Genomic DNA, 122,698 nt, shown 5'->3' with positions numbered 1-122,698 from the left:
ACCACCACATACTACCTCTATCTGTCTGTTTACCTAACTATCTCTACCACTGTTCACCCCTCGATCTCTATACCCATAGGCCTTATCTATTTATTTTTGTACACCCCTCTGTCTGTCTGTCTATCTATCTATTTCTCTATCTGTACATCCATCCCATGTAACCCTTCTATTTCTCTCCATCCCTCCATTGCCATGTAGTCCTCCTCCTTTATCTCTTTCTACCCCTTTATCCATCCACCCACCCACCTCCCTCCTGGCCCAGCTGCTGCAGGTCTTGGGTGGCCTTGGTGGTTCCTCCACCCAGGGACTCCACATGCCTCAGGTCTGAAGGTGTTTAGCCACCTTCCAACCTGGTGAGGTAAAACCCAACCCCCTGCACTGTCTGCATCCCCATGTAGATACATGTCCATGTTCTCTATCTATCTATCTATCTATCTATCTATCTATCCCCATGTACCCCTATTTATCTAGCTATCCATCCTTCCCCATACACCCATCCTCTATATGCCCATGCTCAATTCTTCCTCATGCAGCTGCCTCACAAAAAGGGATGACAGCAGGCAATGCTGGGCAGTAGAACAGAGGGTACTGCACAGCAGGGTGGGGAGGGGGATCACTGCAGTGGGGGGTGCTGGGTGTGGGGAGCAGGATGAGGGTAGTGAACCAGGGAACATCAGGTAGCTCTGCATGTCCCAGGCCTCTGCTCCTATTCAGCTACAGCCTCAGGTCAGACTGGGGGCATCTTGGCATCCATGGCTCAAAGCCAGTGGTCTCTGCTTCCACCTCCAGCCCCAGGTCTGGGATGAGGCCCCAGTTCCATTGAAGTCAGTGCCTGCAAGGCACCCTAGTGACTGGGGCACTGCCAGCAAACATGGCCCAGCTGGGATCATTACCCTCCCCCCTGGTTCACAGTGCCCTGCCAGCCTAGGCCTCTCAGCCTTGCTGGTCCCCCTCACTCTTGATCCACAGCCCACTGCTATCCCAGCCTGGCCCTCGGCTCCACAGGTGACACAGGGACATGAAAGCTGGGCTCCATGTTTCTAGGAAGTGTCTTGATCCCAGCGTTGGATTGCAGGGGATTGCTGCTATAAAAAGCTGCCCTGGGCCCAGCTGGCCTATTGTGACACACAGACACCGGTGGGCTTGGCCAGCTCAGAACTATAAGTCCTTCTCTTTTTTTGGATTTGACCTTTGGCTCAACATCTACTAGCAAGGTGTCCAGAGGTAAGAATGAAGTATCGAATATTATTTTCTTGAATACTCAGTGTCTCCAACTGTACAGGCTCTCTGTTCTTCAGTGTCATTTTCACAGCTTTAAGATGTGTATTCATACTGACATCCACTCCTGTGATGGTGCCATGCACCTGCGTGCCATTCTTCAGCTCAGTGGTGACTGTCTCATGGCTCAGCTTCATCAGAAACCTCACGAGCTTCATGGCGACCGTGGGATGACCTCCCTGCACGCGGGGAAAGCAAACGGCTGGAGAAAAAAGACAAAAAAAATTGAGCCCAGTGTGGAGGCCTCAGACCAGGCCGCACCGGGAGCTTGCACCAAGGAAGCGGCAAAAGAACTATAAGCCCCTCTCTGAGCCAGACAGGGTGGGGCATGGGCTGTCACAGGCTGGCTCGGGCCAAGGGGCTTTGCCACTCCAAAGGGGTGCCAGCTCCCAGGTGAGGGTGTAACAAGTGATTCCTTGGGACAGCTAAAGAGAAACCAGGGATGGGAGTGATGGTCCTGGGTTTATAACAAGGGTTCTGAAAGGGACACAGGCCAGTGCTCACTTCTCCCTGAACAAGTCCAAGGAGGCTGTAGATGTCGCCCAGTGAAACTGCCTGGAGACATGTGTGGATGAGGGACAGCTGGGATGGTCCCATAGCTGTCGGGGTTCATCCCCAGCCCAGCCTCCTTCCTGGTCTGGTAGATGGCCAGCTTAGCTACAGCCAGGAGGAGGATGACCAGGCGGTCCCAGGGCTTGGTGGGGCCACATATGGGTAATGCGTAAAAGAACTGGTGGAGGGAGAAGAGCGGCCAGACTCTCAGCAGGAGGTTCTTAAAGTGGGGAAGGAGCTGTGGCCTCGTGCCGTCAAGGTTGGTGTGTGCCAGGATTTCCCTCTGCTGAGAGAAGGGCCAGGTGTTGGGGGTGTCTGTGAGGCACAGCAGATACACGCCTGTGGAGACAGCTCCAACGCTGTGATCCTCTGGCTCATGGGATGAGGGTGGAGCACAGGCTGGTCCCCTGGGTGGGATGTGAGGATGGGCACTGGGCCAGGCAGGGGTTCCAGCGGTTGAAGATGCCCATCCCAGGGTGGGCACTGGCTGGCTTAGGGAGTGTGGGGGTGAGGCAGGGGCCTTTCTCCTCTAGGGGTTGCCAGCCCCAGGGTGGTATTAGAGGGGTAGGAATGGGGCAGGGGACTTTGCCCCTCCATGGGGAGGCCGGTCCCCCAGGTGTGATTTCTTCCCCCTATGCAAAGGATCAAGCCCTGAGTGTTAGGAGAGGAGCTTGGTTTGGGGGTGGCTGGTAGCAGCAGGCCATGGAAGGGAGAGGCTGGGGGTGAGAGCTGGCACGTGGGCTGTCAGATACTGTGAGATTAGAGCAGGGGACAGATGGCCTGGGGATTAGCTAGGCAGGGGTGGAAGGCTGAGATGGAGGAAGGATATAGGGCCTGGGGTGATGGGAATTGCCAGACCTGGGCTCCCCCAGCCCTGCTGATGGCCCGGACCCACAGCCACCTGTCCCCCACAACCCTGCTGGTGCACCTCACTCCTGATCCACAGCCTCCTGTCCCCCTCAGCCTTGCTGGTGACCCTCACTCCGAACCCACAACACCCTGCCCCCACCTAGCCCTGCTGGTGCCCCTTACTCCAGATCCACAGTCCCTTGTCCCCCCACAGACAGCCGACTTACCAATGTCCCTCCCTTCCCTGCCCCTGCAGTCCCAGGTGCAGTGCTGAGGTAGCTACTGATGCTGGTAGTGCTGATGCCACTACAGCCCTCCCAGCTGCAAAGCATAGGGCTTGGAGCCAAAGGTGGGGGGGGGTAGCTTGGGGATGGGGGCTGGGCCCCACACTTCATCTTTCCCCTCCCCAGCACAAGCTTTAGTGGGTAATGCACCTGGCAGCATCACCCTCTGGGGCTGAGGCCTGGAAGCTCAGGAGGTGTGAGCATAACTAGCTCTGGGGGAAGGGGGTGGGGGGTTAGAGCAGGGGGCCTGGGAATAGGACTCCTGGGTCCTCTCCTAGCTCTGGGAGGAAAGCGGGGCTGGGGAGGGTCACAGGGTATGATGGGTTAGAGCAGGGAAACTTGGAGCCAGGATCCCTGGGTTCTATCCCAGCTCTGGGGTGGGGGCGGGTCTAGTGGGTTACAGCAGGGGCTTGGGAGCCAGGACACCTGGATTCTGTGTTTAGCACTCTGTTCCTGGAAGGTGACTATAACCCTGAGGATTAAGAAACCTGAGTCTCAGTAGAGCTGGCCTCACCTCCTTCTCCCATCGATCCCCCTGCTTCTGAGAGCTGAGTCAGGGCAACATGAGCTCCTTCTCCCTGCCTGGAAGGGGACAGGCTGTTCCTATTGACAGCACTCCCTGCCCCAGCTAGCCCCCAAGCACCAGGGGTGGGGATAAATACCCTCCCGCTCCCCCCAGGAGCAGAAAATTGTGGGGGTGGGGACCCACCCCCTGTCCTGTCCCAGAGCTGGGAGAGAACCCAGGCATCCGGGCTCCCTGCCCCCTCTCCCCACAGAGCTAGGACAAAACCCAGGTATTCTGCTCCTGGCTCCCCCTGCTCTACTCAGTCACACCCCATGCCCCTTTCCAACCTCCCCACAACACACACACACACCCTGGGATAGAAGAAACCAGGAGTCCGGACTCCAGCCCCTGTGCTCTAAGCCACCAGCCCCGCCAGCTTGGAGAGAACCCAGGTGTCCTGGGTGCTGCCAGGAGGACCACAGGCCACCTCTGGTAGTGCCTGCCCCCTGGTGGCTGGTGTGGGGGAAGCTGGGGCAGGGGGCTGAGCTTTCACCGCTCATCTGGGGCCCCTGTTTCTGCCTTCCACTCCCAGCCCCACTCCCAGCCATGGCCACACACTGTTGCATCTGCCCTGTGGGCAGAATCAGCCAAGACTTCCTCGTTGCTCTGAAGACCTTCCTGGCCCAGAAGCACACAGTGTGGTTGGGAGGCATGATTTTGTGGGTCCCTGGGGGTTGGGGGCATTTTGGGGGGCCCTGTTGGTTGAGAGAAGGAACTGGGGAGGACAGAGGGGCAGGGGAGGCTGGGAGGGGTATGGGGCTCAGGCTAAGGGGCATGGGGGATCTAGGGGTGTGGAGGAATACATTTGGGGAGCAGTGCATTTTGGGGGACCCAGAGGTGCTGGGAGCTTGCAGGGGGCTGAGGGATTCCAGGTGCCAAGAGATTTGGAGGGAATAGATCTGTGTATGCAGGGGACCAGGAGAGTTGTAGAGAATTTGGGGGGCAAAAGGCAAGGGGAGTCTGGGGGTGATCAGGGGTGAGAGCAGGGTGCCGGGGTTGGGGTGATCAGGGGCAAGACTGGGGTTTAGGGGGGCAAGACCAGAGGTCTTGGGAGTGAGGTGATCAGGCTTGACAGTGGGGTGGTATTGGGGGGTGTTCATGGTGACAGAGAGTGCCCTCTGGTGGGGTGACCAGGGGTGACAGGGTGCTACCAGGGGTGGAGGGGGCATTGATTGGGATGATAGCAAGGTGTCATGGGGGTGATCAGGGCTGACAGCGGGGTGGCATCGGGGGGTGGGATGTGATTAGAGGTGATAATGGGGCTCAGGGTGAGGTGATCAGGGCATTTCTAGGGGTGCTAGGATTGGCACTATGGGTGGGGCCAGGCAGGTGGTGAGGTCTTAGAGGGCAGCTGTCACTTGAAGGGCTCAGGGTTTTAGGGAGCACGGGGCTCTAAGGGGACAGGAGTTGGCAAAGGGTGGGAGGGGACAGTCATCCAGGGCAGATTTAGGTTGAGTTGGGTTAGTTTTGTTTTGTTTTGTTTTGTTTTTGGGGGGGGGCCTGTGGAACCAGGTAGCCAGGGGTAATGGGCGGGGATGGAGTGTGGGGGTCTCTTTGATCCTCTGGGGGTGGCCATATTGGGGTATAAGACCAGAGAATTTGGGGATAGGGGATTATGGGGGCACAGGGAGATTTGCAGGTGCAGGTACAAGTTTGGTACAATGGTCTGTGGGGGGGGGGGCAGGATTCTGGTGTGCAGCAGTAATAAGGGAGCCAGAGGTAATTTCTGGGGGGACAGCAGGATGTGGGGGACAGGGGAGTACTTCTGGGGCTGGGGTGCAGCTGATCTGGGGGTACACGGCAGTCTCTGGGTTCTGGATAGGCTGAGGCACCCAGCAGATGTGGGGTATTGGGGGGGCTGCTGGCATGTTTGGAGTTAATTCCAGGGTGGAATTAACCCCTTACACCCCCCTGAATTAACCCCAAACATGCCAGGACACCCCAGGGACCCCTCTGGTACTCAAATGTGCACCCCAGAAATACTGCTGGGTCCCCCCACCTGTCTACCACTTCCCTGTGGGCCCCAGTATCAGCTGTACCCCAGGCCAAGAAGTACCCCCTGCCCCCACATCCTGTTGTCTCCCCAGAAATTACCTCTGCTACACCCCAGATTCCCTTCTGCACTTACACAGACTTGGGGTGCCAGGAGCTGGGGGGTCAGGGGTTTTGGGTGAGTGCAGGAAAAAGTCTGGGGTACAGTAGGTTTTGGGGCCAACCAGTAAGAATGGAGGTTCAGGGGGAGTGATGCTAAGGACAGAGGGGACCTTGTAGGGGCAGGAACAGTTTGGGGGCAGGAGGTATCTGGAGGGGGCAGGAGGGGCTGGGGGTGAAGGAGGCATTTGGGAAGCAGAGAAGAAATGCAGGGAGGCAGCTGCAGGGCAGGTTTCAAGGCTCCTGTGGGGAGATCAGTCCCAGGGGGGCATAGGGGGACTCACAGGGGGCAGAAGAGCAGGCTTGGGGCCCAAGGGTGCTGGGGTTCTCTCCTCGCTTTAGCAGGGGAGTGGGATTCTGGCAGAGTAGAGCATAGTTTCATAGTTAGCAGGGTCAGAAGGGACCTGAGCAGATCATCAAGTCTGACACCCTGCCATGGCAGGAAAGAGTACTGGGGTCAAACAACCCCAGCAAGGTATACATCTAGCCTTGTCTTAAAGACCCCCAGGTTAGAAGCCAGCACAACTTTGCTTGGAAGTTGGTTCCAGATCCTAGTCGGCCTGACAGTGAAGTAGCGCCTCCTGATGTCTAATCTGAATTTACCCTCTGCCAGCTTGTGACCGTTATTCCTGGTCACTCCTGGTAGTGCTCGGGGGAACAGGGACTCCCCCAATGCCTGCTGATCCCCTCTGACTAGTTTGTAACAGGCCACTAGATCCCGCCTCAGCCTTCTCTTGTGGAGGCTGAACAGGTTCAGGTCCCGTAGCCTCTTCTCGTAGGGCCTGCCCTGCTGCCCCTTGATCATGCAAGTGGCCTCTTCTGGACCCTCTCCATGTTGTCCACATTGCTCCTGAAGTGTGGTGCCCAGAACTAGACACAATACTCCAGCTGCGGCCTTACCAGTGCCTCATAGAGGGGGAGAATCACCTTCCTGGACCTGCTTGAGCTGCATCTGTGGATGCATGACAAGGTGTGGTTGGCTTCCTGACTGCATCCCCACACTGCCGGCCCATGTTCATCTTGGCATCAATGATGACTCCAAGATCCTTTTCTGCCTCTGCGCTGACGAGAAGGGAGTTCCCCAGCCTGTAGGTCTGCTGCTGGTTCTTCCTCCCCAGGTGCATCACCTTGCACTTGTCAGCGTTCAAACCCATCCTATTCTCATCCGCCCACCCCTGTAACCTGTCTAGGTCCTATTGCAGCCTATTGCTCCCTTCTAGTGTGCCCACATCCCCACACATCTTAGTGTCATCAGCAAATTTGAACAGGGTGCTTTTTACCCCCTTGTCCAAGTCACTGATGAAGATGTTGAATAGTGCAGGCCTGAGGACCGAGCTGTGGGGGACCCCACTGCCCACATCCCTCCAGGTCAAAAATGACCCACCCACCACCACTCTCTGTGTGCAGCCCTCCAGTCAGTTGGGGACCCAACTGACTGTGTGGGTGTCAACACCTCAGTCCCCCAGTTTCTTAATGAGAACGGGGTGAGAAACAGTGTCGATGGCCTTCTGAAAGTCCAGGAAGACTATGTCCACTGCTACCCCTGTATCTAAGGATTTGGTGCCTTGGTTGTAAAAGGCCACCAGGTTGGTCTGACAAGATCTGCCTCTAACAAACCCATGTTGGTTGCCCCTAAGCATAATCTTCCCCGCTGGCTCCTCGTGGACATGTGCCAGAATAATTCTCTCAAAAACCTTACCCAGGATCGAGGTAAGAGTAACTGGCCTATAGTTCCCCAGGTCCTCCTTCCTCCCTTTTTTGAAGAGGAGAACCACATTGGCCCTCTTCCAGTCCTCTGGCACCACACCAGAGCACCATGAGTGCTTGTAAAGCCATGCCAGGGGTCCCGCAATGATCTCAGCTAATTCCCTCAGCACTCGGGGGTGGAGATCGTCCAGACCAGCTGATTTAAATACATCCAGACCCTCCAGAAGTTCCCTGACTAGATCCTCACTGACCCTTGGTCTAGGTGCACCTCCCCTGGGGCCTGAGTAGGGCCCAGTGTGGGGGCTGATCCAGTCCCTGCTCAGGAAAATGGAGGCAGAGAAGTCGTTAAATAGGTTAGCTTTGTTGTCTGGTGTGACGACCAAATTTCCCAGCGTGTCCTGCAGGGGCCCCACGTTACCCGGTACCTTATTTTTGCCCCCTATGTATTTAAAAAAGGACTTCTTGTAGCGTCTCCTAATGTCTAATCTGAATTTACCCTCTGCCAGCTTGTGACCAGTATTTCTAGTCACTCCTGGTAGTGCTCGGTGGAACAGGGTAATACCGGGGGCTAGGAGCCCAGGACACCTGGGTTGTATCCCCACTCGGGGAAGGGAGGGGGGTCTGGTGGGTTGGGGGGGGCTGTAAGCTCATGTGCTTGGGTTCTACCTCAGCTCTGGGAGAGGAGTGGGATTTGGGGATCTGGGAGCTAGGACACCTGGGTTCTCTGTCTGGAAAGCAGAGGGTTTCTCTTGCTCTCTGCTGGGGTCCATGTTACTGCTCTCCCCTTCTCCCCCCCCCCCCCCCGAAGCAGCCATCATCTCCCGTGAACTATGTCATGCCCAGCAATATGCCCAGAAACACAGGATCCTGCCTATGGCAGCTGTGAGGAGCTGGCCAAGGACCCTGACGTAGGTGAGCATTGGGATGGTGGGGGAGAAGGGAGATCCTTTGGGCCAAGGCAGATCCAGCCCATCTAGGGGGCAAGGACCCTATGGCAGAGAGGGGTGGTTGGGGCACTGTGTGGGGATTGGGCTTTGTAAAGTCACAGGGATTTGGAGGGTAAATTAGGTTCTCTCCCAGCTCTGGGTGGGAAATAGGGCCTGGTTGGTCACAGCTGAGGGTGCAGGGGCAGGAACTAGGATGCCTCGATTTTCTCTCAGCCTGGGAGGGAAGTGGGGGCTAGTGGGATACTACAGGGAGGGAAGGAAAAGCCAGGACACTTGGGTTCTCTCCCAACCCTGGAGGGAAGTGGGGTTGGTGGGTTGGGAAGGTTGGGGGGCTGAGATTCAGGGTTCTGTCCCAGCTCTGGGCAATGGGTTGGGGGTCCCAGCTGGGTCCCAGCTGACTGCACTGTTGCAGATGTGGTGTATGTGGGGGTAGTGAATCCCATCCACCTGCCTGCAGGGCAGCTGTTTCTGCGGGCTGGCAAGCCTGTGCTGCTGGAGAAGCCTACGGCCATGAATGCAGCTGAGGTACAGGAGGTGGCCCAGGAGGCCTGGAAGAGCGGGGTCTTCCTTGTGGAGGTGAGACAAGGCACCCCATGCAGGATCGCCCTGCAGTGCAGCTCCCCCTCCCAACCCCTCTGCAATATGGCACAGCAGCCCCCTCAGTTGCCCCTATCCTCCCCCCACCTTAGGTGCTCTGGACCCGCTTCTTCCCAGCCTCCCAGCAGATCCTGTCACTCTTGTCTTCAGATGGGGTCAGGGAAGAGAAGCTGCTAAGGGCAGAGTTTGGGGCTCCCATCACAGGGGTCCTGCGCATTGTGGAGAAGGAGTTGGGTGGCAGCGCGGTGCTGGACATTGGCTGCTGTCGTCCATTTCGCCTACATGGCCTTCCGTGGTGAGAAGCCTGAGGCCATCACTGCCTTGGGTTTCCTGTGCCCCACGGGTAATGAGGCTGTGGGGGCAGGAGTAAGGGGCACCCATAAGGTTTGGGATGAGCTGGGGGCTGCAGGTCAGAAGTAAGGGGCACAGCAGGGCTGGAGGGATAGAGGGTCCCATTGGAGCTGCCTCCCCTTCTAGGTGTGGATGAAACCACTTCCATCATCCTGAACTAGTCAGGGAAGCGTCAGGCTGGGCTCACATGCTCCAAGGTGGTGAAGCTGCTTAACCAGGCAGAGGCTGGCTGCACCAATGGCATCCTCCAGGTATCAGGCTAGGAGGGGAAACTAAGGCAAGAAGGGAAGGAGAAATTCAATGGCACAGCCTAGACCCAGGCATGCTGGCTCCCAGCAGGCCCCATTCCCCTCCCAGTGATGGGGGTGGAAACTGGGCATCCTGGATCCCAAGCTGTGCCCCTGTGCTGAGCCCTGGGGTGCTGTGTCTCCCCCACAATAGGTCCTGGATCACTTGTGGTGCCCCATGGAGCTGGCAGTGAATGGGAACTGGAGGAGTTCCTGCTGCTACTCCGCTCTCAGCCCAACTTCCTGAACAGCACAGGGCTGCACTATGAGGCCAAGCATGTATGCCAGTGTGTGCTGAAAGGTGATGAGCAAGGGCACTGTTTGGCAAAGCCTGCAGCACTGGCTGGTAGATCCCAGGTTTAGGCATTGCAGGGGGGGAAGACAGCTCTGATGCCCTCCACATTGACACCCGTCCCGCTGTCTCCCACAGGCCTGAAGGAGAGCCCCATCCTGCCACTGGCCGAGAGCAAGCTGGCCGCTTTCATCATGAATGAGGTGCGGCAGCAGCTGGGGGTGACGTACACTGAAGAGCGGGTCTGACCCCCCAGCCCCGCTAGAAACCCCAGTAAAGATATGTGTGGAGACCCCCTATGTGTGTATATGTGACAGGTGGCCGGGGTGGGTGTCTGGGGTGATGCTTCCCTGTGCAGTGGGCCACAGTGTGGGTGGGTGCGTGCTGGGGTCTCTGTCCCATTGGGGCATCAGGGTGGGGGTGGGGCTGTGATGTCACAGGGGGCTGGTGGGGTTTCTTGGGAGGGTTGGTTTGGCTGTGACCTTTGGGTCACAGGTGGAGGTTCCTCGGGGGTTTCTGATGTGGGGCTGTGACAGTCAGGGTAGGGCACAGGTTGGGCCCAAAAGAAATGACTGTGATGTCAGAGGGGCTGGATATGACATCAGAGTGGAGATGGGCCTGGGGTTTGGAGGGCTAGGAGATGGTGACATGGCTGGGGCAAAAGGTGGGCCTGTGACATCACAGAGGAGGTTTTTGGGTATGATGTGAGGGTGGGCTGAAGGCTGCGGGTCTGCCAGTGGGCCTTGGGAGGAGGCTATGATGATGGGGGGGTCCTTGGGGCTTGTGGAGGGTGGCTGTGATGTCAGGGGGCAGTGGGGAGGGGTGATGAGGCCTCCTGCTGTTGGGAGAAGGGGAGTGGGTTCCCCATGGAGAAGGCCTCCCTGCCACTTTGAGGCCCCACTCCGGCACCCCATCCTGACTGCGGTCTCTGTGCGTGGAGGCGCGCTTATTTACATATCTGAATAAACACGAGGTGGGCGTGGGCTTACTTCCACCCCATCCCGCCTTCTACACAGGCACTTGCGGGGCGCGTGCTCTAATAGTGCCCCCCACAGGCGGTCACTTCCGCCCGGACTTAGGACGACGCTGCCCTCGCCCGACAAAGCTGTCCTTCCGCCCTATCGGTCCCAACCCCTTTCTCTTTTGCCCATGATGGCGGCTCCCGCCGCCACTCACTTCCGCCCTGGCCCCATCCAACCTCTTGGCTACAAAGTGCGGCTCCTCAGGCTTCGCTACTTCCGCCCGGCTGCTTAGCTCACTTCCGCCCCTGTGCACAGCCCTGGCCGGAAGGGGAGACCCCGTGGCGGGCGCAGGGCTGGGCCTCTTTCCCGTGCGGCCGGCGAGGATGGCGGAGCTTAAGGTTTGCGCGGGGCTGCGGTCGTCCCCCGCCACCCCCAGCCGCGGGGTCATGCGTGGAGTGTCGGCAGTCCCGTGTGGCTCTGCGGGGTCCTGGGTGGGCCCACGTGGCCGGGCCGTGCGGGGGTTGCCGCGTGGGGCACTGCCTGGGGGGCTGGTTTCAGGCGGGTCTTGTGCAGGAGGGGGCTCCCCTGCGGTCTGCAGGGGTAGGGCTTAGGGCCTCCTGCGGCCTGCGCCAAGCTGGGCTCCATCTCCAGTTGTGGAAACGAGGGGCTGCTGGGCTCCATCTCTCTGCCAGGTTCTTCACTTAGCCCCCAATAACATCCACCTCTTTCCCCCCCGCTCTCCTGCCAGGTTCTGGTCATTGACGGCCGTGGCCACCTCTTAGGTCGCCTCGCAGCCATAGTCGCTAAGCAGGTCCTGCTGGGTAAGTGTTTGGGGGTGGGGAAAGAAGGCATCAAAGCTCATGGGCTAATAAAAGATATTACCTCTTCCAACTAGAGACTTGCAAACAAATTATTTTACTTATTTTAAGCTTTTGGTCACACTTGCCCTTTGTCGGGCAGGGATTGTAAAACTTCTCCTAGGTAGAAATGAAAATTGATTTTTGTCAGGAGACCTGAAGGTGTGGTAAAGTTTCTTGTTTGGAGTAGTTTGTTTTGTCCAGGTTAGCTCATTTTTGGAGTGGGGGAGAAACTCTCCCCCCTCATAGGGCCAGGGGGAGCCCCTGTCTGTGCCCAACAGGGAAGTCTGTGATGATGCTAACTCGGTGTTTGAGTCTCATGGCCATGAGAACACCTCTTCCATGCACTACCATCTGAGACCGCTTCTGGCAGCCCAGGCATCTGGGTTCTCTCTGAGAGGGGAGCAGGGTTGAATGGGTCAGAGCAAGGGGGGGGCCTGGGAGCCAAGACACCTGGGTTCTGTCCTAGCTGGGTGGTGTCTGGTGGGTCAGTGTGGAGCAGCTAGGGGTTGCGGGCCAGGACTCCTGGGTTCCATTGCTGTAGGTTAGGTCATCAGAGCTGAAGTCTGTGCTGTTGGTGAGGTTTGAGGCTTCATGTTACCTCAGCTCTTTTCCCCCAGACCTGAGGCAAGGATGATGGGTACCAGGCAGGACCCTTCTCTGCTGTCTGCCAAATCCATTGCTTTTTGCAAACTGGCCCAGTTATGGCCTGCTGATTGCACCCCTAGCCAAACTGTTAGCCCCTGGAGGAGCACCAGGCAGGTCTGACTCCATCCTTCTGGGCGTTCAGAGTAGAGTTTTGGGCCTTGTGCCTTTCTGTAGTCATTTGATTGGGCTAGGAATTTTACCTGACATGTTCAACCCCCCCCCCCCCCCCCCCCCCCCCGGTATGGCCTGAGTCTGCCCAGAGACACTGTTACCATCTCTCTTTGCCTTCTCCTAGGACGCAAGGTGGTGGTAGTGAGATGTGAGGGCATCAACATCTCTGGAAATTTTTACCGGAACAAACGTAAGTACCTCTTCAAGCAGGGGTGGGAGCTGAGATGTCTGGAATCTGACCTGGCTCTGGTGGGAAGCAGGGGACTTTGGAGCCAGGACTCCTGGGTCCTTCTTCAGCCTAACATTTCCCCTCCTACCACAATCGGGACACAGCATTTCATGGTGCTGATTCTTTGCCCTCCTGCAGCTGTTGGGTTGAGAGACTTCTTCTTGGAGTTGAGGCCTGTGTGCAGGAAGCTGGTGGCCCTTGTGACAGGACATGGGGACTCTGTATATAGCCCTGAACTAGCATTAGGTGTCTTCTATTTGGCTGGCTGCTTCCTTTCTCCAGTCTGTGGAATCTAGTCAGGGCTGTGCCTATGTCCTGCAGAAGGCTTGTAGCAAAGCTAAGAATGGGACCTAGGTGTCCTTCTACCCTGTAAAGGTATAGATTAATCCTTAACCCCTGCCCTGGGCACTGCTCTCATTCCAGTCAAGTACCTGGCCTTCCTCCGCAAGAGGATGAACACTAATCCTTCCCGTGGGCCATACCATTTCCGTGCCCCCAGCCGCATCTTTTGGAGGACTGTCCGAGGTAACATCCCCAGGGGTGGATGCGTCCACCTTTAAAGGGCCAGTTGGGGTGGTTCTTTGTTTAGTGAGCTTCCCCAGCTCCGGGAGAGGAGTAGGTTTGGGTGGATTTGGAGCAGGGTGGCTGGGAGCTCAGTGTCTGGGACCTGGGTTCTGTTCCAGCTCTGAGGGCTGTGGGGTCTGGTGGGTCAGAAGATGGAGGAGGGTGGTGGTGGGGAGTTAGAGGAGATGCTGGGGGTGTGATTACTAACTTTGGGGTAGTGAGTGTAAATGCAGTGACCTCTGGCATTGCAGGGGTTAGAGCAAGGTCACTGTGTGGCCTGGGAAGCATAACTGCCCGTCTCATGCCTCCCTCAGGGAGGGGCAGAGAACAGCCTTGGTACAACATGCCCTGGCTGTGCTCCCTGCAGCTGTCCCTTCCTGGCCTGGGGAGTAGAGGCATGCCTATAAATCCCCCCCACCCCCCCATTGAAGGGCAGGGGTGAGGAAGAGGGTGAGAACTGCCCCAGCCATGGCCCTTTTTTTGCCCCTGGTGGAAAATGGAGCAGAAGGCAGCCCCAGCACAGGCCCTCTGTGACCCCATCCTGCCCTTTTGCTAACCAGGTCTCCTCTCCATGCAGGGATGCTGCCCCACAAAACCAAGCGGGGGCAGGCTGCGTTGGAAAGGCTGAAGGTGTTTGATGGCATCCCCCCCCCTTATGACAAGGTGAGGCATGGTGCCCCCTGCTGGGTGGGTGGGAGGGACAGAATCACTCCCACCGTGCGTCTGTGATGCTCTAATTTACCTACATTGTTTGATGGCTTATGAGAAAAAAATCCTTCAAACACTGAGACGCCACCTTCTCCACCTCCTGCTTCCTATTCCTGCTCCCCCGTCCTTGATGTGATGCTCTTCTTCCCCTACCCTGCACAGAGGAAGCGCATGGTGGTGCCTGCAGCTCTGAAGATTGTTCGCCTCAAACCGACCCGCAAGGTATGTATGCCCCACTGCCACCCCCAAAGCTCTTCCTTCCTTTGGGTAGGACATTGTGCCAGGGTGTTGTCATGAAGCAGGGAGTTTCCCTGCTCTTAGTCCTGCAGGTCTCTGGGAAAAGAATTCCACAGACCTTTGAGGGCAAGGGACTCTGGTGGGAGCCTATCAAGGTTTCCTGACTGGCCTAGGGAGCTGCTAGCTGTGCAGTGGTTTTGTCTGGCTTCCCTGGTGGCCTGTAATGGTTAGACTGGATAGCTGGGGCACATTGGGAGTTGATGTCCAGTCATCATGCCAGGAGCTGGCCCCTGAGGTCTGTGATGATGCTAACACCACTTCTTTTCGAGTTTCACGACTGTGAGACAACCTTATTACATGCACTACCATCTGAGACCACCCTGGGGTGTGCTACAGGCTCTGGGTGCTATTTAGAATGGGTGTGGGGGAGACATTAGATTCTTAGGTTCTCTTTCTGCTCTGGAAAGGGAGTGGGGGTAGGTTGCGGGGGTGGGGTGGGGGGGTGGCATGGGAGCCAGGATGCCTGGGTTCTATCCTGGTCTCTTTTCCCCTTCCAGTTTGCTTACCTAGGACGCTTGGCCCATGAGGTTGGTTGGAAATACCAAGCCATCACCGCCACGTTGGAGGAGAAACGCAAGGAGAAAGCCAAGCTCCATTATAACAAAAAGAAGAAACTGATGGTGAGTGTTGCAAGTGGCTCTCCGGTCCCAGCCTCTGCCACTCAGCTGTGTATCTCTAAGCCACAGAAACTGCATCTCTTCCTCCTTAAGGAATGCTGCATCTCTGGCCTGTGATCTTATGCAAGGAATTTTAGCCAAAGAAGCTCAGTGTCTGTCTGGGAGCCTGTTTGCATCTACACTGCCCTACTGTCACTGCTGTATATGCTTACATCAAGGCAGATGATTTCACTCAAAGGAATTGAACACCTAGTGTCACTCTTTTTTTTCCCCTTGCAGTAAGCTGTGTCGCTCAGGGCTGAGGGTTGCTCAACACACACACGGCGTGACTGGCTTATACCAGCCTAAGGATTCAGCTGTGAACTCTGGCCCATCCACGGGGAACTGATTTATACTCCTCTATCAAAACCAGTGTAGCTGGGCCAAAGTTATGTGGGTTGGGGAGGAGGTTATGTGGGTTGGGGAGGAGGGGGTTAGACATCCCCATACTGCTGAGCACTAGTTGTGTGGACAAAACTCAGCTATAAGGTGCTTGTTACCCTACTATCTCTGAGGGATCATACCAGCTTTCCCAAAGAAATAGTCAGCCCCTCAGGGAAGCAAGGTGGAGGGAAGATGGGGGTACACAGCCCTTTCTTGTAAGCTAGGGATGTCAAACTCTTCCCTTGGCCTGGTCTAGACCCCAGGGCTCCAAAGTGGTGTAGGGATGGTGGGATCAGTGGTATTAGGGCAAGCAGAGCTATTGGGTTCTGTGACAGGCCACACTCCCCAACTTCTGGTAGCCCAGCAGGCTGGATGAAGAGACTCTAGACTGTATGTGTGACATCCTTGTTGTAAGCCTCAAGGAATAGGATGCCTTACTTGCTGGCTTGTCTAAGGGAACAGACATGTGATGCTCAACCATATAGTAATTTGATTTCTGTAACAAAAGTAGAGCAGACCTGGCTTTAAAGCTGTGCCTCATATAAAAATCATCAAGAAGTCAGGCTGGAAGGGACCTCCAAAGGTCATCTAGCCCAACCCCTTGCCTTAGGCAGGATCATCTTGAAGTTGCTGTGCTCTGGAGTGTGGCCCATGAGAGAGGAGAGGTTGCTATGTGCCAGTGTGCATGTTATACCAGGTACTGGCTGTGTCCAGTCCCTTTTAAATCAGGATATATACGGCCATCTAGTCTCTTCTTATGTCTTTAATATACCTGACTTATAGCCTATGCCCAGTGATTCCCAAAATCTGACAGATTTGTTCACCAGCAATTTAAAGCTATATAACCTTAACACCAGCAAACTTTTGTCATATAAAGTAATTATAATATGTCGACGTGTACCACTGGTGGTACGTGTACTACAGACTGGGGGCTATCCACAGGGACAGAAATTTGCTGGTGGGATGAGCAGTGATATTAACTGCTGTTGTGGTAACTAACTAATACCACTTCTGTTGGTTGCACCACCAAACTTCTGGCCCTGTGGGCTGGATATGGAACGTGCGGCTGGTGTGTGGGGCCAGAAATCTGGCAGGGGGTTTTGGCCAGGAGATTGCCTTGACTCTGAAAGCTGATGCTAGTGGAGATGGGAAAGCAGCTGTTAGGACCCGCTGCCAACTCAAGCTGGGCCTCCCAGCCCATGGCCTGAAAAGGTCGCTGACCACTGCCCTAGACCAGGCTGGATCTGGCCTGCAGAGCTTTGTTGGCTCTGGGCCTGCAAACATGGTGCTTTGGGATGGGGGAGGGCTGCGTGCGTGCTCTGTTTGTGAGGAGAAAAGCTTGAGGCAGGGAGATTCCTAGCACCTGCCTACCTGTGCCCCAGGTGGAGAAGGCTACAGACAGCTGTCCCAAGTGATAGTTTGCTCTGTAAACCAGCTTCCCCCTGCACCCCTCTAGTGGCCAACCCTGCAATACCACCCACTGCAGGCAGCCATCTTGAGACTGCTGCAGGTCTGCTCCTAACACCAGAGCTAAAGCTTAGGGTATGCAACCTGTGTAGTAGCAGTGAGGTCGGGCATGCTCCCTCTAAAGATCCCTCCCTGTTCTTCCGATCACTAAATCTTACACACCCTTCATGTAAAAAAAAAAAAAACAAAAAAAACAACCTGTGATCAGATCAGAGCCCCACACACAAGGAAATCGGGCTGAAAGGAACCTCATGAAATCGCATCATCTCTGACTAAGCCATCCCAGCCATGTGTCTGTCCCATCTGCTCTTGAAGACTTCCAAGAGTAGAGATGCCACTGTTTCTCTAGGTAGCCTGTCCCAATGCTTGACCACCCTTAGAGTCAGAAAGATCCTCCAAATCTCCAACCTCAGTTCCCCCTGCTGCAGTTTGAGGCTGTTTTTCCTTCTGAGGAGGAGGCCTGGATAAGGTACAGAGCCCAGCATGAGATCATAGTTATTGAGAAGTGAGGCTGGAAGGGACCTCCAGATGTCTGGTCCAACCCCCTGCCTGAGAATCATCTCTCTTCAGATTTAAACTATTCCATAAACATTTATAACCTGCTAGCAAAGCTATCATCACCCCTGACACAACACAAGACTTATACCCAAACCTGCCATGGGTAAAGCAGGGAGGCCATGGCAGCCAAGGTCCTTGTGCTGTGAAAAGTTTGTTAATGCTCAAGAGATCCCAGGTGAAGGCCACACTTCCTACTATAGAGGATGGCTAACCCCCACAATCTGTACCCATCTAAGGTAAAACTTCTTCCTGACCCCAGGTCTGGCAATTGGTCTGACCCTGAACAGGGGAATGGGAAGGAGGTTGGGGGCAACCCTCTAGCTAGGAACCTCCCAGTTTGCAGTCCCAGCAGAAGCATTGGCACAACAGAGTCCTAATCCCCAGCCTTGGCTGCACCCAACACCCAGTGCCTCTGAGGGAGGCTTAACAACACCCCCCACCCCCCGCCGTCAGACAGCAGAAAGCATGGGGAAATGAAATTCCCTCCCCGCCTGGTGTAGCAACCAGCAAAGTCCAGAAACACAGGAAATAAACATGGTAAAACATAGGCAGGGAGCAAAAAGCTATGCCTGAAAAACACCCCTAACATGTCTTTTTTTTTTTTTTTTCCCCATTTTCCCTCCATGTAGAAACTCAGGAAGCAAGCAGAGAAGAATGTCGAAGGCAAGATTGCTAAGTACACAGATGTGCTAAAACAGTATGGTATCTTGATCTAAACCCTGGTCAATAAAACAAACCACCCTTCCTCTTCTGTCTTTCCCTTGAGTGGGCTGGGTATTGGACACCTCTGCACAGAGGTTGAACTCCAGAAGCTAAAAGCTGGGGCAGGATTCTAGATTGGTGGCGGGATCTCTGGGCTCTTTCATGGTGTGGATATCTTACCCAGTGGCATAGCTAACTGAGGGGTGGGGGCCGTCACTGGCCTCTTTTGAAAACCAGGGTTGAATTGGATCAGGCCATCCAGGTGGCAGCCCCCAGAGTTGGCAGAACCCAAGAGTTCTGGGTCTGGGTGGTGTCCATCCTCCCACGCCTATACCAAGCAGCAATTGGGAGGGGTACAGCATGTGGCCCACACTGTGTATGGCAAGGATGGAAGTAATAGAGTAGTGGGGCTGGAAAGGACCTCTGTAAGTCATTTAGTCCAACCTACTTCAGTGGCAGCATACTTGTGCCCTCTTCCCCCAGGACAGTGGCACGGGGCAAGTCTGTAGACTGGATCCCATGTGTCAGATCAGTCTTTAGGCTTGATCCAGGATGGGGATGGCCTGGTGTACCACTGGCTGGATTTAGCCCACAGGCCATAAGTTAAGTACCACTGACTTAGACTGGGGGTGGCCAGCCTGTAGTGCTTGTGTACCCTAAGTGGTGTTGGCAGTGGCTGTGTGACCTGAGCCCTGAGTGGGCAGGGGTGAGAGCTGGTGTCAGGCACGGCTGCCAAGAGGTGAGTTAATCTTTCCCTGCCCCGTGCCAGATTCAAGGCTGTGTCCTCACTTGGCTGGGGAATGGTCTGTTCTCAAGCCCCCACCTTCCACCTCCATCCCAGCACCTATGGGCACAGGCTGTTAAGTCTCTGTCAGGTGGTGATCAGAATAGTATGGGGTGGGGGACTTTATTTCTTGGTGTGCCTGCTAAAAGCAGTCACTGCTAGGTTAGATGCTTCTTTAGAATGGGTCAGGAAGCCCCCTGTCTCTGGGGAGGGGCTGGCTGTTGCCTGCAGCTAAGTGGCCCTATAGAGATGGGCGGAGAGGTAGGGTGGTCATTAGCAGTAGCAAGGGTCTGTAATACAGAGCTGGCCTCATGATCTTGGGAGTCTTCAGCACTGTGGGGTCGGGTGAGATGGTCTGAAGAAACCTAGGGCCACCTTGCCCCACCCCTAGTAGTGAGCAAACCCAGGAGCTGGAAATAGGGATATGGGGGGGAGGGGGCAAGCTGGTGTACACCCCTTGCTTAGATGGGGGGTGGGGAGGGCACTGCTGATCACTGATTGGGAGGGGCTGCTTTTTTTTGTGTGTGCTCCAGGGAAGAATCCAGGTATCCTGGCCCTCCCTCCCCTCACAGGGAGTCACGGGGACAGACAGCTTGGCTTTGCTAGGTTTATTTTATGGGTTGGGAAGTCTCCCCATCACATTCCAAAGGTCCCTGCCCCTCTTCCTCACCAGCCTGGGGTGATCTTAGTTGCACTGATCCTGGGTATACTTCACCCCTAGCTGCTTCCGTGCCTCATCCAGGATGGAGGCCACCAGCTCACTGTCGGCCAGGGACATGATAGGGCTCTCCTTCAGGCCTGGGGGAGGAGAGGGAAGAGTTGTGCTGGGAGTTGCTGTGAGAATAGCAAGCTGTGCTCCAACAGCAGAGGGGAGAACCCCAGGTGTCCTGGCTCCCTACTCTAACCCACTAATTAGACCCGAGGACCCCCCCAGACTTGGAATAGAACCCAGGTCTGCTCCACTCTATTTCCCTATCCCAGCTGGGGCAGAACTCGGGTGTCCATGGCCCCTCACCTTGCAGTAAGCACTCGCGTACATGTTGGGCCTCATAGCGCAGTCCTGTGCCCCTTTCGAAGTTGAGGGGCTGGGAGGGGGGTGGCAAGGGGCACTCCCAGCGCTCCCCATTGAACAGCATGGCCGTAGGCTTCGACATGTAGTCAGGGATCTGAGCAGGATGCAATGTGGAGGGAAGGAGGCATTAAAGGGAGGCTTCCCCCTGAGTGATACAGCCGCTCTGAGCTGGAGAGAACCCAGTCCTGGCTTCCTACTACAGTCCTTGCCCCAGGGGGACGGGGCGTACCTCAATAAGGCCCTGGGTGCCTGCTATGGTTGCCTGGTTGGGCAGATTCACCACAAAGGAGCATGTGAGCACGGCCTGGCGGTTCCTGGAGTAGTTCAGGATGATAGAGGTGGTTTCATCCACGCCTGCAAAGGGGAGGGGGCAGCTGTGATGCAGGGCAGTGGGGGGGACCCTGCCAGTGTCCCTTACTCCTGATCTACCGTCCCCAGTCCTTCCAATTCCCCCCTCCCTGGCCATTTACCTGTCTCATGTAGGAAGCCTGAGGCCAGGATGCTCTGGGGCTTCTCTCCACCAAAGACCATGCAGGCAAACTGGATGCAGTAGCAGCCTAGGTCAAGCAGGGCACCACCACCCAGGTCCTTCTCCACCAGCCGTGGCACATTGCTCATGTGGAAGGCCACTGCTGCCCGTACCACCTTCACCTGCCCCAGAGCCCCCTGGGCCAGCAGTGTCTGGATCCGCCCCGACACTGGGAAGAACCGCGTCCAGAAAGCCTGTGGACAGTGGGAGCAGAAGAGGGGTGCTGTGCTGTGGGGTGTGGCTCTGGGACATGCTGTGGGGGGTGGGACCTAGGGGGCACTGTTCTGTGGGGGGGCACTAGAAGGTGCTGCATTATGGGGTGGGTGTGCTGTGCTGTGGAGAATGGGGGTTGCTGTGGGAACTGCTGTAGGGCTGGGGGCAGTGGAGGGTGTGTGGCTTTGGGGGATGCTGTGCTGTGGGGGCGCTAAGGGGGCAGCAACTGTGGGGGGGCACTAGAAAGTGTGTTATGGGGTGGGTGCACTGTGCTATGGGGAGTGGGGCATCCTGGGGGTACTGTCTGTGGGGCTGGTGGCAGCTCTGGGTGATGCTGTGCTGGGGGGACACTAGGGGGGCACCATGCCTTTGGGAGGGCACTAGTAGGTGCCACATCATGGGGTGGGTCTGCTGTGCTGGGGTCATGGGGGACTCTGGGGGCACTGTGTTGTAGGGTTGGGGGTAGTGGGGGTCACCAGGATGGGGGCTCTTGGGCCCCCCTGGTAGTAGTGGGACTGGGGCAGGCAGGTCCAGAGGGGGACAGGAAGGAAAAGTGGGGTCCGGGTGGGTCTCACCTCCATGAGGAAGACGTTGCTGGCCCGCGCCTCTTGCACCAGCTCTTGCACCTCTGCTGCATTCATACCCATGGGCTTCTCCAGCAGCACGGGCTTGCCAGCCCTCAGGAACAGCCGCCCCACGGGCAGGTGCTGTGGGTTGATCACCCCCACGTACACCACGTCTGCAATAGTGCCAAGCTGGGACCCAAGCATTTGCGCTCCCCCTGCCTTGACCCCCCCCATCAGAACTAGGATGGGAACCCAGGAGTCCAGGCTGTACCCCCTGCTGCACCCCATCGGACCCTGCCCCCTCCCACAGTAGGCAAAGAACCCAGGAATCCTAGCTCCACCCCCACCCCTACCCCCCACTTATGCCACCAGCTGCCACTCCCCTCCCAGAGCTGGAGGAGACCCCAGGCATCCAGGCCCCACACTTGTCCTGACCCACCAGATCCTCCTTCTTCCCCCCACCCCTAGCACTAGGAGAGAACCTGGGAGTCGTCTCCACCCCCACCCACTTTGACCCACCAGCCTCCACCCCCCTCCCAGAGCTGGGGGAGAACCTGGGCATCCAAGTATCGCTTTATGTTCTAGGGCCGTTGACCCCCAGCCCTCCCCACATCCAGTCTGACCCAGCACTGGCTGTGCCACCCCCGGGTGCCTGGTACTTGCCTATGTCGGGGTCCTTGGCCAGCTCCTCGTAGCTGCTGTAGGCACGGGGGATCCCATTTTTCCGGGCATATTCCTGGGCGTGGGCGAGTTCACGGGAGGCAATGGCCAGCACCTGAGGTGGGGGTGGGGGTGAGATGGACCCCAGTGCAGAGAGAGAAATCCCCCTGCTTCAAAAGTAGAGGACCCAGGCATCCTAAATCCCACACCCTGAATCCTGACACCCCTCCTAGAGCTGGGGATGCAAGCTGGGCTCTGTGCCCCTCATTTCTAGCCCCACACCCCCTGCAGACCCCACTCCTCTCCCAGAACCAGGAAAGGACCCAGAAGTCCTGGCTCCTAGCTCCCCCCTCCCCCCCACCACATCCCTCCCCCCACCTGGGTCCCACCGTGTGCTCCTGGGCTGAGAGGGTCTTCAGAGCAATGATAAAGTCGTGGCTGATCTTGCCAGCCGAGCAGATGCCCCAGCGTGTGGGCCCGGCCCAGGGGGGCATAGGCTGGGGGACACTGTGGCAGGGCTCGGTGCTGCGTCCAGGATGCATGTCTGATCTGGTGCACAGGGGGCGGGGCCCTGCTGGGTGCTGCCACAATGCCTGGGGCAAAGCGTGGTACACGCCCCGTCACATGGTGATGGTATCATGGGGTGTGGGGCCTGCCTCCACCACAGGGCAGGGTGCGAGGGAGTCCAGGTCCTCCCTGGTGGCTGGGGTATGGGGGTTGTGTCTCCCTCTTAGGGCAGGCGCTGATCACGGTGGGGGGAGATTGGTGGGGGTGGATAGCAGATGGGGTTGGGGATCAGTGCCCACTGCGGGGAGGCAGGCAGAGGGATGAGGTGGGGGCATCACCCCCTAGGTGCCTCCTATTGGGGTTAACTTCCTCTTCCCCTACCCCTGCATCCCCACTCCCCAGCCCCCTGCCCTCCTCCTCTCTCCGTTTCTCTCCCTTTCTCTTCCCTTCCCTCTCTCCAGTCCACCTCCCCTTCTCTGTCTCTTCTCATCCCACTTTCCCAGCAATGCCCCCACATCCAGTGCCTGGTGGGACCCAGAGCTCCCCCTTCCTTCCCACTCTCTGCTGCTTTCTTCCCTCCAAGCCCTTTCCCGCACTCTTTTTCCAGCCTTCTCCCCAGCAAGATCAGAGAGGGGAAAGGGGAGGGTCTGTGCTACTTTCAAGCCCCTTGCCCCCCACCCCAACACCAGGCTGAGGCCAAGCCTCCCTGGGAGTTTTGAAGCCTGAGGAGACCAGATGGGTCCTGGGGGAGGGGCGGGGGGCGGTGGTCATGTTCGGGCCAAGTAAGCCCAGCTCCTCTGACATTTGGGGGGTCCCTGTAGTGCAGGAAGTAGGGCCAGTGCTGGACACCCCCTCATCTGCCCCCCATACTGGTTTAGCCTGTTAGGGGGTCTCCCCCACTTTTCTTGGGTGTCCTGTTCCTAGACCACCCTCAAAGACTGGTTCTGGTTGTGAGCCCCTGCAAGTCCTTCAAGGGTCTTGGCTGAGGGGTGAAGATGTATGTCGGGGTGTTATGCAGGGCAGCTCTTGCCAAGTGTCGGGAAGCTTGTATTTACCCCTTAGGTGAGACTTGGAGTTGCCCCTAGGCAGGCTAGGCAGATCCCCAGTGACCAGCCCCCGGCGTAGGGGGAAACACTAGGGCCATGGAGTGATTGGGTCTGGGGGGTCATGGGTTGGAGGGACAGGTGACAGTGGCATGGGGTACCTGAAGGGGTGTGATTTGGGGGCTCTTTGTAGGGGGTCACAGATGGTGGGTGGTGTGTGTTGGGGGACAGTGGGGTTGGGGGAATGCTTGACTGGGGAGCATCGAGGGGGGAAGGGGGCTGGAGGCATGAAGCCACTGTACGGGGTGACTGGGGACGAGGGTGAAGGTGATGGGGGTGGTGGGCTGGGGTGATGAGTCAGTGTGGGGGGATCACAAGGGGGTGGCAGATGTGAGGTCACAGGATATCACCACTACGCTACCCCCTGCCTTCCAGCATGCCCCGCCCTTGCGATCCCCAAGGCAGTGTCATCCCCCTCTCCCACTGCCCAAATCCCTGGGGTTGCTGATCCAAGATGGAAGCTATTTAACCCTTTTTCTGCCAAGAGAGGGCTCAGAATTTTGTTGCCCCTCCCCCAACCCAGGTTCTCCTTAATGTATGTAGGGGGCAGGGTGACACTGCAATATCACCCAAAATGTCTAGCCCCCTCCCCTCCCTCAGTGTCATCCTTGTCCTTTCCAGGTAGATTTTATTTCACTCAAGAGCCTGCTACAATCCCAGGGGTTCTCTGTAGTCCATGGGTAGGGCCCCCCAACCTATATGGCCCCTACTTTGGAGGGGGAAAGGGAAACTGAGTCAATCAGAATGGTAACTGTTGTCATGGCAATGGTATCCACATCTTCAGCAGAGATGAGTGAGACATTTTGGTGGTGGTGGAGGGGAGAGGCCGAGAGGCAATGCCATTGGCCCAAAGAGAGTCGGATGTCAAATGGGGGAGACCAGGGCAAAGATCAGAGTCGAGTTTGAGAAGCAGGATCAACAGTCAAGGGGGATGAGGTCAGAGGTCATACTGAGAAGGGACTATGGGAAGAGATGTGAGGTCACATGATTAGCTGGTGAGAAAAGTCAGAGCTCAGTGGTGATGCAGAATGACCAGTTAAGGCTGGACAAGAGGTCAGAACTGAAGTGAGGCTAGAGGTTAAAGATGACCTGAGAAGTCCAAGAGGTCACTTGGGAGAGAGCTCTGAGGTCAAAGGTGACCTGGGAGGTCCAAGTCACAGTTGGGGGAGAGGTCAGAGGTCAAGGGTAAACTGGCTCATGGTGAGAGTCAGGGGTCAAGATTGGTGGAGGCCTGAGGTTGGAGGTCAGCGGCAATCCCCTAGTCACAGGCAAGCTTCCCATCGAAGCTGGACAGGCAGATGGCGAAGGCCTGCAGGGCGCAGAGTGGGAAGCAGTAGTCCATGGTGAAGACGTCAGGAGCCACCCGCCCGAACTGCAGCACGATATACTCAGCTGGGGGGAGATGGGGGTCAACATGGGGGTGCTGCTCACCCCAATCCTCCCCAGCACTCCAGTCCACCCAGCATTCCACATTCCTGGTACCCCCTGAATCTACCTCAGGGATATGATATTCCCTAGCACCCCCCAATCCATCCCAAAAGCCCCCCTATATTCCTGGGACCCCCATATCCTTGGCACCTCCCAAGCCCATCAAAGTACTTCCCAATCCACCCCCAGCCCCCACATATCCTGGGCCCTCCCCAACTCTGCCTGGAACCTCCAATCCATCCCAGCATGCTCTGACTGCTCCTGGCACCACCCAAACTACACCACAGTGGAGGGGATCGGGTGTTAGCAGGAGGCACCAGTCACCCTGATATCCCTTGGTACCCTCTGGACCCACCAAGTAACCCTGACCTACAGTTACCTGGAAGGGGGGGCAGAAAGGCCAGACTGGCAATGCCGCCTTCCTCCCCCTCTGACCCCATCCCTGGTCCCTGGAAGCCCTACAATACACACACTCACAGTCGTGGTCAGGCACAATCTGGAAGTTCTTGACGGAGGCCTGGGTGACGCGGCCGTGGAAGTTGAGCACGTAGGACTGGGTCTCTGCATTCCAGGCTGGCACCTTGTTCTGGAGAACCAGCAGGTTCTGCAGGTTCCGGTTCTGGTACCGGCTCAGCAGCGTCTCGTGTTCCTGCCCCAGGGGAGAGGCTGTCATGTGGCGACCAGAGGGGAAGTATGGGGGTCATGTGGAAGTAGGCTCAGGGACGGGGAACTTTCCCACTGCTGCTACTGTCTCTGGCTGAGCCCTGCTGGAGCAGAGCTTGAGTGGCTCTGGAGTTCCCTGTCATCCCCGGGAGAGCCAGCAGCAGTAGAGGGTGGGGGAGTGGAGGTGCCACTAAGCATGGAGGGGACAATTCTTACCTGATTCAGGGACTTAAAATAAGTCCTTGGGTTGCTGCTCCCACAGCATGAACTGCCTAGCCTCAGACGGTTGGGAGTAGGGGATGCAGCCACCCCCAGAACTCCAGCCAGGACTCTCTTTACAAAAGATCTGCCCATGCCTACACCTAAAGGGACACCCCGTGCTGTGCCCCACAGCCAGGGGCAGCTCAATGCTGTGAGCTTCCCTACAGCAGTGCCAAAAGACAGGGTTCACTGTCACACTCACGTTTTTGGGCTGGATGCTGATCCTCTCGTTGTCCATGTCCATGCCTGGAATTATCACTGTCATCCTCCGGGGACCCCTGAACCCCAAAACATTGGTCTCCTGATGTGGGAAGCAGGCATGTGGGGCGGGGGAGGGAAGGGAGAGAGAGCATGTATGAGAGTACATTAACCCTTTGTTTCCAAGGCCAAACCCACCTCTGCATAGCTGGAGTGCCTGTTGCTGTGAGCTTCCCCACAGCAGTGCCTTCAGCTGGTGATTCCCCCCAGTGCTGCAAGCCCCCCTCAACAATGCCCCAATTTGGGGACCCCCCCAGAGCTGCAAGCTTCCCTTCAACAGTGCCCTTTCTCTTCCTCACATAGCAAATAGCTCCCAGCTCCTGGCGTATCTGCGCCGTTTCGGGGATGAAGGGCTTCTTGTCAGGATTGATGCCATTATCGAACACTGTGAACCGTGTGCCCAGCACGTTGGATCTACAGCCATAAGATATGGGGCTGGTGAACCAGGGGTGGCAGCCAATTCTGGGAGGGAATGGGGAGGGTGGGGAGAGCATGGAGGCCTCACCTGACTTTGCCGATGAAGCTGTCCCCATTGCGGGACAGGTCGATGGGGTCAAGGGATATGAGGTAATTGGAGGTTTTGCTCTTCTTCCTCTTTCTCCCAGCCATCAGGAACAGCTGTAGGAGTGTGTGTGTGTGGGGTGGGGGCAGGCAAGATGAGAAGGGGTGAGGCCCTCCCAGATGCCTTTCTGCCACTGGACCCCCACCAGCCAGCCTCCCCCACACCACTGCCAGGACTTCTATAGGACCCCCCAACACTGCAGGGACTTCTTTGAACTGCCCCCCCTTGCTGACTGGACTTCCTGTTGAGCTCCTTTATCCATCCCTCAAAATCCCCTTCCTCACTCCCTGTCCCCTACTGCTGGGGCCCTCCCTTAGCCCCAACCAAGCTGTGCTCATGGCCAGGTGAGGGGTCCCCTCCTTCACTGTGCAGCCTCTACGCCCCCACCCCTGTACCTTCTTGCCATCCTCACGCTCAAGGTGCAGGTAGTAGAAGGGGAAGACACCTCTGTCGATGCCTTTGCGGTCCCGCGTGATGCGGCACCGCACCGTGAGCCCCTGGGGTGCAGGGTGCAGCACAAACTCTGCCACATCATCCACTTGCAGTGGGGGCAGGGGGGTCCCCGCTTCATCCTCTGTCAGCTGCTGGGAGAGCCGGGGGGAGGGAGGCACAGGTGTGAAGCACCAGGAAGAGATTTGCACAAGAGGGTTGGCTGTGTGAGAGGTTGGCGCCCATGCGAGGGGCATGAGATAGGCACTTGGACTGGTGCAAAAAGGGGCACAGGAGCAGGCAAGAGGCTGGCACTTGTGAATAATGCTGGATGGTAGTGCCAAGGACATGTGAGGGAGATGGGCTGTGGGCAAAGGGGCACACGTACAAGCAAGAGGTTGGAGTGTGCAAAGGAGGTAGTTGCGTGTGAATTAGGTGCTTCCATCAGGGGTGTGCTGGTGCAAAGGATTAGGGACCCATGAGCGGGACAGCTATGCAAGAGGGGGTTATTCCCGTGCATGGCGTGAGAAGAGCATTTCTGCCAAACGACTGTGGGGGGGAAGGTGTTTCATACATAGAGACATGTCTCAGTGCGAGGGGTCAAGTGCAAGAGAGGTAGTTGTGCAAGATGCGAGTACTATTGGTCGGGGGGGTACAGACATGAGAAGGGCCTTTCTGTTGACTGGGGGATGCAGATAAGGCCTCGTGCAAAGGGACAAGGCATGCAACACACAGGTGTACTTGTGCAAGCCTCGTGCATGCACAAGGGAGCCCCTCATGTGAGAGCTGTGTGAAAGGGGCGCGCCAGGGCCACCTGTCAGGCTTACAGTGGGGGAGTCGGTATCATCCGCAGGGCACAGGACCCGGGAAAGGAAGTCTTCCTCCTCCTCATCATCACTCAGGCTCTGTTGGCGGTTGGTGAGAGACCCTGGGGGAAGGGGCAGAGATGAGGGAGTGTTAGTGGCTATCATACATAGGTTGAGCTCTCACATGCCAGGCGGGGGGTATAACAGGGCTCTCATTTGCTAATGAGTTCACGTGGGCTGTGTTGCCTCTTGGTTGGTGCCCAGTGCCAGTGCCTTGTACTCGCACCCTTAATTAGGCCATTGAAAGGTATTGCACTCGCAGGACTTCTTGCACGCTTGTGACCCTATGCCCAAAATGCACTCTTACACCATGAGTCTTGTGAATGTGACCTCTTTCCAGCTCAGTGCATTTGTGCCCTACAGTCCGTGGGTCTCATGCAAACTCTTGTAGACCCATGGAGGCTTGCACACTGCAAGCCCTTGAACACTAGTAAGACTTATGCATACAGTGAGCTGTCATGCCCAGAGGGTGTCACACATCCCTGGCACACTCATGTATCACACCCCTGCCCAGGGTCCTCCAACTAAAGTCCCGGAATCCTTTGCTCTGAGCCAAATTACAGACCGTGTCTGCAGAGAGGGGCCCATGTACCCCTCCCACCTTTGCCCCCTTAGGGGTGGATCCAGGGGGGATGCAGTGATGCAGTTGCACCCTGCTTCAATTCTTGCCCCACCCAAACTTTAAAACCAACTGCCTGGGAGGGGAAGTGCATTTCTTTTCAGGCAGCACTAAGGGCATCAATTGACTTCATGGTTCATTATCATCTCCCTGATTTCTGCTAGTCTCGCCACTCCACAGGTGTTACCACCCCTCTTTTCTTTTTAATGGTCTTTATGTTCCACTAGTGTATCCATTCTTTCTTCTGCAATATTAATGCCTGTTCACCATTCCTAGTAATATCTCTCCCTGCAGATTGTTTTTTTTAGCTCTAGCTAAAAACCTTAGCTCAGGTGCGGTTGTATTAATTTGTGTGTGGAAGTGGCTGGCAGTGAAACATTGAAGGTGTTGTCAAGATGCTCAGGAAGGCTAGATTTTGTTTTATGAATGCATGTTCAGACAAGAGACTTGCATTTAACTCTAATGACTACAGGACTCATGACCCAATGTCTTTGGACCACTGACTATTTTTTGCCTAGTTTTGTTGTGTTTTCTTAACTTGAGATAGAATCTAGCAAATCCATGCACATTCCAGTTGTTATATTTGTTTTTGCTTTGACTTTAAACTGAATAATATAGTGCTGGCCTCCTTGCATATTCACAGGATGATAAAGAAGTAGGGCTGGAAGGGACCAACCCTCTGTCTGAGGCAGGATCATTTCTATCCAAACCATCCTATACAAATACATTTTCTAACCTCTTAGTAAAAGTACTGTCAACCCTGACACAAGACAAGACATCACACTTGAACTTGCCACAGGTAAAGCAGGAGGATAATGGCAGCCAACATCTTGCTGCTGTAAAGGGTTGTTAATATATGGTCAAGATATCCCAGGTAGAGGCCGTGCCCCTGCTACAGAGGAAGGCAAAAACCCCACAGTCTGCACCAGTCTGACCAGGGAGTAAAATTCCTTTCTGACCCCAGATACAGCGATTGGTCTGACCCTGAGTGGAAGGGCAAGACCTTCTAGCCAGAAACCTCTGGGTTTAAGTCCCAGCGGGACTTAAACCAGCAGCCCAGGTCAGTCCCAATCCTCAGCTTTGGCTGCAGCCAACACCCAATGGCTCTAAGAAAGGATTAAAAACACCCTGATACTGTAGTGCAAAGGCAGGAAGGGAAGGAGGCAACCAGCAAAGCTCAGAACCCTGAGAAAGCCCTATAACACAGGGGTTTTCAACCTTTTTTGGTTAGTGTACCCCCAGGAGTCCATCGATGAGCAGGGGAGGGGGCAGCCCCCCAGCAGCTGCTCACTGAGCAAAACTGGAAGTGTTGGTGGCTTCTCCATGCTGCTTCTGCGTACCCCCTGGGGCCCTCCAAAGTGTACACCCAGGGGTATGCATACCTCTGGTTGACAATCCCTGCTCTAGTAGAACACAGGCAGAGCTACACCTAGATCAACCCTGACCACTGGCTGTCCAACCTCTTCTTGAACCCCTCCAGGGATGGAGAGTGCACAGCTTCCCTAGGCAGTTTGTTCCATTCGTAAAGCATCTAGTTTCTTTTTAACTGGAAAAAATATGTGATAATGCCCCACATCATCTGCACCCTACTTTTCAAAATCTGATATGAGCCTCCAATGTGATGCTGTGGCTAGTAAAGTGACCAAAACGCTGGCTTTCATCCACAGATGCTTCTCGAGCAAATCCCGGGACATCATTCTCCCCTTGTACTCGGCCTTGGTGAGGCCGCAGCTGGAGTACTGCATCCAGTTTTGGGCTCCACAATTCAAAAATGATGTGGAGAAGCTTGAGAGAGTCCAGAGGAGAGCCACACGCATGATCAGAGGTCAGGAAAACAGATCTTACGATGGCAAGCTGAGAGCCATGGGACTCTTTAGCCTGGAAAAGCGTAGGCTCAGGGGTGATCTGATGGCCACCTATAAGTTTATCGGGGTGACCACCAGGATCTGGGAGAACGTTTGTTCACCAGAGCGCCCCAAGGGATGACGAGGTCGAACGGTCACAAACTCCTGCAAGACCATTTCAGGCTGGACATAAGGAAGAATTTCTTTACTGTCCGAGCCTCCAAGGTCTGGAACAGTCTGCCAGCAGAGGTGGTTCAAGCAGCTACACTGAACACCTTCAAGAGTAAATTGGATGCTTATCTTGCTGGGATCCTATGACCCCAGCTGACTTCCTGCCCTTTGGGCAGGGGGCTGGACTTGATGATCTCCTGAGGTCCCTTCCAGCCCTAATGTCTATGAAATCTATGAAATCTATGAAAATCTATGAAATCCACCCATGTCTCCCACCCTACCCCACCGAACCCCACCCCACCCCACCCATCACCGCCTACCCCTAGGCAGGCAGCCCCTCACCTCCGCGGAGAAGTGTCCTTTCCCGTCTCTTCTTGACAGGAGCAGGGGGTACCTGTGGATGCTGGGATGGCTCCTCTGCCCCTCCCTCCCCTTCTTCCTTTGAGTCCCACTCCTCAGGACACCCACTACCCATGGCTCCAGCTTCATCCAGGGGCTCTGGGTTGCTGCCATTCTGGGAGTCTAAGGGGAAAGGAGGGGAGTCAGTACAGTACACCCCCTACCCTCATCTAAGCTGGTCCCTTGCACATAACCCCTCCTTGTGTGAATCTGCACACCCTTCTTCCCCCTTCAGTCTGTGCACATACCCGTGTGCTTCATGGTCAGTGGCCTTGCATGCCTATATGGGCCTTGTGCAACTGCACACTTGTTGCTCTCATGGAATGATCTGGCTGGAATGTGGCCAGATGCAGCCTCATGCAAATGCAAGCTCGTACCTTTCATGGAGTCACATGGTGAGCCCAGTATGCACAAGCCCCACCCTGTGTGGATGCTGGAACCTGGGTGCACACATCCAGTGGGCAGCATGATCTGCACACATGCATTTGCACACATGGGCTACCCAGAGAAAAGGTTCTCTCCCGTGAAGTGTGAGAAGGGTGCAATTTTGCACACATGCCTCCTTCCACAACACCCCCTCCAAAAAACAAGCTTTGCACAAGTGCGTACACTTTGTACACACACTTGTTACCCAGAAGGCAGGATTTCCATCCACACGTGCTGTATGAGGCATGTGCATCCTGCACATGCTTTGCACATGCATCCCCTTGCACCCCTCCTCCCCTACCAAAACATGGTCCTCTCACCTCGAAAATCCACAATGACAGATGGGACTGGCTCTTGCTCCTTGAGGGATGCAGGTTTCTTCCTGGAGCCCTGAGGGCATCGAGCCTCAGAATGGGGGGCTGCAGGGCAGAGAGGGGAGTAGGCACAACAGCGAGGGGTAGGGGAAGCCTGGTGGGTTCCTGGGCTTGTAGGGCACACATATATTTCATGTCTGGTGGGGAGGCATTCATGTGCAAATGGGTGTGCAGGGAAGTGTGAGCATGACAACGTGAATGCACAAGGATGGGGCAAGGAACCTGTGTCTGGGAGGACCAGTGAGCCAGGACCTGTGTCCATAGAAGAGTAAGTATACAACAGATGTGAAAGGGAGCATGGGGGGCTGATGTATGTGAACAAGTGCAGCATGTGGGAGGAGTGCAATGAGAGAGCACCAGCTGGGTAATGGGGCTGGGAGTATGTCCTCAACAATGGCAGTCACGCAGGAGCTGAGTTGTGCCCAGGGTATGAGAAGCCTGCACAAGAGGTGGGTCTGTATGCAAGAGGCAATAGTGAGATGTATTTCATGGTGTGGCAACAGTTGCATGGCACAGGACAATGGCATGGCAATGGTCGCATGGCACCGGGTAATGGTTGTGGCACTGGTTGAATGGCAATGGGGTTATGGGTCTGGCAATGGTTGCATGGCAACTGGATGATGCTTGTATCAAGGTGTGCACAAAATTGCCGAGCAACAGGGTGTGCATACAGTTGCGTAGCAACATGGTAACAATGCAGGGGTAGCCATGTACTGCTTTCTGTGTACACATGTACACATTTACGAGTATGCAAGGAGGCTAGCAATGGTTGTCCAGCAACACAGCCCCCCTGTGCCCACTTCCCCCTCTCACCCTTTCTCTGCTTGGCCTGCCAGCCTTTCCGGGTGGCACCTGGTCCCTCTTTGGTTTTGTTGATGGGCTGGGTGTCTTCCAGGATGGCCAGTTCCAGCTCTGCATCAGAGATATCTGAAAGGGGAGAGGAGACACAGCAGTGCGCTGGGGGGGGTAGTTACACCACCCTGAAGTGCAGCTACTTATTGGGTGGGGTCTATTGGGGAAGGCTGGTTATGCAGGTGCTGGGAATTCACTGCACCTCAGGGCTAGGCATGTCACTACCTTCCTCCTCCCAGCCAGGCTGATCCCAAAAATTCAGTCTGAATCACGGGGATTTGCGTGGGAGAAAAGCTGGGCAGGGAGTGACAGCTTCAGTGAGCTGAGACACACAGGCCTGTGTCCCTCTACTCTCAGACACCAAACAGACAATAAGGTAAGAACAAGGGTCACAGGTCATGACTCAGTTTTCTTCCTAAATTGGCCGCAAGAGCCATATCTCAGGGATCAGGGTGGGGATCCCAAGACTGGAATTTGAGCTGTATCAACCCCCCTGAACCCCAACACACACACACACACACACACACACACACACACACACAACAGGTGTGGGAGTCTGGAGGTTGCCTTAATTAACTGTGAAGGGCTTCAGACCTCATCCCAGGTTGACAGTACATTGGTTATCTTTGCTGTAGGTAGCAACAGTTGGTAGTTTTGTCTGACTGCTGGTATCCCATTAGGCCGGAGGAACTAGATTTGACTTGTCCCATACTTTTCCAGTTAAAGTAAAAGATCCCAACATCATCCTGGGTGGTTACACAGTAGTTACAGAGATCCCCTCAACCAGTGCTGGCCAGGTGGGCACTGCCTGGGTACCTGAAATCACTGGGGCTTCTCCTTGGGCATCGGGCCCCTGGTTCTTGTTCACCCTGGCGTTAGCAGCAGGGTGATCCTCAGGAACCGACTCCAAGTTAGGGTTACTGGTCCCTGCAGAGAGACAGGGAGAATCACTGACAGCAGAAAGGGGCTGGGGCTGAGACCCCACCTCTCAAAGGCAAGCCTCACCTCTTCAAGAACTCCCATTGGCAGAGAGAGGGTGGGGCCTAAGGCTGAGAAGCTCCGCCCCCAACACTAGCTCTACCCCTGGCACTGTCCATTTCTGCCCTTGGGGTGGAGCAAGCTGGGATCCTGCCCTCTGATGGGGTGGGGCTTTATGGTTAGTAGCCCCTCCTGTACCTGGTAGGACATGCACCTTTCCATTTGCCCCACCCCATTTGGCTAAGGTGTCAAGCTAGATGTCCCCTATAGAAGTCATCTTATAGCGGGTGTGGCCTAATCACTAGGAGCCACACCTACCAACACAGGCGCCACATCATTCAGCCACTTTCCTGTGTGCAGACTACTGAGCAAGGTGGGCGTGGCATCAGGCTCCTCCTCCTGGATCAATAGCTCCACTTTGGTATGTTCAATATGCGACTAGAAGCCCTGCCCCAATGGCTAAGCCACACCCCTTCACTTGCAAGATGCAGCCTGTCATTCATGCCCTGAGTGTGGCTGCAAGTGGAAGGAGTGGGGCTAATTCTCTCCTCCTAAAGCATAAGCCATACCCTCTTTCCCCTTGTTTCTTTTATGGGGTGATGGGGTTGGGCCAGGGCAATGTCATTCCTGCCACTAGTATCACTTGACTGGTCAGCATTACACCCACCACAGAAGTGTGGAGCCAATGGAAAGAGGCTGGGATTACTCTCTGAGCCCCACTCACTCCAAGATGGGCTGAGGCCGGGGAGAACTCATCACATTGGTGGGTGCTGTGTTTGGGAGTTGTCTCTAACCCACCATTGCAGAAGCTGTGCTCACTGTAGGACTCCACGAGGGGGGTGCGCTCCTCAGGCTGGCGCCCCCGGCGCTGTTTGACCTTCGAGTCGGGGTTGGCCCGGACCATGAGGGGCTCCTGGCGTTTCCATCGCTGCTTCTTCTCAAAGAGGCGGCGCTGGGTGTGGGGAGGAAGGAGTGAGCAAGGGCAGGGAAGGGAGGGACTGCCCTCTCTACCCTAGCACCAAGATCCTACCCTGGGACCTGTGCTGCCCTAACCCATAATGCCCTGGGGCAAGGAGGGTTGCTCCATCTGAGCTGCTCAGTCCCAGAATCCTCTGGGGCAGGATGGACCGACAGCTCTCAGCCCCAAGCCCTTCATTCCCAGAATCCCCCTGTGGCAGGGAGGGATGACCAGTGGGATCTATCCCAGAATCCCCTGGGGCACACAGGGTGACTGCTGTTTTCTGCAAACCCTTCGTTTCCAGAATTCTCTGGGGCAGGACAGACTGACCACCCCCAGCCCTGAACCCTTCAGTCCCAGAATGCCCTGGGGCACGGAAGGATGACCAATAGGATCTATCCCAGAGTCTCCTGAGTAGACAGGGTGACTGCTCTCTACCCCAAGCCGCTCCTGGCCAGAATCTCATAGGGCACGGAGGGAGACCACACCAGGGCTGGTCCACCATCCTACCTGCTGCTCCAGCTTCTGCTGCCTCAAGGAGGTGGCCTCCTCAGCGAGGCTGCAGGAAGACAAGAGGGTCAGAGTGTCAGGGGGGGAGTTGGGACAGGGGGGCAGGCGGCGGTAGCAGCCCTGGTGCATCCTCACACCAGCCAGGTACCTACTATGGCCTCCTAGAGCTGGCTACGCTGGGGGCTGTCACAGCAAGAGCATTCTGATTGCCATGACAATGGCTTTGTGACTTCATCAGCATCCACTGATGGGAGGGGATCTCAGGTATGGTTGGTCCCTGCCCTGGCACTGGGATGTTCATACAGGGCCCCTAGGGGCGGATCCCACTGATGTGAGGATGGGATCCTAGGATGGTTGGTCCATGACTGGGATGCAGCTGCCTCTGGGGTGAGGCACTCTGTGCATAGGGAGGCTGTTCATAGAGGAATCCCAGGAACAAATCCAGGTGCCATGTTACAGTTGCACCCCCATTTTGATTCCTGTTCCATCCAAACTTTAAAACCAGCTGCTAGGAGGGGCAACCGAATTTCTGTTCAGGCACTGAGGGAGTCAATTGACTTCATGGATCTTTAGCTCCCTGATTCCTGTTAATCTCTCCACTCCATGGGTGTTAAACAACCCTCTCTCCTTTTCAGTGGTCTTGATGTTCCACTATTCAGTCTCTCTCTTCTGCAATTTTGCTGTCTGTTTGCCATTTTTGGTAATGTCTCTCTTCCATTTCACAGCCTTGTAGATTGTTTTTTGCTCTAGCTAAACACTGTAACTTAGATGTGGTCATAATAACTCAGGTGTGGAAGTGACTGACAGTGAAGCATTGGAGGTGCTGTCAAGATGCTTCAGAAAGCTAGAATTTTGTTTTACAAATCTGAATAATAGACATATATTTAACTCTAATGACTATAGGATTTATGATACAATATCTTTGACTATTTTTTGCCTAATCACTCCACTGGTGTTACTCTCTCTCTCCTTTTCAATGGTTTTGGTATTCCACAATTCAAACTACCCTTTCTCTTGCAGTTTTGCTCCAATATCTTTGGAATATTTTTCCTATTTTTGCCTAGTTTGTTCTGGGTTTTTTAAGATTTATATATAATCTAGCATATCAGTGTACATTCCAGTAGTACTTTTCCAGTAGTGCTTTTGCTTTGTTCTTAAACTGAATAATATAGTGTTAACCCCTCCTGCCAGCATATTCATAAAATATCTAGTTTCTCTTTAACTGGTGAAAAATACCTGACAATATGCCACACCATCTGCTCTCCACTTTTCAAAATCCTAGATCCACCTGTCTAAGATTTTGAAAAGAGGGGTGGAGGCAGTGAGGTTCATCATCCCATATAACACAATATACATTTTTCTCCCCTTAAAAAGAAACTAGAAGCTTTGCTAATATGCGGATGGCCCAGAGTTGTACTATGCAGTCTGATATCAGGAACAGCTTCTTCACAGTAAGGGTCACCAAAATTTTGAATGGGCTTCCAAGGGAGGTGGTGCTCTCCCCTACCTTGGGGGTCTTTAAGAGAAGGCTGGATAGGCATCTGGCTGGGATCATCTGACCCCAGCACTCTCTGCTGCCTAGGTAGGGGGTCGGACTCAATGATCTGTTGAGGTCCCTTCCAACCCTAGCATCTATGAATCTATGAATATGGAAGCAAAAACAAATAGAACTTAATTGAAATGAATGAATAACAATCTGCATGGCTTTGAGACAGGAGCTTCATTACCAGAAGCAGGAAACAGACAGCAGTATTGCAGAAGGAAGGTTAGTGTGATTAGTGGAACATCAAGACTGCTAGACAGGAGAGAAGGTCCTTAACACCTGTGAAACTCTTCAGGGATCAAGGAGATGATAATGAGCTATGGAGAGAATGGACTCACTCCCTCAGAGCTACCTAACGAGAAAAACTGCTGCCACTGCCAGGCAGTTGGTTTTAAGTATTGGGTGGAGCAGGAATCTAAGGAAGGTGCCGGTACACCAGGGCACCCCCCTGGATCCACCCATCAGGACCCCTCACCCATAATGAAATGCAGCCTCCTTTGGGGTGGGACATTTCCCATCCCCACCACATAAAAGTTGAGGACAGGACATGATGGATCAGCACTGACTGTAGGGGGGAGGCATCCTCACTCCCTACAGGGTTGAATCATCCTTACCTTATGTCAGGGGGGCAGTAGGCTGCATCCACTGGGCTGTGGGGGAGCAGGGGCAGACAGTGAGAGGAAACACTTGGTCAGAGTTGTGGGGGATCTTTAGGGTACCCCCTTCTGAGTCTGTGGGTGGATCTCTGCAGGGAAGTGGGCTCACAGCAGGGAGACCCACAGCTGCTAAGGAGAGACTCGGATGCAGGTGACTGGGGGGACAGGTCAGAACAGTGGCGGTCTGCTTTTGTCCCCTGTAGAAGGGATTGGAGGGTGCAGCGAAGGGAGACCTGAACCAGGAAACCCAGCCCCTCCCCCAGCCCTGGGAGGTGCCAGGGATCAGTGAAATGAAAACAGCTAATCAGAGTGCCCCTGGGTCACCCAAGCAGATAAAGGGGATTAGTTCCTCATTAGGGATTAACATGGGGGAGGGAGCTGGGCATGTGCAAGTGCAAGCATGAGGGGCCCTGCTGTAGGTGTGCACACAGAAGGGCACACACAGGACACACATCCATGTGCCTGCATGATTAAGTCAACCTCCTGCTACACACACACACACACATTGGTACACAAACACAGCCCCAACATGAGCACATACACCAGCACAGGTACACATGCAGCACACACGTGACCTACTCCCTACACACTCACATACACAAAGATCCGCCTGTGTAGACCCCCCCACAATCACACACACACTACCCCTGAACACACATCAACATCTACATAGCCACATAGACACCCCTTGCACACATCCCCAACATAGGTACATACCCAGTGTGCATGCATGCACCCCGCCAGTATATGCACACACAAATCAGCATGTGCACACCAACAGAAACACTTCCACCCTTTCACACAGAACCTTAACACACACCTGCCCATGTATACACACTCCCCAATGTGCAAACTTGTTCCTTATATATACATATAGCAAATGTGCCCCAGATATGTGCACACACAAATCAGCGCACACACAAACTGCTCTCACATGCCAGCACACAGAATCTCAACACACACAGAGCCCTAAGTACACAACTACACATAAAGACCCCCAAAGTGTGTGTGTGTCTGTATATCCATACGTATGTATATGTGTGTGCATATATCTATATGGATATGTGTGTGACTGTGTATGTATACCATACATATGCACATATGGTGTGTGTGTATATGTATGTGTGTGTGTGTGTGTGTGTGTGTATGTGGGTGTGGGTGTGTACATACTTAAGTATGTATGTGTGTTTACATGTGTGCATACATATGCATGTGTATACCTCCTGTGTGTCTGTATGTATACACACACACGCATAATAATATACGTGTAGGTATATGTGAAAACACATGCATACGCACACAGAACCTGTCCCAACACAACTCACTGTACATGCACATGGCCCATCCCAGGATACCTGTCCCCAGCACATACCCCGCATCAATGTGAGTCCCCCTCACACTCTTAACACAGTCCCACTTCATCTCACCCCTTGTATATATCCTCCCAAGCCCCGCCACCCCAACAGTCCTTCCCCATGCCCTAGCCCACCCTGCCACAACCAGCAGGTTCTACCTCTGAGCCATGTTCAGAGTCGGGGGGGGGTCTCTCCCAGCAGCTGGCTCTGCAGGGTGAAAAGACTCACTGAGTATTACAGTTTTCTCTGCCCCACTGCCTGCTGTGCTGCCTTTCCCAGCTGGCAAAAAGGGAAGCCTGAGACACAGGGGGAACCTAGTTATAACTTTCCTGCACATACGCAGAACCCAGGCATCCCAGCCCCACCCCCAGCTCAGTCCCCCCAGATCCTATTTCCTTCCCAGAGCTGAGCTAGAACCCAAGCATCCTGGCTCCCCTCCCCATCATCTCTCATGCCATTGGCCCCCAAATGCCCTCCCAGAGTTGGGATAGAACCCAGGCATCCTGGCTCCCAGCCCCTGGGGCTCTAGCTCCCCCTCATATAGATTTTTGACATCACTTGCAAGGGACAGCAGGGCCCCTCTTTCCATAGAGCCCTCAGTTTGTGGGGAGGGAGGCAGGGATCAGAGGGCTTGACTATCCCACCTGCTGCCATACCTGGGTCAGTTGTGGAGTGGGGGGTGGAGGATCCTGGCCCTGAATCCTGCTCTGTTTTCTCCTCTGGTAGGATTAAGCTCAAGTTGGGGGGTGGGGAGGCTTTGACACATTCCCCCACCCCCAGGTCACTCCCCACCCAATGGGGGATCTTGTCTGTGCTAATCAGCTTGGGTGGCTTAAGGCCCAGCCCCAGGACAGGACTTAAAGGTGCAGCACGTTGCAGAGTGCCAGGTGGGGTGTGTGTGTGTGTGCATAATAGTGAGTGCATGGATATTTTCACAAGCACGTGTGCAGAGAGGAGCATGCGTGTGCCTGTGTGCTCATGAGGGGTTAGGCCACATGCTAGGGTGTGTGTACAAGCATGCTTGGAGTCACAGGTGCACCATAGAGTGAATGCACCCATGTAGGCAAGTGCACAAGTGTACATGTGCATCCTTGTGTGAGTATGGGGGAGTTACCCAGGATCCTCCTGCTTCCCTTGGGGATTGTGTGCATGCATGTAATAGTAACCACACATGTGTTTTCACAAGCATGGGCACACAAGGGATCATGTGCATGCCTGTGTGCTTACAAGGGCCTAGGCCACATGCTAGGGTGTGCGCACAAGCATGCTCAGAGTCACAGGTGCACAATGCAGGCACACACAACACATGTGCGGGCAGATGCACAAGAGTACATGTGCATCTTTGTGTGAGCATTGGGGGTTATCCAAGACCCCACTCCCCCTGGGGAGTGTGTAATGGTGAGCCTATGCACGTGTGTGTGCAGGTGTGCACAGGAGAATGCGTGTGTGCCTGTGCGCTCACGAGGGGCTAGGCTACATGCTCAGAAGCATGCTGTGCATCCTGGTGTGAGCATAGGGGTTACCCAGGACACTCTCCTCTCTGCTCCTCTTGCGGGGGGGCACTGTCATCCCCTCCAGAGGGAATTTGGACCCCCCCCCCTCCCCGCCCTCCTAAGGCACCCCCCCCCGACGGTGCTGCCTCCTGATTGGATGCTGGTCACCATGGCAGCACTAGGTAACAAAGTGGGGGGGTCCTTGTCCCTTAAAGCGCTGTACAGGATCGCCTGGAGGAAAGGGGGCAGGGGTCTTTCCCCTTATGAGGTGGGAATGGGGCAGGAGAGCCTATAATTGCCCCCTTCCGGTCCTATCTTTCCTCTCCCCTCCCTCTTCTACCCCGACCCCTTCCCTCTCCTCCTGCCTGGGGAGCTGGGGAGAACGTGGGGCGCGTTCAGCGTGTAGATGTACGGTTGGAGGCGGAGGATTGGACGTGCCGGCATCGGAGGGGGCGTGGCCACTATGCAGATAACAACGGGGGTGGCGGGACGCAAGCGTGCAGATAAGGGGGTGGGGCTTTTAAGGGCAGGAAGTGGAAGTGTCGCTTCCGCAGTGGTTGTAGCGTTCGGTGACGTTGGGTGGCGTGGTGAGTTGTGGGTTTCCCGGGGATTCCTCCCCTCTCGGGGGTTCCTCCCGCTACTAAGGGGCCCCTAGGGACCCCCTGCCTCTCCCCACTGCTAGGCGGGTCCATTCCTGTCCCCAGCCTGGGGGTCCCCACCGTCCCCTCCCCCTCTGGCCTGGGATCCACCTCGGACCCCCTGCTCTAGCTTCCTCCCCTGTTTCCCTTGGCCCCCTTGCAAACCCCTGGGATCCACTGCCCCAGCATCTGAGTTCCCTCTGCCCTGCTACCCCTGCAGCCCTGGGATCCACTTGGAGACCCCTGTCCTAGCCCCCCAGTTCCCCCAACCACCCCCTGCAACCCCTGGGATCCACTTGGGACCCCTGGCCCTCTTGCAATCCCTGGGATCCACTGCCCCAACCCCATTCCCAGTTTCCTCCTGCCCTCATCTTATCTTGCCCTTCCCTCCCTGAAATGGCTTGATTCCTCTTCAGGGGTCTCCCATCTGCCTTAGATGCTCAGCCGTCACAATACTATGGAGGAGTGCAAAGTTTTCCCCCTGAGATCACCCCTTTAGGGTCTGACCAAGTGCCAAGATCACTTTAGAGTCCCTGCTCTCCCAAGCCCCCCCAGCTCCCCTTCTCGGAGAGGTGATGACTTCCCCCCCCTTTTCTCCCCAGCTCTTTGACACCCATTGTCCCCAGGTTTATGCCCCCCCCCCCAAAATCCCTTTTGGATTTCCTCCCCCACTGGATTTCCCACCTCCTCTAACCCTCCCCTGTTTGTCTTCCTTCCTCCTCTTGCTTCTCCGCAGGTGACACCCCTGAATGATGAAGCTCTCTTGGCTCTTGCTCACCAGCCTCCTGGGCCTTGTGGCATCTGTGCCCATTGACCGGTCGAAGGAGAAGAAGACAGAGGAGGCACCCCCGGAACCACCGGTAAGAGCCCTGAGGGAGTCTGGGCTATGGGGGGCAGAGTTGAGTGGTTTTCCTCTAGCAAGGAGTTCCCCAGGTTAATGCCAGGCTAGGCCAGCCATGGGAGCCTAGCATCATCTGCAGGTGTCTGCCAGGTCTAACAATGCATTGCTTATACTTGAAGAGCTGTCATTAAAGAGAAGGGAAAGCACCTTTTCTCTCTTGCTGCAGAGAGGTGGGTGCAGACCAGTGGCTTGAAGTCGCAGTAAAGTAAGTTTATACTGGATATCAGGAAAAACATCTTCACTGGTAGAGCAGGGAGGCAGTGGACTAGACTGCCTGGGGGAGCTGTGGACTCTGTCATTGGAGGGGGTTCAAAAACAGCTTGGACAGACATTGATCGGGGATGATCTAGGCATAATTCTGCTTATATTCTTCTCTAGGTATGTCCAAGGCTTCTGGGCTTTAGTTTCCATTGTCCCTCCGTCCTTTCTGCTATAGGTGTCTGGGTGTTTTTAAGCCTTCCTCGTAGGCATTGGGTATTGGCTGCAGCCGAGGCTGAGAATTGGGACTGGACTGTGCCAGTGCTTCTGCTGGGACTCAAAGCTGGAGGCTCCTGGCTAGAAGGTCTTGCCCCTCTGCTCAGGGTCAGCCTGATTGCTGTGTTTGGGATCAGGAAGGAATTTTGCCCTGTGATCAGGTCGGTGCTGACTGAGGGATTTCTTCCTCTGTAGTGGGGGCATGGCCCCTATCTGGGATCTCATGAACATATATGAACAACCTTTTATAGAAGCAGGATGTTGACTGCCGTGGCCCCTCTGCTTTACCTGTAGTAGGTTCAGCTGTGATGTCTTGTGATGCGTCAGGGTTGATGGTAGTTTTGCTAAGAGATCAGACAATGGGTTTGTATGGGATGGTTTGGATAGGGCTGACCCTGCCTCTGGCAGAGGCTTAGACTACTTGTCCTCTGGAAGTTCCTTCCAGCCCTGTTTCTCTGATTCAGTGGTGATGCACAGGGGGTGCGTGGGCCACTTAAGCGATGGGCAGACAGGAGCACTGGTACCCCTACCCTGCAAGCACTGGCTGGGGTGTGGGGGCACCAAGTGAAGGACCGCTGCCACTTCCGGGAGCCTTGTGCTTCCCAGTTGGCAAGACTGCCTACTACCCCCATGGCCAATCTGCAATCCCCACCCCATCAGCAAGATTGGCCGCAGGGGAGGGGCACATGCCCACCCCTACTCAAGTGGCAGCAGTTGCCTATGCTCTGATTCTATTTTACCTTGTGGAACTCCCTTCCCCAAGATACTGGCAGGGCCCTGAGACCTTTCCCTGGCCTTTATTCTCTTTTATCTTGTGGCAAGGAGTTCTACAAGGTATCATGGCACTTTCCCAGCCACTGGTTCCAGTGATATTTTGCCCTGAAAGGAATCAGCACTGAGGAGAGGGCAGGCCTTTTTATTGTTCCATGGCATGGTGGGCCTGAGGCCCACCAGGAAAACTTTAAGGTTCCCTTAATTGGGGAGGTGAGTGAGTGCACAACAGCTGATTCCAGGGGACAACTTATGAGAGAACAGGCATGGGAGTGGCGGTCAAAGGTTAATAACAAGTGCTCCAAGAGGGAACAGTGAGCAGAGTGCACTGGCCAGCCCCCATTGCTCTTCAGATGAGTCCAAGGAGCCAGTGGGATGCTGCCCAGTGAAACTCTGTCCAGAGATGTGAGCAGATAAAGGACAGGAAAGTGGCTTTACAGTTGCCAATGTTCCCTCCAGTCAGCTTCCTCCTTTGTCTGGTAGATGGCTAGCTGAGCTAGAGCCAGGAGGAGGGTGACCAGGAGGTCCTGGGGCTTGGTGGGGAGTGTATAAAAGAACAGATGCAGGAAGAAATGCAGCCAAGAACCTATTGCTGAGGTTCTGGGAAGGTAATGAAGGGGCTGCAGCCTGGTGCCTTCGAGATAAGTGTGTCCCAGAATCTCCCTCTGAGAGAAGGGTAAGGTGTTGGGGGTGTCCGTGAAGTGTACCAGATATGTGCCTGTAGAGATGGCTTCATGAAGGAGCTGCTAGCTGAGGTCCCCCGAGGCTTGTGAAATGAGGATTTTGCCCGAGCCAGTCCCTCGGAGACCCCTGGTACTTGACGTTTAGGACTGGAGGACAGAATGGTGGAGAGTACGTGTAGAGCTGGTGTCAACAGGCTGTGTGGAAGCAAACCTGTTTGTATCCTCCAGCTTGTTGAGGTGGTGTGCTGGAACATGCTATGGGGCTTGCCTGAGGCATACACAATGAGCTCTGGGGGGTTGGGGTATACCAAGGGGCAGAGACTGTCTGTGCTCAGGACCTATTGGATGTAAGCAAGGGCAGTGTCTGGGACGGTGGCCTTGACTTCTTGCCCTAAGGAGCAAGACGCATGCAACGTGGGCAGTGCCATGTACCAGACCAGTGCTAAGGGATCTGCCTGCCCCTGCCTGGCATAGCATGAGTGGGGCAGAAAGCGGGGATTCTTTACCTCTTGGAGTGGTGTCGGGGGGTGGGGGTCAGATCCTGCCTGGGTTCCTTCCCAGAAGGGTTGTGGTAGCCAAGCCCAAGTCATGGGGTTTGGGATGCTGGGATGGAGAAACTGGAGGGGTTTGGTGGGGTTGGGGCTTAGCTGGGAGGTCAGGAGTGGGTGTTACTGTCTTGTTCTATGTGTTGGAATGAAAACCAGTGCAGGTATCTTGGGTGAGTCCAGGGGAGGTGAGGCCACTTCTGGGGGGCTGGAGTACTAAGCTGGGTGGGCCTGTGGGGGTGTGAGGGCAGGGAAGGAGGTAGGAGGCTGGGTTAGATGGGCAGGGCTTGACTGTCTCCTTCCCTGGGCAGGACACGGGGCTCTATTACCATCGCTACCTGCAGGAGGTGATTAATGTGTTGGAGACGGACAGTCACTTCCGGGAGAAACTACAGGCAGCCAATGCCGAGGACATCAAGGTGAGAGAGCCAGGACATGGGGTCTATCCTCTCTAGGGGGTACTAACCCTGATCCAACCCCAGGGCAGGGAGAGGGGACACTGGCTGGCTCATGGCAGGGGGAGAGGGGATGATGGGGCAAAGGGGTGTCCCAGCTCTAGGAGGCCCCAGCCTCGATCTGGCCCAGGCAGTGGGGCATGGGGGAGGAAGGGGGTGTATCCTCATAGAGGCTCCTCCCCCATTGGGCCAGAGCGGTAAACTGAGCAAGGAGCTGGACTTTGTAAGCCACCACGTGCGAACAAAGCTGGATGAACTGAAGCGCCAGGAGGTGTCACGGCTGCGCATGCTCATCAAAGCCAAGATGGATGCCACCATGGAGCAGAGTAAGTGCTTGGAAGCCTGCATTCCACCCTGGCCCAGAGAGGTGGACCAGGGTCTGGTGGGTCAGAGCAGAAGGGGCAAAGTCAGGACTCCTGGGCTCTATCCCAGCTCTGGGAGGAGAAAGGGTGTCCTGGTGGGTTAGATGCCAAGGGGTAGGCTGGGAGCTGAGAGGCTTGGGTTCAGTCCCAGCTCTGGAAGGGGAGAGAAGCCTGGGGGTCAGATCAGCAGGATGCCTAGGTTCTGTCCCATCTCTGCTGGAGAGATGGGCTGGTGAGTTAGAGCAGGAAGGTTGGGAGCCAAGACGTCTCTGTTCATTTCCTAGCTCATCCACTATGACCCTAAAAGAGCTTGGCTTGTTGTGCCTCAGTTTCCCCTATCTTACATGTAGGATTCCTCATCACCTGGGGTCTCCTGCCCTGGGATTGGTGTCCCCTGCAAATGAAAAGCCCCTTTCTCATTCTCTCCTTTTCCTCCCGCAGATGTCCAGATTGACCACCTCGGGCTACTGAAGCAGTTTGAGCATTTGGACCCCCAGAACCAGCACACCTTCGAGGCCCGGGACCTGGAGCTGCTCATCCAGGCGGTATGTGGCAGGTGGTGGGAGTACGAAACTGGGTTCTCTCCCAGCTCTGGGAAGTGGGGGGTCTAGTGGGCCTAGAGCAGGAGGAGTGAGGAGCCAGCTCAGTGCAGGGGTTGTTTGGAGCCCAGACACCTGGGTTCTCTTCCCAGCATGGAGAGGGAGTGGGGTCTGGCTGGTTAGAGGAGGGGAATGCCTGGGTTCTTTCGCATTTCGTGGGGGGTCATGGGCTGTAGTGCGTTAGGGAAGTGGGGGGGATCTAGGAGCCAGGACACCTGTTCTATCCCAGCTTTGGGAAGAGAAGTGGGGGTTGGAACTGGGAGCCAGGACTCGTGGGTTCTGTTCCTGCTGTTGGAGTGGGGGGCAGCAGACTAGATAAATGGGAGTTGGAGGGGAAGTGGACCTGAGGTCCTGGACATGCTTGGATTCCCTGTTGACATCCCCACCCCTCTTCTGCAGGCCACCAAGGACCTGGAGAACTATGATGCTGCGCACCATGAGGAGTTCAAACGCTATGAGATGCTGAAGGAGCACGAGCGGCGTGAGTACCTGCGCTCCCTGGATGAGGAGAAGCGGCGCGAGGAGGAGGCCCGCTTCCAGGAGCTGCGGCGCCGGCACCGCGAACATCCCAAGGTCAACGTCCCGGTGAGGACCCCCAGCCCAGCTGCCTCTGCTCCTCCCCTCCCCCCATGAGAGGGGATGGGGGCTATGATATGTGCTTTCCTTTCCTTTCTGGAGGATCAGCTTGGGTCATGGGTTGAGCTGGGGGCTTTGTCCAGCTGGGCAGGGAGGCATTGGAGGTGTGGAGGCAGTGAAAATTGAGGCTTGAGGGGGATTCCTCCCTATGGGGAGATCAGTGGAGCCATATGTATCATGTTTCCAGTGGGTTGGGAGCCATAGGCAGCTGTGCCCCAGGTCACAGCTATAGGGGGGAATTAGATGCTCAGTTCTGGGAAATGTGGAGCATGGGGGCTGGGAGGCAGGACACCTGGGTTCTGTTCTCCCCATTCTCCTAACCATCTGCTTGAACTCTCTGGACAGGGGAGCCGGGATCAGCTGAAAGAGGTTTGGGAGGAGACCGATGGGCTGGACCCCAATGAATTCAACCCCAAGACCTTCTTTAAACTGCACGGTGAGGAGTCCCATTTCCCCCAACCCCTCCAGTGCTATCAGCACCCCCTGGGGCTTCCTCTGCTCAAGGGGTAGATCCCTCCTGTGGGGTGTTTTGGAGGAGTGGGCTAATAGCCACCCCCCCAGCTGCTCTCTGCCCCTTCTTTCTTGAGGGACAGAAGCGGGGAGATTTTTAGCTGTCTGTAGTCTGAGCTAACCCAGGTGTCCTAACTCCCAGCATGCCCTGTCGTGGTCTTTGTTCTTATAACAGGGCCCCTGGCCTAAAGCTGAGACCTGGAAAGTCATTGCATAGCACAGGCTTTGTGGGGAGCCAGACTGGATCCACTCTGAGGTGGAGAGACTGAATTGAAGCTCGTACTTCCTAGAAGGGGAAAGCCCCTGAGCCAGTAGGTACCCCTGCTCCATGCCCTGTTGGTCTTATGCCCCCTACCCCTCTTTCTTCCAGACACCAACAGTGACGGGGTCTTGGATGAGCAGGAGCTGGAGGCCTTGTTCACCAAGGAGGTGAGCACCTGGTGTTGGGGTGAGAAGTCCAGAGTGGGGCTGAGCCTGTTCACCCTTCTCTGAACCTCAAGGGATGTCCAGGGGTACTGGCAGAGTGTGGGCACCAGGGTGATTGGGGACATGGAGTTTGTGGGGGAAGGCAGTGGGGGGTGTATTGGGGTGGGGGTAAGTGCTGAGGGGGAAGATGTGAGGGGAAATGAGGGCAGGGGTGAGCTCTGCGGTGGAGCTATGGGATGGTAGGGGTGGGGCTGAGCTGTGGGGTGGAGCTATGGGATTGGAAGGGGTAGGGCTAAACAATAGTGGGGAAAGTAGGTGGGGCTGAGGCCTGAATGGGATGCCCAGGTTGGGGCCTAGCTGTCATAGGGGCGAAGTTTCAAGCCATGGGGGTGGGTGCTTATGCCCTGCCTTCCCACATCCTGCACCCCAGCTGGAGAAAGTCTATGATCCCCGGAACGAGGAGGATGATATGCTGGAGATGGAGGAGGAGCGTCTGCGCATGCGGGAGCACGTCATGAAGAATGTGAGTGTTCCTCTGGTGGTCCCACAGTGCCCCCATGGGGTGGGGAGAGGTCTCTGGGCATTGCCTACTGCTGGGAGCCCAGGATGGTGCGGGGGGTGGGGACCTAGAAAGGCGTTGCACAGGCTGTGTAGATTTTTTTGAAGGGGTCATCACCCCTGATGTTTGGCCTTCCCCCTCGTCTGCCCCCCTTCTCCCAGGTGGACATGAACAAAGACCGGCTAGTGACACTGGAGGAGTTTCTGAAGTCCACTGAGAAGAAGGAATTCAGTGAAGCTGGGGGCTGGGAGGTGAGTGGGGGTGGGCGGTGGAGGGAGGCAGAAGCAGAGATCAGATGGTGAGACAGGACACTTGGGTTCTATCCCCAGCTCTGGGAGGGGTGTGGAGGCTGGTGAGGTAGGGCAGGGAGAGACAGGAGCAAGGATGCCTGGATTCTATCCCAGCTCTGAGAACAGAGGAGTTTCGTTGGGCACTGTAAAGAGTCAGTCTGGGCCTGGCTTTTGGGGGTTAGGGCTCCAATCTGGACTCTCTCTCCACTCCATCCAGACGGTAGATGAGACCCAGGTGTACTCCGAAGCAGAGCTCAAGCGCTTTGAGGCAGAGCTTGCAGCCCAGGAGGCTGAGCTGAGCCGGCGGGCAGAGCAGCTGCGGCGTCAGCACCAGGACCTGGCTGAACGGCAGGTCCAGCTTGATGCGCAGAAGAAGGAGTACCAGAATGTAAGCTGGGAGTCCTCTCACCCTTGTCTTCCCCATTCTGGGGTCCCCTGCCCCTTGGGCTCCTGTCAGCTTCTGCCTACCCCTCCCCTCTTTGGAAGATGGGAACTGTTTTTTTGTTTGTTTGTTTGTTTGTTTGTTTTTGGTGGGTGGGGAGGACTTCTCTCCTTTGGTAGGAGGGGGATCAGCAGGGGGTGTGCATTGAGAGGTAGATCCCTATGAAGATAATGATGGGGGAGAAGTGTGAGGAAGCAGGGCTGAGTTGTGGAATAGAACTGTGATGGAAGGGGCAGGGCTGAGATGTCAGGTGGAGCTATGGGATAGAAGGGGTGGGGCCAAGTTGTGGGAGGTGGAGAGGCTTAGCCCTGGGGGAATCTCCCTGAGATTTTGGTGGACAGGCTCACAGCCACATGGACCCTTCTGTGGAGAGAGAGAATCTCACTCGCCCTCTCTACAGTGAGGAGAAGCTGTAGGATGGACAAGTGGAGCTATGGTATAGGCAGGTTAGAACTATGGGCTGAGCTGTGGGGTGGGGCTATGGGATGCTCTGTCACCCCTGTTGTGAGGAAAGGAAGCTCGTACATCTCTTCTGTCTGCAATGGGTGTTTGCCTCTAGGGGGGTAACTTTAGGAATAGTATGGGCAGATGCTGCTCCTACATACCTACACCTGTGATTCTGGGGTCTTGGCCTTCTCACTCCCCTCCCCACCCTGGGAGCAGGGCCAGGTGCTGGACAGGGTGTTGGCTTGGAATTAACACCTGCCCCGCTCCCCTTTTTTTTTTTTTTTCTACCTCTTCTCCCCAGGCTGTGTTGCAGATGGAGCAGAGGAAAAACCAGCAAGCAGCGGTACCGATGCCTGCTGGGGCAGGAGGAGAGCTGAAATTCCAGCCCCAGCCCCCACAGGTTGCTCAAGCTGGTAAGATGGGGCTTAGGATGCCTGGGTTTTCCCAGCTCTGGGAGGAGAGCAGGTTTTGATAGATTAGAGTGAGTGGGAGCCAGGACACCCAAGTTCTCTCCCAGCTCTGGGAGAGTAGTGAAGTCTGGTGGCATAGAGCTGGCTGACTTAGAACTGGGATGTCTGGGTTTTTTCCCAGGCTCTGGGAAGGGAGGTGTGTGTACCAGGGGTTGGGAGCAAGGAGGAGGGACACTAGCTAGGTCTAGTCAGTCTGAGCCACTATCACCTACCTGCCTCTGGTTCCCTATCCAGATCCACCTCTGCCTGCCCAGTCTGCAGTTCCAGCTGACACCCTGGCCCACGCCCCTGAACAGAACCAGGTGGAGCCTGCCCAGAACCAGCCACAGCAGCCGCCTCAGCCTGAAGTCCAGATCCAGTAAACAGCACCCTCTGTGGGAGTCAGAAATGGAAGAAGCTGCCTCTGGCCCTGCCCCCTTTCCCTGCAGTGGGGCACATCTGTGAACTGAACCCTACTGAGGCAGCAACCCCATTAGAGAATCCAGAGCAGGGTTATGGCTCTTGCAGTCCCCTTTTTTCATCCTGGGGGGGTGACATTTGAGTCATGGCTTCCCTTTTTAAGGGGGTACTTTAAACTGGCCCTGGGGATTTGCTTTGTAATGCGGAGGGAGGGGGCACTGGTATTAAGGTTCCCCCACCTTCCTGCCCCTTGTTGCTGCAGTGCATTCTGGGTAGTCCCATCCCTTCTTCAACTCCCCATCCTGGGAGCTAGCCTGGCTGCAGGAGTGTGGGTGCACTGCATTTTGGAATTCTTAGGGGCCAGTGCTCTTCTCCTGTCTCCTCCTTTTGGAGACATTTGCATTGCAAATTGACTATGGGGGGGAGTTGCAGTACATTGTGGGTAAGCATAGACTTTCCCTCCTCCCCCCAATATCTGCAAGCTAGTGGTAAGAGTTGGCTTGGTAGTGGTTGGGGTGTCCTGCAGTGCATTATGGGTACCTCATCCACCTACTGTACCCCTTCTTTCTCCTGCATTTCTTGGCACAGGGCTAGTCTGTTTGACTGACCCCCAAGACGTACTTCCTTTGTGTTGCTGCAGTGGGGCAATGTTGGCTCCTAATAATAGACTATGGGAGGCAGTCCTGGGGTCTAGCAAGGAAGGGGAGGGGGTATCTTGGCCTTGACCTGTCTATCTGAAGCTGGGTCCCCTACATATATTTCAGAGGCACTAGTTACTGTGACCAGCCCAGGGCTGGCTCTTCTACCAAGGGGCCCAACACTGCCCCCTTCCTCCCTCACCAAGGTGTCTCTTCATTTCCCCCTGCATTTTCGCTCCTGCCACTCAGTCCCCTAGAGGCCTGGATCTCTGCTGCCCAAGGTGATGAAATCCAGAGCCCTCCAAAATGGGGTAGGGTGGGTCTCTTGAGTGTCTAGCACCCCTTTGAAATCAGGGCTGATCTTTTAATTGGGGGTTGAATCTTTGCCCCCCCCTCTATCTTCCCCACAAACCCTTGGGCCCCTCTCTCATCTTCATTGTCACCCCAGGGGCTGTGTCCCACCCATTCTCCCCACTCAAAACTCTGTCCCATTCTTCCTACAGTCTGTGGTGAGTTTGGGGTCTCTTCTGAGCCCCCCATTCCATCCAAAGTGCAGTATTAAGCCCAGTGAAAAAGAGTTCTACAGGGGGAGGTTCTTTGCTTGCAAGGGGGGGATGCACAGGATTTTGGGGTTGGGGGCTCAGTGGTGAAAAGCAGGTTGCATCATGGGAGTTTTTCAAGGGTGGGAGGAGAAGAGCCTCAGCCCTGGGGGAGTCTTGGTTCAGTTTTGGGGTACAGGCTCACACCTACATGGGCCCTTTGTGGAGAGGGAGAGAGAGAATCCCATCCACACTTTGTACAAGCCAGGAAGGTTAATGACTTTGAATGGATTGCCAGCTTCTGACCCTACTTCCCCCCCCCCCCCCCGGGAATCTCAGCTGTGCCCCATCTCAGCCCCAAACGTAATAGAAAGTTAAATTAAGGCCTCAGCCTGTCTCTGCCTCTTATTTTTGGCTCTCCAGGGCGTGGATGGGAACAGGTCTGGCTTCAGCCTACTGAGGCTCCTATGCTTGACAGCTGTGTTTGTTTATTTTGTGGGGTGGGGGAGGCCCTTGGGAGCAAGGGGAGCTGGGGAGCTGTGTGAGGGATTTTAGGGTGTGAAAATAAAGGCTTGTTGGGTGCAGGACTCTTGGAAAGGTTGGAAGGGGACTTAGTTCAACAGGGCCAGCCTGTGGGGCAACTGTACCAGTCCACTGTGGCCCTTGGCATCCAGGGGAAAAGTTTCACAGTGAGACCCAACACCCAGGGGTCTGAACCACCCTGAATTCAGAGGAGAAACCAGGCCTGGGAGGGAGTTTTGCCCCCACCCTTGGTAAGGGGCATTAAGTACTGGAATAATGTTCCCCCACCAAATCGTGGATTTTTAGTTTTCCTGATAGCTTTGTGTTCAAGGGGAAGCAGCCCCTAATCCCTCTTGAGGGACACCTGGGGTCCATCCCTGCTCAGGCAGGGGTGGGAATGGGGGTTAGAGGGGGGTGCTGGGAGCCAGGACTCCTGGGTTCCATTTTGGATCTAGGAGGGGCTAGGTGAAATGCAGGGACTAGGACTGGTTGGCAGGAAGTTGTGGTGCTAAAGTAAGGGTGCAGGAGGGTTTGTGAGAGGATACTGGGGTGTTTATGGGGCCAGGGAGGCCAACCCCAGGGTCAGGAAGAGTTGGGTACCTGACTTGGGCGATGGGGATGGAGAGGGAGGGATCAGCACAGTTCCCCCAGGGCAAGCCAGAGCAACCCCCAATGGGATCAGGCTATCCCAGGATCCCTGAAGTCACCCCTCCCCTACCACCACCCCTTCCCCCCCTACCCACACCCACACACCCTGCAGGGAGGTGAAAGAAAAGGGGGATCAATAATGAGCACCCCAACTCAGTCACTGGGCATTCTGCCAAGCACCACCCAGCATAGGGGACAGCTAATGCCCCAAAGAACATTCATGCTACAGATGTTTTGCCCCCAACATTGGTGCGGAGTCTGAGGCCCAAGGCCCAAGAAGCAATAAACAAGGAGTGTGAAAAAACCCAGGTGTCCTGGCTCCCAGCCCCTCTGCTCTAACCCCTGAGCCCCTGCTCCCACCCAGACCTGGGATACAACCTAGTCATCCTGGCTCTTAGCCACCAAATCCCACTGCTGGGGCTTCTACCTCTTCCCCTAATACTTTCTTGCGTTACTCAGATGAAGGGATATGCTGTCCTGCCTGCCTGGGGCCTACTTCAAATGTGTCAGGCCAGTCCCTCCACCACCCCCTGAGGTTCTGACTGCATTTCTCCCTGCACCATTTCTTTTACACACTCCCATCCATAGCCTCACCAAGCAGGGGTGACTGGTGCCTCCCAAGTCTGGTGAGGGCACAATTTGTGGGTGGGCTAAAAGCCCCATATCCACTCCTATGCTTCTGTGCTGTGGCTTAGTGTCGTCCCACCCACAACATGTCACTGGCCCGCATAGTAAAAAAAATGCCTCACTTTGGCCAATCTGGCAGTGGGGAGGGGCATGTGCCCCCCATGACCCCTCTACCATTTGCCTGTGCCACCAAGACATGGCATGTCCTGGTCACCTTCCTTCTGGCTCTGGCCAAACTCTCCACCTACCAGCTAGAAAGGAGGCTCTGGCTGGGAGAAGAACCTGGGCTGCTGTGGGGTCATCTTCTTCCCACCCTTCCACTCACACCCCTAGGCAGAGTTTCACTGGGTGACATCCACAGGTCCCTTGGACTTGTTTAAGGGGCAGTGGGTGCTGGCTGGTGTACTCTGCTCAGTGTCTTTCATCCCCTACAAAGTGCTTGTTATCAACCTTTACTCCCGTTCCCATCCCTGTTTTCTCACGTTGTCCACTGGATTCACTTGTTATATATCTGGGCATTGGGGATGATCTAGGCATAGCTCTGCCTACGTTCTGCTATGGGGATTTGCTGGCTGTTCCCCTTGCCTTCCTCCTCTGCTACAGGTGTCTGGGAATTTTTAAGCCTTCCTCAGAGGCATTGGATGTTGGCTACAGCCAAGGCTGGAGATTATGACTGGGCTGTGCCAATGCTTCTGCTGGGATTTCAAACTGGAGGTTCCTGGCTATAGGGTCTTGCCCCTCTGCTCAGGGCCAAACAAATCACTGTAATTGGGGTTGGGGGGGAATTGTACTGTGTGGTTGGATTGGTGCAGACTAGGAGGGGAGGGGGTATTTGGCCTCCTTCTACCTGGGGTCCCTGGAGCATGTGCATTAACTGTTCTACAGAAACAGGATGTTGGCTGCTGTGGTCCCTGCTTAATTTGTGGCAGGTTAGGGTGTTATGTTTTGTGTTATGTCAGGGTCGATGGTAGCTTTAAGGTTATTTGTATAGGAAGGTTTGGATAGGGATGATCCTGCCTCAAGGAGGGGTTGGACTAGATAACCTCTAGAGGCCCCTTCCAGGTCTGCTTCTCTCTGATCCTATGATTCCAGTGACATCCATAACTGAGGGAGGCTTTTAGTCTTCCTTGATTTCCATCGGCCCACTACTGCTTTGCATAACAAATAGGCCTGTTTGGCTATGAACCTGTGGTTCTCAAGCTTTTTTAGACTCAAGGTACTCCTCCAGAAATGCCAGCTCTTAGTTTTCACTTGTTGTTTGACTACAGCAATGAAAAAAATACTACAGCAGTTCTCCTGTAAAGAACTCAGAAAGACCACAACAGGTTAGCCTCTTTGTGACATGAGATTCCTGTTTGAAATCTTTGGCTTTATCTTGTGAATGAGATGTGGGTGTTTTCTCATCTAACAGTGCTCCATATGGTGCATCACCCTTAGATGGATTATACAGCACTGTAGTTGAGAATCATCTCTCATAAACAGTCTCACTGCCTCCCTAGTTTTCTTTAGACCCAGGAATATTCATGGCAGATATAATTCAATGTGGTAGATTATCCCAGGCTCTGGGATGTGGGACTCTGAAGTAGTTACAAGAACCAGAACAATTGAAAAAGGAGCTTTTTATTCAACAGGTCTGGAGCAGTAAAAACATGATATATCAATATCTAAGCAGCAGGTCAGTGCTTTGGGCAAATTAATACAAGTAAAAAAACAACCCTTTAAAGTGGGTCATTTTCACACATTTATCAAAATTGTTTTTGTCCAGTTCCCTCGGGGGGTGAGCAGCTGGGATGAACCCAAGGGCTCAGAAATATCTTCACACATACACATGCATGCACAATTGGAGCTTATCTAGTTCAGCTGCAAGTGCAGCTGGGCAGTGCCACTGAGAACAGCTGTTTATAATGCCCACTGGATCCAACTCAGTATTCTGTCTTGCAGCTATCTGCTCTGTTGAGGTAGGTGTCCGGATCCTGCTTTGTGTATTGGAGGGGTGAGGCAGGAGATGGGGTCAGTTGTGGAAAGGTTGGGTTGGAGAGTCAGTTGCTAGGGGAATGGACCCCACAAGGTGGGGAGGGGAATGTGTGTCCTATCCCAGTCTACTGTTCCGGATGCCTGGGTCCTCTTCTCCAGATGCGAGGGATGGGTACCTCCCTGTTCTCCCCTCCTGAATATCTGGGTTCTCTGTTCCTGTGGAGCAGAGGGGAAGGGACATGGCCTGCTTGTCCCACATGCTTGGATTCTCTGTTGCAGTGGAACAGGATGTAGCTTGGTTCTCCTGGATGCCTGGGTTCTCAGTGGCCCTATTGATCCTCCTCCAGGCTTTGGCACGGTGTCCTGGCTCCAGGCAGGGCCCTAAGACAGCTTGTGCCTGCTCGATGCGTCGGTGGAAGCGGCACCGATCCCGGGCCAGCTGTTCCCAGGGCCCACAGCGGGCGGCACGGCTAGCGAAGTCCCAGACTATCAGAGGGTGAACCGTAACCACAGGGGAGAAATGAACCTGAGAGGAGAAACAAAGGAGATGAGATGGATGCAGAGACCCTGCTGCTCCCCTTCCCTCAGCCTGGGACTAGTGCCTCCTAGTGGGGAAGTGCCCATGCTCTATTCCCCACCCCCCACCCTTGAGCCAGATATGGCCAGAGTTTCAGGGGAGGATGAGACTCTCCCTCTTCCTTTCACAACCTAGCAATAGAACCCAGGGAGTCCTGGCTCCCAGCCCCCCCTGCTCTGACCCACGTGACCCCACTCCCCCCACCCCTCCAAAACTGGACTAGAACCCAGGCATCTGGTTCCTGCCCCACCCCACCTGCTTTAAGCCAAAGCTCGTTCCTACATGCTTCTGCTGGAACCAGTTCAGGCCAGAAGACAGGACGCCTGGGTTCTGGGTTCCTCCTCTGCGCAGGCTCCACTGGGAGGGGAGGGGAGGGGATGGTAGAGGGAAAGAGTGACTCATCCGCTGAGGTCACAATCAAGTGTTGCATGGAAATTGCCAGCTATTTCTAGCCCCAGGCATGGGGGTGGGGCTGGTAGGGGACCTGCAGGTGGGGAGTGAGGGACACTAGTGGGGCTAGGGGAGCCCAGGGCTGGGGGGCTATGGGTCAGGAGTGAAAAAGCACTGGGAGAGCTGGGGGAGGGGGGACTGCATGCTATGACTGAATTGTGTGTGGGGATGGGGGTGCAGCTTTCAGGGGGAAGACCCTGCAGATTGAGCTATGCAGGGGCTGCCCCAGGGGCTGAATTTTTTGCATTTCACTCCATTGCACTTGCCCTCTCCTGGGGAAAGTCAGGGGCATCGATGTCATCTCCTGAAACTGCCCAGTGGCAACAGGGCCTGCAGCTCGGGATGAAAAAGAACCCAGGAATCCTGGCTCCCAAACAGCCCCCACAAGTCACTAGATCAGGGATGGAACCCAGGTGTCCTGGCTCCCAACTCACCTTCTTGGCAGCTCGGTTGCCCTCCTGGTCACATGCTGTCTCAGTCATCACTGGGTCCTCAGCTCTCCTGGATCCCGGCTCACAATAGTGAAGGGCCACCCTATGGGGGCTCTCCCATCTCCTCATAGGCCAGGGGCTCTGGGAGGCATGGGCTGTCCCAGCCTCCAAGCTGTGTGCCATGCCTAGGCAGGAGACCTGGTCCTGGTTCTGTGGCAAGCAAGAGTCTGAAGCTGCCTTCTGGCCCCTGCTGCTTGTGGAACAGCAGAGAGGGTTGGAGGGGTCATGCCCACAGCTCAGAGATCTCCACAGCTCCTCATTTTCTAAGTCAGTTTCCTCTTCCTCCTCTGTGTCGCTCCAACCCGAGTCACTCCCTCCATCTTCCTCCTTGCTGGACCAATCCTCTCCCTCCCCATCCTCCTCCTCCGAGGGGCAGTAGAACAAGGAGAGGACCAGTGAGCTCTTGGTGATGGGTTCGTTATCTTTTGTTCCATTCAGCAAGGAGATGGTGGCATCTCTTTCACCACCCTTGGGGGCCTCTTTGGATGCCCCACCCATCCCAGGATGTTCCTTCTCTTCCTGGGAATGCTGGGGATTTTCCATAAGTTGTTTCTGGACTTCTCTAGAATCTTCCAACCTCTCCAGATGTTTGTCTGTCTCCTGGAAGCCAGTGGCTTCTTCTCTGGACAGCATAGTGCCTTCTCTGGCATCTTCCAGATATGTATTCATCTCCTGGAAGCTGGTGGCTTCTTCTCTGCCAGACACAGTGCCTTCTCCACTGTCCTCCAGATGTTTGTCTGTCTCCTGGCAGCTAAGGGCAGCTCCCAGAGTATCATCACCTTTCTCCAGGGCTTCCCAGAGCTTCTGTCCTTTTCCAGAGGTGGGATCCAGAGCAGGGGGCCTGTGTAACCTCCCTTCCCTGCCTGTTGGCCCAGAGCAGGCAGGGAGGAAGCTCTCCGTCATCTTCCTCATCATCCTCATGGTTGCAGGGAACGGATGCCAGGCACTCGACCACCTTTTCAGCAGGCACAGGAGGACTTTAGCTGTCATGGTGAGCCTGCCAGCCATGGTGGGCCTGCACGAGAGGCTACCTGGGTCTGGGAAGGTGCCGTGGACCATCTGGGCACAGTGAGTCACCGTGGGGCAGTGGTTGACTAACAGAAGGGTTGTGTTGTGAGTCATGACAGTTGCGTTGGGGATCATGACAGCTCTCTTGGTCTGGAATGGATGAAGGAGGGGTGAGAAGTTAGGTCATTGGGCTCCATCCTAGGAAGTGGGGAGTGCCCCATTGTGAGGGGCATGGGGGAAGGGGTACTAGGCCTTGTCCCATAGAAGAGCAGGAAAATCAACCCAGACCCTACTCCCCTCCCAGAGCTGGGGAGCGAATCCAGGTGTCGTGGCTGCCAGCCTGCCCGTCCCTGTACTTGGTACCATCCTGTTGGCTCTCTCGAACCCCTCCTTTCCCCCTCCTCCACACACACTCATCCTTTCCATCAGTTCACAACATGACAAGGAGAGACATGGAAGGTGGGGAGTGGGGGGCCTGGACACCTGGGTTCTATCCCAGCTTGGACAGGAGCAGAATCTGGGGGTGGGGGGGGAATGGGGGATTAGGAGCTAGGATACCTGGGCTCCCTTCCAGCTTGGGGAGGGGAGTAGTGTCTGGTGGGCTCAAGCAGGGGGCTGGGAGCCAGGACGCCTGGGTTCTCTCTCGCCATCCCAGTTCTAGAAAGAGGGGTGGGGACTGGAGGTGGGGGTGCTGGGATGGCTGAGGTGTCTCAGGTCTGGAAGTGGGGGGTTAGAACAAGATGGCTGGGAGCCAGGATGCCTGGGTTGTTTCCCACTTTGTCTCTCAAAGTTTCCTATTATGGCCTGGCAAGGCGGTCGGGGCCTGGGGCGTCCCCGCCCTGGCAAGACTACACAAGTCCCTCTGGAATGCCGGCTACACCCCACTCCGGAAGTGGGGGGCTCCCACACACACCCCCTAGTGCACCGCTGCAGCCAGGCTCCCACGAGAAGCCGGGGGGCAGGAAGAGACAGGCTTTCCTGACAGGTTTGAGCCATCCTGGGGGGGGGGATGCAGGGGTATATTTTGGGGGTGCTGCACCCCCATTCTGGGGTGATGGGAGGGGTGACCCCAGGTGGTGGGAGGGGGTAGTCCAGCTGTAATGCTTACTGGGGAAACCCCACCCAGGCTAGGAGGCAACCCCTTAAATGGTGGGGTCCCCAGAAGCATGGGGAAAAGCATCATGAGTTTCTACACCCCTCCACTGCCCGTAAAACCCTCAATATGGGGCCGATCCGGAGGGAGGGGGTCACTATAGAGGTGCAGAAAGAGGTAGGGAGTGGGGCACCCCACTGGCTACAGGGGGCAAACTATAGGGGAACAGCCTCAGATCAGGGCAAATATGGAGCAAAAAGGAGGGGCTGGGGGCCGCTTTGGGGGCGGGGTGTTGCGCAGGGAGACGCTTACCGGGGGCTCAGCCGGTGGCCACAGCACTCCAGCAGCGGGCGGCGGGGCGAGGGCGCGGGCCGGGCTCGAGGTGCTCCATGCTGTATCTGTGCTCGGTGCCTGCAGCAGGGTCGCTGCCCGCCGCCCCGGCCCGGCCTGCATATATAGAGCCGGGTGACGTCAGGCTCGACGTCACGAAAGGAGTCACACACGGCCCCGGGGGGAGGGGGGGGGGACAATAGCGCGGTTTCCACGGCAACGGCCCAGCCCCGGCCCCGCCTCACGGCAGCGCGCCGCACGTAACCCTGACAACCCCACCCCACAAGACAATATACCACCCACTACACCGCACAACACCAGCACATACACAGCCCCATACAACACCCTCCACACAGACCCACACAGCATGGCACAACTCCACAACAACAACACACAACTCTGACAGGTATACAGCCCCAATCGCACAGCCCAAGCCCAGGGTAACACCACATAATGCACACTTACAGCAACACGATCTCACCACATATGCACTCCACACAACGCCCACAATGCAGCACCATATGGCACAGCACAATGCAATGCAACCCCACAACACAATGGGATACAACCTCACAACAACACCATGCAACCCACATAGAACAATGCACAGCACAGCACAACCTTACAGCAGCCCAGCATCCACAACAGCACCACGCAATCCCAGCACATACAGTGCCATAGAGTAGCACAACGCCTATATGAACACACACACAGCTCTAGATAGTGCAACACACACAGCAGAGTACACATAACACACACAAAACAACACTGGCATATAACCACACACTAGTACCACACACCTCTTGACACCCATACGCATACGGCTCTGCACCCCTCAACACAACCCTGCAGTAACAACCCCAGCATGTACACAATCCTACATGGTAAATTACAGCTCCACAGGAGCATGCACAACACAGTGCTGGCACACATACGATTGGCCAGCAACACCTTACACAGCACAGCACAGCACAACTCCACAGCAGTTCCCCACACAGCACAACACCAACACATATGTAGTTCCCCACACAGCCCAACACATGCATGCCAGCAGCCTGAAAGTACAGTCCAACTATACAACCCAAAACAACATCCATCATGTAATAACACAGGCGTCACACCGCCCTGCAATGATGCACTCCCACAAAATGCAGAATAAACACAATCTTTCACAACGAGACTGCAACCTCACATGGAATGAACTCATGCCCAATGGAGCACATCCACAACCCAAGTCTCACATGCACACTGATGTGAATCATCATCCTGCCCCATTCCAGAGAGCAGAAACACAACACCACAAATTACACAACAGTATTCAAGCAGGTCCTGGAATACAGTACAAAGTGCCATGTGGGATTGACACAAATGCACTGCAAGGCAGAGCACAATGCAACAGGCAGTAATCCCATGATACACAACACATCATGAGGCTACATACGCAGCACTGTGTATATGAGCCAGGATGCCTGGGTTCTCTCCCAGCCCTGGGAGGGGAGTAGAAACCCAATGGGTTGGATAGGGGGCTGGAAGCCAGGATGCTGGGGTCCAATCTAGTTTTGGGAGCCCAGATTGAGGCCAGTGGGGAGTTCCCAAAGGGCTTTCCCAGCCAGGGGGTGAAGGGTCCAGGACTTCCCCTGATCCCCCCCGCATCTGTCTCAGTTTTAGTCCCAGTTGTACTTTCACTTTTCAGTGGTGTTTTCTTTTACACCCACATTTTCACGTATCTAGCTTCTCTTTTGCTTCCTCATGCTACAGCCTGTGACGTAGCAGGCTGGGTGGGACCGGAAGCCAGGACTCCTGGGGTCTATCCCCAGGTCTGCAGTACTGCCAACCTCATCATGTCAATAATCATGAGAACTCTTAAAAATTAAGACATTTTGAATCTAAATCATGAGATGCTATTTTTAAACTGTGTATGTGTGGGAAGGGTGTGATTTGTGAAGGGTGGGGGGGGCTGTCAGTGTGTATGGGGTTTGGAGCCCTGGCAGGATGTGCAGTACTGTGGGTCAGGAGTGAGAGGCAGCAGCAGGACTGGGGGGATCTGTGGCTTGGAAGTGAAGGGCAGATGCACAGACACGCATGGATGGACAGCTGCCCACAGCTCTGTTGTATGATTCACCCTGGCCCTGGGGCCCCATTCACCCCAGCCCCTGCCGGGCCTGCTCCACTCCCTCCCATTGATCTGCCCCCCCACCCTGCCCTTCCCTCTCCCCCTGCTCCTTCCCTTTCCCCTCCATGGAATTACCAGCTTGGTACTCTCTACATGTCAGAAGAAAAATCCCAAGAGTTGATCTCTCTATCAGGAGATCATGAGTCAATTTGACTTGGAAATCAGGACTCTTGTAATTTTTTCATGAAAGTTGGCATTACTGACTCAGGGAGAGCAGTGGGGGCAGCAGTGAGTTAATGGCAGAGCGGCAGGGGCAGGACACGGGGTTCTATGTAGGAGTTGCTTCCTGCTCTGTGAAATCAGGCAACCTCAGTCTTCCTCATCACTGACCTATAGCAGGAACCTCCAGGCCAGGGATGCTGTCCCTGAATCTCAATGTGATGGGGGGTCCCTGAGGTCCAGAGGCATAGCACCACCCTCTCCTTCTCCCCTCAAAGCCTGGCTGGAGAGTGCAAGGGCTGGAAAACCCTGAAGGCATTCAGCCACTGGGAGGCACCAGCTGTGCAGGGTTTGAGATGAGAAGGGGCAGTCACTGGGGAAGATGGGACTGCACCAGCTGGACAGCTCATCACCGCCACTCTGGAGACAACCCAGGCATCTGGGCTCCCAGCCCCTGCCCTGCTCTAGCCCACCAGCCTCCCTCCCCTCCCAGAGCTGGGATGGAACCTAGGAGTCCCAACTCCCAGCCCTCTTTGCTCTGACCCATAACCCCTACTCCCCTCCCAGAGCTGGGGTCCCAGCTCCCAGCCTCCATTGCTCTAACCATTAGCCTCCACTCCCTACTCGAGCCCTCCGCCCATCTTGGTGTATGTGTCTGTGGGAGGAGACAGAGCTGAAATTCAATCTCTCAGCTCAGGCCTTGCCCCGGAGATCTGGGTACTGGCTCCTGGCCGGGGTGGGGGGCACAGCTGAGAGAGAGTGCGCCTGGGGTGGAAAGACAGAGGGGTGTGCATGAGGTTGGAAAGACAGATAGAGGAGGTGGATGGAGACAGAGTTAGATAGAGGGGTTCATGGGGAAGGATGGATGGAGACAGAGAGAGAGAGGAGGTATATGGCAATAAATACAGGGAGTGTGGCAGAGAGATAGAGCTAAAGAGAGATCAGTAAGGGGGGAGGTCTGTGGGGATGGATGGATAAACAGACAGACGCAGGGAGGCGTGTGTGGAAAGGAGCTGGGCCGGGCCAGGGTGCATTCACGGGGACAGACGGACAGACTTTGTTCAGTGCAGGGGAGGGAGACGGGGAGTCAAGGGGACGTGGAAAGAAGAAGACAGCAGGTGGGACAGAGGCAGAGGGGGCAGAGGTGGTGGGGATCAGTGGTACCCATGGGGCGGCACTGAGAATCATCCCCCTGCCCCACTCCTACCCCCAGCTCTGGCCAGAGCGGCCCCAGGACACCAGGTAAGAGCCAGACCTATCAGGGTCCCTGCATACCCCCTGGGGCTTCTGGGGTGGGTTTTCGCTCCTGGTATATTGCCAACTTCCTGGGGTGGTGGGGGCAGTGTGCATGAGGAGAAAAAAACCCAGGTGTCCAGGTTCCCTGTCCTTCCGTCATGCTCTGACCCCCCAGACCCTACTCCCCTCCCCAAGCTGGGAAAAAAACTCAAGAGTCCTGGCTGCCAGCCCCCATCCCAATTCTAACCCACCAGATCCCACTCCCTCCTTAGAGCTGAGACAGAACCCAGAGGTCCTGGCTCCTAGCCCCCCACCTTGCTCCCCCATTAGACCCCAGTTCAGTTTCAGAGCTAGATGGGGGCTGCCTGGCCCTCCTGCCCCAGTAAAGTTGGCAGTGGGGGGAGGAGGCTGTTGCTGGGAGGGAGAGAGGGGAGAGTGGGGGAGCAGGAACTGAGGGAGGCAGAAACTGATTTGCACTTTGCAGAGTAGCAGTGAAGCCAGCTGGGAGTAGCCAGCGGGGAAGAGGAATGGGACAGGGGAACTGTGGGGTGTGGGGAGAAAGGAACCCAGGCATCTTGGCTCTCAGTCCTTCCCCCAACCATACTATAACACCCTTCCTGTAGTGGGAGAGAACCCAGGAGTCCTGGCTCTCTGCCCCGGCTGCTAAAACCCAACAGATGCCACTATCCTCCTGAAGCTGAGATAAGGACTCAGGTGTCCAGGCCTCCAGCCCGTTGCTGTAACCCACCATGCCCCAGACCCCTCTTAGAGCTGTGGGGGGTGGTGCCTAGGTTGTGGGCAAGGGTCTGGGTAGGGCTGCAGCTGCCCCTGGGAGAGGCTGGGGAGTTTCTCATGCCCTGGATTCCTTCTGTGCATCTAAATAGACCAAGGCTGCAAGCTTCCCCATAACAGTGCCCCCAGCCAGGATTCCCCCAGTGCTGTGAGCCCCCCCACACACAATAGAGACCCCCACTTAGAACCCTGCTGCTGTGTTCTTCCCCTCCAGCAGTGCCCACCCCCATCTGCTGCTGTGAGCTTTTTCACAGCAGTGCAACCACATCAGGGAAGGAGTTAAGTCCAGACCCTTGGTGGGTCCCTGACCGGGTGGGTCTGTGACAGATGAGGAATGCCTGGCTCCATGCTCGCCCCCGCAGGCAGCTGGCCTCGGGGTCACAGCTGGCGTGCCTGAATGCCAGCCTGCCCTGGAACAAAGACAGAGGCTCTCTTGTTGCCTCTCCCCTCCCCAAGCCTAACTCCATACCCACCCACCTCCACCACACCCTGGTGGTTACAGGGCCCTTCCCTGGCATGCACTGAGTTGAGCAGCCTCAGCTCCCTGCCTGAGTGAATGAGCTTTGTAGTAAGGGAGGGAGAGGGGGCATCTTGAGATGCTGGGATATACTGGGGGACAGGGCCATGGCTCAGTGCTGGATCCCAGGGCTGGGATATAGGGGAGGTGGGGCTGTGTCTTGCTACTGGGGTCCCACAGTTGGGATATAGCAGGGTATGGGACTGTGTCTCAGTGCTGGGTGTCAGAGCTGGGATATAGCGAGGGATAGCACCATGGTTTGGTGCTGGGTCCCAGGCCTGCAATATAGTGGAGGATGGGGCTGTGTCTTGGTGCTGGGTCCCAGGGCTGGGATATAGCAGGGACAAGGGCCATGTCTTAGTGCTGGGGACCCTGGGGTAGATCCGGGTTTGTCAAGGAGCCTGCTGGGCCCCTCTCTGCCCCTGGCACATGATCCCCACCCCTCCCCCCATTTGCATTCCACACCCCCCATGGTGCCCTGGGGTGCCCGCTTCCTCCACCCCCTACAAGTCACACTGCACAGATGAATGGGCCATTGAGGCCCTATCGCCCTCGGGGGTGGCAGGAACACTGTGCCCTGCCCTGTGCCTGCCTTGTTCCCTGCCCACACACAATCCTGACCTCTGCCCCGCGTCAGGATAGATACCAGGCGCTTCAAGTTTCCCTACAGCAGTGCCCCCGGCTGGAGACTCCACCAGTGCTGTGAGCTTCACTACATCAGTGCCCCTAGCTGGGGAAGCCAATGTGGTGAGCTTGCTTGCAGTAGTGCCCTGATCCCTCTCCCTGCCCGGTGCTGTCTTCCAGGGTCAAGCCAGCTGGGCACCATGTCTGACGGGGAGCGGCCTCGGAGTGGTCTCAGTCAGGCCAGCAGTGTCCTCACCATCTCCTCTGTTACCCTGAGTGCCAAGGTGCGTGGGGCAGGGCAAGGGGCACCTTGCACTTTCCCAGGCTGGGGGCATAGTTGAGGTGGTGGGATGGGGGGGGTCTGCAGCCTCTGGAGCCCAAGAGGGGACTGTTACCCCTCGCAAGCCGGAGATGCCCAACTCATGTCCCCTTCCTCAGGTCTTTCCTTTCCCCTATAGTGGGGTAAAAAGCCCCTGCTCTATTTGCACCCCCTGTGCCAGCCCATGCCCTGCTCTGGGGCTGGGGGTGAGGCTGGTGCCTCCTAGTGAGAGGTGCACACATGTGTGTGCACACACAGATAGTGGTGTGTGTATACACACATATGCGCCTCCTAGTAGTGTGTGAATGTGTGTATGTGTGTGTCCTCTAGTAGTGTGTATGTGTGTCTGTGTGTGCACACACATGTGTACATGCCCCCTAGTGGTGTGTGTGCTGCCTAATTGGGTCTGTGTATACCTCCTAGTGCTTGTGTGTGTGTGTGCGTGTGTCCTAGTGGTGTGTGCGCCCTCTGATGGGATCTGTATACACCTCCTAGTGCTTGTGTGTGTGTGTCCCCTAATGGTGGGCGGGGGTGTGTGTGTGTGATTCACCTATTAACCCCTTGTTGCCCACCTCCTAGCCAATCCGCTCTGTGCGAAGGGTCCACACCTTTGGGAAGAGGGGGAACTCCATCAAGAGGGACCCTAACTCTCCTGTGGTCATTCGGGGCTGGTTGTACAAGCAGGTATGTGTGGGGGGAGTGACTGGGGGGGGAAGTGGGAGATGGGGGTGGTAGTTTAAGGGGGCTGGTGAGTCAGAGGGCTTTATGGGTGCAAGTAGGGCAGGAGGAATGAGTAGGTGGGGCCAGGGGTAGGAAGGGAAAGGAGGCTGGGGGGGCATAGGCATCTCCTGAAGGGGTTGGTGAGGGACAAAGGAGAGGCAAAGGCATTTCTCCTGGGGGGTTCCCCAGGCCTGCCCCTCACCCAGGCATCGCGGCTGCTTCTTCCAGGACAGCTCTGGCCTCAAGCTTTGGAAGCGCCGTTGGTTTGTCCTGTCAAATTACTGCCTCTTCTATTACCGAGGTAATGTGTCCCCCACCAGGAGGGAGGGCACCCCCAAGCAGGGGGCACTGTGGGGGCAGGGATGGGGGTGCTGTATCCCCAGCAAGGGGTGCTGTGGGGGGGGGCTGTGGGACAGTGCATCACATCCTACTTAGGCATCTCCTTTGGGGTCCCCCAGACAGCAGGGAGGAGATGGTCTTGGGCAGCATCCCCCTGCCCAGCTATGAGATCCGGATTCTCCCGAAGGAGGCCAAAAACCGGCACTTCACTTTCAAGGTCAGTTTAATTGGGTGGGGGGGCGAGTCCTGTCCTGAGCCCCAGCTTGAGGATGCCCCTGAGGGTCCCCAGCTTTAAGAGACCTGGACACCTGGGCTCTTTCCCAGATCTGGAAAGGACAGTGGCATTTTCTGGGCAGAGCAGGGTGGGGCCAGAAGCCAGGACTCCTGGGTTCTTTCCCAGATCTGGGAAGGGAATGAGGCCTGGTGGGTTAGGGTGGAGCTGGGGGCCAGGATGCCTGGGTTCTTTCCCAGCTCTGGGAGGAGAGCTGGGGCTGGTGGATTTGCAGCAGTTGTGAGGATGGGAGCCAGGACACCTGGGTTCTTTCCAGGGCTGGGATGGCAGTGGGGTCTGCTGGATTAGGGTGTTGGGGTAGGAGCCCTGCCCCAGGGGTCTGGCTAGCACAGGCCCTGTTAACCAACCTGCTCCCCTCACATTGTATTCCAGGCAGAGCACCCTGGCATGCGGACATACTACTTCAGCGCTGACACCCAGGAGGACATGAACGGCTGGGTCCGTGCCATGAGCCAGTCAGCAGCAGCAGAGAGCGACTCCAGCACCTTGTAGGGCAGGGAGGCCTGGGGGGGTAGAGCAGGGGGCTGGGAGCCAGGACACGTGGGTTCTCTCTCCAGCTCTGGGAGGGGAGTGAGGTCCAGTGGGTTAGAGTGGATGTGGGGTTTGTGGACGCCTGCGTTGTCTGTTGAACATTCCCTCCTTCTGGCAGGAGCCGGGCCCCTGATCTGCCCATGCCTGTGCCCCCCCAGGACGGGCTGTATGCCAGCTTCGAGGACATCACGCGGGCCGTGCCACCTCAGGCCCTGGCACCTACCCCAAGCGCAGAGTCCCTGGAGATCGCCCAGCTGGCGGAGCCCCATGATGGGGCCCACTTGTCCTCAGAGAGCCTGCCCCCCAATGGCCGCGGGGGCAATGGTGATGGGGGGTCTGTGCACAGTGCTACGGCCCAGCCCCCCAGCCCCACCAATGGGGAATGGGGCAGAGGGGAGGCAGCTGGGCGGAGGTGAGAGACACCAGCCCTGGCCTGGGCCTCCAGAGGTGGGGGACAGGGAGCATTGTGCTGAGGGGCTATGGGTCAGGCTCTGGCTGGGGAGGGGGCTCCTGGCTGCTCCAGCAAGGGGCACTGTGGGGAGTGGGAGACACTTTTTACCCCCATTAAGCCTTTCCTTTCTCTTTCTCCTCTCCCCAGCTCGCTCTGCTCCCAGACCCCCCCAGGCCAGGCACCCTCTGAAACCAAATCACCTTCTGGAGAGCCCCACAGACCCCCCCCACTGCAACGGCCCCCTTCCCCTGCCCTGCCTCCATCTGTCCCACCCCCCTACACCCCAGCCTGGGATCCCCAGCACCCACCCACAGTCCCATCCCCCTTTCTCTCGGCCCATGCCTCCCGTTCCTACTCCCTTCCCCCAACCCCCGTCGAGCTCTCCAAGGCCCCGGGGGCTCCCCCTGATCCCTCCACCCCTCCCCAGACCCGGCGCAGGGCTCAAGCAGCCCCCCTGGCTGTCTCCTGTGAAGAGCTCCCCCTCCTGACCCACCCGTGGCACAGCCGTGCCCTGGTGCGGCCCCACACCCCTGTGGGTCGGGTGGACATTGCCCCAGGCTCCAAGACCTTGGGAGAGCCCCAGGCTGGGGGTGGGACCAGGGGCAGGTCCACCCTGGGGCGCCCCCAGACCCCCTCGGAGCGCTACGACATCCTGCCCTACGAAGACCCCTATGCCCGGCCTCTTGGGCGCTACCCCCGCAGCCCCCACCCCACCCGGGTGCGGCCGGGCACCCCAGCAGAAGAGCTCCAGGGGGACACGGGCACACTGGGCCTCAGCCTGGGGAGGTCGCACCGGGGCCGGGTAATGTGGGGTGCTTGGGGAGGGCTGGGGGGGCAGGGTCTGAAGTGTTGTGCTGTGGAGGATTGGAGTGGGGGGTTGTACAACAGGGAACAGGGCTGGGGCTGGGTGTTGGTCAGGGGCTGTGTGTCAGGGTAGGGAGCTGTGTTGGGGGTCTGGTTTGGTGGTTGTTACCCAGGGCAGGAGCCTGTGTCAGAGGCATTGGTAGGAGATGCTGCAGCTTGGGGAGCACTGGAGGGCTGTGGCATGGGACGGGGGGAGGGGTCTCAAGGAAGGGGTGTTCCTGGGAGCCCTCCTGACTTCCCCCCTTCTCCCCCTCCCCACAGATCTCTGACCGGGCTTTCCTCTCCCCAGGGGGTGGCCCCCCTCATGCCCGCCCCCATGGCCAACTGGTGAGTCCCCCTGCCCACTTCCCTATGTCCCCCTGCCCCCTCTCTTGCCACTAACCCTGTGCCCCCCACTCTTTCCCCAGGTCACCCCTCATTCCGCCTCCTCCAGCCTCCTCCACCTCCCGCCACTGCCCCCACCCCCCAGCCGCCCCTCCCTCCATGGGAAGAGATCTTCGCTGACTCACACGGTAGGTACCCCTCCCCGGCTTGCGGGAACCCCACCTGCCCCTGCTACTGCTCTTTCCTGTCTCAGTTTCCCCTTTCCATGCAGCCCCCCCTGTTTTGCCCTTTAAGGGAGCCTGGACCCCAGCTCTGTGGAAGGAGCTAGGTGAGGGCTGGATACCTGGGTTCTCTGCTGCTCAATCCCTTACTCTCTCTCTCTCTCTAGCCCCGGAGTCTGGCCCCACCACCCCGGGATAGGAGCCACTTCCTGTCCCCTCCTGGCTCTGAAGGTGACACGGATGTGAGTGTGTTGGCTTCCTCCTGTTACAAAAGAAGCCTGTAGCATACTGGGTGGTATTATAAAAAAGCTAACCTTTGGGTTGTATTAACAGTAGTATCATTTGCAAATCAAGTGATTCTCCTACTCTGTTCAGTACTGGGGAGATCTCCCCTGGAGCACCGTGTCCAGTTCTGACCCTGTGCTTCAAGAAAGATTTGGATAGATTGGAAACAGTCCAGTGCAGGGCAGCAAAAATGATGAGGGACCTGGGAGGCAAGACTGCTGAAGAAAAGCTGGAAGAACTAGGGTTGTTTATTTTTGAGAAGCAAAGACAGAATAGGGATTTGGTCACAGTCTTCAAATACCTGAAGGGCAATTATGGAAAGGATAGAGATGAACTTTTCTCAGTGGCCACAGGGGACAGGACTATGATAAATGGCCTCAAGCTGCAGCAGGGGGAACTGAGGTTGGAAAAGAGGAGAAACTTTCTGACTCTAAGGGTGGTCAAGCTGCCTAGAGAAGCTGAAATCTCTGTTTCTGGAAGCTCTCAAGAGCAGGGTGGACAGACATGTGGCTGGGATGGTTTAGCCAGGGATGATCCTTCTTTGAGCAAAGGGCTGGACTAGCTGTGACCTCTTAGATTTCATAGACATTAGGGGCTGGAAAGGACCTCATGAAATCATCAAGTCCAGTCCCCTTGCCATAGGCACGAAGGCTGCCAGGATCAAATGATCCCAGCAAGATAAACATCCAAACAGCTTTTGAATGAGTCCAGAGTAGGTGCTTGTACCACATCCAGGAGGAGTCTGTTCCAGACCCTGGACACTCAGACTTAGGGTGGCCATAGAGGTACCTCAAGAATAGAGGACAGTCTCCACCCCCCAACCTCCTGAGGCTGGGAGGGGCACGGCGAGCTCCTGCAGGTGATGACGGCAGTGTTGGCAGTGGGGCCATGGTGGTGGCAAGCAGGGAGCTCTCATATGTGGCCATGGCAATGTTGGTGGGGGAGGAGGATGCCACCAAGCACTGAAAAATAGAGGACATAAAGGCATCTGGTAGAGGACAGAGGACCAGAAAACTGGACTGTCCTCTATAAAACCAGACAAATGGCTACCTACTCAGAATGTGAAGAAGTTTTTCCTTGTTCAATCTAAATCAACCTTCTGGAGTTTGTGGCCATTGGACCTTGTTATTCTTTGGAGAGCTTTGGTGAACAACTGTTCTCCCAGATCCTGATGCACTCCTCTTATGTACTTATAGGCTGCCACCAAGTCACCCCTGAGCCTTCTCTTCTCCAGGCTGAAGAGTCCCATGGCCCTCAGCCTCTCCTCATAAGGTTTGCTCTTTTGGCCTTTGATCACATGGGTGGCTCTCCTCTGGACTCTCTCAAGTATATCCACGTCCCTTCTGAGTGGAGGGCCCAAAACTGGATGCAGTACTCCAGTTGCAGCCTCACCAAGGTTGAGTAAAGCGGGAGGGTGATGTCCCTGGTTTTGCTAGATCTATTTGAATTAAAAAGGCTGTGGGCCCAGCCCACTAAAAATCAGGTGCTGCCACTGGTTGGGTGGCCAGAGCCTTTTAAAAATTCAACTGATTATGGGGGACAAATCATAAGAAAACAGGGTGTGCACGTGCAGGGTCAAAGGGCCAAAACAAGTGCTCCCTGGGGGGACACCAAGCAGAGCATGCCAGACAGTGCCCACCGGCCCTCGAACTCAACTAGAGTGCTGGTAGCTACCACCCAGTGATGCTCCATGCAAAGACGTGCGTGCAGGACACTGAGGAAAAATGCCCCAAGGTCTCCAGGGACCTTCCCAACCAGAGCATCCCGCCTGGACAGCCAAATGGTGAGCTTGGTCAGAGCCAGAAGGAGGTTGACCAGGAGGTCCCGGGCTCCTGGTTTTGCTAGAGATGCATCGATGGATGCATGCCAGAGTTTAGTTAGCTATGCTAGCCACAGCATTGCACTGGTGGCTCATGTTCATTTTGTGGTCAATCAGGACCTCCAAGTCTCTTTCAGCCACAGTATGATGCTGGTTGTTCATTCCAAGGTGGAGCACCCTGCAGTTCTCTATGGTAAATGCTATCAGCTTTTGGTCTCCCCACTTTACAAAGGTGTCCAGGCTGGTCTGTGTCCTCAGACCTTGTGAGGTCCCTTCCAGCCCAACTTTCCTATGATCCTATGACAGGGAACCAAGTGACGCTTCCATCCTATTCAGCACTGGGGAAAGCTCTTTTGGAGCCCTGGGTGCAGTTTGGGGCCCTGCACTTCAAAAAAGATGTGGACAGATTAGGAAGAGCCCATCAGGGAGCCAAAAATAATCAGAGGCCTGGAAAGCAGGACTTAAAAGGCTGAAAGAGTTGGGACTGTTTAGTATGGAGCAGAGAAAACTGAAGGGGGTTTGAGAACAGTCTCTAAAATCTGAAAGATGGTTATATGGAAGATGGAGAGTGGCTTTTCTCTGTGGCTGTAGGGGACAAGACAAGGAACAATGGTCTTAAATTATATCAGGGGGAATTTAGGTTGAAAATGAGGAAGACCTTGCTCACTCTGAGGGCAGTCTTGCATGGGAACAGGCTGCATAGAGAGGCCATGGCTTCTCCATCCCTGGAAGTTTTCAAGAGCAGGTTGGACAGGCACTTGGCTGGGATGGTCTAGTCAGGGATGATCCTACCATGAGCAGGGGTCCAGACTAGATGTGACTTCCTGAGGTCCCTTCCAACCCAACTTTTCTATGATTCTCCACACAATACGCTCTCTCTCAAGCTCTCTCTCTCTCTCATTCTCTGATACACACACACACACACACACACACACACACACACACGCAGGTGTTCAGACCCTAAACATGGATGCACACATGCTCACAAGTGTACCCCAAGCGCACACATGTACATGCTTGTATACTGTCATGTGCACAAGCTTGCACAAACACATACAGCTGCCCAGACAAACACACAGCACCCCCACAATGCCAAAGAAGTACACACACCCTAACACAACAATCCTCAGTCAGAAGGCCATGGCACCCTGGGTGGATTGAGATCCTGTCAAGGGTGCCATGGAATGCCACACAGTGTTAGCATTGCTAGATGTGCAAACATGATTCACAAGATAAACCCAGAGATGTCCAATAGGAATCCATAGTGTCAAAAATATTCTGACATGCTGTGGGCTGCCTGAGTTCTTTGCCACAGAAGAGATGCTCTTTTATTTTTCTAAAGTAAAAAATTGGGAAAAATTAAGAGCTGACAATTTCCAAGTGGTATCTGGAGCCTAAAAAAGTTAAGACTCATTGCCTTAACCCACATGTCTACTTACGCTGTAGAAAAAGCTCTGGTGATCCACCCCAGATACAGCTGCATCTCTGTGTTGGACAAGGGGCCCCTGTCAGTTTTCTGCTCAGGGCAGTGCAATGGTGTAGGGAAGCAGTTCCTAGATCTGCCCCCAACCCTGCACCCCAGCCTGTGATTATATAGGAAGTCTGACGTGGGGCACAGGAAAAGTGAAACAGACATCCCACTGCTTGCAACAGCACCTTGGCAAAGGGGTATACATCACATCAGCCGCAGGGCTGGGGCAGCTCCTCTGGGAATGAGTGGTGTCAGCCACAGTGCCATCTAGAGGCTGCAGATGGATTTGCATGTAATTCCCATGTGACCTTCCTTGTTCTCCCCTCAATGTAGGTCCTTCTGACCAAACTCTGTGGCCAAGACAAACTGCTCCGGAGCCTGGAGGAGGAGACAGGCCATCTGCAGGCTGAGAAGGTAATTTAATGCCTGTGTCATCTCAGCATCTGGCAAGCGGGCCCATATAAACAGCCCCTCAATGCATTACACCCCAGAGATGGCTGCATCTCAGTGCCCTACACCTCCCCCATGACAGGCAAGCTTTTATCCAGTGGTGGTGTATTTCATTACTACACGGACCTGCTTCCAGTGGATGGAGTGTGGTGAATGCAACCTGCCCAGGGCATGAAGAGCAAAGTGTGTGTGTGGGGTATGGACCCCTTGATTGCTGGGTGGTTCTTAAAGGGGAGTGGAATTAGACTTAGGAGACTAGGTTTAGAGTTTTAGACTGTAGGTTTATATTGGATATCAGGAAAAACCTCTTCACTGTTAGAGCAGTGAGGCAGTGGACTAGACGGCCTAGGGGAACTGTGCGCTGTCCATCACTGGAGGGGTTCAAGGAGAGGTTGGACAGGCACTGGTCAGGGATGATTTAGGTGTAGCTCTGCCTGTGTTCTGCTCTGGGGATTTCCCAGGCTTCTGGGCTTTGCTGGTTGCCCTTGCCCTGCTTTTCTGCTACATGTGTCAGGGTGTTTTTAAGCCTCTTTCAGAGGCACTGGGTGTTGGCTGCAGCCAAGGCTGGGAATTGGGACTGGGCTATGCCAGTGTGCCTGCTGCGACTTCAAGCTGTTGGCTAAAGGGTCAGCCTGATTGCTGTATTTGGGGTCAGGAAGGAATTTTGCCCCGTGGTCAGATTGGTGTGGATTTGGTGGGAAGCATATATTAACAACGTTTTACAGCAGCAGCATGTTGGCTGCCATGATCCCCCTGCTTTACCTGTGCCTGGTTAGGGTGTGATATCTTGTGTTGTGTCAGGGTTGATAGCAGTTTTACAAAGAGCTTAGGTTATGGATTTGTACAGAGTGGTTTAGATAGGGATGATCTTGCCTCAGGCAGGGATTGGACTAGATCAGCATTTCTAAACATGTGGGTCATTACCCAAAAGTGGGTTGCAAGAATATATGAAAGGGTCATGAACAAATTTAAAAAATGGATTCTCCTTTAAAGGAGAAAAACCATGGGAAACCATGGCTTTTTCCTTGTAGGCTTGCAGAGTTCCACCCTCTCTCCCCCACATACCCACTCCCTGCCCCACGCATTGGGGGGCAGGAGCCTGGGAGCAGGGGGCAGGAGGTCGGGAGTGAGAGGCACTGGGTTGGACTGACCATTAATGTTTACAAATGGGTCCTGATACAGAAAAGGGTGAGAACCACTGGACTAGATGCATCGGGAGGGGGGGGTCCCTTCCATCCCTGCTTCTCTGTGATTTCTATGCAAGTCCTCTCAGTTGCTTGTGTCGCCTTGTCTCAGAGGTTAAACCAGCCTTGATCCCTTCCAGGAGAGGCTGGAGAAAGCCCTGGAAGTGACCCGCCATCAACTGGAGGACTTCAAAGGGCATGACCTGGCCACCGAAAAGATCTGGTACCAGCAGAGGCAGTTGCAAGACGAGCTGGTCCAAGTGAGAGCCCAGCTCAACGACCTGGCACTGGTGAGTGTGTGTGTATGTTGGGAGGGGAGGCTAGGCATGTTCCACCCCAGAGATGGCTGCATCGGTGCCAGGCTTAGGGTCCTTATATGGGCAGCGCTCAAAATGCACCCCCCAAAAGCAGCTGCATCTGAGGCAAAGGAGGGATTCCCTGCACAAACAGCCCTCACCATGCTTTGCCCCAGAGGTGGCTGCATGTCAGGCTGCACAAACAGCTTCTGTTTGCCCTCCAGGACAGCGAAAGGGCCTGGGCAGACTATGTTGCCTTTGAAAATGAGCTACAGATGCTGAGAGAAACCCTGGCACAAATCCGGCACCTCGGCCACCCCCACGTGAGTCAGCCCCATATCTGAAGGGGTTAGGTTGCAGGACCCCCTGCCTCATGGGCCCTCTGAGCAATCAGTGCTGAGAGCTGGGGACCTGGAGGAAGCAGAGCAGAGGAGACCACTGGGGTGTCTGGGCCCAGCAGCACTAACACTGGAAGAGGCCTGATACCGGAGTAGATGGACACAGGGTCTGCACCAGGGGAGAGGGTTATGGGCTGGATGGGCCCACTGGTCTGCTTGGAGGGCAGGAAATACCAAGCTGGATGGAACCATTGCTGGGGGTGGGGCCACTGCTGTGTGGGGCTAGATGGGACTCTTGCTGTGATACTGGGTCCTGGGCTGGATGAGACCATTGCTGTGATAGGGGAAGGTTATTGATCTGGATGGACCATTGTTGTAATGGAGTGGGGGTGGTACTGGGGTGGATGGACCTATTGCTGTGAAAAGGGGAGGGTTATTAGGCTGGATGGGACCAGTGCTTTGATGGGAGGTACAGAGTTCATAGATTCATAGATGTTAGGGTCAGAAGGGACCTCTGTTGGTTATTGAGTCTGGCCCCCTGCCTTGGGCAGGAAAGAGCGCTGGGGTCAGATGACCCCAGCTAGGTGCTTACCCAGTCTTCTCTTGAAGACCCTGAGGTAGGGGAGAGCACCACTTCCCTTGGGAGCCCATTCCAGATTCTGGCAACCCTTACTGTGAAGAAGTTCTTTCTAAAGTCCAGCCTAAAGTGGGACAGGATCAACCATTGTTGTGATGGGTGGGGGGATGCACTGGGTTGGATGGGACAGTTTCTTTGATGGTGGGGGTGGTGCTAGGCTGGGTGGACCATTGCTATGATAGTGAGGGGTACTGGGCTGGATGGGAGCATTACTCTGTTGAAGGAGGGGAGTACTAGGCTAACTGAGCCCACTGTTGCAACGTAGAAGGCGGGTAGATACCAGGCCAGCTTTACCCTTCTACCCTTTGTCTTCAGGAGCAGAAGGCTGCACAGCAGGAGCTGTGGATGATCGAGGACATCCTGGCAGGGTTGAAAGCCCATGGTCCCCCCTGCCCCATGCCAGACACCAGGAGATGCCCAGGTGCCAGAGCCCTCCCCAGGGGCCTGCAAGGGCACTGTGCTGTGGGGGACAGGAGCTGGGTCGGGGAGGGTGCCATGCTGCACAGTGGGGTGGGGGGAAGGCTGGGGACAAAGGGGGATGCTGACACTGGGTGGTCTTGTTTGCAGGGCTCTCCCCAGCCACCTCCCCGGTCCTGGAGCATCGGGTCAGGTCATCTCCCAGCTCCCTCCCCTTCCCAGGGCTGGAAGGTCCCAGAGATCCCCAAGAGCTACTGCTAATGGTGAGGGGTCTGTTGTCCTGGAGCCTTGGGGTGGGTTGTGGGGGACAGGGGTCACACAGGGGATCTCCTGTATCCTAGGTTCACTGTGGGAGTGGGGGGAACAGCCCCCAACACACTCCACCCCAGAGGCAGCTGCATCGCAGTGCCAGGTGAGGGAGCCCTGTAGGACCAGCTCTCAATGTGCCACACACCAGAGGCTGCCACACCTCAGAGTGTCACCAAGCTGTTTCTGCTCCTTTTCCTGGGGAAACTGTAGGATCCCAGAGTCACTCCCCACAGACCGCCTCTCCCTCTGCCCCAATCCACGCCTGACCGTGAGCCTACGCTGGAGCCCACCAGGCAGATAGACCAACCAGCAGCTGGGCATGTAAGTAGCAGCAGGGTGGGGCTGGAACAACCCCAGCCCTGATGTGCCAGTCTCTCTCGACCTGCACTCTCCAACCCTCACACCCTTGGTGCCGGTGTTCTTCACTCCCAAATCACAGCCCCCTGCACCCCCACCACACCTTGCAGCCCTACAGGTGCCCCTCATGCTCAGCCCCCTGCTCTCCCCCAATGCTGCTGGTGCCCCTCACTCCCAATCCATAGCTCCTTGCTGTCTCTATAGCCCTGGGTTCACCTTTCTGTTCCCCTGCAGAGCCCACCTGTCCCTGCAGTGTTTGGGGGTGCAACCTTGGGCTCAAGGCCCCCCCAGAGTCCTCCCAGAGGAGGGGCCAGATCGCCACAGCCAGAGAGAGGGAGCCCTGACCTCACTGTATCAGGTGGGTCTTTCACTTTTGCTGTTAAACCGGGTTGGCATTAACCTCTTGTGCCCCAGCCCCTTTAACCACTTCTGCTCTTCTCCTTCCATAGGTTTTGGCTCCCAAACTGCTGCCCTCCACCTTCCATGGACCCCCAGCCCAGCATCTTATGAGCCGTGGGAACAGAGACCAGCAGAGCTGCCTGCCAAGGTATATGAGATGCCTGGGTTCTAGCTGAGCTTTGGGAGAGGAGTGGGGTCAGGTGGGTTCGAGCAGAAGGGGCTGGGAGTCCAGACTCCTGGATTCCAGCCCAGCTCAGGGTGGGCTGTGAGGTCAAGTGGGTTAAATCCAGGAGAGGGTGGGGGCTGGGGGTCTGAACATCTGGATTTTGTCCCAGGAGAAGGGGTCTAGCAAATCTGAGCAGGGGGCTGGGAGCCGGGTCACCTGGGTTCTAGCCTGACTATGGGCAGGGAGTGGGGTCCAGTGGGTTAGACCTGGGGAGGAGCTGGGAACCTGGATGCCTGGGTCCCCTGCAGCACACTGATCCCCTGATGGCTGTCTCCTTGTGCCCCCCACAGGCAAGTGCCCCTGTCCCCTCCACCCCGCACCGGGCACGGATGAGTGCCCAGGAGCAGTTGGAGCGGATGCAGCGCCACCAGGAAGCCCAGCGGTCACAGGATAGAGGCAGGCCCAGCCCCCCGGGGCCCCGGCGCAGCTCCCACCGGGGCAGTGCCAGCAGGGTGGGTATGCAGGCAGTCTTGGCAGGGAGAGGGGATTCCATGCAGACAGGAGGCAGGGCTGCCTGGGGCCAACCCACTTCCCTTTAGGGCGGACCAGGCCCCCTTATTCTGGAAGTGGGGCTGTCTCCTGGGTCCTCTACCCAGGACACTCCAGCTTCCCCCCACCCAGTCCAGACAGCCCAGGGGCCCTAGGTCAGCTGTAGGAGACTAGTGGTGTCCAGTGGGCATGGAGCTGTGAGTTAGGACACCTGGGTTCTCTCGCTAGCCCTGGGAGGGCAGTACGGCTGTTGGGTTTAGGGGCTCAGGCTAAGCTGAGTTCAGGTCCTGGCGAGGGGGGATGCTCCTTATTCTTGTGCCTCTCAGATGAAGCAGAACCAAAGGGACCTCCCCAGGCCCTTTCTCTCTGCAATGCCTCGTCCCCTTCCTTCCTGCCCCAAGAAATGGGCCTGGCCTCACTGCACCCCACGGATTAAGGGAGCCCCAACCCTCCTGTCTGCCTGTGGGACCTCTTAAATTACCAGCCTCCCCTGCCCAGTCCAGCCCTGCCCACCCTTCCACAAGAGCTGAAGCAGGGGAGACCCTGAAAGAGAGAGAGAAAGACTGGGGAGAGGATCTGGGATGGGAACTGAGGGGGGCAGGGTGAGACCATGTGTGGGGGAGGGGCTATAGGGATGCAAGGAACTCTGGGCATGGGGGGAGATGATGTGGGGGTAAAGCATATGGGGTGCATAAGGCTCTGGGCATGGGGGCAGGGGAACTGTGGTGTGTGAGGGGTGGGTTATGGGATACGTGGACCCCTGGCATGAGTGTGGGGGGACCATGGTGTATGTGGGGGGCAGAATAAGCAGGGGCAGAGAGCCCTGGGCATGGTGGGGCACGGCGTCCGGGGCATGGAGGCAGGGGACCTGTACAGTGGAGAGAGAGGATACAGAATCCATGGAGGTTGGAGCATGGGGGTTGGAGGGACCATGGTGTAGGGGAAGGGTAATGAGGCTACATAGACCCATGGGCATGATGCGGGGCAGTGAGGGGAAGGGTTTTATGGGCAGAGAGAGGCCTAGGGAATTGGGAGAGGGCCCATCAGGGTATCATGACTTGTCCCTCCCCTCTAAAATTTCCCCACCCCCACCAGCTACCCCTCCTGGTCCCACCCCCCAACCCAGGCCCAGAGCCAGCCCAGCCTTGCAGGGGGGGTGTGAATGGGGGGCCCCAGGGTCCCTGCGTCCCGGGGGCCAAGGGAGACCGGCAGCGGATTGTCAGCCTGTCCTACATCCTGGCAAGTGAGGCCTCTCAACGCAGCAAACTCATCACAGGTAACAGGCTAAGCCTCTGAGACATTGGGGTTCCAGCCCAGCTCTGGGAGGGGAGAGTGGGGCCTGGTGGGTTGAAGCTGGGGGGGCGGGTTGGGAGCCAGGACATCAGGGTTCCAGTGAACACTGGGACGGGAGAGTGGGGCCTGGTGGGCTGGAGCAGGGGGTGGGGGAGAAGCTGGGACTTAGGGTGCCTGGGTTCCAGCTCCTCTCACCTCTCCCAGTGGCCTCCCTTTCCCCCTCAGTGCTGCCCCCCTCTATCAGGGCTGTGAAAACAGCCAGGCAAGTGAAGCAAAAAATGCCTGGAATGTGTTTCAGCTGTCAGGGAAATTCCTGACTCCTGACAGCAGCTCCCAAGGGGGAAGAGACAGGTGGAGACGATAGGGGCAGCAGGGCAGATAAAGGGGCCTTTTTCCTCTCTGTGTATTCCCAGCTCCCGACAGGCCCCACCCCAGAGCCAGCTGCATCTCAGCCCTGGGCAAGGGGGTGTTTTATAACCAGTCCTTGGTGTACCCTACCCCAGAAGTGGCCACATGCCAGGCTCCAGACAGGAAGGGTGACCCTGCCTTGTTTCTCTCTGCAGGGAGGACCCCATCAGAGCCCCAGCTTGGGGGACCCAAGCCCCACTCAGAGCCCCACCAAGAGCAACTAGATGCACTGACCAATCAGCATCTCATGCTTTCTGCCACGCCCATCCATGGGGACCACCAGGCCAATCACATTGTGGCTGAGAGAGACTGCTCCCCCAGTCAGTGTGCAGTGTTTCCCATCAGCACAGGGCTACAGTCAGGAGCAGCCAATCGGGGCTCACCTCTGTCTTGGAACTCTGATTGGGCATTGCCCATTCTTGAGGTGTCCAGTCAGATATCAGCTTTGTCTGAGATGCCCAATCAGGTGTCACCATCTTGGACAGAGGCAACCAATCAGGCTTCATCCATGCCCGATACATCCTATGGGACATCCTCACTGCCTGAACCAACCAATCAGGTGTCAGTTTCGTCTGAGGTATCCAATCAGATGTACTCTCCTGCACCATCCAATCCTGCCACCCCAAAGGATTATGGGGAGCAAAAGATTGTAGGAAATGAGGGTTTGGTTAATGGCGGGTATCAGGGGCAGAGTGGGGGCCCCAAACCCAGTCAGGTGAGGGTGCACTTGAGTGAAGTCAGCCAGCCAATCAGAATCACACTGCTCCAGTCTAGCTTCTAGCCCATTGGCTGTGGAGTGGGGTTAAGTCCTGCCCTCAGGGCACCCCCAGAGGAGGATGCGGTGCTGAAGTCTTAGCTGGGACTTTCCCAAGTCCACTGGGGATTTGAGGGGGAGAGGGAAGACAGGCTGGGGGGTGGGGTTGGGGGCCTCGATATCCCCAACCAAGGAGGCAGGGTGGGGAGACACTCCATGTGGGATCTTGTTGCCCTCTCCCCAGTTCTGCATTGAATAAGGGCACCCTTCTGTGGTCAGACAGGGAAACAGCCCCCTCCACCTTGGAGCTGAGGGTCACTCTATTTGCCAGGAAGAGAAGGCCACTGGGGACCCCCAAATATTCCCCTGCTTGGCTGGTGCCCCTCAACACCTTCCCTTCAGCTCCTGACAGGCAGCCCTGCCCTCCTGGCAGTGCCCCTCACTCTTCACCTGCCGCCCCCTTCCCCCCCCCACCGCCCTGCTGGTGTCCCTCGCTCCTAACTCACAGCTCCCTGGCATCCCAGCCCTGCCTCCATCTCCTGCTGACTGTGCTAGCCAGAGAGCTGAGATCAGCATCTAGAAGGAAGAGGAAGTTCATGGGACCTGTCATCCTCCCTAGTTCCCACCCTCTACATTTGCAGACCTGGGGCTTGGAGCCAGACAGATTTGTCCAAACATGTCTGGGGGTCATGAAAACAAACCCCACGCTCCAATTGGAGACCTGTGGGTGTGATGAAAAGGTGCGGTGGAGCATGAGGTGCTGAGGAAGCTTTTCTAATATAGGCAGCTCCTGCGGCATCTCAATGCTAGAAGAGGTGCCCTGTATAACCAGCTCCCAACATGCCCCACCCAGAACCAGCTGCACCTCAACCCTGGGTGAGGGCATTCCTGGATAAACAGATGCCTCCTCACCCCAGAGGTACTGGGAGCCCAACCCAGCCTTAGCAGGCAAATGTATTCAATAAAGTTTGTGCTGTTCAGCTCTGTGTCCTGATCTTCTTTCCCAAAGCAAATCCCTACCCAAAAAGCCCTGTATCCCAGGGGTGCTCAATCCCTGGCCCATAGACCAGATTTGCCCATGGAGCTGTGTCATTTGGCTGCAGGGCTCCTCAATGGGTCTGGAAGTCTGGCCAGCAGGGAGCGGTGTGGCTACATTAAACACTGCTCCCCTGACTAGCCCTGTGTACTAGATAGGGCACACATAGTTGATCTGGATGGTATTGGGGCCAATCTGGGCAGTACAGGGCTGATCAGGGCAGTGTAGGGCCCTAGTCCTGGCATGTGGTGCCCAATCCAGCTCCACGCCAGTCACCCAGCCCAGGGGGCCACAAGGTAGAGCATAGAATCAGAGAAATTGGGCTGGAAGGGACCTGCACAGCCAGCTCCTGCCAACTGCCTCGTCCTCCATGCTGTCCCTTGCTGGGGTTGGAGTAGGGGAGCACTTCCTCCTACACTACTCCCCACAGAGCCCCACCTCAGGAGAGACCAGATCTGGGTATCATAGAATTGTAGAGAAGCAGGGCTGGAAGGGACCTCTGGAGGTCCTCTAGTCCAATTCCCGCCTGATCCCAGCCATCCTATGCAAATCCACAGTCTAACCAATTGATAAAACTACTTTTTTTTTTAATGGAAAATTTTCACGTTCCAAGCCAAATCAATTCCAAATCTGTGACTCATTCAAGAACTATATATGGCCCTACTACCAGCAAACATCTTCTACCCGAACCTGGGGCTTCAGATATTTCCAAATCATTTGGCAGGTGTCCTACGTGCAGGCCCACGAAGGTTTGTATATCCCAGGTTTTGCTTGCCCTCAGCCATATGGCTGCAGGAGCAAGCTGAGGACGAGTCTCTGTACCATAAGGTGGGCATAAAGCCAAGATCTTCCCCCTGGAAATGAAAGTGGGAGGGTAACTATACATTACCTCCACCCAGGTACTACCCCTGTCCTTGGGAAAACCACCATGGTGATCATGGTATTTCCCCGGTCAGACTATTGTCAGCTCGGACCAAAACAAGACATCACGCCCAAACCTGCTGCAGGTAAAGAAGAAGGACCACAGCAGCCAACTTCCTGCTGCTATAAAGGGTTAATGTATGCTCTCCTCAGGAAAAGGGCCACGCCTCCTGCTACAGCAGAAGGCAACAACCCCCACAGTCCTCACCAATCTGACCCTGAGGTAAAATTCCTTTCTGACCTCAAATACAGCAGTCAGTCTGACCCTGAGTGGAAGAGCAAGACCCTTTAGTCAGAAGCCTCTGGCTTTAAGTCCCAGCAGGAGCACTGGCACAGCTCAGTCCCAATCCCCAGCCTTGGCTGCAGCCAACACCCAGTGCCTCTGAGGAAGGCTTTTTAAAAACACCTTGACACCTGTAGCAGAAAGGTGGGAGCAACCAGCAAAGCCTGGGAAACCCCCAGAGCAGAACACAGGCAGAGCTACAGCTAGATCATCCCTGACCAGTGCCTGTCCAACCTCTCCTTGAACCCCTCCAGTGATGGACAGCACACAGCTCCCCTAAGCTGTCTAGTCCACAGCCTCACTGCTCTAGCAGTTAAGAGGTTTTTCCTGATATCCAAGTGAAACCTAAGTCTGCATCTCTCTGAGTCCAATTCCACCCCCTATAAGAACCAGCCCAGCAATCAAGGGGTTCATCCCCCTCCCCATCCCCCAGGCCAGTTGCATTCCTCCCACTCCCTTTGCTGGAAGCAGGGCTGTGTAGCAACAAAATGCATCACCATGGGGTGAAAGCGCTAGTTTTGGTCTCAGCAGGAGTATTGGCACAGCCCAATCCGAATCCCTAAGCAGCCAACACCCAATGCCTTGGACGGAGGTTAAAAACACCTTAGCACGTGTAGCAGAAAGCTGGGGAAAGGGGCAATCAGTAAAGCCCAGAAGCCTGGGAAACCCCTAGCAGAACACAGGCAACCAGCACCGCTGCTGCCCCTGCTTCCTGGGTATTACATGTGATGGACCCCAGTGGTGCAGGGCCAGATTAACCCTTTAGTGGACTTTAGGGAAACCAGCTGAAGATAAAATTTGTATATTCCTTTTTTTCACTCAATAATTATAATAGGTAAAACAAGCCCAACTGGGTCTCTTCTTCACTTAGCGCCCTAGGCATGTACCTAGTTTGTCTATGTGTTAATCCAGCCCTGTAGTCCTGCCCCTTGGCGGGGGATGCCCATTCCAACCCCCCCCAAATCAAGAGACTATATTTCCCAGGGTGCATCTGTCTCTCCTCTTTCTTCCTGGCCCGCGCCCAGGGGGAACCCGTGATCAGCTGGGGCTGGCCTGGCCTGGCCTAGCCTAGCCATGGCTTCGGGGCTGCGCTACCCGGGCAAGGTTGCCCTAGTGACGGGAGGCACGAGGGGCATCGGGGAAGCCATCGTCAGGGAGTTTGGTGAGGGGAGACAGGGGTCTCCGTGCACTGGGGCTGGGATGGGTAGAGCAGGGACTGGGGTGCAGTGGGTTTGGGGGCGAGTGGGACTGGGGAGGTATTGCGTGTGGGGTGGCTGGGGGAGCTGGGATCAGGGTGCACTGGGTCTGAGGGGCTGGGATGGGGTGGGGCAGGGACTGGGTGCAGTGGGCTTGGGGATGAGTGGGATTGGGGGTATTAGGTGTGGGGGCTGGAGGGAGCTGGAGTCAGGGCTATTGCGGGGCCTCTGTGGGGGAGCTGGGGAGGTGGGGGTCGAGGAGCAGGGAGTCCTTGGGGTGATGCTGAGGGGGGCTCTGGGCTGGGGCAGGGGTCTAGTGGGTTGTAGTGGGGCTGGGATTGGGAGGTCAAGGGGTGGCATGGGGGAGCAGGGAGGATGGGGTTGCCATGTCTGACCATGGAGGGGTTGGGGCCTGAGGCATGGGGTGGCAGACATAGTGGGGGGTCTGCAAGGCTGGGATTGGGGGCTGGGTGGGGAGAGGACTTTGAGGCAGGGCAGAGGCTTGGACCCAGCTGGACTTTGTCTGTCCCGTGACTGTCCATCCAGCAGGTCACTGACTTGGAGGTGGGGAGGGGGGAAGAGGCCAGAGATATGAGTGTGTGGGGGTGAAGCCTACAGTGTACCCCACCTCTGTCCCCTGCCTTTGTTATCCAGCCCTGGGCTTGGCCCGTCCCTGTGCCCTCCACTGCTAACAGCTCCTGTCAGGAGGGACCCTGATGCCCACCCCAGCTTTCTGTCATGGGGCTGAGCTGGGGGTGAAGAGGCTGTGTTAGCCCCTCCCCCCCAACCCCAAATCTTGGCGCTTCCATTTCTATGAGACATGTATAGTGCAGGGAGCTACTCAGCAGGGGGCAGCGGAGACCCATCCCTGCCTGGGGGGATGTGGGGGGCACTGCTAGGAGGAAACTCGCAGCACTGAAGGGAGGGATGGTGCCTCTGCCTGCACTGTAGGAGGAAGTGTGTAGCACTAGCCAATCTCACGCTAACCTTGTCGTCTTACTTTGCCCCCTTGCAACTCCACAACTCCCCCCTCCACCCGCACAGTCCACCAGGGAGCTCACGTAGTCTTCTGTGCCCCAAAAGCTGAAGGTGAACCCTGCCACCCCACCTCTTGTCTTTATCTCCCCTTCCCCATGGGGCTTAAGTGGAGGGAGGCTTCACCTTGCATCCCAGGGCTGGGGTGATTGGGACTGGGGACAGGGTCCTACAGTTCTGGCCCTCCAGATCTGTCCCTGCCTGGTATTTATGGATGGCCCTTTCCCCTTGGGATCTCCCATCCCCCCAGTATCTAATGCTATCCCCTCCCCAGCTGTTTCTCTCCACCCCTCCTCCCTTTTCACTTGCAGAGGAGGTGGGGGAGGCACTGGAGCAGGCACTAAAGGAGTCAGGGGGCCTTGGGAAGCCCTTCTTCTGGCCCTGTGATGTCACCAGTGAACAGGATATCCAGGTGGGTCTGGGGCTTGGGGAGGAGTGGGGGAGAGGTCTTTAAAGAGAAAGCAATAGGGGTATCAAGCCGCCTTGCTCATCATGCAGCACCGCAAGATGGTAGGCACTTGAGGCTGGGTCTGATAAGGCCTGTCCCTCCCAATCTGCCCTGAACCCCCCAAAATCCCTACTGTCCTCTCCTGATTCCCTATACCCCTGGCTCTCTCCCTCTGACTCCCCTCCCTGCTCCCCTCCCCCAGGCCCTGGTATCCACAACCCTGCAGCGCTTTGGGCACCTGGACTGTCTTGTGAACAATGCTGGGCAGCGTGAGTCACCCTGACAGTGCCAGGGGATCTTTGGAGGGACCCTGACATGGGGTAGGGGGGGCAGATGCTGTATTAGGGAGCTCCCCCTGCTGGGGGTGTGTGTCACACATTAGCGGGATCCCCAGAGGTGGGGGGGTGTAGCAGAGTAAACATGCTGCTCCTCCCAGGCAGTTGGCTTTAAACTTTTGGTGGAACAGGAATCAAAAGGGGGTGCAAGTCTACCAGGGCACCTGTTGGATCTGCCTCAGTGGAGTTATTGTAGGCTGGTAAAGACCAGAGCATTTGGTTGTGGCTGTAGGGGTGGATAGGAGGCTGTGGCAGCAGGGTGCCTGGGACACATGGTTTCGAGGGGGCTGGGGCTGAGGCCAGGACTCAGGCAGTCATGGGCAGATCTAGGACATTGAAAAGGGATTGCAGATAGCATGGGACATCACATGAAACACAACACATCTTTTTCCAGTTAGAGCAAAACTAGAAGCTTTACTAATATGCTAGGGGACTAGCACTTTATTATTCAGTCTGAGATCAAACACAAACAAATATCACTGTTGGAATACACACAGATTTGCTAAATTCTATCTAAAGTTTTTTAAAAAAGGCACAATATGTTGGCAAAAAATAGTCAAAATAGTCCAAAGACATTGTGTCATGGATCCTGTAATCACTAGAGCTGAATGTATGTCTTATTCAGATTGATAAAACAAAATCTAGCCTTCTTGAGTGTCTTGATGGTGCCTCCAATACCTCACTGTCAGTCATGTTTATACCTGAGTTATTATGACCACACCTGAGTTAAGGGGTTTAGCTAAAGCTAAAAAAGAGTCTATAGGAATGTGAAAGAGAAAAAAGATGTCACCAGAAATAGCAAACAGTGAGCAAACCTGCAGGAAAAAGTATAGTTTGAATGGTGGAACATCAGGACCATTAAAAAGGATGGAAGGTTCTTAACATTTGTAAAGTGGGGAGATTAGCAGGAATCAGGGAGATGACAATAAACCATGAAGTCAGTCAATTCCCTCAGTGCTGCCTGAACAGAAATGCTGCTGCATCTCCCAGATGGATGGTTTTGAAGTTTGGGTGGAGCAGGAATCAAAGCAGGGGGACAACTGCAAGCACACTGGCAGGCAGGGACTGGAGTTGGGGCTGAGAGAGCCAAGGCTGGACTTTGGGCAGGGGCTTAGACTAAGAAGGCCAAGGTTAGGCTCCAGGCAGGGGCTGAGGGTAAGAGGGCTGGGGCTGCGTCCGGGAGGCTGAGACCTAGAAGCCAGGCCCAAACAAATGTGCAGGGGCTGCCGGTGACAGCCAGGGTCGTAAAGTCCAAGGCCTCAACAGAAAGGTATGATGGGCTGGAGGTACTAATGGATGATGCCTGATACCCATGAGACATGGTTTGGTTGTGGGGGAGGCTGGAGGTTATGATTAATGGCCTTGGGGCTTTTTAGTGCTATGGGGCATGGAAAGGGTCAGGAGGGCCATGGGTGGTACCTGCAAGGCACAGAGAGGGCCAACTGGGCATAGAATAATTGGGTGGTAGAGAGAGGGGTCCAAAGAGTGCCAGTAGGACTGAGAGTCTGCTTGGGTTGATGGAAGGCAGCCAGGATTACTCCAGGATTCAGGTTAGCCTCCCAGTCTATATACATCGAGGCGTAGCAGGTGAAATAATGTGAGAAGACAGCGAGGAACTGGAGTGAGGCAGGTTTTAAGTCAGACCTGCTACAATGGGGGGCGGCTTCTGGGTGTGTCATATGTTTCTGTGGTGGGGACTGGTGGTTCTGGGAGGTGAGATGTACTCAGGAGAAAGGGGAGAAGTCACTTGACTTGGTTCTCTCTAATGCTACCCCCCTGCCCCTTCCCCAGATCCACCTGAGCAAGAAATTGATGACATCAGCCCCCAGAAGTTTCGGGAGCTCCTCGAGATCAACCTCATTGGCTATTTCTTGATGGCAAAGGTGAGGAAAACCTCCATGCCCCCACCCCAGAGGCACCCTATCCTACCCCAGAGGTAGCATTTTGGCACTGGGCAAGGGGGGTCCCTGAATAATCAGTCCCCCAGTGTGCTTCATCCCAGAGGTGGCTGTATTTATCCTTCCTGTGCAGTTCACCCTGCCTCACCTTCGGAAGACTCGGGGAAACATCATCAACATCTCCAGCCTCGTTGGCGTCTTTGGGCAGAGACAGGCTGTTCCATATGTTGCCACAAAGGTACAACCTGAACCCAGTTAGAATGCACTAGCCCCACTCGTCAGTGAGCTGGGGGAGAAACCAGGTGTCCTGGCTCCCAGCTTCTCCCAGCTCTAACTCACTAGAGCCCACTCCCCTCTGAGAGCTGGGGTAGAACCCAGGTGTCCTGGCTCGCAGCCCCCCTGCTGTAACTCACCAGCCCCTACTTGCTTCCCAGAGCTGGGATAGAACCCAGGCATCCCAGTTCTCTGCTTTAACACATGTTGATCAAAGACTTTTGAGCCTGGGTGTATTCCAGAATATCCCCCAACCCTGAGGCCAGATGAGGACAAAGTGCCCCTTCCCTGCACTCATACATCTGCCCAGAGCCCCCAACTCTTTCTGTCCACAGGGTGCAGTGACCGCAATGACCAAAGCTATGGCTATTGATGAGAGCAGATATGGCGTGAGGGTGAACAGGTACTACTGGGGCACTACTGAGGGGAAAGCTCACAACACTGAGGGAGACCCCAGCTGGGGGAAGCTCACAGCACCAGGGGAATCTTAGGCTGGGGACATTGCTGGGGGGAAGTTCATAGCACTGTTGCTGTCACAGCACCTAGAGGAGGGAGTAGATTCCTCCACGGAGGGCACTGAAATGTTGTGTCCATGCCCTCCCCACCCCACTAGCATCTCTCCTGGGAACATTTGGACCCCGATGTGGGCAGAGCTTGCCAGGCAGACATCCAATCCTGAGGCTGCGATCCAAGCTGGCAAGGAAGCCCAGGCAAGTGGGAGAAGTGGCAGGGGGGGGCTTAATTGTGGGGTTCCCCCTAGACTAGATGCTGGGACTTACTGGAAAGAGGGGCTTTTCAGGGGAGAAGCTTGGGGGATCTGGGGGCAAGGGGTTGGGGGCTCTTGATGGAGCTCTTTGGGGGGCTATGGAGATGTGTTTTATGGGGGGAGGCTGGTTTGGGGTTTCAGAGGGGCCCCACGCCCTCCATGGCTTGGTGGCTAGTGAGATGCTGCTGTATGTTAGGGTACAGAGAGGGGGGCCCTGCCTTTCCCAGAGTCTGGAAGGAGCCAGGATCTGTTGTTTGGGATGGACACCTGGGTTTTCTCTCAACTCAGAGAAGGGAGTAAGGTCTGGTGGGATAGTGGTGAGGGCTGGAAGCCAGGTCACCTGGGTTCTTTCCCAGCTCTGGAAAGGGGACCTGGGAGAGTGGGGGGCAGGTCATCCCAGTGTTGGGGGCCAGAGTGGTTCTAGGAGAAATTGGTGCTCTGTCTCTGGGTGTTTTGGAGGGGCGGGGAGGGCATCAGGGCCTGTATTTGTGGGGGAGGTCAGAGTGGGGCTAAGCTGCCTCCATTATGGGGGCCTGGGAAGAGCCAGGATCTGTAGTTTGGAGGTTCAGGGGACTCCAGGATGTCCCAATTTGGGGCTGGAGTGGTTCTAGGGTGCATGTGGTTGCCAGACCCCTGGGTTTGGGGGATGACAAAGCCTCTATTTGGGGGTTCCAAGTGGGAGCCAGGGATCCTAGTTCTAGGGTTCCTGTAAGGGCCAGGATCTGTGGTTTGGGGGTTCTAGGGTAGGGCACTGGTGGGGCTCAGACTATTCCAGCAGCCCATGGGGCACCCAGCTTTCAGGGGGGTGCAGACTGCAGTGTGATGTGTGCTCCTCTACCTTCCCTAGCTCCTGGCTCGCATGGGCACGCCCGAGGAGTGTGCCAGGGCCGTGCTGTACCTGGCTGCTGATGCCACCTTCTGCACTGGCATCGACCTGCTGCTGAGTGGTGGTGCAGAGCTGGGCTATGCCCCCAAGAGCCTGCCCACCGCCTCCTAGGAGCTGTGGGTCAGGGAGGTGGAGGGGGCATGCCTCAGTTTCCCCCTTTGGGCCCTGACCTGGTGATTTCAAATGAATGCTCCACGGTGAATTGGTTCTACCTGCTGCGCATGCCCCCTCCTCCAGACCCTGCTTCCTCCCAGAGCTGGGGGAGAACCCAGGTGTCTTGGCTCCCAGCTCTAATCTACCATTCCCCACTCCTTCCCACTGCTGGAGGGAGAACTCAGGTGTCCTGACTCTGAGCCCACCCTGCTTTTCCCACACCAGACCCCGTTCCCCTCCCAAGGTTAGGAGAACCCAGGCATCCTGGCTCACTTTATCTGCACAAAACCCACTGCTACCCTCCCCACCCCCCAGTTGCTTTAACACTCTATTCAACAGGAAGGGACCATGCCAAGGGAATAAGATGATCAGGGTCCTGTGGAGAGAGACAGTAGGGGATGGTGGGGGGGCAAGTCTGGGCCTCTGGCCTCAGTTTCCCCAGCTTTGGCCTGCTTTAATGAGCAGTGCCTGGAGGGTGGCATGTATTATAGCCTGCATAGATGGGGGCATCCATCTCAAGCAGAGGGTGGGGGTTCTGCTCTGCCTAGGCAGGGCATGCCAATTTTATTCAAGGGTGCCTGTGCTGAGTCTGGGGCAGGCAGGGGGCACCCAAGTCTCTGTCCAGGGACTACTGCTTGGCACAGGGCACCCCATGCTTGGTCAGGAGGTCCTATTCAGGTGACAAATGGACTTCTACCTCCACAGCTGCCTATACGCACCCACATGCAATAGCTCTTCTCTGTGGTGAGGTTTTTTGAGAGGGGGTAAGCAGGTGTCTTCCCCTGTGCCTTTGCCTCCTGGATGTCCTGGGGAGGTTGGAACTGGCTGTGAACCCAGATCAGCAAAACCCCAAGTGCCTTTGACTGTCCTCAAGGTGCCAGAGAGCGAATCTGGCTGTCTTGGTGCCAGGCATAGAGGGGCAGGGGTCCTCCAGGGGGGTCAGGGGGCAGCACCCCCTACCACGCATGCCAGCTACTCAATAAAGATGATCTGCCAGTCAGTCTTGTGATCTAAGTTTTATTGGGTACCTGGAGGGGGGCTATCTTCTCCCAGCCAAGAGTGTATCCTCTGGAACAGCCCCCATGGAGCAGGTTCTACTCCAGGGGCAGCTATGTCCTGGGACAGGGCCGGTCTCTATAAACAGCTCCTTGTGTCCCGTCCCCCCTGCCGTAGGCCCAGGCCGCGCTGTCCCCTAGAGGCAGCTGGCTCTGAGGTCTCTGCTACACATTCCATATATAATGCCATTCACTGGTGAATTGCACAATAATTGTAGATGGGCTCCACATGCAAAGCAAGGATCACACTGCAGCAGCTGCAAAAAAGAGCCGACCAGCTACAGAGTCAGCACTTGAAAGGGTGTAAAGCAGACCAGGTTCTTTGGGTAGATGGGACCTCTTCTATTAGAACAACTAGAGAGTTGGACAAATTGTTCTTTGCAAGCTTTTGGGCACAAACACCCTTCTTCAGGCAGAGCGAGTCTGAACACCTGAAGAAGGGCATTTGTGCCAGAAAGCTTGCAAAGAGCAATTTTTCCAACTATTTAGTTGGTCTAATAAAAGAGATCACCTCTACCCAAAAAACCCTGTCTGCCTGTGTCCTGCAACCAGCACCCCTGGAAAGGGGGAGCAGCTCAGCTCTTACTGCGGGTTTCTGACTAGCTTTCATTGGAGCCTGTGGCAGCACCTTACCCCGGAGGCCAGGGGATGGGTCTCCTGTCCGGCCAGCCCCAGCACGGAGCAGGCTAATCCCACCCCAGGCAGCTCTTCCCGCTGCTAGCGAGGCCGAGGGCTGCTCCAGAAATCAATGAGCTCAATTACGCTCCCCTTAGTGCTCCAGGAGCGGTGATTAAGGGCTGGAAATGGAGCCCAGGGAGCAATTAGCAGGCACGCGGTGGGCTCGGTGCACCTGGGCGTGGGGCTGCCCGAGGGATGGATGCTGCTCGGGGTGGGGAAGGCACGGCCGCCCCCCCCCACGAGAGCCGCTTGTCTCTGCCCAAGCCTTATGGGGGAGTGGGGGGGGGGGAGCTGCGGGCTTCCACCAAAGCAGTGCCCCCCCCCACCAGGCTGCAGCTGCTGGGGTGGGGGTAGGCCGTACCCCATGCTTGGCGGGAGGGAAGGGGGTGCCAGTCCTCGGCTCCCATTGGTTGCTGGGGTGGGCGTAGGAGCGACGGGATGATCTAATTGGCCAGGCTCCCCCACGCCCCCCTCCCATCAGGAAAATACTATCGGGGGTAGGGTCCTCTCCTGCCCTGCCCTCCGTTGGAGGAGGGGGCCGCTCGGGGCGGAGCCAGGCTGGGGGCGGAGCCACGAGGGGGGGGCCGCGGCTCCTTTGGGCGCCCGTTATTGGGGGAGGCTAGGAGGGGGCAGACGCCCGCGGCAGACGCCCTCTGCCATTGGCGGGGACCCGCGCGGGGGCGGGTCCTCATTGGGCGACAGGGAGGGGGCGTGGCTAGGCCGTGGCAGCGCGGGGGGGTAGGGGGTATTTGGCGGTGACACCGGCCATGGCAGCAGCGGCGGTGCTGGGGACCTGGGCCCGTGCTCGCCTCGGGGTGAGTGCGGGCGGTCTGGCCGGGAGCGAGGGCACCGGCACCGGCACCGCCCGGGCTCGGGCTGTATCTCTAACCCCCCCGCCCGGAGCCACGCACTCCCGCCCCGTGCCCCGCCGTGCTCACCTGCGCCCGCATCAGATCCTGCTCCGCACCTGTCCCGGGGGAGCCGGGGCCCTGCGGGGCGGAAGGAGCGGAGCGGCGGGAGCCTCCCGGGGCGGGGGCCGTGGGGCCCAGGGGAGGTCCGGGGGGGACAGGCTGAGGCTGAGGCTGGGCCGCCCCGGGCCGTGGGGCATCGCTGGGACAGGCGGGCTCCTGTGGGGAAGGTGTCCTGGGCACGTTGCACCAGGGCTGGTGGGGCAGGGGCTGCGGGTCGGGAGTGAGGGGCACCCTATGCCCTGCCGGTGCCCCTCACTCCCGACTCGCAGCCCCTGCGCCCCCCCCAGTGCCCTTCACTCCTCTTGGCAGGGCCACTAACAGCAGAGGCTTGTGTCGTGTATGATATGACAGGCACAGGGCAGGGGACCTGGGGGGCAGGAGGGGTCCCAGGCTAAGCACTGGCTGCCAGGGGAAGGGCTGCTCAGCAAGCTGGGCTGTACCCTGCCTTGGGCCCTGGGTCCTCACCCAGCGCTTGCCCCTGGTGCTGGGTGTGGGGCCTTTAGTGCTCCCTGGCTCTTAGTGGCTGCTCGTGGTTTCCAGTGGATTCATTTCAGGCCCTGGCACTTGTGAGCCCTTCCCCTCCTGGAGCTGGATTACAGCCAGGTGTCCTGCCTGCCCTTGCTCTGACTGAGGAGGAGCCCAGTCCCTGCCCACAGCTGGGAGTGAACCCAGGAGTCCAGGCTCCTAGCCCTGCCACCTGCTCTAAGCCCCCCAGACTCACTCTCCTCCCAGCACTGGGAGAGAATCCAGGCTCCCAGATCCTCCTGCTTTAACCTCTCAGGCTGGCTCCTTTCCCAGACCAGGGATACAACCCAGGTGTCTGGGCTCCCAGCACCTTGCTCAACACCCCCCGACCCCCTCCCTTCACCTCCCAGAGCTGGGATCCCAGATGCCTGGGTTCTGGGAGGGGAACAGTCTGGAGGGTATAGAGTAGAGGTGGGCAAAATGTGGCCCACCAGGCCATTCTATCTGGTCTGTGGGGCCCCTAAAAAATTTAGAAAACTAATATTTATCTGCCCCCAGCTGCTGGTCATGAGGCCCTTGATGGCTTCCCAAAACTCAGTAAGTGGCCCTCTGCTCAAAATAATTGCCCATCCCTGGTGAAGAGTGAAGGGCTGGGAGCCCGGACACCTGGGTTGTATCCCAGCACCTTGCTTGACACCTCATAGACCTGCTCCCCTCCTAGAGCTGGGAGAGTACCCAGGTGTTCAGACTCTTAAGCCTCACTCTGATATACTTTCAAACCTTTTTCACTCCACTTTCTTCTTATTTCTTGCCTGGAAATTAAACTGCTACCCCCCCTTTCCTTGGGACCCAGGTGTCCTGGTCCTGATCTCCAGCCCCTACACCATGTAGTCTCCTGCTATGACCAAGTTTCACAAATGGCCTAATGGTGGGAGATGAGTGAGGGCAGTGCTCCACTATGGATCCATGTTCAAGTGCGAGGGGAAACCTGCTGTGACTTGGGGAGGGGGTGGGGAGGAAGGAACCCAGGTGTCTGGGGCAGGGGGGCACAGGTCCAACAGGGATTTGGGAGTCAGACTGGGAACCCAGGTGTCCAGGGTGGGAAAGAAACTTCCCTTTCAACCCAGGGGAGGGATGGAGGTGAGAGAACAGATCATGAACCCAGGTGTTTGGGAACAGAAAGCCATTTGCCATGATCCCCAGTGAGGGGATGAACCCAAAGGAGGGGAAATGGGTGGCCCCAGGAACCCAGTCATCTGGGACCATGGGCAAAGAGCTTACCATAGACCCAGGTATCTGGCAGGCATTTTTGGCAGGGGGCTGAGTCCCACTTTGCTCCGTGCATGTCTGGCTGCTGCGTGGCCCTCAAGTCCCTGCAGCTCTGCGAGCCCTGGGCCAGCCCAGGCAAAGTCCAGACCAGGGGTGGGGGGGAGGGTAGTTCCCACACCAGGCAGGCACCTCCTCCTGCATCCCCAACAGAGCCCTTTGTGTGCAGGCGAGTGGTGGGAATAGCAATGAGCCAGGGCCCCTGGCCAAGGAGAGAACCCAGGGGTCTGGGCTCCCACCCCTGCCCTAATGCCAGGCCCTGCTCCCCTCCCACAGTGGGGTAGACCCCAGGTGTCTGGGCTCCCAGCCCCCCCAGCTCTAACCCACCAGAGCCCACTCTATACCCAGCGCTGTGAGCAGCACCCAGGCATCTGGGCCCCCAGTTCCCAACACTCACCTCCCAGTGCTGCAGGCAGAACCCAGGTGTCAGGGCTCCTAGTCTCCCTGCTCAGCTGCCTGGACTCTGCCCTGGCCCCAGAGCATCTTGGGAAGCCCCCTCACAGGCTCCCAGCAGCCCTGGCTCTGGACTGTGGCCCCTGCCCTGGGGCTGGGGGTTACATATTAACCAGTCTGTTTGCTTTGATGGGATCAGGCCTGAACTGTGCCCATCGAGGGGCACTAGGGGGCGCTGTGCTTTGAGGAGGTGGGGAGCTCTAGGGGCGGAGCCCTAGGGTGCTGTGACAAGAGGCTATGCCCCCCCATCCCTGCCCCCCCATCTGCTTGTCTCCCCCAGGTGCTGCCAGGACGGGTTTGTGCTGCCCTCACAGCCCTGCTTGGATCCCAGAGACCCTTCAGCAGCATCTTTAAGGTGAGACCCCCGGACACCTGGGTTCTCCTAGCTTGGGCAGGGGAGCAAGGTCTGATGAGGCAGAGCAGGGGGCTGGTACCAGGCCTCCTGGGTTCTATCCCAGTGCTGCAAGGGGAGCAGGGTCTGGTGGGTTAGAGCAGAGGAACTGTGAACCTGGACTCCTGGGGTCTCTACCCGCTCCACCAAGGGGTGGGTGTGGCTGCCAGCTGGGAGCCAGGACTTCTGGGTTCTCCACCAGGCCTCCGACCTCCACGTGGAGCTGAGCCAACACCTGAAGCCCCAGCCGGACCCTGGGGCTCTGGTGTTTGGTAAAAACTTCACGGACCACATGCTGACGGTGGAGTGGAGCCAGGACAGGGGCTGGGGCAGACCTCACATCAAGCCCTTCCAGAACCTCACCCTGCACCCAGCCTCCTCTGCTCTGCACTACTCTGTGGAGGTGAGCCTCCCCCAGTCACATCCTGGTGCTAGGTTCTCATCTGGCCAACTCTTCCCAGCTGACCGCTTGTGTCCTGTCCCAGCTGTTTGAGGGCATGAAGGCTTTTCGGGGGCCTGACCAGCGTATCCGCCTCTTCCGGCCCACACTGAACATGGAGCGCATGCACCGGTCAGCCGTGAGGGCCTGCTTACCTGTGAGTACCTGGTGGGGATGTGGGGCAGACACCTCTGTGCTCTGCCACCTCAGTGGGCTCTGGTGGGTTACTGTGATTTATGGAGCTGGGCGCCAGGATGGCTGGGCTCTCCCAGCTGGGGGACCAGAGTGAGGTCTGGAGGGCTTGAGCTGGGACTCCTGGGTTCTTTCCCCACTCAGTGGGGTTACAGCAGCATATGGGGCTGGGAGCCCAGACTCTTGGGGTCTTGCCCTGCCTTGGGAGGGGTCTGCAGTTGGGTATGTCTCAGTCATGCCCTTCTCCCCACCAGGCCTTTGATCAGGCTGAGTTGCTAGAGTGCATTTGCCAGCTCATCTCCATCGACCAGGACTGGGTGCCCCGCTCTGACAGCGCCAGCCTGTACATTCGGCCTACCTTCATTGGGACTGAGGTGCCTGAGCCCCAACCCTGAGGGGGAAGATAAGGGGTGGACTACAGATGGGTTTGGGAGGAAGGAGTCCAGTTTTGTCTCTAACCTGGATCCCCCTCTTCTCCCTCCCTGCGCCCCAAATCTGTGCCCGCTGACTGGGATCTCCCTGCCCTCTGCTCTAGATTCTGAACCCCATTCTCCTGTACCCCCACATCTCAACCCCCCCCCCAGCCTGGATCATCCTGAGCCCCACGTACCTTAACAGCTCAGTCCCCAGCCTGGATCTCGCTACCTTCTGCTCCCCAAATCCAGGGTTCCTGTATAAACAGCCCCCACCCCAGAGGTGGCTGCATCTAGCACCAGGTGATGGGTCCCTGTGTCCCCTGCTCTCTTCTGTACTCCTAGCCTGGGTCCTCTCTGTGCACCCTGTACTTGCTAATCTGGATCTCCTTTCCTAGCTCCCCTTTGCTTTCTCCTAAATCTCATTCCCTTTGAGATTCCCTCTGAATTCCATGTGCCCTGAAATTGAGCCTCCAGTCTGTACCCCTCTCACCTGCCCTGTCCCTTGGGATCTTGACCATGTCCAGCTGGGATCCCCCTGAAATCACCTTCCCCAAATCAGTTTGGATTCCCTGCCCCTCACTTTGTGCTGTCCCCCAAAATTCGCTCCCCCTCCACTGTGAAAGTCAACTTGTAAAATCTTCCCCCTCCTGCTTGGGTTCCGGGGTGGCTGAGCCCATGAAACGGGGACAGTGCTCAGGTGGTTAATACTGCATTTACCATGCCCTCCCTCCCCACAGCCGTCCCTGGGGGTGAGCAAGTCTAGCTATGCCCTCCTGTTCGTCATCCTGGGGCCGGTTGGGCCCTACTTCCCCACAGGAAACTTCAGCCCCGTTTCGCTGCTGGCCGACCCCCGCTTCGTCCGTGCCTGGATGGGCGGTGTCGGGGACTGCAAGGTGGGCGGGTGAGTACCAGGAGCACCACCCCACCTCTCTCCTGCCCCCAGCATTCCCCACCCAGAAGTCACTGCATCTCAGTGCCAGAGGAGGGGACACTGTATCAGCAGCCCATGACGTGCTCTACCCCACCTCTCTGCCCCCCACCCCAGACTGTATCTGCTAGACAGCCTGGCACTGTTCTCAGTCCATCCATGCCTGTCTCCCCTGCCTGGTGTGTGTGGGCTCGCTCTGCCCCTTACCCCCCCAGCCTGGGACTGGGCAGGGGTACCACTCCGTCCCCATATCATACTCTCCCCCCTGGTGCTAGTGATGCCCACCCCTGCCCTGTCTCCCCAGGCTGCCCCACATAGCCTTGTCCATACCCTGTCTCTCCATCCTGGCACTGGAGGGAGCTGATGTCTGTCACCCAGGCTGGCACTGCCCATGGTTATCCAAATGGCCCTGCCCCATCTCTCCCCTTGCCCAGGAACTACGGCCCTACCATTTATGTCCAGAACGAGGCTGCCAAGAAGGGCTGCCAGCAGGTCCTGTGGCTCTATGGAGATGACCACCAGGTGACCGAGGTGGGCACCATGAACATCTTCATGTACTGGACTGATGAGCATGGAGGTGAGGACTCCCCTAGCCCCTGGTGGGGGTCTTGACTCTTCTGCTAAGCAGGGTCACAGCCAATCATGGCATGGCTGGGAGACCCAAGCTATAGCAGCCCCAGCCCTCCCCATGAGTGGTCAGCGATGGTCACAGTACTGCAGTGCTGGCATTGGTTGGGGAGTAGATTCCTGCAGCATGATGCTTCCTGCCCACTCCAGAGCTGGGGAGGGAACCCCAATGTCTTGGCTGGACCTGGGGTCACAGGACTTCATTTCTCCTCCTTCAGCCTCTCCCTGGGAGGTTGTTCTGGAGCCTCCCTCCTGGGTGAAGCAGCTGCCTGGGTGGTCACAACCCCACCTGAGAGGCAGCTGCATCTTGGTGCCAGATTTGTGAGTCCTGTGTAACCAGTCCCCCAGTTCATGCAACCCCAGAAGCAGCTGCTCTGGGGCCCAGGGAGGGGGATGCTGTCTGGGCTGACTGGTCCCTTCCCCTTCCAGATCTGGAGCTGGTGACCCCCCCACTGAATGGCATCATTCTCCCAGGAGTAATTCGCCAGAGCCTGCTGGACTTGGGGCGCAAGTGGGTGAGTGGGGGGTGGGGAGGGGCTGGGGCATGAGCGGGTGAGCAGGGCCTGTCTTGATCCCGCCCATGTCCTATGCAGGGGCAGGGCTTATTCCCCTGCTCTGGCCCCTCCCATGCCTGAATCTGGTCATTGGTGTGACTCCCACCAACAGTGGGGAACTCCTGTTGCCCTCCCCACACTCCCAGCAGCTCTCCCTGGCAGATGCCAAGGACTTCCTGCCCAGTTCACCCCTACTCTCACCCCTCCCCAGCTTCACTGCCATCAAAGAGGCCTCTCCCTTGGCCCCAGGGGTGCCACCCTCCGTCCTTAACCATCTGCCCAGTCTGGTGCCAGCTATGCCCTGGGTCTGTGCCCTGGTTCCAAGAGGGCTGCTGAGTCTCCCCTAACCTTGGTGCTGTCCCCAGGGCGAGTTTAAGGTCTCGGAGCGGATCTTCACCATGGCTGACTTGCTTAAGGGGCTCCATGAGAATCGGGTCAAGGAGGTGTTTGGGTCGGGCACGGCCTGTGTCGTCTGCCCTATCAACCACATCCTCTACCAGGGCCAGGTGAGGCAGCTGACAGGAAGGACTAAGGGAGAGGTTTTTGGTGTGGGGCCTATGAGGGACAGAGGAGGGTTGGATCTGGGGGGTGGGAGGGGCCAGGATGAAAAGGGGGTGGGAGTTGGAGGCATGGGCTGGAGGGAAGCGGGTGTGTGGTATGGGATTGCGGGTCTGGGGGATGGTGGAAGTGGGACTTGGGAGCAGGGGACTAAGCTGAGCCCACTGATTCCTATCCCGCCTTCCAGAGCTACCACATCCCCACTATGGAGAATGGCCCAGATGTGGCCAAGCGTTTCCTGAAGGAGCTGACTGATATCCAGGTGAGAACCACCTTCCAGGGGTGGGGGTTGCTGGCTATGCTGAGCCAGGGCTGGGGGGTGGACACATGTAGGGCATGACCCTGTGGGGAGGATTATATGGGGCTGGAGGTCACTGCTGGTGGGTTAGGGACCATGGGGGCTGTGCATTGGTCCTGGGGGTCAGCGGTCACTGCTGCTGTCTTTTCCCCCATCACCACCAGGGGGCAGCACAGACCCAGATACAGCTCAGGCAGGTTGAAATGGGTGGTTAGGGGCCAGTCTGGCTGCTGGCTCTTTCTCATGCCGCCCCACCCTCTGTCTGTTTGTCTGTCCTTACAGTACGGCCGTGTGTCCAGTGACTGGGTGCACCCTGTATGACCTGGGACGGATCTTGCCTGCCCCTTGGCCCTGACTCCTTCACTCCAGATCCTCTCTTGCTCCGACAGACCCCTCCCACCCCCACAACCGGGGGTGAGGTGGGTTGTGGCTATGGCTTTAATTCTTCCCCAGTCCCATCTCTCTGGGTCTGGAGCCTTCATCTCCCCAGGTATCTACCAAACGCCTCCCTGGACTATCCCTTGCCTTGGTGTCACTCCCCCCAGCAGGTACTCCCCTAACTGGACCTATACCCCAAAAGATCCAGGAACCCAAAGATCCCCCCTGCTTGGGATTTCAGAGTGGGGACATCTGCCCATCTGTCTGTGTCCAGCTGGACCCCGAGACAGTGTGCCCCCCTCCTCTTTTTAAAGTGCAAAATATATATATATAGACCCCTCTTCCCCAACACACACTCCCTGTGGGTTTAATGGCTCCCTGCTGTTGCCATTAGCAATGTTTTCTGGGTAATCTGTCCTGCAGTGCGTTCTGGGAGACACCAGTGCCCTTGGCTGCGGCAGGCTTTGAGCTGTCGCAATGCCTTCTGGGGAATATCAGTTCAGTGGTGGAGGGTTGCAGTGCATTCTGGGTAATCTGCCTCACAATATATGTTGGGAGGTTCCCACATCCCAACAGGAGGACCCTGCTCACGGGTGCAATGCTTTCTGGGAAACTGCCCCATGTGCCTTGCTGCCAGAAGTGTGGCATTCTGGGAGAGCATGTGGCACCCCAGGGGCAGGCAGGGAGAGGCTCCCTGAATTGCTGCAATGCCTTCTGGGTAGCGCATCCAAGAATGCTTTGCTCCCAGGGCAGAGGTGTCTGAGACAGACTGGCCCCGGGGAGGGCAGGAGCTCAAGGAACAATTAGAAGTATAAGGCCTTCTGGGTAACGATATTCTCGGCATGCTCCTGCAGCAGTGCATTGTGGGAAGGGCTGGGAGGGCCATCTGCTGCTGCCATGTCATGGCCGTGCCTTGGTCCACTTTCCTATTTTCCCCCCGGCTTAGAGCCCAACTGGTGCAGTGCATCCTGGGAAACCACTCATCTCTGCAGCTGGCTAACAGTTGTAATGCCTTCTGGGTAATTTATACCCTGCCCCACACTTTTGCTCCTGGGAGCAGTGCATTGTGGGAGAGATTGTTTGCCTTGGGGGGTGGCAGTTGGCTACAAGGTGTTTCAGGAGCTCCCCCTGCGCAATTATGAAGCTGGGGGACATGAATCCCAATCTGGGCCCGTTTCCCCCACTGCCCTGCCCCCTCCAGTGGTAACAGCAAAGTTGCTCAGTGGTTAAAGCTTCTTTTGTATTAAATAGAATGTCATTGGCTGAAGCCTGGTCCTGAATCCATGTGTGTGCATGTGGGGAGGGGGATGTGGGGGTTAACATGACCAAAGTTTGGGGGTCCTTCATTATGCTGGTCACTGCCCAGCTCCGCACTGAGATTGGGGTCTCTGTAAAGCTGTACAGTGCCCTCCGAACCAGGATCAGGGCTTAGGTATGCTGTGTAGACCCCTGCCCATGGACAGAGGTCAGGCACCTGCTGCACCAGGTGCTGTACAGACCCCCCACGGTCCAGTCCACAGGCTGAAGAGGCAAGGGCTGAGCTGGGGGAGGGCTGGGGGCAGCTGGTAGCACTGGGGGCAGGTCATGGGACAGGGGTGGCAGTCTGGGATGTGGGGGGACAGCTGTGGGGGCTGGAGGGGAGCTCCATTTCTTTCATCACTCAACCCCTGCCTGTCCCTCTCTCCCCCATCATGCCTGGTGCTGCAGGGGGATGAGTTAGGCCACGTAGGCACTGACCAGGGCAGAACAGGCTGACGTTGGTTCCATGGCATCCGGACCCACGTCATGAGCTTTGGTGGGGGGGGAAATCTCATTAATGTGACTGTAAGCCCTGCTGGGAAGCAGACACAGCCGGACACATGGGGGGTGGGGGCAGATCTGGGGCTAGGGCAGTGGCTGGTCCTATGGCTGGAGATGGGGCAGGGTTCTTTGCCCTCATGGGGGCCAGTGGGTGTGATGCCCCCTCACCCCACTACCCTCATCTCTCCACTTTCACCTTCCCTTCCTCCTGCTTTCCCATTCCCCCACTTCCACCAGCCTTGCCCCTGCTCCTTCATTTATTCTTCCCCTCTGTTTTCCACACAGCTCCTGGTTTTGTCCCCACACCCTCCTGGCATTCCAGTGCCCCCCACCTCCAGGCACCCCCCAACTCACACCCCTAAAACTCTTGTCCTCGCCACCCACTCCCATTTCTGTCTCCTCCCCCCAGAATCCTCCCATCTCTCCCTGTCTCCTCTGAGGAAGTGCCCCCCTGTGCCTCTCAGGTTTGGTGGGGGGGGGGGTAGAGGGCTTTGGGGTCTTTCTGGGGGGTTCCCCCACCCCTCCTGATCACATGAGCTGGCAGCCAGGAAGCAGGATAAATATTTAGACCTGTAAGACCCAGGCTATCCATCAGCCACCCCCGCCCGCCGGACGTTGGAGCTGCCTGGGTGGGGGGCATGTACGGGGGGGCGAGGGAGGGACGGAAGTGTGGGGGTGCTTTCGTCATAGAGGGAGGCTCCCTCGTGATCCGTGCGAGTGGGTAGGATCCAGCAGGCCACGCAAGCTGGATGAACCGTTCTCACCCCAGAGGTGTCTGCATTTCCCCAGGGAGGCAGGTATAGGCAGCCCCCCTCCATGACCCACCCCAGAGGTGGCTGCATCTTGGTGCTGGGCCAGGGGTCCCCTGTATAATTGGCTCCCCAGTGTGCACACCCCAGAGGCAGGTGCATTTTGCTGCTAGGCAAGTGGGGGGGTGTTATATGGTGCCCTTTAGGCCCCCACCCCAGAGGCAGCCACATTTTCAGCACTGGATGAGCGGGGGGTCCCTGTGTAAACAGCCCCACGCTGCTTAGATCTGTCTCCCCAAACCTGCAATTCTCCCACATCCCATCCCAGAAGCAGCCACATCTCAACACCAGGCAAGCAGGGGTCCTGTCTGAACAGCTCCCAACCCCAGAGGTGGCTGCATGTCAGTGCTGGGCGAGGATCCCTATAATAACTACCCTGGTCTGAGCAGCCTCTTGCTGAGGGAAGAGTCCTGCATGCAGCTTCGCCCCAGAGGCAACTGCATCTCTGGCCTGATACAGCACATTCCTATGGGATGAAGTGCTAGGGAAAAGGCACTTCCCCTCCCGGGCTCTGGGTGCTGGGGTGGGGACTCTGGACCCTGGTGTAGGGGGCAGGGTGGATGGGCATTTGCCAGAGCCCAGTTACGAATCCAGGGGTGACCTCATTGTGCCAATGGCTAGGTTGCTTAGATCACGCTGGAGCTGGGTGCCTTCCAGTGGACTTCCTGGGAAGCTAAACCCCTCTTCCTATCTCAGGTGAGGTATTTTTGTCCTTGGCTGGTTATTGGGGACCAAGGTCATGTCTATACTCAGGTGCCCTCAGCTGGGCACTGGCTGGCAGGGGGTGACTAGGCCCTTTCCCACAGCAGGTGGGTGGCACCGGGGGTATCTGGCATCAGGGCCAAGCCAGCACCTATGCCGCTTACTGGAGGGGAGGGGAGCTGGGGTCCGGAGGTGCCTGTGGAAAGTGGGTAAGGAAAGTCACAGACCCCTTCCCCCCACCCCACCCTGCTTCCTGCACAACCTTTGTCCCCCTTGGCCCAGCCTGGCCCAGCCATGTGGCAAAGCCAAATATTTAGATCTGTGACGGGTTTGTTGGTAGGAGGCCAGGTTACACTGGGGTGGGGAGCGAGGAGAGAACTCAGGCGTCCTAGCTCCCAGCTCTCCCCACCCCATCCTAATTCACCAGAACTCACTGGCTAGCTCCCAGCTCCCTTCTCTAATCCACCAAGCCCCTCTCTTCTCCCAGAGCTGGGAGGGAACCCAGGTGTCCGGGCTCCCAGCCCCCTGCTTCAAACCCCCAGACTCCACCTTCTCTTTTCATGCTTGGAGCCCATGTGACCCCAGGCTATGAGGCAGAGAATCCCTAGATGGATGGATGGAGGGTGTGTGTGTGTGTGTGGGGGGGGGGGTCTGAGGAATAGAAGAGTGTATGGGGATGGAGGGAGGGTGGGATAGATAGGTGAATGGAGGAGTATGTTGGATGGAGGGAGGGAGGCAAGGAATGGATGGATGCATAGAGCTAGTGGGTGGATGGAGGGGTAGATGGACACAGTGGGGTGTGGGTAGGATGGATGGATGGGGTGGATGAATCAAGGTCTGGCTGGATGGATGGGGAAAGCTGTATGGATACAAAGAGCTGGGTGGCATGCTGGGTGGTGGCAGGGGGCTCGGGGGGGTTGTTGGGGGGCACAAGGCTGGCCAGATACATATCGGGTTAGACAGGTGCAGTGGCTGGGCTGGGTGGAACTGGCTGGAGCCCCCCCTCCCTTTCCTTCCCCTTCTCCCCCCCTTCCTACAGTTGCATCATTTGCCTTTCTCTGCCAAAACAGGAGCTAGACGGGAGCATGTGGGTTGTGGGTGGGGGTGGGGGGGGCCTCAGGGGTATAAGACCAGGCCTGGGACACAGGAAAGGCAGGAGAGAGGAAGTACGAGTGAAGGAGTGTGGACAGAGCTGTGTTCTCTACCCTGCTGGGAACCCTCCACCCCATCACTGCTACCTGCAGCTGACAGCGGGACGCCTGGGTTCTCTCCCCAGGTGCAGGAGGGGAATAGAGTCCAGTGGTTAGAGTGGCGGGGGTGGGGGTGGGGGGCACCTAGGTTTTCTTTCCAGGTATAGAGAGTAGAGTCGAGTAGTTAGATCAGGGGGGCCTGGGAGCCAGGACACCTGGGTTCCATCCTGCTGCTGCTCCCTGTGCTCCTGGCCATGGCGGGACCATGGCCTCGTGTGTCCGGGCCGTGCTGGTTGCTGGCAGGTGTGCTGCTCTGGGGGGCCAGCTCCCCTGGCCCTGCTCTAGGCTCCCCACTGCGTGACTCCAGCCCCCTATTAGCCCTCGATGGGCAGGTGCGTCTTCGGCACCTGTACACGGCCAACGAGCACACGCAGCTGCACCTGGAGATCCTGCCCGACGGCCGTGTGCGGGGAGTGCCTCAGCAGAGCGCATACAGTAAGTGCCCACCACCCGGACACCTGGGCTCCAGGATGGGGGAGGGGGGAGCTTGGATCCATGATGCTTGCTTTCTGTTGTGGTCCTTGGATGGGAGTGGGGGGATCTGGTGGGCTACAGTGGGGGGTGGGGATCTGGGAGCCAAGACACCTGGGTTCTTCTCTGGCTTTGGGAGGAGTGTTGGGGTCTGGTGGGGCTGGGAGCTCAGAGACCTGGGTTCCATCCCAGCTTTGGGGCTGGGAGCGTGGCCGGGGTGGTTAGAGCAGGGGGATCTGGGAGCCAGGACTCCTGGGTTCTCTTCTAGTCCTGGGAGGGGAGTGAGGGCTGGTGGGGTAGAGCAGGGTGGAGCTGGGAGCCCGGATGCCTGGGTTCCACCCCCCAGCTCTGAGAGGGGAGTGGGGTGTTGTGGGGTGGCTTGGGGGAGGAGGGTGCAGGGCAGGGTCCCAGATGCCTGGGTTCTGTGGCTGATGGTGTGGGGCCGTGGCAGGTCTGATGGAGATCAAGGCGGTGAAGCCGGGGGTGGTCCGGATCCAGGCGGCAAAATCCCTGCAGTTCCTGTGCATGGATGTCCGGGGGCGGCTCTATGGAGTGGTGAGTGTGGCAGGACTTGCCATCACTGGGCTCTTGGATGCTCCCCCAGCTCTGGGAGGCGAGTAGGGCCTGGTGGGTTAGAGTCCAGAGAGAGGAGCCGGGAGCCAGGATACCGGAGTTCTCCCTTCGCTCCAGGAGGGGCTCAGCATGTGACACCACTGCTCATGTCCCCCTTTCCTCCCCACACAGGGCTCGTACTCCACTGAGGCCTGTAACTTCCGGGAGAAGGTGCTGAGCGACGGCTACAATCTGTACATCTCGGAGCGCCACAACCGGCCCCTCAGCCTGACACCCTCCGGGGCCTTGCCAGGGACAGGGCGCCCAGGCGCCCCACTCATGCAGTGGCTGCCCTTGGTCAGCCACATCCCCGCCGAACCTGTGCTCCTGGAGTACCCCTTCTCCCAGCCCGGTGTGGATGCGGACTCTGCCGACCCCCTGGGAATCCTGGGCCGGACCCCTGAGGTGTTGAGTCCCAGCTACATCATCTGAGAGCCGGGACGCCTGGGTTCTGTTGCTGCTTGGAGAGGGGGCAGCGTGTGATGGCGCAGAGCAGGGAGGCTGGGAGCCGGACACCTGGGTTGTCTCCCAGCCCTGGAACAGATTCCCTGCACCCCTCCAGGAGCCACTCCAGACTCTGGAGGGGAATGGGAGGTTTTGTGGCATTTCATCCTCATCCTTTTCTTTTCTATGTATTTAAGAGACTATTTATTACCCACTGGGTTTATTTATTGTGTGGGGGGTTCTTGGTATTTATGGTGTGGCTGCGCCAGCCGCCTGGAGTGAATAAAGAGGGCTGAGCTCAACTGCTGTGTCCTGTGGACCTTGTTGGGGTGTGAAGGGTTGGAGCTGATACTGGAGTGGGCATCGGGGGTGGTTAATGGGGGAAAGAGGGCCTGGGATGGTGGGTTTATGGGGGCTGGCCCCCACCATGCCAGGTGCTGTACAGACCCCAGGCTGAGGGGTGGTGGGCTCCCTGCTCCATGTCGCCCCCTTGTGCCCTTGCCCTGCTCCCCACAGCATGGTGCACCTCTCACCCTACCCTGCTGTGTGGCTCTCCCCCCAGGCACACTCATCCCCAGCTCCGGCTCAACAGCCCCCTTTCCCCCCCACAGTGACACCCAGTGGCCAGTTGTGGTGTTGCATGCAGTGTGCAGCCTGGGGAGCAGTGACACCTGCTGGTCAGGGTGTGCAGTGCACCCCCCAACCTATCCCTGCCAAAGCTGCTTGTTCACCCCATCACCCCACTGCCTCCCAGCAGAGACCAGTCTCCCTCTCTTCTTCCCTCCCAGCTCTGTCTCGCATCACAGTGTGGGGGGTGGGGAAGTGTGATCCATGTGTGGGAGGATGTGAAGTGTGTGTGTGTATGTGTGTGTGTGGAGAGAGTCATAGAGCAGTCAGGCTGGAAGGGCCCTCCAAAGGGCATCCAGCCCAACCCCCTGCCTGAGGCAGGATCATCCCTACCCAAACAATCCTGTACAAATCCATTGTCCAGCCACTTAGTAAAACCACCGTCAATCCTGACACAATGCAAGACATCGCACCCCACCCTGCCACAGGTAAAGTAGAGGGGCAATGGTAGCCAATGTCCTCCTGCTGGAAAACGTTCATATATGCTTACAAGATCCCAGGTAGAGGTTGCATGCCTGCTACAGAGGAAGGCAACAACCCCCCTACAATCTGCACCAGTCTAACCATAGGGTAAAATTCCTTCCTAACCCTGAACATGGTGATCAGTCTGACCCTGAGCAGAGGGGCAAGACCCTGTAGGCAGGAACATCTGGCTTTAAGTCCCAGCAGGAGCATTGGCATAGCACAATCCCCAGCCTTGGCTGCAGTCATCACCCAATGCCATGGATGAATGGTGTGCATATATTTATGTGTGTGTTGGCTGATGGCTATGCATGTTAGCTGATGTGTGTGTGCGTGCATGCGTGCATTGGGGATGGATAGATGGTGTATATGTGTGTGTTGGGATGGGTGGGTGGATGGATGGTGTCCATGTATGTACGTGTGTTGGTGATGAATACATAGATTGTGTGTGTATGCATATTGGGTATGGATAGATGGTGTGTTTGTGTTAGGGATGCATGATGGTGTGTGTGTGTGCACGTGCATGTGTGTGTGCAAATGTGCATGAGGTGGCTAAGCATGTGCAACTTGTGGAAAGGGCACTTAAGAGGGGATGCAATAGCAGTCTTCAAATACCTGAAGGGATGCTATAAAGAAGTTGGAAAACACCTCTTTTCTCTTGATGCAGACTATGGGATGTGTGCCAGTGGCTTGAAGTTGCAGCAAAGTAGGTTTAGATTGGATAGCAGGAAAAACTTCTTCATTGGTAGAGCAGTGAAGCAATGGAACAGGCTGCCTAGGGGGGCTGTGGACTCTCCATCATTGCAGGTGTTCAAGAAGAGGGTTGGATAAGCATCGATCAAGGCTGTCCAGGTGGGGGGTGGGGGTGGTATACAGTGGTGCATTTGCATACCACTTTGATTCCTGCTCCACCCAAACTTTAAATCCAATTGACTGGGAGAAGCAGTGCATTTCTATTCATGCAGTACTGAGGGAGTCAACTGGTGCCTATCATCCCTGATTCCTTCTAATCTCTCCATACTGCAGGCATTAACAGCCTTCTCTCCTTTTTAATGGTTTTGATGTTTCACTAGTCAAGCTATCCTTTCTCCTGCAGGTTTGCTGTCTGTTCACCATTCCTGGTAAAGTCCCCTTCTGTTTCACAGCCCTGCAGACTGTTTTTAGCTCTAGCTAAATGTCTTAACTCAGGTGTGGTCATATTAACTCAGGCATAGAAATGACTGACAGTGAGGTATGAGAGACACCACCAAGATGCTGAAGAAGTCTAGATTTTGTTTTCTGAATCTGAATAAGAGGTGTATATTGAATTCTAATGACTACAGGACTCAAGACAAAATCCTGCAACTAATTTTGCCTAGTTTGCTGTGTTTTTTAAACTTTATATATTACTCCAGCAAATCAATACACATTCCAATAGTTGTATTTGTTTTTTGCTTTGATCTTAAGCTGAATAATATGACACCAGCCCCTTAGTAACTAGTAAAGCTCCTAGTTTATCTTTAACTAGAGCATAATGTGCTTTGTTATATGTGACAATGTACCACACTATCTGCACCCCCACACACACCTTTTCAAAATCTTAGGTCTGCCCATGGTCAGGAATGATCTAGGAGTAGACACCCCTGGCATGTGCTCTAAAGAGGTGGAAACCCAGGAGCAGCCCAGGTACTGCTGGGCAATAATGAGAAGAGCTCTAGCTTAGAGTAGCTGGATATTGGAGCAGCAGCAGGAGACAGAGCTCCATGACTGGCTTTGTTATGAAAGCTTAAAGCAGGCAGGATAAGTTCATGGAAGTTTCCCTTCCTTCTTTCCTGCTGCTACTGCTTTCCATGCTGTCCTGGGGACATGGACGCTTCTATGCTCCTCCTGCCTAGTCCAGTTGGGCTACAAGGGGACTGGGATCAGCTGGGCTAACAACAGCAGTAGCAATGGAGATGAGTGTGGGGAGGGTTTTCCCACCCACCCTCCCTGGTTTCCCCAGGAGCAGGCAGGAGAAAACAGAACACCCACTGCCCATCACCTCTGCTTCTGTCACTGTTCTCAGCTGAGCCCACCCTGCACAGCCAGGCTGGAGCAGGCAGGAGCAGCTCTGAAACTTCTCTTGCGCCTGGGATAAGGGGGAAAGCAGTGGTAGCAGGCAGGAGACAGGGGTTGGGAAAGGCAGGGGAGGGGAGGGGAGCTCTCTGCCACTGTGTGACAGAGGACCTAAGGGCTGACACAGTCAATGGCAAATATCATAGTCATTTGCTCCTAGCATATTAATAAAGCTTCTAGTTTCTTTTTACCTGGAGAAATAGATGTGTTTTATATGTGAGGATGCACCATACCATCTGCAACCTCCTTTTCAAAATCCTAGATCTGCTCATGGGGGAGGAACTGTGCAGCTGAGCAAAGAGGGGAAGGGAAGCAGGGGAGGGATGATTCTTACCTGCTTGAAAGACTTAAAAAAATAGCCTACTGGTGGTCCTTGTGGCTCCCCCTTTCCTGAAAATCCTGGGTTCTTCCATGAACAGGAACACTGGATATAGGACCCAGGAGGTGACAGTAGAGAATGGTAGACAGAATCTCAGTGCCCCACTGTTCTCTGCTACTGCCATCATGGCCAATGGTTGGGCCTACCTCTGGTGAGAACATCGGAGAAGCATCCTGAAATTCGTGCCCTGTGCCTGAATCTCATCCATCTCCTCTGCCTCTCTCCCCAGGGTGGAAGCACCCCTGCTCCCACTGCCATGGCCCTCATGCAGGGTGTGAATTAAGGGGGAGCTGAGCCCCCCATAAGAGATGAGAGTCTCCCTGTAAGATGTGAAAATCATAACCTGGGGGGTCTTCGATTGGATTGCTCCTTCACTTAGGTGGGCTTGTTAATCCAGGATTGCCGTAAAGTTGGCAAGTCAGTCAGTAATACAGAAGTCCTTGACTTCAGGAAAGCTGACTTTGACAAGCTAAGGAGGCTTGTCAGAGAGGCCCTAAAAGGCCACAACCCAATGGAGAGGGGAGTTCAGGATGAGTGGTTGCTCCTCAAGGGAGCAATCCTGGATGCACAAGCAAAGTCCATCCCGTCTCGGAGGAAAGGCAGAAAAAGGGCACAGCAGCCCCCTTGGCTCTCCAGAGAACTGGTAGACCTCCTGCGTCTTAAAAGGAAGACCCACAAAGGATGGAGGACTGGAACTGCCACCAAGGAGGAATACTCTGCTTTAGTCTGGACTTGCAGAGAGCAAATCAGGAAAGCCAAGGCTGCGATGGAACTCCAGCTAGCTACAAATATCAAGGAAAATAAAAAGTTCTTTTTTAGATATGTGGGGAGCCGGAGAAAAAGCAAGGGCAACATTGGACCCCTGCTGAACCAGATGGGGCAACTGACAACGGATGCCCAGGAAAAAGTGAACTTACTAAATGGGTACTTTGCGTCAGTTTTTCACCAGTCCCATGGGACATCCCTGCCCACTGTGGGTCAGGGTGGCCCGGGTGAGGGAGATTCCTTGTCCTCCATTGAACCTGACCTCGTGAAAGAACACCTCAACAGGCTGGATACCTTCAAGTCAGCTGGCCCTGACGGGTTACACCCAAGGGTACTCAAGGAGCTGGCAAACATCATAGCCCAGCCCCTAGCACAGATCTTTGAGAGCTCCTGGTGCTCAGGTGAAGTGCCCAAAGATTGGAAGAAGACCAGTATGGTGCCTATCTTCAAGAAAGGGTGGAAAGTGGATCTGGCAAACTACAGGCCCATCAGCCTGACCTCTATCCCGGGGAAGGTCTTGGAAAAGAATATCAAGGAGGCCATTCTTAACAGACTAGCTGAAGGCAATATCCTGAGGGATACCCAGCATAGGTTTGTTGCAGGTAGGTTTTGCTTGACCAATCTCATTTCCTTTTATGAGCAGGTGACCTATCACCTGGACAAGGGGGAAGAGATCAATGTTGTATACCTCAACTTTAAAAAAGCCTTTGATCTAGTATCCCACGATCACTTCTTGGCTAAACTGGCTAACTGCGGCCTTGACATCACCATGATCCACTGGCTGGGGAATGGGCTCTGTGGCAGGACCCAGAGGATGGTGGTCAACAGGAGCCAATCATCTTGGTGCGCTGTGACCAGTGGGGTCCCACAAGGCTCTGTCCTTGGGCCTATACTGTTTAACATCTTCATTAATGATGTGGACGTTGGTGTCAGAAGTAGACTGGCCAAGTTCGCCAACAGCACCAAACTCTGGGGTAAAGCATCCACATCTGAGGATAGGAGGGTGATTCAGGCAGATCTGGACAGACTCATGAAATGGGCGGACAAGAACCTGATGGTGTTCAACACCGAAAAATGCAAGGTTTTCCACCTCGGGAGGAAAAACCTGCATCATGCTTATAGGCTCGGTAGTGCTACACTGGTTAGCTCTACAGATGAAAGGGACTTGGGGGTCATGGTTGATCACAAGATGAACATGAGCCTTCAGTGTGATGCTGCAGCTAGTAAAGCAAGCAAAATGCTGGCTTGCATCCATAGATGCTTCTCAAGCAGATCCCGGGACATCATTCTCCTGCTGTACTCGGCCTTGGTGAGGCCACAGCTGGAGTACTGCATCCAGTTTTAGGCTCCATAATTCAAAAAGGATGTGGAGAAGCTTGAGAGGGTGCAGAGGAGAGCCACGCACATGATCAGAGGTCAGGAAAACAAACCTTACGATGAGAGGCTGAGAGCTATGGGGCTATTCAGCCTGGAAAAGCACAGGCTCAGGGGTGATCTGGTGACCACCTATAAGTTTATCAGGGGTGCTCATCAGGATCTGGGGGAACATCTGTTCACCAGAGCCCCCCAAGGGATGACAAGATCGTATGGTCACAAACTCCACTGTGACCAATTCAGGCTGGACGTAAGAAAGAACTTCACCCTCCGAGCCCCCAAGGTTTGGAATAGACTGCCGCTGGAGGCGGTTCAAGCACCCACTTTGAATGCCTTCAAGACACATTTGGATGCTTATCTTGCTGGGATCCTATGATCCCTCCTGACTTCCTGCCCCTGGGGCAGGCGGCTAGACTTGATGATCCTCTGGGGTCCCTTCCAGCCCAAATGTCTATGAAATCTATGAACTGGTTTGATTTTTTTGCAGACCCCCACCAAGAGTCAAAATGTAATTCAAACCCTGCCCTCATGGGCTCCTGGATCCCCTCTGCCCTGGCTCTCCTGTTGACTCTCTGCCTCCTGGCCTTCCTGTCTGTCTTTCTCTCCCTGTCCCTTGATGGTTAGATCCCCTCATGGATAGGAGGATTGGGTGCAGGAGATGGGAGGTGACAGTTTCACTCTACTTGGCACTGTTCAGGCCTCTTCTAGTGTTGTGTGCATATCTGGGCTCCGTGTGTTCAGAAGGATGTGGAGAAGCTAGAGGGGGTCTAGAGGTGGGTGACAGGACTGATAAAGAGGCAGTGTAGGAGCAGCGGATGAGTGATCTAGGCAGGTCCATCTTGGAGAAAAGGTAATTATAAGGAGGTGAGGAGGGACATGACAACCATCTTCAATTATATGAAAGTCTGCCACAAAGAAGTGGAAAACCAACCATCCTCCCTTGGTGCTGAGGATGTTGCACACACAGGACATACAGTGTGAATTAAAAACAAGCAGGAATCTTATCAAGGGATAAAGTACAGCACCACATTTATTGGAACATAAAACATAAAAGGAACAAAGAACAGTAAGATTATCTGCTTCACCCATTCCCAAACATACTCATTCATTTATTCATTCATTCATACAAAAAAAATAAGCACATACTAATAGTTAGACAGTCCTGCAAAGGTTTAGGTGTTACCAAGTTCTAAAGATGTTCAGGTCAGTCTGGTGGCCAGCCAGACAAACTGCAAGGAATGGAGTCAGGTCTTGTTGGACGCGCCCAAAACTCCTTCTTGCAGGTAGACAGACCCCAAAGCCCTTTCTCTGAGTTCAGTCTTTATAGTAATAGCTGTCCATACTAGCTTATGGATTCTGCTGAGTCAGATGTGAAGGTTGCCCTCCTTGTCCCATTGGCAGACTGGGATTAGTAGGACATGATCTTCTGGTTTTGTGGTCTGCAGTCTTTGGGGGTCATTGCTTGTAATCTTCAGCCATCAGGGTGAAGGCATGATTTAGTATTTGGTAATCCTTAACTGCTGACTCAACATCACTGCAACCTTTGACTGTTAAACCACAGAAGGCTATTTTCACCTGCTGTGAGAGGACTGTCTTCCTTCACATTGTCACATATATATGTCACTCATTCTTTCATTACCTCTTTTCAAGCATTCCAGACATACCACAGACCTTACATAAACATTTTTCTTATACTAAATTTAAGTTCTAAAATCATGAGACCAACAGGTCAGATATATTCCTGATAAGCAATAGGGGATTTAAAGTAGATGGTTAGTTCCATGGCTATTTAATATTTGATACAGAATAATAATGAATGATTATAATATTATGAAAAATAAAACATAACAAGATTAACTTTATCTTAATACCAAAATAATTAATTGTAAAAATAGCAATATAAAGCAATTAAAACAATTACAGCTACTGCAATACAACAAGGAAACGTACCCAAGCCATGGTTTTGACTGGTAGCAAAAGAAACAGAGGCTGGATCTCAGGAAGAACCTCCCTGTTGTGGGAATGGGAAGGCAGGGGAAGAACTGGCTGCCCAGCAGGGCTGTGGTATCTCCTTCACCAGAGGTTTCCAGGAGCGGGCCTGCTTGCGGTTGCGGATGCTCTGGGGCGTGGGCCCCAGGATTCCGAGGCTCTGTGGGGTTCCACGTTGCCGCGGTATGGCTGGGAGAGCCCTGCCATCACAGGGCCTTTCCCCGCCCACAGCCTGGCCCCTGGGAGGAGAACTCAGGTCCTGAAGCTGCTAGGTGTGGCAATAGGCACTTGCTCGTGCAGCGGAGTGCAAACACCGGATGCCTGAAGGTGCCTCCAGGACAGAACCACCCCGGAAAGGCTTTGGATTCAGCACTAGAGGGATCTGCCCCACACAGACAGGAGATCACAGCCCTGCCAACCCTTAGGAGTGCTTCTGAGCCTCTGCTGTCAGGCCCCAGGATGGCTCCCTCCGGGTCCCGGCCCAGCAAGGTAAGGAACAATGGGCCTTCTAGCCAGGAGTTCGCCTCTGTTGTTTCTACCTAGAGCCAGGATCTCAGCCCTAGAGCCACGACACCCCCTACATGTCAGCCATCCACCCCCAACAGTCTCCCTCCCAGCCATCTACCCCCACCTCCCCACACAATTCCATTGGCCCGGGCATCAGTCTGTCTGCCGGTCCCTCCTCAACCACCCCCCCGCCCCAACTTCCCTATGTCCATCCATTCTCCTAAAATACCCATCATTCCAGTCACCCAAACACACCGATGTCCCTCTGGCCGTGAACACGTTCCATTCTGTCCAGCCACACAAAGAACTGTCTGTCCGTCCATCTATTCAGCCAGCCTTCCTGGCAGAAAGGAGACACCCTTTCTGTTTGTCTGTCCACCCATCTTTGGAGACCCCCATCCATTCAGCCGTCCAGACATCTGTCTGTCCCTGCAGTGACACAGCAAAGCTGTGGCTGAGAGGGAGTAGGGGCACCTCTGGGGTGCTATGGACCTCGCTGGTAACTCCTGTTTCTGGTCCATGGGTTCCAGCTGAGCTCCGGAAGGCAAATTCCTGCTGCTGACGTGGGCTGTGAGTCTCAGAAGGCGAGGACCAGGCATGGGGGCCCTGGCTTAGAGAGGACTAATAGGTTCATATCTGGGGACACGTGGGCCTCTGTGCTGCCTGCTCCAGCCCCATCCCCCTACTCTGTTTGCATTACTGTTCTGCAGGGCTGGTCTTGAAGTAGCTCAGGTACAATCTTATCAGCTGGGATATCTAGGATTGTGCAGGTGCATGTTTGCCTTTTCTAGGCTGGGAGTTCCTGCTGTTCATGGAAAAGTTTCCTCTGGGTTGGGCTGGGCCTGAGCAGGGCCGCCTGGGACTTATCTAGTCGGGTGCCTGAGGGGTGCTAGTGGTTAGGTCTGGCCACTCAGGGTTCCAAATGGGTGTCAACATGAGCGTCTCCAGTTTGGGACATCCTGGCCTTCACAGCTTTCAATTTCTGCTTTTTTTTGCTCTTCATCACTGGGGCACTTCTCTCCTCCCAGCCTGTGTTCCCTTCCCTCCATCCTGCGGCTCCCTGTCATCCTTCCCTTCATCTGCAGTTCTTTCACACTTGCCATCAGTTCCACTCTGAACACACTCCTCATTCCATCTCCTTTTCTGGCATCCAACCACATGCTTCCCATCCATTTATCTACCCCCTACATCCTTCCAATTCTCCATCAGTCTTTCCAGCATCCCTGTGCTCCTTCCTCCCTTCCTCCTTCTGTCCTCCACTCCCAGCAACACCCCTTGCACCCTTTTTTTCAACAAACCCTGCCATGTATCCAGACGTGGACCACAACATCCATCAGTCCTTCCATCTACTCATCCCTACTCCCATTTACATTCTACCACTCCCTTCCCACAATTCCCTGGCAACTTCTCTATATCCTACATCCACCATCTTTCCATCCATCCCTCCAGAAGAGAAGAGTACAAAGACTATCATTGTCCCACTGCCCTCTGCTACTGCCATCATGGCCAATGGTTGTGGCCTACCATGGATGAGAGTGTTGGAAGAATATCCTGAAATTCTTGCTATGTTCCTGAGTCTCATGCAACTCTTCTCCCTCTCTTCCCAGGCTGGAGCCACCTCCACTCTTACTGCTGTGGCTGTCATGGTCTCCTGGATCCCTTCCACCCTGGTCTTCCTCCTGATTCTTTTGCTCCTGGCCTTCCTGTCAGTGTTTCTCTTCCTGTTCCTTGATGACTGGCAAAGTGACCCTAGGCACAGGTTACCATACCCCAAACCCATAAGGCACTGCCAAGACACTTCCTCAGTTCAGGGCATATGGACAGTCAACTCCATTGGGCGCCTAGGGAACCAAATGGGGGAATATGCCACCCTCTATGCCCTGGCCAAGATGAATGGGCATCAGGCTTGTATCCTCCCAGAGATGCACCAACACCTGGGTTCCCTCTTTCATATCACGCTGCCTGTGCTCCACAAGGACATGGTCAAGAGGATTCCTTGGAGGAACTATCAGCTCCATGACTGGATGTCAGAGGAGTACAGACACATCCAGGGCAAGTATGTGCAGCTCACGGGATACCCCTGTTCCTGGACCTTCTACCACCATCTCCGGGATGAGATCCTTTGGCAGTTCTCCTTCCGCAACCATGTCCGGGATGAGGCCAACCAGTACCTGGCCAGGTTGCGTGGCCAGCGCCGCAATGTGACCTATGTGGGCATCCACGTCCGCCGGGGGGACTATGTCCAACTGATGCGCACAACCTGGAAGGGGGTAGTGGCTGACCGAGCCTACCTGGAGAAAGCCATGGGCTACTTCCGGGCCAAGTATGAGGAGCCAGTCTTTGTGGTGACCAGCAATGGGATGGACTGGTGCCGAAAGAACATTGATGCTTCAAGGGGGGATGTGTACTTCGCTGGGGATGGGAAGGAGCTGTTTCCAGGGAGGGATTTTGCACTGCTGGCGCATTGTAACCACACAATCATGACCATTGGGACGTTTGGCATCTGGGCTGCCTATCTGGCAAAAGGGGAGACCATCTACCTGGCCAACTACACTCTGCCTGACTCCCCATTCCTTCAGATCTTCAAGCCTTCGGCTGCTTTTTTGCCTGAGTGGATTGGGATCAGTGCTGACCTCTCCCCACTCTTGTCCCTAGAAACAGACCCCCCTAAGCCTGGACAGCAGGCCACAGACCCCAAACAATCAATAAATTGACTCATAGACTTAGAATCATAAAATCCTAGAGATGTCCATCTGGAGGGGACCTGCAGAGGTCATCTAGTCTAACCCCGCTGCCTAAGGAGCGGCATCTCCATTGAGCTGTCCTATATAAATCCATTGTCCAATTTGTTAGCAAAATCACACAGTCAACCCTGACATAACCACAAGACACCTGAATCTGCCACAGATAGACGTCTTGATGTTACAAAAGTTGTTAATATATACTAGAGAGAGCCTGGGAAGAGGCCTACCTCCCTCCCCACTACAGAGAAAGGCAAAACCCCCTGCAGTCCATACCAATATGATCATGGGGTGAAATTCCTTCCTGACCCTGCTATGGCAATTGGTCTGACCCTGAGTGGAGGAGCAAGACTCTCAAGCCAGGAACCTCAAGGTTCAATTTCCAGCAGGTGCCTTGGCACAGCCCAGTCCCAATCCCCAGCCTTGGCTGCAGCCAACACCCAGTGCCTCTGAGGAAGGCTTAAAAACACCCTGCACATGTAGCAGAAAGGTGCTGGGGAGTTGGGGGGTGGGGGGAGGGTGTAGATTTCAGCCCCATGTGGCAACCAGCAAAGCCTTAATGGAACGTGGGCATAGCTACTCCTGCATCTTCCCTGACCAATGCTTATCGGAGATTACCCGTAGGATTAGAGACTTCCAAGGCAAGCCATATGAAGAAAAGCTGAGGGACTTGGGTCTCTTCAGCCTAAAAAAAGAGAAGAATGAGAGGGGACTCAGTAGCAGCTTATCACTATATTAGGGGAATACATCAAGGGCTTGGCGCACAGCTGTTTACCAGGGTACTCTTGGGGAAAACCAAGAGTAATGGTCACAAACTCCTGGAAGACCATTTTAGGCTCAACATTAGGAAAAATGTCTTCACAGCTATGGTGTCCACACTGTGGAATAAGCTCCCTCCAGAGGTGGTGTAATCACCTGCCCTGGAAATCTTCAAGAGGAGACTGAATGGTCACTTTGCTGGGGTCACCTGACCCCAGTTGTCTTTCCTGCCTCGTGCAAGTGAGGCTGGACCCAATGATCTTGCAAGGTCCCTGCCAGCCCCTTACAATCTATGAAGCTATGAACATCTTCTTGTACATTTCCAACGATAGAGAGTCCATAGCTTTCCTAGGCAGTCCCTAGGCCCACTGCTTCACTGTTCTAACACTGAAGACATTTTTCCTGGTATCCCATCTAAACCTACTGTGCTACAACTTCAAGCCATTGGTCTGTATACTACTCTCTGTAGTAAGAGAGATGAGGTGCTCTCCCTCTTCTTTATGGAATCCTTTCAAGTATTTGAAGACTGCTATCATGTCCCTACTTAAGTGCCTTTTCCACAAGTAGAGCATGCCTTGTAACATGGCTCCTGATCTAGCCTAGCTGGGGAGTTTTGGGGAGGGAGAAACTGGGGGTGGGAGCAGGTGGAAGCCAGACCCATGGAGAAGTGGAGCACAGAGGACAGTGGCCTGTGCTTGCTCTGCTGGTCTCACTGCAGCATCTCCGAGAACTTTGGGGCCATCTGATCTTGATGTCCTCAGGCCCTTAGAATGGATTGAGTTGGGTTGATTGGATGGCAGGGTTCTCTGCCTGGCTGTAAGTGAAGACAGGCTGGGTTGGGTTTCATAGTTAGCAGGGTCGGAAGGGACCTGAGCAGTTCATCAAGTTCAACCCTCTGTCATGGCAGGAAAGAGTACTGTGGCCAGATGACCCCATCAAGGTGTTTGTCAAGCCTTATCTTAAAGACCCCCAGGGTAGGAGCCAGCACCACTTTGCTTGGAAGTTGTTTCCAGATCCTAGCCACCCTGACAGTGAAGTAGCGCCTCCTGATGTCTAATCTGAATTTACCCTCTGCCAGCTTGTGATGGTTATTCCTGGTCACTCCTGGTAGTGCTCGGGGGAACAGGGACTCCCCCAGTGCCTGCTGGTCCCCTCTGACTAGTTTGTAAATGGCCACTAGATCCCGCCTCAGCCTTCTCTTGTGGAGGCTGAACAGGTTCAGGTCCTGTAGCCTCTCCTTGTAGGGCCTGTCCTGCTGCCTCCTGACCATGCGACTGGCCCTCCTCTGGACCCTCCCCATGTTGTCCACATCCCTCCTGAAGTGTGGTGCCCAGAACTGGACGCAGTACTCCAGCTGCGGCCTGACCAGTGCTGCATAGAGGGGGAGGATCACCTCCTTGGACTTGCTTGAGATGCATCTGTGGACAAGGTATGTTTGGCCTTCCTGACTGCATCCCCACACTGCTGGTCCATATTCATCTTGGCATTAATGATGACTCCAAGATCCTTTTCTGCCTCTGTGCTGATAAGAGGGGAGTTCCCCAGCCTGTAGGTATGGTGCCGGTTGTTCCTCCCCAGGTGCATCACCTTGCACTTGTCCATATTGAAACCCATCCTTTTCTCATCCGCCCACCCCTGTGACCTGTCTAGGTCCGATTGCAGCCTATTCCTTCCTTCTAGCATTCTCACATCCCCTCCCATCTTAGTATCATCAGCAGATTTGAACAGGGTGCTTTTTACCCGCTCGTCCAAGTCGCTGATGAAGATGTTGAGCAGTGCGGGCCCGAGGACCGAGCCCTGGGGGACCCCACTGCCCACATCCCTCCAGGTCAAAAAACGACCTACCCACCACCACTCTCTGGGTGCGGCCCTCCAGCCAGTTGGCGACCCATTTGACTGTGTGGGTGTCGACACCACAGTCCCCCGGTTTCTTAGTGAGAATGGGGTGAGAGACAGTGTCGAAGGCCTTCCAAAAGTCCAGGAAGACTATGTCCACTGCTACCCCTGCATCTAAGGATTTGGTAGAAGGCCACCAGGTTGGTCTGACAGGACCTGCCTCTAATGAACCCATGTTGGTTGCCCCTAAGCATAATCTCCCCCGCTGGCCCCTTGTGGACATGCGCCAGGATAATTCTCTCAAAAAGCTTCCCCAGGATCGAGGTAAGAGTAACTGGCCTATAGTTCCCCGGGTCCTCCTTCCTCCCTTTTTTGAAGATGGGAACCACACTGGCCCTCTTCCAGTCCTCTGGCACCACACCAGAGCACCACGAGTGCTCATACAGCCATGCCAGGGGTCCCGCAATGACCTCAGCCAATTCCCTCAGCACCCTGGGGTGGAGATCGTCCGGACCAGCTGATTTAAATACATCCAGACCCTCCAGAAGTTCCCTGACTAGATCCTCACTGACCTTGGCCTAGGTGCGCCTCCCCTGGTCCCTGCTCAGGAAAATGGAGGCAAAGAAGTCGTTAAATAGGTTAGCTTTGTCATCTGATGTGACAACCAGATTTCCTAGTGTGTCTTGCAGGGGCCCCACATTACCTGGTACCTTCTTTTTGATCCCTATGTATTTAAAAAAGGACTTCTTGTTGTTCTTGATCTGAGTAGCTAGTCCCAGTCCCATCTCTGCCTTGGCCTTCCTGACCCCCCCTACTCCCCCCCCGCATCCCTGAGCAACTGCAGTATAGTCCTCCCTCATGGTGGCCCCTCCCTTCCATTGGGTGTATGTCTCCCTTTTAGCTGGGAGACACTCCCGGCTGCTTCTGGTGAGCCATGTGGGCTTTTGCGCCCTCCTGCTCCCTTTGATGCGTGTTGAGATTACCTCCCTTTGGGCTTGGAAGATCGTCTCCTTAAGGAGCAACCACTTTTCTTGGACACCTGGCTCCTCTCCCCTCTGGGACCTCAGTGCTTCTGACCATTCTCCTTAGCTCACTGAAGTCCACCCTCCTGAAATCTAGGGCTGCTGCCTTGCAGCAGGCCTTTGCCACCTTGCGCTGGATGGTGAATCCCAGCAGGCGATGATCACTGTCGCCCAGGTGGTCGAGCACCCGCAGCCCCCTCACCAGGTCATCTCCCGTGGCCAGCACCAGGTCCAACAAGGCATCTCCCCTGGTGGGGCTGTGCACCTCCTGGGTTAGATGGAGGTCGTGTATCTCGGCTAGGAACCTACACGAGTGGTCAGGTCTGGCTGACTGCTCTTCCTAGCAGATGTCTGGAAAGTTCAGGTCCCTCATGATGACCACGTCCTTTGGCCTGACTACCTCCGTGAGCCGACTTAAGGATTCCTGGTCTAGCTCTTCCCCTTGGTCGGGTGGTCTGTAGTAGACCTCCACTGTTAAGTCTCTTTCCCCTTGACTGCCTTGTATTGTAACCCAGAGCACTTCTGTGTGCCCCTCCTCTGACTCCGTGCTACCTGGTGAGGATGTGTTTTCCTCCTTACTGTAGAGCGCCACCCCCTCACCTTGCCTCCGTGTCCTGTCCCTCCTGTACAGCCTATAGCCCTTGATATTCACCGTCCAGTCATGCCTTGGGTCCCACCATGTTTCAGTGAGCCCCACTATGTCTGGGTTGGTGTCAGCTAGCAGGAGGGTGAGTTCCTCCTGCTTGTTTGCCATACTACGAGCGTTTGTGTAGAGGCATTTGAGGCCTCCTGTGGACGTGTGCGCTGGCCCCCTAATCTCAGCATTGCCTTGGCCCCTGTTGCTAACCTGTGTATATGTCCACTCATCGGTCTAGGCTGGGCTGTACTTGTGGGTGCTGCTTGGTTTAGCGGTCCAAGGCTTCCTCCGCCCTCATCTTCCCCTTCCCCTGATAAGCCTAGTTTAAAGCCTGCCAGAGGAGATCCGCCACCCTAGAAGAGAACACACGCCCACCTTTAGGGGAAAGGTGGAGCCCATCCCACACGAGCACGTCTCTCGTCGTGATGTGCGGGTCGTTGTCAAGGAAGCCAAAGCCTGCCTTGAAACACCATTTCCAAAGCCACCAGCTGGTCTCTGCGATGCAAGTTTCATGCCGTCTTCCACATCCGCTCACTGGTAGGACAGAAGAGAATACCCCTGTGCACCTCTCTCTTTCAGCACGCCCCCAGACCGTGGTAGTCTGCCAGTAGGTGATCAGGGCTTCTCCTGGCTGCTTTATTAGTACCCACGTGGATTAGGACCACGGGGTAGTAATCAGTGGGCTGGATCATGGCCTGGATCATCCCCGTCACGTCCTGAATCTTTACTCCGGGTAGGCAGTAGACCTCGTGTGTTGAGGGCTCCTGGTGACAGATGGGGCCCTCTGTACTTCTCAGGATGGAGTCGCCTATGACGATCACTTGACGCTTTCTGCTTCGGGACTGCTTAGCTCCTTCGGCCTGTTTGGAGTGTGGAGAGTGTGGAGTTGCCTCCTCTCCGGTTGCCTCCTCCTCCCTCCTTCTCCTCCAGTGTTGCCAGGGCCTGGAGGAACTGGTACTGCTGTGTTACAAGCAGCTCTGGTTCTGGAGGTAACCGTCTGCCACTCTGCAGCGGAGGACACCTCCCGAGGTGCTTCTTCCTTGAGTGTGTGGCCCTGCAGGGAAAGGAAATAGCCATCAGTTTCTTTCTCCACCTCCCTGATTCCCCTCAGCCTGCTAACCTCCTCCTGGAGCTCCCTCATCTTGACCCTGAGGAAGCTCTTTGAGAAAATTATCCAGGAGCACATCTATAAGGGAGCAGCAGGGGAGATTATGCTTAGGTGCAACCAACATGGGTTCATTAGAGGCAGGTCCTGTCAGACCAGAGGTGCACAAAATGCAGCCTGGGGCCCAGATGCGGCCCCACAGGCCATTCTATCCAGTCCGCAGGGCACCTAAAAAATTTAGAAAATTATTATTAATCTGCCCTGGGCTGCCTGTCATGCAGCCCTTGATGGCTTGCCAAAACTCAGTAAACAGCACTCTGCCCAAAATAATTGCCTGCCCCTGTGTCAGACCAACCTGGTTGCCTTCTACGACCAGGTCATAAAAGCATGGATGCAGATGTCGTGGTGGACGTAGTCTTTCTGGACTTTAGGAAGGCCTTTGACGCTGTCTGTCACCCCATCCTCATTAAAAAAATTAGGTGACTGCTGTCAACACCTACACAGTCAGTTGGATCGCAACTTGGCTGGGGAGCTGCACCCAGAGAGTGGTGGTGGATGGGTCATTTTCAACCTGGAGGGACGTGGGCAGTGGGGTCCCCCAGGCCTCGGTCCTCGGGCCTGCACTGTTCAACATCTTCATCGGCAACTTGGACGAGGGGGTAAAAAGCACCTTGTTCAAATTCACAGATGACACTAAGATATGGGGAGAAGTGAGCACGCTAGAGGACAGGGACAGGCTACAACTTGATCTGGACAGGTTACAGAGGTGGGCGGATGAGAATAGGATGGGTTTCAATATAGACAAGTGCAAGGTGATGCACCTGGGGAGGAACAACCGGCACCATACCTACAGGCTGGGGAACTCCCTTCTTGTCAGTACAGAGGCAGAAAAGGATCTTGGTGTCACTATTGATGCCAAGATGAACATGGGCCGGCAGTGTGGGGATGCAGTCAGGAAGGCCAACCGCACCTTGTCATGCATCCACAGATGCATCACGAACAAGTCCAGGGAGGTGATCCTCCCCCTCTATGCGACACTGGTCAGGCCACAGCTGGAGTACTGCCTCCAAGCTCTGGGCGCTGCACTTCAGGAGGGATGTGGACAGCATCAAGAGGGTCCAGAAGAGGGCCACTCACATGGTCAGGGGCAGCAGGCCTTACGAGGAGAGGCTATGGGACCTGAACTCGTTCAGCCTCCACAAAAGAAGGCTGAGAGGGGATCTGGTGGCTGTCTATAAACTTTCCAAGGGGGACCAGCAGGCAATGGGAGAGTCCCTGTTTCCCCAGGAGTAACAAGGAACAACGGCCATAAGTTGACTGAGAGTAGATTCAGGCTAGACATCAGGAGGTGCGACTTCACAGTCAGGACAGCTAGGAGCTGGAACCAACTTCCAAGGGAAGTGATGCTTGCTCCTACCCTGGGGGTCTTCAAAAGGAGGCTAGATAATCACCTAGCCAAGGACATTTGACCCCAGCAGGGGGTCGGACTTGATGATCTGCTTAGGTCCCCTCCAACCATGAAACTATGAAACACAAGACATAACACCCTGATCTGCTACAGGCAAAGCAAGGAGACCTCGGCAGCCAACATCCCACTTATTTTTTCTGATTTTTCTTATGCCGCTGCATACAGTCCCTGAATGACAGCTCCCTTGCTATCATTTGTATTCACAGGCCTTCCTACCCAAACTTATCCATGTATCCTACTTCCCCAACAAGTTTTTCCATGGATTTTCAGGTTTTAAAAGTCCTTGTTCCCCTGTAGGACCTCTTTTTGTCAGCTCTTTCTTTACAGACATTTTTTTTTAATATGAAAGAGGAAAGATGTAGCTCTGATGGTCCAGAAACTGCGTGAGAGGCAAGGATTTATAAGAGTGAGATTTTTTACTGGATCAGCTATGTCACTGGGATAAAGTTAGACTAGCTTTCAAATGCAAAACATTCTTCCTCCAGTCTAAAACATAACCAGCTTGGCAATACTAGTCCAAAGACATCATATCATGAGTCCTGTAGT

At 55.8% G+C, this 122,698-nt stretch overlaps 10 protein-coding genes, 3 non-coding genes and 1 pseudogene across 24 annotated transcripts; 11 read left to right on the top strand and 3 right to left on the bottom strand.

Annotated features, from left to right (window-relative positions):
* The first annotated feature begins 8,154 nt into the window (after window positions 1–8,154).
* Window positions 8,155–10,108, top strand: LOC149863818 (trans-1,2-dihydrobenzene-1,2-diol dehydrogenase-like; annotated as a pseudogene).
* Window positions 10,109–11,087: 979 nt separating this feature from the next.
* RPL13A (ribosomal protein L13a) lies at window positions 11,088–18,106 on the top strand. The gene is made up of 8 exons (XM_090048935.1): window positions 11,088–11,220; window positions 11,571–11,643; window positions 12,623–12,688; window positions 13,151–13,252; window positions 13,869–13,954; window positions 14,162–14,221; window positions 14,794–14,916; window positions 17,991–18,106. Exons 1-8 carry the CDS (start codon window positions 11,206–11,208, stop codon window positions 18,075–18,077), a joined length of 612 nt encoding a protein of 203 aa, XP_089905061.1. The 5' UTR covers window positions 11,088–11,205; the 3' UTR covers window positions 18,078–18,106.
* On the top strand, window positions 11,962–12,043 carry LOC149863817 (small nucleolar RNA Z195/SNORD33/SNORD32 family). The gene has a single exon (XR_016442831.1). It is a non-coding gene; the product is annotated as a small nucleolar RNA Z195/SNORD33/SNORD32 family (small nucleolar RNA).
* On the top strand, window positions 14,010–14,086 carry LOC149863816 (small nucleolar RNA SNORD34). The gene has a single exon (XR_016442802.1). It is a non-coding gene; the product is annotated as a small nucleolar RNA SNORD34 (small nucleolar RNA).
* LOC149863815 (small nucleolar RNA Z195/SNORD33/SNORD32 family) lies at window positions 14,529–14,615 on the top strand. Its single transcript, XR_016442830.1, has one exon. It is a non-coding gene; the product is annotated as a small nucleolar RNA Z195/SNORD33/SNORD32 family (small nucleolar RNA).
* Window positions 18,107–19,532: 1,426 nt separating the features above from the next.
* Window positions 19,533–22,626, bottom strand: DHDH (dihydrodiol dehydrogenase). Its single transcript, XM_090048718.1, has 7 exons — window positions 22,277–22,626; window positions 21,891–22,002; window positions 21,237–21,400; window positions 20,390–20,642; window positions 20,149–20,273; window positions 19,863–20,013; window positions 19,533–19,645 (listed from the first exon to the last, which is right to left on the bottom strand). Exons 1-7 carry the CDS (start codon window positions 22,427–22,429, stop codon window positions 19,533–19,535), a joined length of 1,071 nt encoding a protein of 356 aa, XP_089904844.1. The 5' UTR covers window positions 22,430–22,626.
* A 1,525-nt stretch (window positions 22,627–24,151) lies between these two features.
* Window positions 24,152–40,586, bottom strand: LOC149863812 (tubby protein-like). Its single transcript, XM_090049726.1, has 14 exons — window positions 40,508–40,586; window positions 35,096–35,256; window positions 34,426–34,579; window positions 33,466–33,576; window positions 32,611–32,724; window positions 31,744–31,842; window positions 30,941–31,120; window positions 27,926–28,026; window positions 27,065–27,253; window positions 26,613–26,725; window positions 26,407–26,521; window positions 26,052–26,150; window positions 25,403–25,574; window positions 24,152–24,889 (listed from the first exon to the last, which is right to left on the bottom strand). The coding sequence occupies exons 1-14, from the start codon at window positions 40,584–40,586 to the stop codon at window positions 24,756–24,758; spliced, it is 1,821 nt and encodes a 606-aa protein (XP_089905852.1). The 3' UTR covers window positions 24,152–24,755.
* A 41-nt stretch (window positions 40,587–40,627) lies between these two features.
* On the top strand, window positions 40,628–51,316 carry NUCB1 (nucleobindin 1). Of its 2 annotated transcripts, none has more exons than XM_090047727.1 (13): window positions 40,628–40,729; window positions 41,517–41,640; window positions 44,466–44,573; window positions 44,803–44,935; window positions 45,413–45,516; window positions 45,970–46,155; window positions 46,552–46,642; window positions 47,087–47,145; window positions 47,573–47,665; window positions 47,863–47,952; window positions 48,209–48,379; window positions 49,182–49,293; window positions 49,585–51,316. In XM_090047727.1, exons 2-13 carry the CDS (start codon window positions 41,530–41,532, stop codon window positions 49,710–49,712), a joined length of 1,386 nt encoding a protein of 461 aa, XP_089903853.1. In that variant the 5' UTR covers window positions 40,628–40,729; window positions 41,517–41,529; the 3' UTR covers window positions 49,713–51,316. The 2 variants fall into 2 exon arrangements, with proteins under 2 accessions (XP_089903853.1, XP_089903854.1); XM_090047728.1 differs by lacking the exon at window positions 40,628–40,729 and adding an exon at window positions 40,775–41,352.
* Window positions 51,317–54,327: 3,011 nt separating this feature from the next.
* On the bottom strand, window positions 54,328–58,793 carry PPP1R15A (protein phosphatase 1 regulatory subunit 15A). Of its 3 annotated transcripts, none has more exons than XM_090047724.1 (4): window positions 58,629–58,793; window positions 56,159–57,373; window positions 55,530–55,631; window positions 54,328–55,223 (listed from the first exon to the last, which is right to left on the bottom strand). In XM_090047724.1, the coding sequence occupies exons 1-4, from the start codon at window positions 58,767–58,769 to the stop codon at window positions 54,813–54,815; spliced, it is 1,869 nt and encodes a 622-aa protein (XP_089903850.1). In that variant the 5' UTR covers window positions 58,770–58,793; the 3' UTR covers window positions 54,328–54,812. The 3 variants fall into 3 exon arrangements, with proteins under 3 accessions (XP_089903850.1, XP_089903851.1, XP_089903852.1); XM_090047725.1 differs by having other exon boundaries at window positions 55,557–55,631; XM_090047726.1 differs by lacking the exon at window positions 55,530–55,631.
* PLEKHA4 (pleckstrin homology domain containing A4) lies at window positions 57,393–80,314 on the top strand. Of its 5 annotated transcripts, XM_090047722.1 has the most exons (23): window positions 61,717–62,096; window positions 62,192–62,220; window positions 64,328–64,431; window positions 65,046–65,150; window positions 65,376–65,487; window positions 65,645–65,742; window positions 66,190–66,305; window positions 66,467–66,760; window positions 66,947–67,601; window positions 67,925–67,990; window positions 68,071–68,175; window positions 68,376–68,450; window positions 72,117–72,197; window positions 73,558–73,707; window positions 73,938–74,036; window positions 75,004–75,109; window positions 75,256–75,368; window positions 75,625–75,735; window positions 76,006–76,129; window positions 76,221–76,318; window positions 76,687–76,848; window positions 77,981–78,161; window positions 78,742–80,314. In XM_090047722.1, the coding sequence occupies exons 3-23, from the start codon at window positions 64,348–64,350 to the stop codon at window positions 79,365–79,367; spliced, it is 3,561 nt and encodes a 1,186-aa protein (XP_089903848.1). In that variant the 5' UTR covers window positions 61,717–62,096; window positions 62,192–62,220; window positions 64,328–64,347; the 3' UTR covers window positions 79,368–80,314. The 5 variants fall into 5 exon arrangements, with proteins under 5 accessions (XP_089903849.1, XP_089903845.1, XP_089903846.1 ...); XM_090047719.1 differs by lacking the exons at window positions 61,717–62,096; window positions 62,192–62,220 and adding an exon at window positions 57,395–58,208; XM_090047720.1 differs by lacking the exons at window positions 61,717–62,096; window positions 62,192–62,220 and adding an exon at window positions 57,396–58,208 and having other exon boundaries at window positions 65,415–65,487.
* A 2,286-nt stretch (window positions 80,315–82,600) lies between these two features.
* On the top strand, window positions 82,601–89,570 carry HSD17B14 (hydroxysteroid 17-beta dehydrogenase 14). 2 transcript variants are annotated; one of them, XM_090048304.1, is made up of 9 exons: window positions 82,601–82,742; window positions 83,821–83,865; window positions 84,123–84,223; window positions 84,462–84,528; window positions 86,386–86,477; window positions 86,626–86,730; window positions 87,101–87,168; window positions 87,379–87,475; window positions 88,379–89,570. In XM_090048304.1, exons 1-9 carry the CDS (start codon window positions 82,655–82,657, stop codon window positions 88,526–88,528), a joined length of 813 nt encoding a protein of 270 aa, XP_089904430.1. In that variant the 5' UTR covers window positions 82,601–82,654; the 3' UTR covers window positions 88,529–89,570. The 2 variants fall into 2 exon arrangements, with proteins under 2 accessions (XP_089904430.1, XP_089904431.1); XM_090048305.1 differs by lacking the exon at window positions 83,821–83,865.
* A 1,464-nt stretch (window positions 89,571–91,034) lies between these two features.
* Window positions 91,035–99,566, top strand: LOC149863807 (branched-chain-amino-acid aminotransferase, cytosolic-like). Of its 2 annotated transcripts, XM_090048301.1 has the most exons (11): window positions 91,035–91,118; window positions 93,799–93,873; window positions 94,112–94,312; window positions 94,395–94,505; window positions 94,795–94,914; window positions 95,694–95,857; window positions 96,319–96,461; window positions 96,941–97,026; window positions 97,431–97,571; window positions 97,811–97,885; window positions 98,204–99,566. In XM_090048301.1, the coding sequence occupies exons 1-11, from the start codon at window positions 91,071–91,073 to the stop codon at window positions 98,240–98,242; spliced, it is 1,203 nt and encodes a 400-aa protein (XP_089904427.1). In that variant the 5' UTR covers window positions 91,035–91,070; the 3' UTR covers window positions 98,243–99,566. The 2 variants fall into 2 exon arrangements, with proteins under 2 accessions (XP_089904427.1, XP_089904428.1); XM_090048302.1 differs by lacking the exon at window positions 94,112–94,312 and having other exon boundaries at window positions 91,036–91,118; window positions 94,371–94,505.
* Window positions 99,567–100,849: 1,283 nt separating this feature from the next.
* Window positions 100,850–104,668, top strand: FGF21 (fibroblast growth factor 21). 3 transcript variants are annotated; one of them, XM_090048445.1, is made up of 4 exons: window positions 100,850–101,604; window positions 101,718–103,295; window positions 103,783–103,886; window positions 104,076–104,668. In XM_090048445.1, exons 2-4 carry the CDS (start codon window positions 103,055–103,057, stop codon window positions 104,373–104,375), a joined length of 645 nt encoding a protein of 214 aa, XP_089904571.1. In that variant the 5' UTR covers window positions 100,850–101,604; window positions 101,718–103,054; the 3' UTR covers window positions 104,376–104,668. The 3 variants fall into 3 exon arrangements, with proteins under 3 accessions (XP_089904571.1, XP_089904569.1, XP_089904568.1); XM_090048443.1 differs by having other exon boundaries at window positions 101,715–103,295; XM_090048442.1 differs by having other exon boundaries at window positions 100,850–103,295.
* A 7,868-nt stretch (window positions 104,669–112,536) lies between these two features.
* LOC149863805 (galactoside alpha-(1,2)-fucosyltransferase 2-like) lies at window positions 112,537–115,298 on the top strand. Its single transcript, XM_090049724.1, has 2 exons — window positions 112,537–112,566; window positions 114,192–115,298. Exons 1-2 carry the CDS (start codon window positions 112,537–112,539, stop codon window positions 115,296–115,298), a joined length of 1,137 nt encoding a protein of 378 aa, XP_089905850.1.
* Window positions 115,299–122,698: the final 7,400 nt, after the last annotated feature.

This window comes from Crocodylus siamensis, chromosome 5 (assembly GCF_052110815.1).
Source record: "Crocodylus siamensis isolate JL-2025a chromosome 5, ASM5211081v1, whole genome shotgun sequence".
NCBI lineage: Eukaryota > Metazoa > Chordata > Crocodylia > Crocodylidae > Crocodylus > Crocodylus siamensis.
This window is presented reverse-complemented; position numbering and strand designations above follow the sequence as displayed.

Excerpts from the sequence above, each read along its gene's own strand:
- RPL13A (XM_090048935.1), top strand. Across the intron at positions 13,253-13,868 it reads CTTTTGGAGGACTGTCCGAG|GGATGCTGCCCCACAAAACC; the intron begins GTAACATCCCCA and ends CTCTCCATGCAG. Across the intron at positions 14,222-14,793 it reads GCCTCAAACCGACCCGCAAG|TTTGCTTACCTAGGACGCTT; the intron begins GTATGTATGCCC and ends TTCCCCTTCCAG.
- DHDH (XM_090048718.1), bottom strand. The coding sequence starts at position 22,429 with ATGCATCCTGGACGCAGCACCGAGCCCTGCCACAGTGTCCCCCAGCCT. Across the intron at positions 21,401-21,890 it reads GGCCAAGGACCCCGACATAG|ACGTGGTGTACGTGGGGGTG; the intron begins GCAAGTACCAGG and ends GCACTATTGCAG. Across the intron at positions 20,643-21,236 it reads GCAACGTCTTCCTCATGGAG|GCTTTCTGGACGCGGTTCTT; the intron begins GTGAGACCCACC and ends CACTGTCCACAG.
- LOC149863812 (XM_090049726.1), bottom strand. The coding sequence starts at position 40,586 with ATGCCGGCACGTCCAATCCTCCGCCTCCAACCGTACATCTACACGCTG. Across the intron at positions 27,254-27,925 it reads ATGATACCGACTCCCCCACT|CAGCTGACAGAGGATGAAGC; the intron begins GTAAGCCTGACA and ends CGGCTCTCCCAG. Across the intron at positions 26,522-26,612 it reads AGCTTCATCGGCAAAGTCAG|ATCCAACGTGCTGGGCACAC; the intron begins GTGAGGCCTCCA and ends TTATGGCTGTAG.
- NUCB1 (XM_090047727.1), top strand. The coding sequence starts at position 41,530 with ATGATGAAGCTCTCTTGGCTCTTGCTCACCAGCCTCCTGGGCCTTGTG. Across the intron at positions 46,156-46,551 it reads ATCCCAAGGTCAACGTCCCG|GGGAGCCGGGATCAGCTGAA; the intron begins GTGAGGACCCCC and ends CTCTCTGGACAG. Across the intron at positions 46,643-47,086 it reads GACCTTCTTTAAACTGCACG|ACACCAACAGTGACGGGGTC; the intron begins GTGAGGAGTCCC and ends TCTTTCTTCCAG.
- PLEKHA4 (XM_090047719.1), top strand. The coding sequence starts at position 57,920 with ATGGCTGAGGTGTCTCAGGTCTGGAAGTGGGGGGTTAGAACAAGATGG. Across the intron at positions 65,151-65,375 it reads GGGGCTGGTTGTACAAGCAG|GCCTGCCCCTCACCCAGGCA; the intron begins GTATGTGTGGGG and ends GGGGTTCCCCAG. Across the intron at positions 76,849-77,980 it reads ACCGGGGCAGTGCCAGCAGG|CTACCCCTCCTGGTCCCACC; the intron begins GTGGGTATGCAG and ends CACCCCCACCAG.
- PPP1R15A (XM_090047724.1), bottom strand. The coding sequence starts at position 58,769 with ATGCAGGCCGGGCCGGGGCGGCGGGCAGCGACCCTGCTGCAGGCACCG. Across the intron at positions 57,374-58,628 it reads GGCCACCGGCTGAGCCCCCG|ACCAAGAGAGCTGTCATGAT; the intron begins GTAAGCGTCTCC and ends CATCCATTCCAG. Across the intron at positions 55,224-55,529 it reads CGAGCTTTGGCTTAAAGCAG|GTTCATTTCTCCCCTGTGGT; the intron begins GTGGGGTGGGGC and ends TTCTCCTCTCAG.
- HSD17B14 (XM_090048304.1), top strand. The coding sequence starts at position 82,655 with ATGGCTTCGGGGCTGCGCTACCCGGGCAAGGTTGCCCTAGTGACGGGA. Across the intron at positions 84,224-84,461 it reads CCAGTGAACAGGATATCCAG|GCCCTGGTATCCACAACCCT; the intron begins GTGGGTCTGGGG and ends CCCCTCCCCCAG. Across the intron at positions 87,476-88,378 it reads AAGCTGGCAAGGAAGCCCAG|CTCCTGGCTCGCATGGGCAC; the intron begins GCAAGTGGGAGA and ends TACCTTCCCTAG.
- LOC149863807 (XM_090048301.1), top strand. The coding sequence starts at position 91,071 with ATGGCAGCAGCGGCGGTGCTGGGGACCTGGGCCCGTGCTCGCCTCGGG. Across the intron at positions 94,313-94,394 it reads CTCTGCACTACTCTGTGGAG|CTGTTTGAGGGCATGAAGGC; the intron begins GTGAGCCTCCCC and ends GTCCTGTCCCAG. Across the intron at positions 97,027-97,430 it reads TGGACTTGGGGCGCAAGTGG|GGCGAGTTTAAGGTCTCGGA; the intron begins GTGAGTGGGGGG and ends TGCTGTCCCCAG.
- FGF21 (XM_090048445.1), top strand. The coding sequence starts at position 103,055 with ATGGCGGGACCATGGCCTCGTGTGTCCGGGCCGTGCTGGTTGCTGGCA. Across the intron at positions 103,296-103,782 it reads GCCTCAGCAGAGCGCATACA|GTCTGATGGAGATCAAGGCG; the intron begins GTAAGTGCCCAC and ends GGGCCGTGGCAG. Across the intron at positions 103,887-104,075 it reads GGGGGCGGCTCTATGGAGTG|GGCTCGTACTCCACTGAGGC; the intron begins GTGAGTGTGGCA and ends CTCCCCACACAG.
- LOC149863805 (XM_090049724.1), top strand. The coding sequence starts at position 112,537 with ATGGCTCCCTCCGGGTCCCGGCCCAGCAAG. Across the intron at positions 112,567-114,191 it reads CCGGGTCCCGGCCCAGCAAG|GCTGGAGCCACCTCCACTCT; the intron begins GTAAGGAACAAT and ends CTCTCTTCCCAG.